Source organism: Fringilla coelebs (assembly GCF_963513975.1).
Source record: "Fringilla coelebs genome assembly, chromosome: 1".
Classification (NCBI taxonomy): domain Eukaryota; kingdom Metazoa; phylum Chordata; class Aves; order Passeriformes; family Fringillidae; genus Fringilla; species Fringilla coelebs.
In genome coordinates this window covers 498727-639249 of record NC_140028.1, presented here as the reverse complement: position 1 = coordinate 639249, position 140523 = coordinate 498727, and the positions used below count along the sequence as shown (strand labels likewise).

Below are 140523 nucleotides of genomic sequence, written 5' to 3'. Positions count from 1 at the left end.
CGTTCCAGGTGCGCTCGTGCCATGGTGTGAGCATTGGCTTTAACTCTGCCTTTTCTAAAACTGAGATGGTGCTGATCCCACCCTTTGAGACCTTTGAGGTCACCAAAGTCACCCAGGAAGGGGACAAGACACAGATCCATCTCCACTCCAATGGGACCTTCAGCAAATACAACTGCGAGTGGCTGCAAGGTAATGATACAGAGAACAGCCCGGGGGGATGGGGGACACCCACTGTGGCTATGAGTACACCCATGACAGGTAAGAAGGGACAATGATATTCCCTAAGGATGGTGCAGGGACACCACATGTGGGGGGGCGACCAAATCTGGGGACACCCATTGTGGGCATGGGGACAAGAATGACCATGACAGGGCACAGGGATGGGGACCCCCAGTTCTGGGAAGGAACATGGACAGGGACACTCTGGCCAGGGGGCAACAGGGACAGGGACTGGGAAAGAGATGGGGACCCCCTGGACCTACCCTGTCCACCTGACCAAAGGCCATGCTGTAGGGATGGGCCCTGTGTGCTGGATGTGTGTAAGTCAGGGACCCTCCCTGGCACTCCCAGAAACCCTGTCTCCTCCATGGCACCTCTGACTCCACCTGACCCCTGTCACTTCTAAGCCCACCAAGACCACCACCCTTAACCTCCCTGGCCTCTGTAACCCCCCATGCCCCCCTGACACCCTGTCACCTGTCACCTCATGTCCCCCATCTCTTCTGTCACCCCTAACCCCCCCTTATGGCCATCCCTGACCCCTTCACTCCCCTCATGGTCCCCCTTTGTCCATCTTTGTCCTTCAGGTGGGAGTGCCCCCAGTGCCCCTTTCCACGTTGGAGGACTCCTCCTGGCCACCACGGCCCTGGCAATGACCACTGGAATCCTCTGAGCCACAAGGCCACCAAGGTCACTGTGGTCACTGTGGCCACCACAATCACCAATACCACCAGGACCCGCAGAGAAACAAGACCACCAAGGCTACCAAGGCCACCACAGCCATTCCAGCCATCATGGTCACTATAACCACCAAGGCCACTGTGGCCACCTTGATCAGCAAGACTCCCTGAGCCACAAAGTTACGAAAGCCACTGTGACCGCTGAGACCACCAAGGCCATTTTGCAAAGCAATTCTATTAAATAATTCTATCAAAACAATTCCATTAAATAAATCTGACAAAGCCAGAAAAAAGTGACAATTCTTAAGCAGGGCTCTATGTCACTCCCCAGGAAAACACTAGTAGGAATGTCTCTTTCTCTCAACATTGAGGAGGATCCTTTGGGAATATCCCCATTCCAAGGGAGGAACCTCATGCACATTTCATTCCAAGCAGGAAAAGGAGAGAGGAATCTCTGTCTTACAGGGGGCTGCACATTCCCAGGGTCAGCTATGGATGGCCAGGCCCAGCTCTGGTGCTTCAGCCTCAGTTGTCAATTCGGGGTTGGTGATTTGGGCTGTTTTCAGCCCAATTCTGCACCCAAAATCAGCAAAAGACCCCTCTCAGTGCAGCCCCAATAGCCAAAATTGGGCATTGTCCCATGCCCACATTCCAGGCAGAGCATCCTGCCACATCCTGCACTTCAGGGGGACCTTAAAGGCTGGAAATTGGAAGGTTCAAAAGGGCAAGGGCAGGTCCTGTCCCTGGGGACAGACCGTCCCTAGTGCCAGTCCAGGCTGGGGTTGACCTGCTGGAGCAGCTGTGGAGAAAGGCCTGGGGGTGCTGGTTGGTGAGCAGTGGAGCTGGCTGTGTGTCCTAGGACCAGGAAGGATCCAGGGGCCATAAGGAGGGGTGGGGCCAGGAGGTCAGGGAGTGTTCGTGCCCCTCTGAACTGCCCAGGGAGGCACATCAGGAATGCCGTGTCCAACTGTGCCCACTGCAATGTACAACTTGGCCAGTGCCGTGTCCAGTTAGTGACTCCTCTTGAACCAATCCTGTGCTCAGGGATGATGCTGCCTGAGCTGGGAGGTTGGGTCAGGTACCCACTCTGGGTCCTTCCAGCCTGACCCATTCTGGGATTTGGGGATTCTGGCAGTTGTGCTTCAGGAATTGTCCACCGGAGGGCAGCAGAGAGAGCAGGAAATCAGCGGCACTGCGCATGTGCCACTCCCAGCTGCAGTTCCGGGTGCCAACAGCAGGTGGCAGCACGAGCTGCTGGCACTGCCGAGCTCCCACCCTGCCCCATCCCAGCCCCAGGTGCTCTGCAATGGTTTGGGATGGAGCAAACTTAAAACCTTTCTGGTGCCAGCCCTGCCATGGGCAGGGACATCTTCCAGTCTGGTCCAGGCCCTGCCTGACCTAGCCTTGGATCCTTCCAGGGACAGGGCAGTCACAGCTTCTCTGGGCAACCTGTGCCAGGGTATCACCACATTCACAGGGAAGGATTTTATAGGAAAGTAGGGTTGGGAAGAATGACTGAGTGGGTTGGGTTTTGAAAAAATGACTGAGCGGGTTGGGTCCTTTTTTGGGAGAAATGGTTGTCAATGTCGTCAAAATGGATCTTGATGGCTCTACAAACATTTGGTTATTTACAGAACCCTGGTGCTTTGACCTGAAAGTGAACTCTGGATCTTTTGGCTAATAAGAAAAATGGGTCCCCATAAAGTCTATTCCATACCACAGACAGCCTGAACATATGAAATTTGGGGGGAAATGACAGCACCAAGGGGGATGTGGGGTAGGTGGTTTGGGAATGCTGCACCTTCCTGATACCTCAGCCAATGGGGAAAGGGAGAGGGCAACTTGCAGTCGGGAGTTTGGGGTAAAAGAAGGCTGCACTCTCCGAATCTTCGAGAGAGAAATCCTATGGGGGAATGGCTGTGGAAACTCTCCCCCTTTATTTGAATCTATGGTCAAGACTACTTTGTGAACACCTGGCCTTTTCAGAGTGTGGCTTTTTCCCACATACTGAAGGTGCTGGATAGAACTTAAAGTCTGATTGGCAAAAATGATAAAAGGTTATAAAAGCATTTACACAGGGCAATAAAAGTGGCTGGAAGCAGTGGAGAAAGACATAAAAGGAATTCCAGTGTGGTTTTTGACAAATTCTGAATCACAGAAGGAGCGGCACCTGCCCAAAGTGAAAGTTTGAGGCAAGGTCATCTGAAATATTGCAGCAGTCTGGGAAAATGACCCCAAGACACCCCAGTTTTATGACCCTCCAGGACAATAAAAATTATTTCGTAAAAGAAGCAGAGTCATGCCAGTTATTTATGGGAAATGTGCTGGTTTTGTATTAGCTAAGAAGCCCATTTGGATGAATATGTATAATTAGGATGGATAGATTCTGTGTGGCAAAGTCCCCTCTATTGTGCAGGATCAGGAGAGATCTGCTGTGAGCCCAAGTTGATAAAGAATTCTGTCTTTCTGCTACGTCCAGTTCTGTCAGGGAGTTCACTCCGAACAATTTCGGTATTGGGGGCTTGGGGAACCCCTGGGAACACTTGTGGTGGGACAATCCAGATGCCATCATGGCATCGGGATTGCAGCCCTGGGAGGAATGGGGGGGGACTCTGGGGGAGAATGTGACATGGGATTGGCATCCTGGGGGAAGCTGGGGGATGCTGGGGGACATGGGACTGAGATTCACTGAGCTCTGTGGGGCAGCAGGGGGGAACTGGGAGTGTGACTGGGGCCATGGAAGAGCTGGGGAACAGTGCAGGGGGCAGGGGGGGATCCCTGCATTTGGGTTGGGGTCCTGGGGTGTATCATTTCCAACAGCTCCAAAGGGGACACCAGACTGGGATTGGGTTTGGGGTCTGTGGGTGAGCCAAGAGGGACAGTGGGGGGTCAGAGAGTGACCTCAGGATTGGATTGGTGTCCCGAGGGTGCAGAGGGGACCCCAGAGGAATGACACAAAACTGTGGGAGTGGGATATCAGTCCCCAGAGGGGCTGGAGGAAACCGAGGCATCCAGGAGTGACCCGTGGATTTGTGATCAGGATGTGTCCAGGGGTCTCCTGGCCAAGCCTTCTCCCCTTCCCAGGCTGAGCCCAATATCCTTCCCTAGCCCCTGATGGATGGTTCTTCTCTGTGTCCCATGGTGGCCCTCAGTGTCCCTCAGCATCCCCTCAGCATCCTCTCAGTGTCCCACCAGTGTTCTGCCCTGTTCCTCAGTGTTCCCCGTATCCCACAGTGTCCTCTCAGTTTCCCAGTGTTCCCCAGTGTCTCACACTGATCCCAGTGGCCTCTCCCCTCTCTGGATCCCCTGGTTTGGACCCTGGCATTGCTGGCAATGACTGTGGCCACCACAGCCATCACGGTGGTGCCCCTGGACATGGCCTGGGACTCCTTTGATGACCAGTACCCTGCCTGCCAACACACCGTGACCGAGTTGTTGCCTGCCCTCCACCAATTTGAGTTCAAGCAGAATTCTCTGTTTGCCCAGACCTGGGTGAAGGCTGCAGCTGAGTGGTGGAGGAGGGGGCCACGTGTGACCCTTCTGTCCCCAGCCCAGGCCATTGCCATCATGACCTACACAATGAAGGACGTGTACAAGCAGTTCAACTCCGCTGTGTGCGTGGCTGGGCGCTCCCGCCAGGACAACTTCTCCTTCAAAACACTGCATTTCTTCTCACTGCCCATGGCCCCCATCTCTCCTCACCCTGTGTTATGGCCCCCTCTGAAGTCCTGTCATCCCCCATGGCCCTCCTGTCATCCCTGATCCCCACCCCCATGGTATTACATCCTATCTGAACTCCCCTCACGGCCCCCCCTGTACCTCTGTAGACCCTGACCCTTCTCTGACCCTCCTCAACCCCCTCACCTCCATGGACCACTCATCCCCCTCTTTTTCCTCCCAGGTGGAAGCATCCCCAGGGCCCCCTCCCACCTCAGAGGGCTCCTCCTGGCCACTACAGCCCTGGCAGTGGCCACCAGGATTGTCTGAACACTGAGGCAACAAAGGTCACCGTGGTCTCCACAATCACCAAGGCCACCATGACCCCCAGAGAAAAGAGGCAACCAAGGCTACCAAGGCCACCACTGCCATTTTCCCTGGGTGGAAAAAAGGGACAAAAGAGGATGAGAAGTGAAGAGAAAAAGAAAATCCTACCTACTCCCCACTCCCTGACACTTAATTAACTGCCCTTAATTTCTTTAGAAATTTAGTTGTTTGCATTCTTGCCCAAATCCTCTGAATTCCCACATGTTCAGCACTCAAACCCAACCAAACTGTATTTCCGCACCCCAATTAATTCAACCTAGAAAAGAATAAGACAAATGTTTCTTTACAAACAGATTGTGTGACGCTGGTGGCAGATAAGGCCTAGGACTGGCAGAGAAGAAAGTTCCTCATTGACACAGACTGCTGCTCAGATAAGGTCCTGTGAAATTCCTGAATCTCGAGAGGAAGAACAAAGACTTAACAGACCTATGAATATTAATTTTCCCACCTAGGGTAAAGCTAAAGCTCATTTAATGGTCATGTGTCTGTGTTAGAGAGGGGTGGAGTGCATAGCCAGGGGGATGTTCAGTAGGTTGGTTGGGAAGTCTGCACCTTCCTAATACCTCCATCAATAGGGAAGGGGAGAGGGAGATAAGGCCAGAAAATTGGGATGAATAATAGGCTGTGTTGTCCAGCAATTTGAGAGATGTTGTGGGGAAATTCGCCATTAATTTACTTTTCTTCTCCCTTTTTTCATGACTAAAATTATAGGACTCTTCTGTCCCCTTGGTGCAAGTAAACCTCTGGTGAGGTGAATTTTTCTGCTCAAATGTTCAATAGCAATATTGTTCCACTTGAATGATTAGCTGCAGCCAGAGTCTCATCCACAAAACGGCGGCCCTGCCTTTTATAACCCTGGAGTTGCATCAGCCAAATATGTATCCATAAGTAGTCATACATATACAAAAATGTTCCTTCTATATCCCTGGCCCCTCCCAAAGTCTTCCAGCTGACTCTTCCTTGCTGTCCATTGGTGGAGACCTTCTTGCAGTCTGATTGGAGGTGAGGCGTTGTCACACCACACCTCCCCAGCAACAGGCTTTGCCCTTTCCCAACTGCCCCAAGCAAGGGGCACATGTACACAGCCACCCTCAACATGTCCCTGACAGCCCTGACAATCAGGGCCGTCTGGTGGCAACAATACAGTGTGGGAAAAGGAGACTCTGGGTTTCCTGGTTCAGGAAAATTTGGGAGAAAACATCCAAAAGGGGCCCCTGCAGAAATCAAACCTTCATGGCCCCTTCCCCCAGCCAGTTTGGGAAAGAATTTCCTTGCAGAGGAGTGGAAAGAACCTTTTATTTAACAGGCCAGGCACTCCCCAGCACACAAAATGAACAGTACCAGATGACAAAACTCATTCACGGCTCTGAAGAGATGATAAATCTGGAAACTCTCCAGTGGGTGTTCATTTTGTTACTAGTCCCTCCGGTGCTGGGAAAGGTTGCTGCCCAGAATAGGCCCCCGCAGGCTACAAAGTGTGAGCTCTCGATGTTTCCCCAGGTCCTAATCTGGAGCAGGCTTGAATGGTTCCAAGAAAATGGAAAGAAAAACAGTCCAGGGAAAACATGGACTGCCTCATCTAGCTAAACTAACTAACCAACCAAAAAAGGAAAAGGACCATAGTGTTCTGCCCCATCCATGCCCAGACATCAACAGTGTGCCAGCAGACTGTGGAGGAGTCCAGTCCCTGATAACAAAACTCTGTGCTTCTTCCTCTCCATACCTTCACTCCCAGCCAGTCTTGAGGGCACAGAATATAATATCGAGCATAAACAAAACACATGACAGGGGATACAAGCATCATAACATCACCCTAGGACAATGGGAAAACAGAGAGTGTCAGAAAACCAAACCACAACGACATAATCATACTCCAACAAAACTTCTCTTTCCATGCAAACAATATTCACACCTTAATTGTGAGAGCCAATCTTCATGTTACCCATCTATAAGAAAGCTGTGGCTGCCCTACTCCTGGAATGGTTCAAGGCCTGGTTGGGCAGGGCCTGGAGCAGCCTGACCCAGGGGAAGATGTCCCTGCCCATGGCAGGGCTGGCACCGGACGGGCTTTAAGGTCGCTCCATCTCAAACCATTACAGAGCCCCCGGGCCGGGATGGGGCAGGGCAGGTGCTTGTCAATGCCAGCAGCTCGTGCTGCCGCCTGCTGTTGGCACCCGGAACTGCAGCTGGGGGCGGTGCATGCGCAGTGCTGCTGATTTCCAGTGCTCGCTGCTGCCCTCCGGTGGACAATTCCTGAAGCACATCTGCCAGCATCCTCAAATCCCAGAATGGGTCAGGCTGGAAGGAGCCAGAGTGTGCACCTGGCCCAACCTCCCAGCTCAGGCAGCGTCATTGCTGAGCAAAGGACTGGGTCCAGAGCAGCCCATAACTGTACATGGCACTGAACAGAGCTGGACACAGCACTGCTGATGTGCCTCACTGGGCAGGGCAGCAAGACACGGTCATTCCCTGACTTCCTGGCCCTGCTCTTCCTGATGCCCCCTGGATCCCTTCTGGTTTCAGGCAACAGGGCCAGCTTCACGGTCACCCACCAGCACCCTCAGGTCCTTCTCCACAGCTGCTCCAGCAGGTCCCCCCAGTCAGGACTGGCGCTGGGGACTGTCCCTCCCCAGGGACAGAACTTGCCCTTGCCCTCTTGAACTTCCCAATTTCCAGAGTTTAAAGTCCCCCTGAAGTGCAGGATGTGGCAGGATGCTCTGCCTGGAATGTGGGTAAGGGACAATGCTCCATTTGTGGCCATCGGGGCTGCATTGAGAGGGGTCTTTTGTTGATTTTGATGCTGAATTGGGCTAAAACCAGCTCAAATCACCAACCCCAAACTGACAACTGGGGATGAAGTGTCAGAGCTGGGCCTGGCCTTCCATCAGCTATCCCTGGAATGTCCAGTCCCCTCTCAGACAGGCATTCCTCTCCCATGTTCCTGCTTGGAATGAAATGTGTGTCACGTTCCTCCCTCGGGAAGCGGGATGCTGCTCAAGCATCCTCCTTGAGGCTGAGAGAAAGAGACGTTCCCATGAGTGTTGGCATGGGGAGTGACATCAAGCCCTGCTTAAGAATTCTCACTTTTTGCTGGTTTTCTTTGATTTATTCAATAGAATTGTTTTGATAGAAATATCTTATAGAATTGCTTTGCACAAAGGCCTTGGTTGGCAGACACCGCACTGGCTGGGTGGCCTTGTATCTCAAGGAGTCTTTATGAATATGGTGGCCATGGTGGCCCTGGGGGTTATAGTGGCCATGGTGGCCAGAGTCCCAGGAGTGGCTACAGCAACCATGGTGACAGTGGTGGTAACAGTGGCCTCATGGTGGGCATAGTGAACATAATGACACAGGTGGCCTTGGTAGCCTTGGTGACCTCATTTCTCTGGGGGTCGTGGTCCTTGGTAATCGCAGAGACCATGGTGATCTTGGTGGCCTTGTGGCTCAGATGATCCTCGCGGCCACTCCCATGGCTGCAGTGGCCAGGAGAAGCCCTCTGAGGTGGGAAGGGGCCCAGGGGATGCTCCCACCGGGTTGAAAAAAGGGAGGTGAGCGGTCCACGGAGGTGAGGTGGTTATGGGCGATCAGAGTGGGGTCAGGGGTTACAGAGGGGCCATACAAATGTTTCAGGTGGGATTCAGGATGCCGGGGGTGGGGATCAGGGGGTCAGGATGGCCATGGGGAGTGTGAGGTTGAGGAGTGGCAGGACAGATGGGGACAATGGAGACAATGGGGACAATGGGGTAGAGTGAGTGGTGGCCAGGGTGCAGAAGGGAGATTAGTGGTAAGGGGGGCCATGGGGGCTTTAGGGATGATAGGGTATAAGGGGGGCAGTGGGGAAATGTGGGGAGCGAGTGTTTCAGAGAGGGCCATGGTAGGCTTTAGGGCTGACAGTGATCAGGGGTGTATAGGGGGTGCCATGAGGGGTGTCAGCGGGTTATGAGAGGTTCAGGAGGAGTCAGGCTGGTCCTGCCCCACCCGTGTCCAGCTCACAGGGTCAATCCCTAGAGAGCTGGTCTGAAGAGAGGAGGGAGAGAGTCAGTACAGGGTGGTCTCTGTCTTTGTCCCTTTCCTTGTTTTTATCTCTGTGCTCCCCTGGAAGGGGTGTCCCTCTCCCCTTCCAGATGTGGGGGTCACCATCCTTGCGCCCTGTCATGGATGTCCCTTTCCCTCATCACCTGTGGGTTTTATTGTCCCCTGTGCTTTGTCATGGGTGTCCCCATACCCACAGTGGATGTCCCTGTCCTCCAGGTTATCCCCATGATGTCACGTCGCAGCCACCCGCACAGCTGTATCTGCTGAAGGTCCCGCTGGAGTGGAGCTGGATCAATGCCCTGTCCCCTTCCTGGATGACACTGGTGACCTCAAAGGTCTCAAAGGGTGGGATCAGCACCTCCTCCTCACTAGGATTGGAGGAGAATTCTCGAATATCCATGCCGTAACACGTCTGCACCTGGAAAATTGTGTCTGTCCCAAATTGCTGAATGATCTGTTTATGCCGTGACGTTGACGTGAATCAACCGAACCAGACGGTGTCACCACGCCGTGCCTTGAACCGGACTCCACGCACCCCCCAGAACATGGTGACACCCCATGATGACATCTTGGTCCCCGAGTGTCCCTCAGTGTCACTGGGGCATGGATCAGCAGGAAATGCAGCGTTTTGAAGTAGAAGTTGTCCCAGTATTGCTGGCGAGAGCACCCGGCTGCTCACACGGCAGCATTGAACTCCTTGTACATGTCCTTCATTGTGTAGGTCATGAGGGCGATGGCCTGGGCTGGGGAAAGAGGGGGCACAGGGGGCCCCCTCCACCACCACCGGGCCACAGCCTTCACCCAGGTCTGGGCAAACAGAGGGTTCTGCTGGAACTCAAATTGGTTGAGGGCTGGCAACAACTCAGTCATGGCATGTCATGATGGGACACTGAGAGGATGCTGAGGGGACACTGAGGGCCACCATGGGACACAGAGAAGATCTATCCATCAAGGGCTGGCTAAGGAGAGTGGGCTCAGCCTAGGAAGGGGAGACGGCTTGGCCAGGAGACCCCTGGACACATCCTGGGAGTCTGATCCCAAATCCTGGGGTCACTCCTTGATGCCTTGGTGCAGTACCCCCAGGGACTGCAATCCCCTCCCACCATTTTGTGTCATTCCCCTGGGGTCCCCTCTGCACCCTCGGGACACCAATCCAATCCTGAGGTCACTCTCTGAACCTCCAGTGTCTCTCTTGGCTCACCCTCAGACCCCATTCCCACTCCCAGTCTGGTGTCCCTTTAGGGTTTTTGGAAATGATAAACCCCAGGACCCCAACCCAAATGCAGGGATCCTGCCATCTCTGCTGTTCCCCAGCTCTTCCATGGCCCCAGTCACACTCCCAGTTCCCCCCTGCTGCCACCCAGAACTCAGTGAACCCTACTCCCATGTCCCCCAGCTTCCCCCAGGACAACAATCCCACATCACATTCTCCTCCAGTGTCCCCCAGCCATTCCTCCCAGGGCTGCAATCCCAATGCCATGACGGCATCCGGATTGTCCCACCACAAGTGTTCCCAGTAGTTCCCCAAGCCTCCAATACTGAAATTGGTTGAAGTGAACTCCCTGACAGAACTGGGCGTTGTAGAAAGACGGAATTCTTTATCAGCTTGGACTCACAGCAGATCTCTCCTGGTCCTGCACCATAGAGGGGACTTTGCCACACAGAATCTATCCATCCTAATTATACATATTCATTCAAATGGACTTCTTAGCTAATACAAAACCAGCACATTTCCCGTAAATAACTGGCATGGCTCTGCCTCTTTTATGAATAATTTTTATTGTCCTGGAGGGTCGTAAAAATGGGGTTTCTGGGGGTCATTTTCACTGTGTTCTGCAATATCTCAGATGACCTTGCCTCAATCTTTCACTTTGGGCAGGTGCCACTCCTTCTGTGTTTCAGTATTTGTCAAAAACCCCACTGGAGGTCCCATTATCTCTTTCTGCACTGCTTCCATCTACTTTAATTGTCCTGTTAAATACTTTCACATCCTTTTATCATTTTTACCAGTCAGACTTTAAGCTCTACCCAGCACCTTCAGAATGGGGGAAAAGCCACACTCTGAAAAGGCCAGGTGTTCAGAAAGTAGTCTTGAAAATAGATTCAAATAAAGGAGAGAGCTTCCACAGCCATACCCCCATGGGGCTTCTCTCTCAAGGTTTTGGAGGCCACAACCTCCTTTTATCCCAAACTCCCGGCTGTACGTTGCCTTCTTTCTTTCCCCATTGGCTGAGGTACCGGGATGGTGCAGCATTCCCAAACCACCTACCCCACATACTCCTTGGAGCTGTCATTGTCTCCCAAAGCTCCGAAGTTCAGGCTGTCTGGGTTACAGAATAGACTTTGTGGGGAACAATTTCTCTCATTAGCTGCACGTTCAGGATATCAAACATTTGGTCAAACCACCAGGGTTCTGTGACAAACTTCATGCCTGTAGAGCCATCAAGACCCATTCTGAAGACACTGACAGACATGTCTCTGAAAAGAGAACCCAACCCACTCAGTAATTTTTCACAACCCACCATTCCTATAAAATCCTTCCCTGTGATGGTGGTGATGCCCTGGCAGAGATTCCCCAGAGAAGCTGTGGCTGCCCCATCCCTGGCTGTGTCCAAGGCCAGGTTGGGCGGTGCCTGGAGCTGCCTGGCTCAGGGGAAGATGTCCCTGCCCATGGCAGGGCTGGCACTGGGTGGGCTTTAAGGTCACTGCATCCCAAACCATTGCAGAGCCCCAGGGCTGGGATGGTGTCGCAACTCAGAAAATTCCCCTGGCTGACCTCGAGGGCTTGAGCCCTTGGCAGGGGGCTCAGAGACCTTGGCAGAGAGCCCAAGACCCCTGTGCCTATGATTTAGTCCTTGGAAAAAACAATTACCAACCTTTATATGAAGAATTACATGTCAAGAAAATTTAAGTAGAAAAATAGTTTGTCACTGGGTGAAAAATAGATTTTTGAAGTTTTTAGAATATGGGCTCATGGTCCCAAGATGGAGGAATCTGGGTGTGTCCAGTCTTTCTGTTTCTTCTTCTTGGCCTCCATCTTCTGCTGTGATTGTTGACATTTTTAGATGGATTTAGAGTAGAAACTCACTCTCTAGCATAGGTGATAGGTATTGGGAAGTTATTGTAAATAGTGTACATGTAATTTTTAGTATAAAAAGATAACACCGCCCCAAGGACGGGTGGTGTACCTCAACCTGACCTGCCAGACAGACCTCGGGGGGTCGGAGAAAGAATTTTGTACATAAAAAACAATAAACAACCTTGAGAACAAGAACAGAACCATTCTGACTCCTTCTTCAACAGCCGGGCTGGGAAAAGAGACTTTCTAACGCATCTCGGGGTCACTCTGACCAGCAGAGATTCTGAGAGGATGGGGCAGGTGCTCGGCAGCTCCAGCAGCTCGTGCTGCCGCCTGCTGTTGGCAGCTGGAACTGCAGCTGGGAGTGGCGCATTCTCAGTGCTGCTGATTTCCCACGCTCACTGCTGTGCTCCAGTGGACAATTCCTGAACTGCAACTGCCAGAATCGCCAAATCCCAGAATGGGTCAGACTGGAAGGACCCAGAGTGGGCACCTGACCCAACCTCTCAGCGCAGGCAGCGTCATCCCTGAGAACAGGACTGGACAGAACTGGATACAGCACTCCCTATGTGCCTCCCTGGGCAGGGTAGAGGGGCACAATCACTCAAAAACCTTCTGGCCCTGCTCCTCCTGATGTCACCCACCAGCACCCCCTGGTCCTTCTCCACAGCTGCTCCAGCAGGTCCACCGCAGCCTGGACTGGCACCAGGGACTGTCCCTGCCCAGGGGTAGGATCTGCCCGTGCTCTCTTGAACCTCCCAGTTTCCAGGCTTTAATATCCCCTGAACTGGAGGATCAGGCAGGATGCTCTGCCTGGCATGTGCCCAAGAGATAATGGGGGCCAGGGAGGTCAGGGGTTAATGGTGAGCTTAGGGTGACAGGAGTGAGGGGGAGCCATGAGGATTCCTGACCCACCCTCATCCAGCACACAGGGCCCATCCCCACAGCACTCCCCTTCTCGGGGAGGGACTGGGACAGAATGGGGATGTCCCTGTCCATGTCCCTGTGCCTGTTATCCCCTTGCAGGGGTGTTCCTGTCCGTGTTCCCTCCCAGAAGTACGGGCCCCCATTCCTGTGCCCTTTCATGGGCGTTCCTGTCCCCATGTCCACAAAGGGTGTCCCCAAACTTGCTGTCCCCTGCTGGGGTATCCTTGTCCCCCTACACACTGTGGGTGTTCCTGTCTCCCATCCCCAGTGTATGTCATTGTCCCCTGTGCCTTATCACAGGTGCCCCCAAGGCCACAGTGGCTGTCCCCATTCCCCCAGGCTGTCCCTTGTGCTCGCACCACACAGCACTCACAGTTGTATTTGCTGAAGGTCCCAGTGGGGAGGAGCTGGATCTGTGTCTTGTCTCCTTCCTGGGTGACTTGGGTGACATTGAAGGTCTCGAAGGGAGGGATCAGCACCCACTTCTCTTCCAGATGTTTGGTGAAAAACTGGATTTCCACGCCACGGCAGGTGTGCAGCTGGACCACCGTGTCATTGGAGCAGTCACCAGTTGGTTTGCTCAGGAATGCCGACATGAATTCACCGAACCAGACGGTGTCAACACGCTGTCCTTCAATCCAGACCCCACACACCAACTGGAACACGTCGAGGCACTGCCTTTTCAGAGTGTCCCTCACAGTGGCCAGGGCATTGGTCAGCAAGAAATGGAGCGTTTTGAAGTGGAAGTTGTCCCGGTATTCCTGGTGGGAACGCCCGATCACATGCACGGCATCATTGAACATGCTGGAAAGGCCATCCATTGTGAAGGCCATGATGGCTGTGGCCTGGTCTGGGGACAGAGGGGACTCAGGGGGGCCCCGATTCTGCCACTTGGCTGCAGCCTTTACCCAAACCTCAGCAAACTTCTTGTTCTGCTTGAACTCGGAGCCGTTGAGGGCCAGCAATGCCTCCTTCATGGCAGGGCCACAGACCCAGTACTGGTCATCAAATGAGTACTGGGCCATGTCCAGGGTCACCACCTCAAGGGCTGTGGTGGCCATGGCCATTGCCAGCAGTGCCAGGGTGCAAGCCAGGGGGCCATGGAGTAGAGAGGCCACAGGGACAAGTGCAGACACTTGGGGACACAGAGAGAACATGGAGGAGACAGAGGGAGGGTTCCTCAGTGAGGGACTGGGCAGGGGAGTGGGGTCAGCCCACGGGGAAGGGAGACACTCCTGACCAGCAAACCCCTGAACATGGCTGCGGTCCCTGATCCTGAATACTGGGTTATTTATATCTCCCCCAGTCCCCCAGGGACCCCAATACCTATTGCACAGTATGACGGCCCCCAGAAGACCAATCCTACTCCCATGAATTCAAGTTCCCCCAGGCCCCCCAGGACCCTGATCCAAATTCTGGGGTCACCCCCTGAGCCCCCCAGTATCCCCCTCAGCTGCTCCCCAGAACCCAATCCCACTCCCACTCACCAATTACTTTGGTATCACCCCAGGACATCAACCCAAATCCAGGCATCACCACCTGCCCAAAAAGTATCTGCTAGCGCTCCCATGACGCCAATCCTACTCTCACCATCCTGTGTCCCCCCTTCACTTATGCCCAGAGTACCCCAGGACCCCAATCCCACTCCTGGGACTCCCCCAGTATCCACCAAGCACCACAATCCCAATCCTTCAGTCTCATGTCCCCTGCTAAGTGTCCCCTTAGAGTCCCCCAGCCCTAGATACCAAAATCAGCTGGAGTGCACCCCCTGATGCAACTGGAGGTATCAGAGAGCCAGAATTCTTTCTCAGCTCAGACTCACAGTGGATCTCTCCTGGCCCTGCACATCAGGGGAGATTTTGCCATGGGGTATTTATTCACCATAATTTTAAACATTCATTAAAATGTGTCCCTTATTGAAGACAGAAACTGTGCTTTTCCAGTAAATAACTTGCATTGATCCATCTCCTCCTACAAGTCCTTTTATTATCCTGGAGAGTCATAAAAAGTGGGGCTTCTGGGGGTCATTTTCAGCAAATACTTTGATACCAAAGGAATTTTTCCTGGAATAATTTCTTTGCACAGGTGCTGTTGTTTCCTGTTACAGAACTTGCCAAAACCCCGCTGGAGCTCCCTCTTTCTGTTTCTCCATGGGTTCTAGCAGTGATTTTCATCCTTGTGTGCATACCTCTCCATCCTTTTATCATTTTTGCCAGTTTGTCTTCAGGCTCTATCCAGCACCCTCAGGGGAAGGGAAAATTTCCATGCTCTCTGTTATTTGTCGCTTTGTGACAGAAATGCTCCAGTCCTGTCATCATTCATGCTGCCATCCAGGATCTCCAGATCTTTCCTGTCCTGAGGAGCCAGGAACGGGAAGGAGCACTGGGCAGAGCTGGACACAGCACTGGGCAAAGCTGGACATGGCACTGGACTGAACTCGACATGGCACTGAGCTGAACTGGACAGGGCACTGGGCAGAGCTGCACATGGCACTGGGCAGAACTGGATATGGAATTGGGCAGAGGTGGACACAGCCCTGAGCAGACCTGGCAATGACACAGAACAGAGTTGCGCATAGCACTCCTGCTGTGCCTCACTGGGCAGGGAGAGGGGAACTAACAATCCCTGACTTTCTGGCCCCGCTCCTCTGAGTGCCCCCCAGATCCCTCCTGGCCCCAGGCCACACGGCCAGCTCCACTGGTCACCCAGCAGTACCCCCAGGTCATTCCCCAGAGCTGCTCCAGCAAGTCCCCACCAGCCAGGCAGGACACTTGTACTAAAACCAGCCCAAATCACCAACCCTGAATTGACAAATGGGGCACTCCAATGAAGTGTTTTGGCCAAGTCTGTAACACAGAAGGAGCAGTGCCTGCAAAAGTGAAAGTTTGAGGCAAGGTCATCTGAGATATTGGGCCACTTAGTAAAACCCACATCCTGACACCCCATTTTTATGACCCTCCAGGACACTAAAAATTATTTCCCAAAAGAGGCAGGGCCATGCCAATTATTTACGGGAAATGTTCTGGTTTTGTATCAAATAAGAAGTGCATTTTGATGAATATGTATAATTACGTGGATAGATTCTGTTGAGAAGGTCCCCCCTGAGCAGGACCAGGAGAGATCTGCTGTGAGTCTGAGCTGATAAAGAATTCCTGCATTCTGATACCTCCAGTTCCATCAGGGAGTTCACTCCAGCTGATTTTGGTATCAGTGGCTGGGGGGACTCCAGGGGACACTTGTGGACAGACATGGGACTGGGATTGTAGAGTGGGGGCATGGAGGGCTCCAGGCCAACATTGCAGGGTCAGGGGTTGGTCCCTGAATTTGGGTTGGGGTCCTGGGGTGACATGCAATGGGTAACAGGACTGAGAGCAGGACTGAGGTCTCGGAGAGGGCCAAGGCAGATGGGTAGGGGCAGATGACAGAGTGGCTTAAGGAATTTGGGTGAGGTTCCTAAGTGGCCTGGGGTCACAAGAGGGCTACAATGTCTGGGAGTAGAAATGAGATCTTGGGGAGCACCAGGGGGACATTGGAAAGGTAAACAGATGATTGGGATTGAGACTGGGTGGCTGGTGTGCAGGGATTGAGAGACATGGACTCTGCAATGCCAGCAAGGCAAAGCCATTTATTTCACCAGTTTACCAGGATATGGAGCTCACTATTTGTACAAAATTTTCTACTTGGACCCCTTTGCCCCACTCCCCTTAGAAACACAATCTTCTTGATTATCCTTCTTACACAAGTAATGTCCTTGTTATCTCTTTCACCTGCAATGTTCCTGTCATCTCTTCTCTGGTGAGAGCGGTCAGCGTGAAGGTCAGAGTGACCAGACAGGATGTCATCACTTCTGATCTTGCCTTGAGTTTTTCTCTCTCCTGGTCTTCACTGTACCAGGGCCCCAAGGTCTGCACAGCTCTCCAGTTCAGCTTCTGTAGTGATCTGGTCTTCTACATCTCCCTCTTGTTTGTTTTTTATGCAAAGCATAAATGTTAAAGCAGTTCCCACCTGTAAGGCTATTATCTTATTAAGACTATTTCTGGTTATCTGCTAAATACAGAAGAAAATAAATGGAGTACAGATCACAATCAATAAAAACTTTCCAAATGCAATCTGTCACTGACAAAGACACTCACTGCATAGGAGAACAAAAGAGTAATGTCCAAGGCCTCCTTGGAAGTGAGAATAAATGGCCAAATGGCCACTGTTCTAAAGTTCATATGGCTGGAGCTTGGGGGCCATGCTGAGTCCCTTGCAGAGGAGCCCTTCCCATGTACCCCCGTGAGTCCTCAGTGTCCCTTCAGTGTGTCCCACTTTGTCCCCCAGTGTCCCACACTGCTCCCAGCAGGCTCCCTGCCATGGCCCTCCTGGCTCACACCCTGGCACTGCTGGCAATGACCTTGGCCACCGTGGGCATCAGGGTGGTGCCCCTGGACATGGCCCAAGACTCCTTCGATGACCAGTACCGGGGCAGCAGCCCTGCCATGACCGTGGCATTGACACCCCTCAGCTACTTTGAGTTCCAAATTAATCCTCTCTTCATCCAGACTTGGGTGAAGGCCAAGGCTGAGTGGCACAAGCGGGGCTCTCCTGTGTCCCCTCTGGCATCCCCAGCCCCTTGGCCGTTGCTGTCGTGGCCTGCACAATGAAGGACATTTACAAGGACTTCAATGTGGCCATGTGCTTGGCCGGGCTCTCCCATCAGGAATACTGGAGCAACTTCCACCTAAAAATGCTGCATTTCCTGCTGACCCAGGCCCTGGTGACACTGAGGCACGCTCAGAACTGGCAGTGTCACCACATGTCCTGGGGAGTGACATCTGGTTCCAGGCACAGCATGGTCAGAAGGTCCATTTTGGTGAATTCACATTGATGTCGCTGACCAAAGAGATCACCCAGAAATTCAGGACAGACATGATATTCAAGTGCACACTTGCCATGGCATGAATATCCAGGCTTTTTCTTTCTATCATAGCAACCATGAGGTACAGTGGCCATTGTGGCCACTGTGGCCAACAAGGCCATTGGGCAAAGAAATTCTATTAATTATTCTGTAAAATAAAATCTATTAAATTATTCTATCAAGACAACTCCATTAAATAATTCTACTTAAGCAATTCCATTAAATAATTCTGACAGAGCCAGCCAAAAGTGACAATTCCTAAGCAGGGCTCAATTTCACTCCCCACACCAACACTTGTGGGAACGTCCCTTCCTCAACCTTGAGGAGGATCCTTGGGGAGCATCCCTTTCCCAAGGGAGGAACGTCACACACATTTCATCCCAAGTATGAATAGGGGAGAGGAACTTCTGTCTGAGAGGGGACTGGGCAATACCAGGGTCAGGTGATGGACAGCCAGGCCCAGCTCTGGTGCTTTGCCTGTATGTCTCAGTTCAGAGTTGGTGATTTGGGCTGGTTTTAGTACAAGTGTCCTGCCTGGCTGGCGGGGACTTGCTGGAGCAGCTCTGGGGAATGACCTGGGTGTGCTGCTGGGTGACCAGTGGAGCTGGCCGTGTGGCCTGGGGCCAGGAGGGATCTGGGGGGCACTCAGAGGAGCAGGGCCAGAAAGTCAGGGATTGTTAGTGCCCCTCTCCCCGCCCAGTGAGACACAGCAGGAGTGCTATGCGCAACTCTGTTCTGGGTCATTGCCAGGTCTGCTCGGGGCTGTGTCCACCTTTGCCTAGTTCCATGTCCAGTTCTGCCCAGTGCCATGTCCAGTTCTGCCCAGTTCCATGTCCAGCTCAGCCCAGTGCCATGTCCAGCTTTGCCCAGTGCTGTGTCCAGCTCTGCCCAGTTCCATGTCCAGCTCTACCCAGTGCTCTTTCCCATTCTGGGTTCCTCAGGACAGGAAAGACCTGGAGATCCTGGATGGTAGCATGAATGATGATGGGACTGGAGCATTTCTGTCACAAAGTGACAAATAACAGAGAGCATGGAAATTTTCCCTTCCCCTGAAGGTGCTGGATAAAGCCTGAAGACAAACTGGCAGAAATGATCAAAGGATGGAGAGGTCTCCACACATGATGTTAATCACGGCTAGAACCCATGGAGAAACAGAAAGAGGGATCTGCAGTGCGGTTTTGGCAAGTTCTGTAACAGCAAACAACAGCACCTGTGCAAAGAAATTGTTCCAGGAAAAATTCCTTTGGTATCAAAGTATTTGCTGAAAATGACCCCCAGAAGCCCCACTTTTATGACTCTCCAGGATAATAAAAGGACTGGTAGGAAGAGATGGATCAATATAAATTATTTACTGGAAAAGTACAGTTTCTGTATTAGATAAGGGACACATTTTAATGAATATTTATGATCATGGTGGATAAATACCCCATGGCAAAGTCTCCCCTGATGTGCAGGACCAGGGGAGATCCACTGCGAGTCTGACATGACAAAGATTCTTTCTGCTACCTCCAGTTCCATCAGGGAGCTCACTTCGGCTGATTTTGGTATTGTGTCTGGGGGCAACCCCTGGGGAGGGACACAGGATTGAGGGATTGGGATTGTGGACATGGGGGGATGCAGGGGGAGCCACAGATCTGGGATTGGAAACATGGGGGGCTTTGGGGGAAAACGAGGGGGGAGACAGGATGGTGGGAGTGAATTGGGGTCATGTTGGGGCTGGGAGGCACTGTGGGGGCAGGGGGGGGTGCCTGGATTTGGGTTGAGGTCCTGGGGTGACACCAAAGAAATTGGGGAAGTGGAGTGGGATTGGGGTCTGGAGACCGGCTGAGGGGGATACTGGGGGGCTGAGGGAGTGACCCCAGGATTTGGGTCGGGGTCCTGCCGGGGCTGAAGGGACTTGTAGTCATGGGAGTAGGATTGGGCTTCTGGGTGTCATGGTACCATGGGATTGGGGTCCCTGGGGCTGGGGGATGTTGGGGAGGCATAAGTAATCTCAGGATTTGGGATCAGGGACCTTGGACATGTCCAGGGGTCAGCTGGCCAGGAGTGCCTCCCTTCCCCCCAACACCACTCCTCTGCTGACCCCAATCCCCTCCCCAGTCCCTCACTGATAAACCCTCCCCGTGTCTCCCCCATGTTCCCTCTGTGTCCCCCAGTGTTCACGTTGGTCTCTGTGACCTCTCCCTGCCATGGCCCCCCTGGCGCAGACCCTGACACTTCTGGCAATGGCCATGGCCACCACAGCTGTTGATGTGATCCCCCTGGACATGGCGCAGTACTCCTTTGATGACCAGTACCGGGGCTGCGGCCCTGCCATGAAGGAGGCATTGCCGGCCCTCAACGGCTCCGAGTTCCAGCAGAACGAGAAGTTTGCTGAGGTTTGGGTAAAGGCTGCAGCCGAGTGGCAGAGTCGGGGCCCCCCTGAGTCCCCTCTGTCCCCAGACCAGGCCACTGCCATCATGGCCTTCACAATGGATGGCATGTCCAGCATGTTCAATGAGGCTGTGCTCACAGCCGGGCGCTACCGCGAGGAATACCTGGACAACTTCCACTTCAAAACACTGCACTTCCTGCTGACCGATGCCCTGGCGACGCTGCGGGACGCTCAGAAAGGGCAGTGTCGGGACGCATTCCTGAAGGTGTGTGACACCCGCTATGAGACACAGCGTGGTGACACCGTCCGGTTTGGTCAATTTATGCCGGTGTTCCCGAGCAAACCAATTGGCGAGTGCTCCGGTGACACAATGCTCGAGCTGCGCACCTGCTATGGTGTGGAAATCCAGTTTTTCACCGAACGTCCGGAAGAGAAGGTGGTGCTGATCCCTCCCTTCGAGACCTTCAATGTCACCCAATACACCCAGGAAGGGGATAAGACACAGATCCAGCTCCAGTCCACTGGGACCATCAGCGAATACAACTGCGAGTGGCTGCGAGGTAACACTACAGGTGACAGCCCAAGGGAATGGGGACAGCCATGCTAAGGCACAGGGGACAATGACACTCACTGGGGATGGAGGACAGGGACACCCAGAGTGTGTGGGGGGACAAGGTTACCCTGGGCTGGGGAGACCAAGTCTGGCGACACCCATTGTGGGCACAGGGACAGGAACACCCATGACAGGGAACAGGGATGGAGACCCCCACTTCTGGGAGGGAACAGGGACAGGAACAGCTGTGCCAGGGGACAAGGAACAGGGACAGAGACAGGGACTCCACAGGGTACCAACCCCGTCCCTCTCTGATAAAGGCAGTTCTTTGGGGATGGCCCCTGTGTATGGAAAACAGGTGGGCCAGGACTCCTCATGGCACTCCCTGAAACCCTGTAACTCCCTGTAACCCCACAAAGCAACCCCTGAATACCCCTGATCTCTGTCACCTCTAAGCCCACCCTGACTCCCCTGACCTCCCTGGCCTCTGTACCCCCCTGTGTCCCCCCTGACATCCTGTCACCTGTCACACTCATGCTCCCATCTCTCCTGTCTCCCTTAACCCCCCATTATGGCTGTCCCTGGTGCCCTTATTACCCCACATGGTCCCACTGATTCCCCTCTTCTTCCTCCAGGTTAGAGTGGCCCCTGGGCTCCTTTCCACCTTGGAGGACTCCTCCAGGCCAGAACAGCCTTGGCAGCGGCCACCAGGATCCTCTGAGCCACAAGGCCGTTAAGGTCACCAAGGTCACTGTGGTCACTGCGGCAGCTGTGGCCACCATGATCACCAAGACACCCTTAGCCACAAGGCTATCACAGCCACCCTGGCCAGTGTGGCCACCATGGCCTTTGTGCATAACAATTCTAATAAATATTTCTATCAAAACAATTCCATTAAATAATTCTGACAAAGCCAGTAAAAAACGACAATTCCTAAGCAGGGCTCGATGTCACTCCCCACGCAAACACTCATGGGAAAGTCTCTTTCTCTCAGCCTCGAGGAGGACCCTTGTGGAGCATCCCCTTGCCAAGGGAGGGTCCTCACACACATTTGATTCCAAGCAGGAATAGGGGAGAGGAATCTCTTTCTGGGAGGGGACTGGATGTTCCCAGGGTCACATGATGGATGGCCAGGCTGAGCTCTTGTCTTTTAGCCTCAGTTGTCAATTTGATGTAGGGGATTTGGGCTGGTTTTAGCCCAATTCTGCACCAAAATGAGCACAAAACCCCTCTCAGTGCAGGCCTGATAGCCACAAGTAGGGCATAGTCCCTAGGACACATTCCAGGCAGAGCATCCTGTCAGATCCTGCACTTCAGAGGGACATTAAAGACTGGAAACTGGGAGGTTCAAGAGACGAAGGGCAGGTCCTGTCCCTGGGGAGAGACAGTCCCCAGTCCCCAGTCCAGGCTGGGGTGGAACTGCTAGTACAGCTGTGGAGAAGGTGCTGGGTGCTGGTGGGTGACATGGGGAAGAGTAGGGCAAGGAGGTGCTTGAGTGATCGTGCCCCTCTGCCCTGCCCAGGGAGGCACATAGGGAGTTCTGCATCCAGCTCTCTCCAGTGCTGTGTCCAGTTATGGGCTGCTCTAGTTTCCAATCCCGGTCTGAGGGATGACTCTGCCTGAGCTGGGAGGTTAGACCAGGTGTCCACAGTAGGTCATTCCAGCTTGACCCATTCTGGGATTTGGGGATTCTGGGGAGAAATGGTTGTCAATGTCTTCAAAATGGGTAATGAAAGCTCTACAAACATTTGGTTATTTACACCCTGCTGTTTTGACGAGAAAGTGAACTCTGGAAATATAGGTCCCCATAAAGTCTATTCCATACCCCAGATAGCCTGAACTTCTGAACTTTGGGGGGAAATGACAGCTTCAAGGGGGATGTGGGGTAGGTGGTTTGGGAATGCTGCACCTTCCCGGTACCTCAGCCAATGGGGAAAGGGAGAGGGCAACTTGCAGCCGGGAGTTTGGGGTAAAAGAAGGCTGCACTCTCCGAATCTTCGAGAGAGAAATCCTATGGGGGAATGGCTGTGGAAACTCTCTCCCTTTATTTGAATCTATGTTCAAGACTACTTTGTGAACACCTGGTCTTTTCAGAGTGTGGCTTTTTCCCACATGCTGAAGGTGATGAATAGAACTTAAAGTTTGATTGGCAAAAATGATAAAAGGTTATAAAAGCATTTACACAGGGCAATAAAAGTGGCTGGAAGCAGTGGAGAAAGAGATAAAGGGAACTCCAGTGTGGTTTTTGACAAATTCTGAAACACAGAAGGAGCGGCACCTGCCCAAAGCGAAAGTTTGAGGCAAGGTCATCTGAGATATTGCAGCACTCTGTGAAAATGATCCCCAGACACCCAAGTTTTATGACCCTCCAGGACAATAAAAATTATTTAATAAAAGAGGCAGAGCCATGCCAGTTATTTCTGGGAAATGTGCTGGTTTTGTATTAGCTAAGAAGCCCATTTGAATGAATATGTATAATTAGGATGGATTGATTCTGTGTGGCAAAATCCCCTTTGTTGTACAAGACCAGGAGAGTTCTGCTGTGAGTCCAAGCTGATAAAGAATTCCATCATTCTGCTACGTCCAGTTCTGTCAGGGAGTTCACTCCAACCAATTTCGGTATTGGGGGCTTGGGGAATGCCTGGGAACACTTGTGGTGGGACAATCCAGATGCCATCATGGCATTGGGATTGAAGGTCTGGGAGGAATGGGGTGGGGGACCCTGGAGGAGAATGTGACGTGGGAGGGTTGTCCTGGGGGACACGGGGGGATGCTGGGGGACATAGGAGTAGGGTTCACTGCGTTCTGGGGGGCAGCAGAGGGGAACTGGGAATGTGACTGGGGCCATGGAAGAGCTGGGGAACAGTGCAGGGGGAAGGGGGTCATCCCTGCATTTGGGTTGGGGTCCTGGGGTGTATCATTTCCAACAGCTCCAGAGGGGACACCAGACTGGGAATGGGGTTGGGGTCTGAGGATGAGCCAAGAGGGATACATGGGAGGGCAGGGGGTTACCCCTGGATCGGATTGGGGTCTTGAGAGGGCAAAGGAGACTCAAAAGGAATGACAGAAAACTGTGGGAGTGGGATGTTGGTCCCAGGTTGTGCTTCAGGACACCGAGGTATCCAGGAGTGACCCCAGGATTAGGGATCAGGCTCCCAGGATGTGTGCAGGGGTCTCCTGGCCAAGCCTTCTCCCCTTCCCAGGCTAAGCCCACTCTCCTTCCCTAGCCCCTGATTGATGGATCTTCTCTGTGTCCCATGGTGGCCCTCAGTGTCCCTCAGTGTCCCCTCAGCATCCTCTCAGTGTCCCATCAGTGTTCTGCCCTCTTCCTCAGTGTTCCCCGTGTCCCACAGTGTCCTCTCAGTTTCCCAGTGTCATCCAGTGCCTCACGCTGGTCCCAGTGGCCTCTCTTCTTTCTGGATCCCCTGGTTTGGACCCTGGCACTGCTGGCAAGGACCATGGCCACCACAGCCATCACGGGGGTGCCCCTGGACATGGCCTGGGACTCCTTTGATGATCAGTACCCTGGCTGCCGACACACCGTGACCGAGTTGTTGCCTGCCCTCCACCAATTTGAGTTCAAGCAGAATTCTCTGTTTGCCCAGACCTGGGTGAAGGCTGCAGCTGAGTGGTGGAGGAGGGGGCCACGTGTGACCCTTCTGTCCCCAGCCCAGGCCATTGCCATCATGACCTACACAATGAAGGACGTGTACAAGCAGTTCAACTCCGCTGTGTGCGTGGCTGGGCGCTCCCGCCAGGACAACTTCTCCTTCAAAACACTGCATTTCTTCTCACTGCCCATGGCCCCCATCTCTCCTCACCCTGTGTTATGGCCCCCTCCGAAGTCCTGTCATCCCCCATGGCCCTCCTGTCATCCCTGATCCCCACCCCCATGGTATTACATCCTACCTGAACTCCCCTCATGGCCCCCCCATACCCTTGTAATCTCTGACCCCTCTCTGATCCTCCTCAACCCCCTCACCTCCATGGACCACTCATCCCCCTCTTTTTCCTCCCAGGTGGAAGCATCCCCAGGGCCCCCTCCCACCTCAGAGGGCTCCTCCTGGCCACTACAGCCCTGGCAGTGGCCACCAGGATTGTCTGAACACTGAGGCAACAAAGGTCACCGTGGTCTCCATAATCACCAAGGCCACCATGACCCCCAGAGAAAAGAGGCAACCAAGGCTACCAAGGCCACCACTGCCATTTTCCCTGGGTGGAAAAAAGGGGCAAAAGAGGATGAGAAGTGAAGAGAAAAAGAAAATCCTACCTACTCCCCACTCCCTGACACTTAATTAACTGCCCTTAATTTCTTTAGAAATTTAGTTGTTTGCATTCTTGCCCAAATCCTCTGAATTCCCACATGTTCAGCACTCAAACCCAACCAAACTGTATTTCCGCACCCCAATTAATTCAACCTAGAAAAGAATAAGACAAATGTTTCTTTACAAACAGATTGTGTGACGCTGGTGGCAGATAAGGCCTAGGACTGGCAGAGAAGAAAGTTCCTCATTGACACAGACTGCTGCTCAGATAAGGTCCTGTGAAATTCCTGAATCTCGAGAGGAAGAACAAAGACTTAACAGACCTATGAATATTAATTTTCCCACCTAGGGTAAAGCTAAAGCTCATTTAATGGTCATGTGTCTGTGTTAGAGAGGGGTGGAGTGCATAGCCAGGGGGATGTTCAGTAGGTTGGTTGGGAAGTCTGCACCTTCCTAATACCTCCATCAATAGGGAAGGGGAGAGGGAGATAAGGCCAGAAAATTGGGATGAAAAATAGGCTGTGTTGTCCAGCAATTTGAGAGATGTTGTGGGGAAATTCGTCATTAATTTACTTTTCTTCTCCCTTTTTTCATGACTAAAATTATAGGACTCTTCTGTCCCCTTGGTGCAAGTAAACCTCTGGTGAGGTGAATTTTTCTGCTCAAATGTTCAATAGCAATATTGTTCCACTTGAATGCTTAGCAACAGCCAGAGTCTCATCCACAAAATGGCGGCCCTGCCTTTTATAACCCTGGAGTTGCATCAGCCAAATATACATTCATAAATAGTCACACACATGCAAAAATTTTCCTTCTGTATCCCTGGCCCCTCCCAAAGTCTTCCAGCTGACTCTTCCATGCTGTCCATTGGTGGAGACGTTCTTGCAGTCTGATTGGAAGTGAGATCTTGCCATGCCATGACTCCCCAGCAACAGGCTTTGCCCTTTCCCAACTGCCCCAAGCAAGGGGCACAGGTACACAGCCACCCTCAACATGTCCCTGACAGCCCTGACAAGCAGGGCCATCTGGTGGCAACAATACAGAGGGGGAAAAAGGAGACTCTGGGTGTCCTGGTTCAGGAAAATTTGGGAGAAAACATCCAAAAGGGGCCCCTGCAAAAATCAAACCTTCATGGCCCCTTCCCCCAGCCTGTTTGGGAAAGAATTTCCTTGCAGAGGAGTAGAAAGAACCTTTTATTTAACAGGCCAGGCACTCCCCAGCACACAAAATGAACAGTACCAGATGACAAAACTCATTCACAGCTCTGAAGAGATGATAAATCTGGAAACTCTCCAGTGGGTGTTCATTTTGTTACTAGACCCTCCGGTGCTGGGAAAGGTTGCTACCCAGAATAGGCCCTGCAGGCTACAAAGTGTGAGCTCTCGATGTTCCCCAGGTCCCAGTCTGGAGCAGGCTTGAATGGTTCCAAGAAAATGGAAAGAAAAACAGTCCAGGGAAAACACGGACTGCCTCAGCTAGCTAAACTAACTAACCAACCAAAAAAAAAGCAAAAGGACCATGGTGTTCTGCCCCATCCATGCCCAGATATCAACAGTGTGCCAGCAGACTGTGGAGGAGTCCAGACCCTGATAACAAAACTCTGTGCTTCTTCCTCTCCCCACCTTCACTCCCAGCCAGTCTTGAGGGCGCAGATTATAATATTGAGCATAAAAACACCACCTTATTGGGGATACAAGCATCATAACATCACCCTAGGACAATGGGAAAACAGACAGTGTCAGAAAACAAACCACAACGACATAATCATCCTCCAACAAAACTTCTCTTTCCATGCAAACAATATTCATACCTTAATTGTGAGAGCAAATCTTCATGTTACCCATCTATACCAAAGCTGTGGCTGCCCTACTCCTGGAATGGTTCAAGGCCTGGTTGGGCAGGGCCTGGAGCAGCCTGGCCCAGGGGAAGATCTCCCTGCCCATGGCAGGGCTGGCAACGGACGGGCTTTAAGGTCGCTCCATCCCAAACCATTGCAGAGCCCCTGGGACAGGATGGGGCAGGGCAGGTGCTTGTCAGCGCCAGCAGCTCGTGCTGCCAACTGCTGTTGGCACCCGGAACTGCAGCTGGGGGCGGTGCATGCGCAGTGCTGCTGATTTCCCGTGCTCGCTGCTGCCCTCCGATGGACAATTCCTGAACCACAACAGCCAGAATCCCCAAATCCCAGAATGGGTCAGGCTGGAAGGAGCCAGAGTGGGCACCTGGCCCAACCTCCCGGCTCAGGCAGCGTCATTGCTGAGCAAAGGACTGGGTCCAGAACAGCCCATAACTGTACATGGCACTGAACAGAGCTGGACACAGCACTGCTGATGTGCCTCACTGGGCAGGGCAGCAAGACACGGTCATTCCCTGACTTCCTGGCCCTGCTCTTCCTGATGCCCCCTGGATCCCTTCTGGTTTCAGGCAACAGGGCCAGCTTCACGGTCACCCACCAGCACCCTCGGGTCCTTCTCCACATCTGCTCCAACTGGTCCCCCCAGTCAGGACTGGCGCTGGGGACTGTCCCTCCCCAGGGACAGAACTTTCCCTTACCCTCTTGAACTTCCCAATTTCCAGACTTTAAGGTCCCCCTGAAGTGCAGGATGTGGCAGGATGCTCTGCCTGGAATGTGGCTAAGGGACAATGCCCCATTTGTGGCCATCGGGGATGCATTGAGAGGGGTCTTTTGCTGATTTTGATGCTGAATTGGCCTAAAACCAGCTCAAATCACCAACCCCAAACTGACAACTGAGGATGAAGTGTCAGAGCTGGGCCTGGCCATCCATCAGCTATCCCTGGAATGTCCAGTCCCCTCTCAGACAGGCATTCCTCTCCCATGTTCCTGCTTGGAACGAAATGTGTGTCACATTCCTCCCTCGGGAAGCGGGACGCTGCTCAAGCATCCTCCTTGAGGCTGAGAGAAAGAGACGTTCTCATGAGTGTTGGCATGGGGAGTGACATCAAGCCCTGCTTAAGAATTCTCACTTTTTGCTGGTTTTCTTTGATTTATTCAATAGAATTGTTTTGATAGAAATATTTTATAGAATTGCTTTGCACAAATGCCTTGGATGGCAGACACCGCACTGGCTGGGTGGCCTTGTATCTCAAGGAGTCTTTATGAATATGGTGGCCATGGTGGCCCTGGGGGTTATAGTGGCCATGGTGGCCAGAGTCCCAGGAGTGGCTACAGCAACCATGGTGACAGTGGCGGTAACAGTGGCCTCATGGTGGGCATAGTGAACATAATGACACAGGTGGCCTTGGTAGCCTTGGTGACCTCATTTCTCTGGGGGTCATGGTCCTTGGTAATCGCAGAGACCATGGTGATCTTGGTGGCCTTGTGGCTCAGATGATCCTGGTGGACACTCCCGTGGCTGCAGTGGCCAGGAGAAGCCCTCTGAGGATGGGAGGGGGCCCTGGGGATGCTCCCACTGGGTTGAAAAAAGGGAGGTGAGGGGTCCACGGAGGTGAGGTGGTTATGGACGATCAGAGTGAGGTCAGAGGTTACAGAGGGGCCTTACAAATGTTTCAGGTGGGATTCAGGATGTTGGGCGTGGGGATCAGGGGGTCAGGATGGCCATTGGGAGTGTGAGGTTGAGGAGTGGCAGGACAGATGGGGACAATGGGGACAATGGGGACAATGGGGTGGGGTGACTGGTGGCCAGGGTGCAGGAGGGAGATTAGTGGTAAGGGGGGCCATGGGGGCTTTAAGGATGATAGGGTATAAGGGGGGCAGTGGGGAAATGTGGGGAGCGAGTGTTTCAGAGAGGGCCATGGTAGGCTTTAGGGCTGACAGTGATCAGGGGTGTATAGGGGGTGCCATGAGGGGTGTCAGAGGGGTTATGAGAGGTTCAGGAGGAGTCAGGCTGGTCCTGGCCCACCCACGTCCAGCCCACAGGGCCAATCCCTAGAGAGCTGGTCTGAAGAGAGGAGGGAGAGAGGCAGTACAGGGTGGTCTATGTCTTTGTGCCTTTCCTTGTTTTTGTCTCTGATCTCACCTGGAAGGGGTGTCCCTGTCCTCTCCCAGATGTGGGGGTACCCATTCTTGCGCCCTGTCACGGGTGTCCCTATCCCTCATCACCTGTGGGTGTTATTGTCCCCTGTGCCTTATCATGGGTGTCCCTGTCCTCCAGGCTATCCCCATGATGTCACATCGCAGCCACTCGCAGCTGTATCTGCTGAAGGTCCCACTGGAGTAGAGCTGGATCAATGCCCTGTCCCCTTCCTGGGTGACATTGGTGACTCTGAAGGTCTCACAGGGTGGGATCAGCACCTCCTGCTCTCTAGGATTGGAGGAGAATTCTCGGATATCCACGCCGTAACACGTCTGCATCTGGAAAATCGTGTCTGTCCCAAATTGCTGAGCGATCTGTTTATGCAGTGACGTTGATGTGAATCGACCAAACCGGACGGTGTCACCACGCTGTGCCTTGAACCGGACTCTGCGCACCCCACAGAACATGGTGACACTGTGGTCCTCGAGTGTCCCTCAGTGTCATTGGGGCATGGGTTAGCAGGAAATCCAGCGTTTTGAAGTGGAAATTGTCCCGTTATTCCTGGCGGGAGCACCCGGCTGCTCATACGGCAGCATTGAACTCCTTGTACATGTCCTTCATTGTGTAGGTCATGAGGGCGATGGCCTGGGCTGGGGACAGAGGGGTCACAGGGGTGCCCCCTCCTCCACCACTCGGCCACAGCCTTCACCCAGGTCTGGGCAAACAGAGGGTTCTGCTGGAACTCAAATTGGCTGAGACCTGGCAACAGCTCGGTCATGGCGTGTCGGCAGCCGGGGTACTGCTCATCAAAGGAGTCCCAGGCCATGTTCAGGGGCACCACCATGATGGCTGTGGTGGCCATGGTCATTGCCAGCAGTGCCAGGGTCCAAACCAGGGGATCCAGAGAGAGGAGAGGCCACTGGGACCAGCGTGAGGCACTGGATGACACTGGGAAACTGAGAGGACACTGTGGGACACAGGGAACACTGAGGAACGCTGATGGGACACTGAGAGGATGCTGAGGGGACACTGAGGAGACAAGGGGGGGCACCATGGGACACAGAGAAGATCTATCCATCAAGGGCTGGGTAGCGAGAGTGGGCTGAGCCTGGGAAGGGGAGAAGTCTTGGCCAGGAGACCCCTGGACACATCCTGGGAGCCTGATCCCAAATCCTGGGGTCACTCCTTGATGCCTTGGTGTTCTCTAGTCCCCCCAGGGAACGCAATCCCACTCCCACCATTTTCTGTCATTTCCCTGGAGTCCCCTCTGCCCCCTCAGGACACCAATCCAATCCTGAGGTCACTCTCTGAACCTCCAGTGTCCCTCTTGGCTCAACCTCAGACCCCATTCCCACTCCAAGTCTGGTGTCCCCTTTGGGGTTTTTGGAAATGATACACCCCAGGACCCCAACTCAAATGCAGGGATCACCCCCTGCCCCCTGCAGTGTTCCCCAGCCCTCCCATGGCCCCAGTCACACTCCCATTTCCCCCCTGCTGCCCCACAGAGCTCAGTGAACCCTACTCCTATGTCCCCCAGCATCCCCCAGCTTCCCCCAGGACAACAATCCCATGTCACATTCTCCTCCAGGGTCCCCCAGCCTGTTCCTCCCAGGGCTGCAATCCCGATGCCATGACGGCATCCGGATTGTCCCACCACAACTGTTTCCTGGAGTTTCTCAAGCCCCCAATACCGAAATTGCTTGGAGTGAACTCCCTGACAGAACTGGGCATTGCAGAAAGACGGAATTCTTTATCAGCTTGGACTCACAGCAGATCTCTCCTGGTCCTGCACAAAAGAGGGGACTTTGCCACACAGAATCTATCCATCCTAATTATACATATTCATCCAAATGGGTTTCTTAGCTAATACAAAACCAGCACATTTCCCGTAAATAACTGGCATGGCTCTGCCTCTTTTAGGAAATAATTTTTATTGTCCTGGAGGGTCATTAAAATGGGGTTTCTGGGAGTCATTTTCACAGAGTGCTGCAATATCTCAGATGACCTTGCCTCAAGCTTTTGCTTTGGGCAGGTGCCACTCCTTCTGTGTTTCAGTATTTGTCAAAAACCACACTGGAGTTCCCTTTATCTCTTTCTGCACTGCTTCCAGCTACTTTAATTGTCCTGTTAAATACTTTCACATCCTTTTATCATTTTTACCAGTCAGACTTTAAGCTCTACACAGCACCTTCAGAATGGGGGAAAAGCCACACTCTGAAAAGGCCAGGTGTTCACAAAGTAGTCTTGAAAATAGATTCAAATAAAGGAGAGAGCTTCCACAGCCATCCCACCGTGGGGTTTCTCTCTCGAGGTTTTGGAGGCCACAACCTCCTTTTATCCCAAACTCACAGCTGCACGTTGCCTTCTTCCTTTCCCATTGGCTGAGGTACCGGGAAGGTGCAGCATTCCCAAACCACCTACCCCACATCCCCCTTGCAGCTGTCATTGTCTCCCAAAGTTCTGAAGTTCAGGCTATCTGGGTTATAGAATAGACTGTGTGGGGACAATTTCTCTCATTAGCTGCACATTCAGCATATCAAACATTTGGTCAAACCCACAGGGTTCTGTGACAAACTTCATGCCTGTAGAGCCATCAAGACCCATTCTGAAGACACTGACAGACATGTGTCTGAAAAGAGAACCCAACCCACTCAGTAATTTTTCACAACCCACCATTCCTATAAAATCTTTCCCTGTGTCGATGATGATGTCCTGGCAGAGGTTCCCCAGAGAAGCTGTGGCTGCCCCATCCCTGGCTGTGTCCAAGGCCAGGTTGGGCGGTGCCTGCAGCAGCCTGGCTTTGGGGAAGATGTCCCTGCCCATGACAGAGACAGCACCGGGTGGGCTTTAAGGTCACTGCATCCCAAACCACTGCAGAGCCCCCAGGGCTGGGATGGTGTTGCCACTCAGAAAATTCCCCTGGCTGACCTCGAGGGCTTGAGCCCTTGGCAGGGGGCTCAGAGACCTTGGCTCAGAGACCCCAAGACCCCTGTGCCTATCATTTAGTCCTTGGAAAAAACAATTACCAACCTTTATATGAATAATTACATGTCAAGAAAATTTAAGTAGAAAAATAGTTAGTTTGTCACTGGGTGAAAAATAGATTTTTGAGGTTTTTAGAATAGGGGCTCGTGGTCCCAAGATGGAGGAATCTGGGTGTGTCCAGTCTGTCTGTTTCTTCTTCTTGGCCTCCATCTTCTGCTGTGATGTTGACATTTTTAGATGGATTTAGAGTAGAAACTCACTGTCTAACATAGGTGATAGGTATTGGGAAGTTATTGTAAATAGTGTACACATAATTTTTAGTATAAAAAGATAACACCGCCCCAAGGACGGGTGGTGTACCTCAACCTGACCTGCCAGACAGACCACGGGAGTTCGGAGAAAGAATTTTGTAGATAAGAAACAATAAACAACCTTTAGAACAAGAACAGAACAGTTCTGACTCCTTCTTCAACAGCCGGGCTGGGAAAAAAGACTTTCTAACGCATCTCGTGGTCACTCTGACCAGCAGAGATTCTGAGAAGATGGGGCAGGTGCTCGGCAGCTCCAGCAGCTCGTGCTGCCGCCTGCTGTTGGCAGCTGGAACTGCAGCTGGGAGTGCTGCTGATTTCCCTGCGCTCACTGCTGTGCTCCAGTGGACAATTCCTGAACTGCAACTGCCAGAATTGCCAAATCCCAGAATGGGTCAGACTGGAAGGACCCAGAGTAGGCACCTGACCCAACCTCTCAGCGCAGGCAGCATCATCCCTGAGCACAGGACTGGACAGAACTGGATACAGCACTCCCTATGTGCCTCCCTGGGCAGGGTAGAGGGGCACAGTCACTCAAAAACCTTCTGGCCCTGTTCCTCCTGATGTCACCCACCAGCACCCCCTGCTCCTTCTCCACAGCTGCTCCAGCAGGTCCACCGCAGCCTGGACTGGCACCAGGGACTGTCCCTGCCCAGGGGTAGGATCTGCCCTTGCTCTCTTGAACCTCCCAGTTTCCAGGCTTTAATGTCCCCTGAACTGGAGGATCAGGCAGGATGCTCTGCCTGGCATGTGCCCAAGAGACAATGGGGGCCAGGGAGGTCAGGGGTTAATGGTGGGCTTAGGGGTGACAGGAGTGAGGGGGAGCCATGAGGATTCCTGACCCACTCTCATCCAGCACACAGGGCCCATCCCCACAGCACTCCCCTTGACGGGCAGGGACTGGGACAGAATGGGGATGTCCCTGTCCATGTCCCTGTGCCTGTTATCCCCTGGCAGGGGTGTTCCTGTCCGTGTTCCCTCCCAGAAGTGCGGGCCCCCATTCCTGTGCCCTTTCATTGGCGTTCCTGTCCCCATGTCCACAACAGGTGTCCCCAAACTTGCTGTCCCCAGCATAGGGTATCCTTGTTCCCCCACACACTGTGGGTGTTCCTGTCTCCCATCCCCAGTGAATGTCATTGCCCCCGTGCCTTATCATGGGTGTCTCCAAGGCCACAGTGGCTGTCCCCATTCCCCCAGGCTGTCCCTTGTGCTCTCACCATACACCACTCAGAGTTGTATTTGCTGAAGGTCCCAGTGGAGAGGAGCTGGATCTGTGTCTTGTCTCCTTCCTGGGTGACTTGGGTGACATTGAAGGACACGAAGGGTGGGATCAGCACCACCTTCTCTTCTGGATGTTCACTGAAAAACTGGATTTCCACGCCATGGCACGCGTGCAGCTGGCCCACCATGTCATTGGAGCAGTCACCAGTTGGTTTGCTCAGGAATGCTGGCATGAATTCACTGAACCAGACGGTGTCACCATGCTGTGCCTTGATCCAGACCCCACACACCAACTGGAACACGTCGAGACACTGCCCTTTCAGAGTGTCCCTCAGAGTGGCCAGGACATCGGTCAGCAAGAAATGGAGCATTTTGAAGTGGAAGTTGTCCTGGTATTCCTGGTGGGAATACCTGGCCATGCACACGGCATCATTGAACATGCTGGACATGCCATCCATTGTGTAGGCCATGATGGCTGTGGCCTGGTCTGGGGACAGAGGGGACTCAGGGGACCCCTGACTCTGCCACTTGGCTGCAGCTTTTACCCAAACCTCAGCAAACTTCTCATTCTGCTCGAACTCGGAGCCGTTGAGGGCCAGCAATGCCTCCTTCATGGCAGGGCCACAGCCCCGGTACTGGTCATTGAATGAGTTCAGGGCCATGTCCAGGGTCACCACCTCAAGGGCTGTGGTGGCCATGGCCATTGCCAGCAGTGGCCTGGTGCAAGCCAGGGGGCCATGGAGTGGAGAGGCCACAGGGACCAACGTGGACACTGGGGGACACAGAGGGGACATGGGGGAGACACGGGGAGGGTTCCTCAGTGAGGGACTGGGCAAGGGAGTGGGGTCAGCCCACGGGGAAGGGAGATACTCCTGACCAGAAAACCCCTGAACATGGCTGGGGTCCCTGATCCTGAATACTGGGTTATTTATATCTCCCCCAGCCCCCCAGGGACTCCAATACCTATTGCACAGTACGACACCCCCCCAGAAGACCAATCCTACTCCCATGAATTCAAGTTCCCCCAGGCCCCCCAGGACCCTGAACCAAATTCTGGGGTCACCCCCTGAGCCCCCCAGTATCCCCCTCAGCTGCTCCCCAGAACCCAATCCCACTCCCATTCACCAATTACTTTGGTGTCACCCCAGGACATCAACCCAAATCCAGGCATCACCCCCTGCCCAAAAAGTATCTGCTAGCGCTCCCGTGACGCCAATCCTACTCTCACCATCCTGTGTCCCCCTTCACTTATGCCCAGAGTACCCCAGGACCCCAATCCCAGTCCTGTGGCTCCCCCAGTATCCACCAAGCACCACAATCCCAATCCCTTGCTCTCATGTCCCCTGCTAAGTGTCCTCCTGGAGTCCCCCAGCCCTGGATACCAAAATCAGATGGAGTGCACCCCCTGATGCAACTGGAGGTATCAGAGAGCCAGAATTCTTTCTCAGCTCAGACTCACAGTGGATCTCTCCTGGTCCTGCACATCGGGGGGACTTAGCCATGGGGTATTTATTTACCATAATTTTAAATATTCATTAAAATGTGTCCCTTATTGGAGACAGAAACCGTGCTTTTCCAGTAAATAATTTGCATTGATCCATCTCCTCCTACAAGTCATTTTATTATCCTGGAGAGTCGTAAAAATGGGGCTTCTGGGGGTAATTTTCAGCAAATACTTTGATACCAAAGGAATTTTTCCTGGAACAATTTCTTTGCATAGGTGCTGTTGTTTGCTGTTATAGAACTTGCCAAAATCCCACTGGAGATCCCTCTTTCTTTCTGTTTTTCCATGGGTTCTAGCCGTGATTAACATCATGTGTGGAGACCTCTCCATCCTTTGATCATTTCTGCCAGTTTGTCTTCAGGCTTTATCCAGCACCCTCAGGGGAAAGGAAAATTTCCATGCTCTCTGTTATTTGTCGCTTTGTGACAGAAATGCTCCAGTCCTGTCATCCTTCATGCTGCCATCCAGGATCTCCAGGTCTTTCCTGTCCTGAGGAGCCAGGAATGGGAAAGAGCACAGAGCAGACCTGGACATGGCACTGGGCAGAACTGGACATGGCACTGGGCAAAGCTGGACATGGCACTGGGCAGAACTGGACATGGAACTAGGCAGAGATGGACATGGCACTGGGCAGAGCTGGACATGGCACTGGGCAAAGCTGGACATGTCACTGGGCAGAACTGGACATGGCACTGGGCAAAGCTGGACATGGCACTGGGCAGAGCTGCACATGGAACTGGGCAGAACTCAACATGGCACTGGGCAGAACTGGACATGGCACTGGGCAGAGGTGGACACAGCCCCGAGCAGACCTGGAAATGACGCAGAACAGAGTTGCACATAGCACTCCTGATGTGCCTCACTGGGCAGGGAGAGGGGCACTAACAATCCCTGACTTTCTAGCCCCGGTCCTCTGAGTGCCCCCAGATCCCTCCTGGCCCCAGGCCACACGGCCAGCTCCACTGGTCACCCAGCAGTACCCCCAGGTCATTCCCCAGAGCTGCTCCAGCAAGTCCCCACCAGCCAGGCAGGACACTTGTACTAAAACCAGCCCAAATCACCAACCCTGAATTGACAAATGGGGCACTCCAATGAAGGGTTTTTGGCCAAGTCTGTAACACAGAAGGAGCAGTGCCTGCAAAAGTGAAAGTTTGAGGCAAGGTCATCTGAGCTATTGGGGCACTTAGTGAAACCCACATCCTGACACCCCATTTTTATGACCCTCCAGCACAATAAAAACTATTTCTCAAAAGAGGCAGAGCCATGCCAATTATTTACAGGAAATGTTCTGGTTTTGTATCAACTAAGAAGTGCATTTTGATGAATATGTATAATTAGGATGGATAGATTCTGTTGAGAAGGTCCCCCCTGATGTGCAGGACCAGGAGAGATCGTCTGTGAGTCCAAGCTGATAAAGAATTCCGGATTTCTGCTACCTCCAGTTCCATCAGGGAGTTCACTCCAGCTGATTTTGGTATCAGTGGCTGGGGGGACTCCAGGGGACACCTGTGGACAGACATGGGACTGGGATTGTAGAGTTGGGGCATGGAGGGCTCCAGGCCAACATTGCAGGGTCAGGGGCTGGTCCCTGAATTAGGGTTGGGGTCCTAGGGTGACATGAAATGTGTAACAGGACTGAGAGCAGGACTGGGGTCTGGGAGAGGGCCAAGGCAGATGGGTAGGGGCAGATGAGGGAGTGGCTTAAGGAATTTGGGTGAGGTTCCTGAGTGGCCTGGGGTCACAAGAGGGCTACAAATGTCTGGGAGTAGAAATGAGATCCTGGGGAGCACCAGGGGGACATTGGAAAGGTAAACAGATGATTGGGATTGGGACTGGGCGGCTGGTGTGTGGGGATTCAGAGACATGGACTCTGCAATGCCAGCAAGGCAAAGCCATTTATTTCACCAGTTTACCAGGATATGGAGCTCACAATGTTTGTACAAAATTTTCTACTTGGACCCCTTTGCCCCAGTCCCCTTAGAAACACAATCTTCTTGATTATCCTTCTTACACAAGTAATGTCCTTGCTATCTCTTTCACCTGCAATGTCCCTGTCATCTCTTCTCTGGTCAGAGCGGTCAGCGTGAAGGTCAGAGTGACCAGACATGATGTCATCACTTCTGTTCTTTATTGAGTTTTCTCTCTCATGGTCTTCACTGTACCAGGGCCCCAAGGTCTGCACAGCTCTCCAGTTCAGCTACTGTAGTGATCTGGTCTTCCACATCTCCCTCTCATTTGTTTTGTATGCAAAGCATAAATGTTAAAGCAGTTCCCACCTGTAAGGCTATTATCTTATTAAGACTATTAATGGTTATCTGCTAAATACAGGATAAAATAAATGGAGTACAGATCACAATCAATAAAAACTTTCCAAATGCAGTCATGTCCCTGACAAAGACACTCACTGCATAGGAGAACAAAAGAGTAATGTCCAAGGCCTCCTTGGAAGTGAGAATAAATGGCTAAATGGCCACTGTTCTAAAGTTCATATGGTTGGAGCTTGGGGGCCATGCTGAGTCCCTTGAAGAGGAACTCTTCCCATGTACCCCCGTGTGTCCTCAGTGTCCCTTCAGTGTGTCCCACTTTGTCCCCCAGTGTCCCACACTGCTCCCAGCAGGCTCCCTGCCATGGCCCTCCTGGCTCACACCCTGGCACTGCTGGCAATGACCGTGGCCACCGTGGCCATCAGGGTGGTGCCCCTGGACATGGCCCAAGACTCTTTCTATGACCAGTACCAGGGCTGCAGCCCTGCCATGACCGTGGCATTGACACCCCTCAGCTACTTTGAGTTCCAAATTAATCCTCTCTTCACCCAGACTTGGGTGAAGGCCGAGGCTGAGTGGCACAAGCGGGGCTCCCCTGTGTCCCCTCTGGCATCCCCAGCTCAGGCCATTACTGTCATGGCTTGCACAATGAAGGAAATTTACAAGGACTTCAATGCGGCCATGTGCTTGGCCGGGCTCTCCCCCCAGGAATGCCGGAACAACTTCCATCTAAAAATGCTGCATTTCCACCTGACCCAGCCCCTGGTGACACTGAGGCACACTCAGAACTGGCAGTGTCACCACATGTCGTGGGGAGTGTCATCTGGTTCCAGGCACAGCATGGTCAGAAGGTCCATTTTGGTCAATTAGCATGGATGTTGCTGACCAAAGAGATCACCCAGAAATTCAGGACAGACATGATATTCAAGTGCACACCTGCCATGGCGTGAATATCCAGGTTTTTCTTTCTATCATAGCAACCATGAGGTACAGTGGCCACTGTGGCCACTGTGGCCAACAAGGCCATTGTGAGAAGAAATTCCATTAATTATTCTTTCAAATGAAATCTTTTAAATTATTCTATCAAAACAACTCCATTAAATAATTCTACTTAAGCAATTCCACTAAATAAGTCTGACAGAGCCAGCCAAAAGTGACAATTCCTAAGCAGGGCTCAATGTCACTCCCCACACCAACACTTGTGGGAACGTCCCTTCCTCTCAACCTCCTTGGGGAGCATCCCCTTCCCAAGGGAGGAACCTCACACACATTTCATGCCAAGTATGAATAGGGGAGAGGAATTTCTTTCTGAGAGGGGACTGGGCATTGCCAGGGTCAGGCGATGGACAGCCAGGCCCAGCTCTGGTACTTTGCCTGTATTTGTCAATTCAGGGTTGGTGATTTGGGCTGGTTTTACTTCAAGTGTCCTGCCTGGCTGGCAGGGACTTGCTGGAGCAGCTCTGGGGAATGACCTGGGGGTGCTGCTGGGTGACCAGTGGAGCTGGCCATGTGGCCTGAGGCCAGGAGGGATCTGAGGGGCACTCAGAGGAGCAGGGCCAGAAAGCCAGGGATTGTTAGTGCCCCTCTCCCTGCCCAGTGAGGCACATCAGGAGTGCTATGTGCAACTCTGTTATGTGTCATTGCCAGGTCTGCTCGGGCTGTGTCCACCTTTGCCTAGTTCCATGTCCAGTTCTGCCCAGTGCCATGTCCAGTTCAGCCCAGTTCCATGTCCAGTTCTGCCCAGTGCCATGTCCAGCTTTGCCCAGTGCTGTGTCCATCTCTGCCCAGTTCCATGTCCAGTTCAGCTCTGTGCCATGTGCAGTTCTGCTCAGTGCCATGTGCAGTTCTGCCCAGTGCTATGTCCAGCTCTGCCCAGTGCTCTTTCCCGTTCCTGGCTCCTTGGGACAGGAATGACCTGGAGATCCTGGATGGCAGCATGAATGATGGTGGGGCTGGAGCATTTCTGTCACAAAGCGACAAATAACAGAGAGCATGGAAATTTTCCCTTCCCCTGAAGGTGCTGGACGGAGCCTGAAGACAAACTGGCAAAAATGATAAAAGGATGGAGAGGTCTCCACACATGGTGTAAATCACGGCTAGAACCCATGGAGAAACAGAAAGAGGGATCTCCAGTGGGGTTTTGGCAAGTTCTGTAACAGGAAACAACAGCACCTGTGCAAAGAAATTGTTCCAGGAAAAATTCCTTTGGTATCAAATTATTTGCTGAAAATGACCCCCAGAAGCCCCACTTTTTATGACTCTCCAGGATAATCAAAGGACTTGTAGGAGGAGATGGATCAAATAAAACTGTACTTTTCCAGTAAATTATTTACTGGAAAAGTACAGTTTCTGTATTAGATAAGGGACACATTTTAATGAATATTTATAATCATGGTGAATAAATACCCCATGGCAAAATCTCCCCCGATGTGCAGGACCAGGGGAGATCCACTGTGATTCTGACGTGACAAAGATTCTTTCTGCAACCTCCAGTTCCATCAGGGAGCTCACTCCGGCTGATTTTGGTATTGTGGCTGGGGGCAACCCCTGGGGGGGGACACAGAATTGGGGGATTGGGATTGTGGACATGGGGGGACGTAGGGGGAGCCACCAATCTGGGATTGGGAACATGGGGGGCTTTGGGGGAAAACGAGGGGGGAGAAAGGATGGTGGAAGTGGATTGGGGTCATGTTTGGGCTGGGAGGCACTGTGGGGGCAGGGGGTGGTGCCTGGATTTGGGCTGAGATCCTGGGGTGACACCAAAGAAATTGGGGAAGTGGAGTGGGATCGGGGTCTGGAGACTGGCTGAGGGGGATACTGGGGGGCTGAGGGAGTGACCCCAGGATTTGGGTTAGGGTCCTGCCAGGGCTGAGGGGACTTGTAGTCATGGGAGTAGGATTGGGCTTCTGGGTGTCATGGTACCATGGGATTGGGGTCCCTGGGGCTGGGGGATGTTGGGGAGGCATAAGTAATCCCAGGATTTGGGATCAGGGACCTTGGACATGTCCAGGGGTCAGCTGGCCAGGAGTGCCTCCCTTCCCCCCAACACCACTCCTCTGCTGACCCCAATCCCCTCCCCAGTCCCTCACTGATAAACCCTCCCCGTGTCTCCCCCATGTTCCCTCTGTGTCCCCCAGTGTTCACGTTGGTCCCTGTGGCCTCTCCCTGCCATGGCCCCCCTGGCTCAGACCCTGGCACTGCTGGCAATGGCTGTGGCCACCACAGCTGTCAATGTGATCCCCCTGGACATGGCCCAGTACTCCTTTGATGACCAGTACCGGGGCTGCGGCCCTGCCATGATGGAGGCATTGCCGGCCCTCAACGCCTCCGAGTTCCAGCAGAACGAGAAGTTTGCTGAGGTTTGGGTAAAGGCTGCAGCCGAGTGGCAGAGTCGTGGCCCCCCTGAGTCCCATCTGTCCCCAGACCAGGCCACAGCCATCATGGCCTTCACAATGGATGGCATGTCCAGCATGTTCAATGAGGCCGTGCGCACAGCCGGGCGCTACCGCGAGGAATACCTGGACAACTTCCACTTTAAAACACTGCACTTCCTGCTGACCGATGCCCTGGCGACGCTGCGGGACGCTCAGAAAGGGCAGTGTCGGGACGCATTCCTGAAGGTGTGTGACACCCGCTATGAGACACAGCGTGGTGACACCGTCCGGTTTGGTCAATTTATGCCGGTGTTCCCGAGCAAACCAATTGGCGAGTGCTCCGGTGACACAATGCTCGAGCTGCGCACGTGCTATGGTGTGGAAATCCAGCTTTTCACCGAACGTCCGGAAGAGAAGGTGGTGCTGATCCCTCCCTTCGAGACCTTCAATGTCACCCAATACACCCAGGAAGGGGATAAGACACAGATCCAGCTCCAGTCCATTGGGACCATCAGCGAATACAACTGCGAGTGGCTGCGAGGTAACACTACAGGTGACAGCCCAAGGGAATGGGGACAGCCATGCTAAGGCACAGGGGACAATGATACTCACTGGGGATGGAGGACAGGGACACCCAGAGTGTGTGGGGGGACAAGGTTACCCTGGGCTGGGGAGACCAAGTCTGGGGACACTCATTGTGGGCACAGGGACAGGAACATCCATGACAGGGAACAGGGATGGAGACCCCCGCTTCTGGGAGGGAACAGGGACAGGAACATCTGTGCCAGGGGACAAGGGACAGGGACAGAGACAGGGACTCCACAGGGTACCAACCTCGTCCCTCTCTGATAAAGGCAGTTCTTTGGGGATGGGCCCTGTGTATGGAAAACAGGTGGGCCAGGACTCCTCATGGCACTCCCTGAAACCCTGTAACTCCCTGTAACCCCACAAAGCAACCCCTGAATACCCCTGATCTCTGTCACCTCTAAGCCCACCCTGACTCCCCTGACCTCCCTGGCCTCTGTACCCCCCTGTGTCCCCCCTGACATCCTGTCACCTGTCATACTCATGCTCCCATCTCTCCTGTCACCCTTAACCCCCCATTATAGCTGTCCCTGGTGCCCTTATTACCCCACATGGTCCCACTGATTCCCCTCTTTTTCCTCCAGGTTAGAGTGTCCCCTGGGCTCCTTTCCACCTCGGAGGACTCTTCCAGGCCAGCACAGCCTTGGCAGCGGCCACCAGGATCCTCTGAACCACAAGGCCGTTAAGGTCACCAAGGTCACTGTGGTCACTGCGGCAGCTGTGGCCACCATGATCACCAAGACACCCTCAGCCATAAGGCTATCACAGCCACCCTGGCCAGTGTGGCCACCATGGCCTTTGTGCAAAGCAATTCTAATAAATATTTCTATCAAAACAATTCCATTAAATAATTCTGACAAAGCCAGTAAAAAATGACAATTCCTAAGGAGGGCTCGATGTCACTCCCCACGCAAATACTCATGGGAATGTCTCTTTCTCTCAGCCTCGAGGAGGACCCTTGTGGAGCATCCCCTTGCCAAGGGAGGATCCTCACACACATTTGATTCCAAGCAGGAATAGGGGAGAGGAATCTCTTTCTGAGAGGGGACTGGATGTTCCCAGGGTCACATGATAGATGGCCAGGCACAGCTCTTGTCTTTTAGCCTCAGTTGTCAATTGGAAGTAGGGGATTTGGGCTGGATTTAGGCCCCTCTCAGTGCAGCCCTGATGGCCACAAATGGGGCATAGTCCCTAGGACACATTCCAGGCAGAGCATCCTGTCAGATCCTGCACTTCAGGGGGACATTAAAGACTGGAAACTGGGAGGTTCAAGAGAGGTAGGGCAGGTCCTGTCCCTGGGGAGAGACAGTCCCCAGTCCCCAGTCCAGGCTGGGGTGGAACTGCTAGTACAGCTGTGGAGAAGGTGCTGGGTGCTGGTGGGTGACATGGGGAAGAGTAGGGCAAGGAGGTGCTTGAGTGATCGTGCCCCTCTGCCCTGCCCAGGGAGGCACATAGGGAGTTCTGCATCCAGCTCTCTCCAGTGCTGTGTCCAGTCATGGGCTGCTCTAGTTTCCAATCCCGGTCTGAGGGATGACTCTGCCTGAGCTGGGAGGTTAGACCAGGTGTCCACTGTGGGTCCTTCCAGCTTGACCCATTCTGGGATTTGGGGATTCTGGGGAGAAATGGTTGTCAATGTCTTCAAAATGGGTCTTGAAGGTTCTACAAACATTTGGTTATTTATAGAACCCTGCTGTTTTGACCAGAAAGTGAACTCTGGATCTTTCGGCTAATAAGAAAAATGGGTCCCCATAAAGTCTATTCCATACCCCAGATAGCCTGAACTTCTGAACTTTGGGGGGAAATGATAGCTTCAAGGGGGATGTGGGGTAGGTGGTTTGGGAATGCTGCACCTTCCCGGTACCTCAGCCAATGGGGAAAGGGAGAGGGCAACTTGCAGCCGGGAGTTTGGGGTAAAAGAAGGCTGCACTCTCCGAATCTTCGAGAGAGAAATCCTATGGGGGTATAGCTGTGGAAACTCTCTCCCTTCATTTGAATCTATGTTCAAGACTACTTTGTGAACACCTGGCCTTTTCAGAGTGTGGCTTTTTCCCACATACTGAAGGTGCTGGATAGAGCTTAAAGTCTGATTGGTAAAAATGATAAAAGGTTATAAAAGCATTTACACAGGGCAATAAAAGTGGCTGGAAGCAGTGGAGAAAGACATAAAAGGAATTCCAGTGTGGTTTTTGACAAATTCTGAAACACAGAAGGAGCGGCACCTGCCCAAAGTGAAAGTTTGAGGCAAGGTCATCTGAGATATTGCAGCACTCTGTGAAAATGACTCCCAGACACCCCATTTTAATGACCCTCTAGGACAATAAAAATTATTTCATAAAAGAGGCAGAGTCATGCCAATTGTTTACGGGAAATGTGCTGGTTTTGTATTAGCTAAGAAGCCCATTTGGATGAATATGTATAATTAGGATGGATAGATTCTGTGTGGCAAAATCCTCTCTATTGTGCAGGACCAGGAGAGATCTGCTGTGAGCCCAAGTTGATAAAGAATTCCATCTTTCTGCTACGTCCAGTTCTGTCAGAGAGCTCACTCCGACCAATTTTGGTATTGAGGGCTTGGGGAACCCTTGGAAACACTTGTGGTGGGACAATCCGGATGCGGTCATGGCATCGGGATTGCAGCCCTGGGAGGAATGGGGTGGGGGACCCTGGAGGAGAATGTGATGTGGGATTGTTGTCCTGGGGGAAGCTGGGGGATGCTGGGGGACATAGGAGTAGGGTTCACTGAGTTCTGGGTGGCAGCAGGGGGGAACTGGGAGTGTGACTGGGACCATGGGAGGGCTGGGGAACAGTACAGAGAGCAGGGGGTGATCCCTGCATTTGGGTTGGGGTCCTGGGGTGTATCATTTCCAACAGCTCCAAAGGGGACACCAGACTGGGAGTGGGGTTGGGGTCTGAGGGTGAGCCAAGAGGGATACATGGGAGGGCAGGGGGTTACCCCAGGATTGCACTGGGGTCTTGAGAGGACAGAGGAGACTCAAAAGGAATGACACAAAACTGTGGGAGTGGGATGTCGGACCCAGGTTGTGCTTCAGAACACTGAGGCATCAAGGAGTGACCCCAGGATTAGGGATCAGGCTCCCAGGATGTGTCCAGGGGTCTCCTGGCCAAGCCTTCTCCCCTTCCCAGGCTGAGCCCACTCTCCTTACCCAGCCCTTGATGGATAGATCTTCTCTGTGTCCCATGGTGGCCGTCAGTGTCCCTCAGTGTCCCATCAGTGTGCTGCCATGTTCCTCAGTGTTCCCCGTGTCCCACAGTGTCCTCTCAGTTTCCCAGTGTCATCCAGTGTCTCACACTGGTCCCAGTGGCCTTTCCTCTCTCTGGATCCCCTGGTTTGGACCCTGGCACTGCTGGCAATGACCGTGGCCACCACGGCCATCACGGTGGTGTCCCTGGACATGGCCTGGGATTCCTTTGATGACCAGTACCCCAGCTGCCGACACACCGTGATTGAGTTGTTGCCATTCCTCAGCCAATTTGAGTTCCAGCAGAACCCTCTGTTTGCCCAGACCTGGGTGAAGGCTGCGGCTGAGTGGTGGAGGAGGGGGCCACGTGTGACCCCTCTGTCCCCAGCCCAGGCCATTGCCCTCATGACCTACACAATGGAGGACATGTACGAGGAGTTCAACACCACCGTGCGTGTGGCTGGGCACTCCCGCCAGGAATATCGGGACAACTTCCACTTCAAAATGCTGCATTTCCTGCTGACCAACACCCTTGCAACACTGAGGCACATTCAGAAACCATGATGTCACCATGTGTTCTGGGGGGTGCGTTGGGTCCGGTTTGAGGTGCAGTGGGGTGACACCATCTGGTTTGGTCAATTCACATCAACATCACTGCATAAACAGATTGCTCAGCAATTTGGGACAGACATGATTTTCCAGATGCAGACATGTTCCGGCTTGAATATCCAAGAATTCTCCTTCAGTCCTACTTAGGAGGAGGTGCTGAACCCACCTTTTGAGACCTTTGAAGTCACCAATCTCACCCAGGAAGGGGACAGGGCATTGATTCAGCACGGCTCCAGTGAGACCTTCAGCAGATACAACTGCCAGTGGCTGCGATGTGACATCATGGGGATGGCCTGGAGGACAGGGACACCCACTGTGGGTATGGGGACACCCATGATTAGGTAGAGGGGATAATGACACCCACAGGTGATTGATGACAGGGACACCCATGACATGGCCCAGGGGTGGGGACCCCCACATCAGGGAGGGGACAGAGACACACCTTCCAGGGGAGGTCAAGGACAAGGATGGGGAAAGGGACAGAGACAGGAACCCTCCTGTGCTGCCTCTGTCCTCTCTCTCTTCAGACCAGCCCTGTGGGGACCAGCCCTGTGTGCTCAATGCAGATGGGCCGGGACCATCCTGACCCCCCCTGAACCTCTCCCAGCCCCATGACACTTCTCATGGCACCCCCTATCTTCCCCTGACCACTCATCTCTAAAGCCCACCAGGACCCCCCTGAAAACCCTTGCTTCATGTATTTCTCCACTGCCCACCTGACACCCCATTATCCCTAAAGCCCCCTTGGCTCCCTGACCACCAATTTGCCTCCTGCAAACTGCCCATCGGTCACCCCCAACTCTCTCACTGCCCATGGCCCCCATCTCTCCTCACCCTGTGTTATGGCCCCCTCTGAAGTCCTGTCATCCCCCATGGCCCTCCTGTCACCCCTGATCCCCACCCCCAAGGTATTACATCCTACCTGAACTCCCCTCATGGCCCCCCCCTGTACCCCTGTAATCACTGACCCTTCTCTGACCCTCCTCAACCCCCTCACCTCCATGGACCACTCATCCCCCTCTTTTTCCTCCCAGGATGGAGCATCCCCAGGGCCCCCTCCCACCTCAGAGGGTTCCTCCTGGCCACTACAGCCCTGGCAGTGGCCACCAGGATTGTCTGAACACCGAGGCAACAAAGGTCACCGTGGTCTCCACAATCACCAAGGCCACCATGACCTCCAGAGAAAAGAGGCAACCAAGGCTACCAAGGCCACCACTGCCATTTTCCCTGGGTGGAAAAAAGGGACAAAATAGGAAGAGAAGAGAAAAAGAAAATCTTACCTACTCCCCACTCCCCAACATTTCATTAACTGCCCTTAATTTCATTGGAGATTCATTTATTTGCATTCTTGCCCAAATCCTCTGAATTCCCACATATTCAGCACTCAAACCCAAACAAACTGTATTTCCACACCCCAATTAATTCAACCTAGAAAAGAATAAGACAAATGTTTCTTTACAAACAGATTGTGTGACTCTGGTGGCAGATAAGGCCTAGGACTTGCAGGGAAGGAAGTGACTGGAGAAACTCAGTTTCAGAAAAATGTTCCTCTTTGACAGGGACTGCTGCTCAGACAAGGTCTTGTGAAATTTCTGAATCTCGAGAGGAAGAACAAAGACTTAACAGGCCTATGAATAGTAATTTTCCCACCTAGGGTGAAGCTAAAGCTCATTTAATGGTCATGTGTCTGTGTTTGAGTGGGGTGGAGTGTGTAGCAAGGGGCATGTTCAGTAGGTGGGTTGGGGAGTCTACACCTTCTAAATACCTCCGCCAGTGGGGAAGGGGATAGGGAGATATGGCCAGTGTCCCGGTTTAGGGCAAATTTGGGAGAGAATCCCCAAAGAGGGGCCCCTCCAGGAAGTAAACCCACACGGCCCCTCCCCCCAACCGTTTCGGGAAGAATTCCTCGGAGAGAAGTGGAAAGAACCTGTTTATTTAACAGGCACAGCACCCCCCAGCACACAAAATGAACAATACCGGATGACACCACTGTTTCACCACTCTGAAAAAGATGACAAATTCAGAAAGTCTCTCTCTTGGGGGGTGGTCACTCTGGTATCAGTCCCTCTGGCGCTGGGGCAGCTGCTGCAGCCACAGGGTGCAAACTCTTGGTGTTCCCAGGTCCCAGTCCAGAGCAGGTTCGAGTAGATCCAAAAGAGGAAAGGAGCAACAGTCCAGGACGAAATTTGGACTGTTTAGCTCAACTAATTAAAGAGAAAAAGGAAGAAGCGAGAGCAAGCAGAAGCAAGAGCAAGCAGAAGCAAGAGCAAGCAGAAGCAAGAGCAAAAGCCAAAAGCCCAGCAAAAAAGCAGAAACAGCACTATGTACTGCCCCGTCTGTATGTCCTGCCAGCCATGGGGGAGCAGTTGATAAGGAGCCAAAACAAAACATTCCCTCTTCAGAGCCAGTCTTGAAGGCACAGAACAGAACATCCAGCATAAACAGCACACACGAATGGGGATACAAGCATCCTAACGTCAGCCTAGGACAGCCAGGAAATCGGGATGAAAAGGAGGCTGTGTTGTCCAGCAATTTGACAGGTGTTGTGGGGAAATTCCCCATGAATTTTATTTTCTTCTTCCTTTTTCATGAATAAAATTACAGGACTCTTCTGTCTCCTTGGTGCAAGTAAACCTCTTGCAAGGTAAATTTTTCTGCTCAAATGTTCAATAGCAAAAATGTTCCACTTGAATCCTAAGCAGATGCCATTTGAATGCTTAGCTGCAGCCAGAGTCTCATCCACAAAATGGCGTCTCTGCCTTTTATCCCCCTGGAATTGCATCAGCCAAATGCATATCCATAAGCAGTCATACATATACAAACACTTTCCTTCTATATCCCTGGCCCCTCCCAAAGTCTGCCAGCTGACTCTTCCTTGCTGTCCATTGGTGGACACATTCCTTGAGTCTGATTGGAGGTGAGATGTTGCCATGCTGCGCCTCCCCAGCCGGGCCCCACCTTTCCCAACTGCCCCATGCAAGGGGCTCAGGTACACGCCCTACCTCCACATGACCTTGACAGCCCTGATAACCAGGGCCGTCTGGTGGCAACAATACAGAAGGGGGGAGAAGAGACTATGGGAAAACAGGATGGGTCAGAAAAACAAACCCCAGGATCACAACCATAAACCAACAAAATTTCTCTTAACATATACACAATATTCATCCCTTAATTGTGAGAGCCAATCATCATGTTACCCATCTGCACCAAAGCTCTGATGGCCCCATCCCTGGAGGGGTTCAACGCCAGGCTGTGCAGGTTGTGGAGCAGCCTGGCCCAGGGGAAGATGTCCTGGGCGGGCTTTAAGGTCGCTCCATCCCAAAGCATTGCAAAGCCCTCGGGGTTGGGATGGGGAGGGGCGGGCTCTTGGCAGCACCGGTGGCTTGTGCTGCCGCCTGCTGTTGGCACCCAGAACTGCAGCTGGGAGCGGCGCATGTGCAGTGCTGCTGATTTCCCATGCTCGCTGCTGCCCTCCGGTGGACATTTTGCAAACCACAACTGCCAGAATCCCCAAATCCCAGAATGGGTAAGCCTGGCCCAACTTTACAGCTCAGGCAGCATCATCCTTCAGACCAGGATTGGGTCCAGAGCAGCCCTTAAATGGACAGGGCACTTGGCAGAGCTGAACACAGCACTTCTGATGTGCCTCCCTGGGCAGGGAATAGGGGCATGATCACCCCCTGACCTCCTGGCCCTGTTCTTCCCAATGTCCCCTGGATCCCTCCTGGCCCTTAGCCACACAGCCAGCCCCACTGGTCCTCCACCAGCACCCCCAGGTCCCTCTCCACAGCTGCTCCAGCAAGTCCCACCCAGTCTGGACTGGGGACTGGGGACTGTCCCTCCCCAGGGACAGGACCTGCCCTTGCACTCTTGAACCTCCCAATTTCCAGCCTTTGAGGTCTCCCTGAAGTGCAGGATCTGACAGGATGCTCTGTCTGGAAAGTGTCCAAGGGACAATGCCCCATTTGTGGCCATCGGGGCTGCATTGAGAGAGGCCTTTCTGATTTTGGTGCTGAATTGGGTGAAAACCAGCCCAAATCACCAACCCCAAATTGACAACTGGGGGTGAAGCACCAGAGCTGGGCCTGGCAGTCCATCACCTGACCTTGGGAACGTCCAGTCCCCTCTCTGACAGAGATTCCTCTCCCTTATTGCTGCTTGGAATGAAATGCGTGTGAGGTTTGTGCCCCTGGATGGGGATGCTCCCCAAGAGGGGAGGTTGCGACAAAGAGACATTCCCCTGACTGTTCTTGTGGGGAGTGACCTTGAGCCCTGCTTAAGAATTGTGACATTTTGTTGGATGTGACAGATTTAACATTTATTTTTTAAAGAATTATTTCATGAAATAGCTTTGCACAATGGCCTTGATGGGCACACTGGCCAGGGTGCCTGTGGCAGTCTTGTGGCTGAGGTATCTTGGTGTTCATGGTGGCCATGCTTGACACAGTGACCACAGTGCTCTTGGTGACCTTAGTGGCCTCGTAGCTCTGAGGATCCTGGTGGCCACTGCCAGGACCATGGTGGTCTGGAGGCATTCTCTTTGGTGGAAAGGTTCCATGGGGATGCTGCCCCTTGGGGGAAAAAGAGGGATGACAGGGGGACCATGTGGGGGTTAGGAGAGGGGGTGTCATAACCCAGGAAATTCCTCTGGCTGCCCTGGAGAGCTTGAGCCTCTGCCTGGGGGGGGGAATCAGAGACCTTGGCACAGAGCCCAAGACCCCTGTGCCTTCAATCTTGACCCATGGAAATACAATTACCAACCTTTGTATGATGGATTACAAGTCAAAAGCGTTTAAGTAGAATAATAGTTTGTAAGAGGGTGAAAAATCGTTTTTTGAGGTTTTTAGAATGGGGGCTCAGGGTCCCAAAATGGAGGAATTTGGGCGTGCCCTATCCTTCTTCTTTCTAGCCTCCATCTTCTGAGTGATGTTGGCACTTTTAGATTGGTTTAGTGTAGAAGCTCGCTGTCTAACATAGGTGATAGGTATATGGAAGTTATTGTAAATAATGTACACGTAGTTTTTATTATAAAAAGATAACACTGCCCTGGTGGAGGGCAGGGTTGACAGGGGGTGACAGGGGTTCAGAGAGGGAATACCATGAAGGGTCCCAGCCCACCTGCATTCAGCAACAGGGCCCGTCCCAACAGCACTGCCTTTGGTGTGGAGGGACAGGATCAGCACAAGGGGTTTGCTGTCTCTGTCCCTGTCCCTGTCCGCCCTTGGCAGTGGTGTCCCTGTCCCTGTCTCCTCCCAAATTTGGGGGTTTCCATTCCTGTGCCCTGTCATGGGCCTTCCTATCCACATGCCCACAATCAGTGTCGCCAGATTTGGTGTCCCCAGCGTGGGGTGTTCCTGTCCCCAGACTCTCAGTGAGTGTCCCCACTCCCTGTGCCCAGTCATGGGTGTCCCCTGTCCACAGGTGGCGTTCCCAGCACTGGGTGTTGCTGTCATCCCAACTATAGTGAGTGTTCCCAGCAATGGATATCCTTGTCCTTGTCCCAGCCATGGGCGTCCTTGTGCTCCCACCCACAGTGAATGCCCATGTCCCCCATCCCCAGTGAATGTCATTGTCCCCTGTGCCTTATTATGGGTGTCCCCACCACCCCAAGCTGTCCCCTCCCCACAGCCATGTGCAGCTGTGTTTGCTGAAGGTCCCAGTGGAGCGGAGGCTGATCCACATCCCCTTCCTGTTCTGAATGACTTTGGTGACCCTGAAGGTCTCAAAGGGAGGGATCAGCACCTCACGGTTGCCAGGATCGTAGGAAAAAGCCTGGATGTCCACACCGTGGCACGTGTAAACCTCAAACATCGTGTCTCTTCCATATTTCTGGGCAATCTCTTTGCTCAGTGATGTCGATGTGAATTGCCCAAACCGGACGCTCTGGCCACGCTGCGTCTTGAAATGAACATCACGCACACCCCGGAACACATTGTGACACTGCCCGTTCTGAGCATGCCTCAGCATCACCACTGCATCAGTCAGCAGGAAATGCAGCGTTTTGAAGTGGAAGTTGTTCTGGTATTCCTCACGGGAACGGCCAGCCACACGCACGGCCGCGTTGAACTCCTTGTACAGGTACTTCATTGTGTAGGCCATGACAGCGACGGCCTGCCATGGAGACATCAGAGGGAACACAGGAGAGCCCCGCTTGCGCCACTCAGCATCAGCGTGATACCAGCCCCAGGCAAAGTGGGGATTCGTCTGGTACTCAAAGTTGTAGAGGGCTGGCAAGGCCATAACCATGGCAGGGGCACAGCCCCGGTACTGGTCATCGAAGGAGTCCTGGGCCATGTCCAGGGGCACCACCTGGATAGCCACGGTGGCCACGGTCATTGCCAGCAGGGCCAGGGTGTGAGCCAGAAGGGTCATGGCGGCGAGGGGCCACCACGAACACTGTGGGACACTGGGGGACAAAGAGGGGCACACTAAGGGGACAATTAAGGCGCAAAGCGACACATGGAAAGGGTTCCTCTGTGAGGAGCTGAAGAGGGGAACTGGGTTCAGCCGTGAGGCGGAGGGGGATCTCCGGCTAGAAGATCCCCTGGACACATCCTAGGATGCTGATCCCAAATCCTGGGATCATTCCTGATCTACCCTCAGACCCCCAGGACAACAATTCCACTCCCATAGTCCAATATCCTCAATCCTTAGTGCCCTCCAAGAACACCAGGAGCATATTTCAAATTCTGGGGTCACTCCCTGTCCCCGCAGCAGCGCCCCTCAGAACCCCAATCCCATTTCAACAATGCCCCCCTGGACCCCACTTCTGTGTCCCCCCAATGTCATCCCCATGCCAAGCAGCCCCACAACCCTACTCCCAGTCCCATATCAGTTCCCCCTCTAGTGTCACCCAGCCTGAACCCTGGGAACAATCCCTGACATCCCCAGTGTCCCCTCAGTGCTCCACCAGCCCCCCATCCCAAACCCAGTCTTCGGTTTACCCTTCCATTGTCTCCCCCAGTACTCCCCTGGACCTCAGTCCTGTTCCCATATCTCTTTAGACCTCTTATGAACCAGGGCCCTACTGGGAGTTTGCCCAAATTCCTAAAGCCACTCACTCACACTCCACCCGACCCCCGCCCCCCCCCCGCCCCAGTGTCCCCTAGGTTCCTCTCCCAGACCCAAGTCCCACTCCAAGTCCTGTTACCCATTTCATGTCACCACAGTCATTTCTGGACTCCCCTTAGACCGCCAGGACAACAATCCCACTCCCATAGCGCAATGTCCTCAACCCTTAGTGTCCTCCTAAAACCCCAGGAAATCATATCAAATTCTGGGGTAACTACCTGTCCCCCCAGCAGTTTGACACAGAACCCCAATCCCACTCCAACAATAGCCCCCCAGGACCCCTCTGCTGTGTCCCCCTGCAGTGTTGTCCCTGTGCCCACCAGCCCCACAACCTTACTCGTCCTGTCTTTACTCTTCCATTGCCCCCCCAGTGCTCCACAGGAACTCAAGCCTGCTCTCCATCCTCTGCTACCTTTTTATCACCCCAGGCCCCTCTGGGAATTCATCCAGATTCTTAAAGCCACTCCCTCACCAGCGCCAATGACCCCCAAGTCCCTATCCCAGACCCAAAACCTGCTCCCAGTCCCATTACCCATTTCATGTCACTCCAGGATTCCAACCCAAATCCAGAGGTCACTACCTGCCCCCACAGCATCCCCCTGGAGTCCCCCATGGCCCCACCCCCCATCCCAATCCCAGGTCCCCCCCTCAAATGACCCCAGTGTCCCCCCAGCCCCTGATACCGAAATTGGCGGGAGTGAACTCCCTGATGGAACTGGAGCTATCAGAAAACCGGAATTCCTTATCAGCTTGGACCCACAGCAGATCTCTACTGGTCCTGCAGCTCAGGGGACACTCTGCCATGGGGTATTTATTGACCACATTTATAAATATTCATTAGAAGGGGTTTCTTAACTAATGCAGATACATCACTTTCTCTGGAAATCATTTGCATGATTCTGCCTCTTTCTGGAAGTCCTTTTTTGGTAATGGAGGGTCACCCAAAGGGGTTTCTGGGTGTGGTTTTCACTGATTGCCCCAATATGCCAGATGACCTTTCCTGCAACTTCTGCTTTTTGCAGGCGCTGCTCCTTCTGTGCTCCAGAATTTGCAAAAGATCTTCACTGGAGTTTCTTTATCTGTTTCTCCATGGATTCCATCTATGTTTGTCCTGGGTATCCATGCTTCTGCCTCCTTTCCTTGCTTTTGCCTGTACATCTTTAAGCTCTATCCAGCACCATTAAGGGATCTGAAACTTTCTATACTCTCTCTTATTGCTCACCCCCCACAACCCCAATCCCATGGTCCCATGTCCCCCCAGTTTCCCCCAGTCCCATTCCCCACTTCTCACTGAGTTGCTGCCACACCTCAGATACCAGTTGGGGTCCCCTATCAGATGACATCCCTGTAGGCACCTTTAGCCTGGGGATGATCTTGTTGGTGTGGCAGGAGAAGTTCTGGACCCTAAAAAAAGGGATCCACCAACACCAGGAGATACCTGAGCCCATGTTGGCATAATAGCTCAGAAAAGCCACAGCCAGTAATCCCTGGGAGTGTTTCCTCTTTCAGAGAAGGCGGAGGTGATGGTTTTGAATTCAAAGGGTTCTTTTGAAAACAGGCATTGCTCTGTAACAGACCTGACAATTTTGTCCTACAGACACTGAGGAACTGAGGCCACAGACAAGTCTGTCCCCATCTCATGAATTCCCCAGAACTTTGCTGGTGCTTTTCTCCTTTCCAAACTGCAGCACCAGTTGGGAAGGGCCTGACCTGGTTATTGCGAGTTACCTCTCACCCACCCGCCCACCCTCCTTGTTTATTGAGGACTTTTAGATAAGCAGCCAATTTTCAATCTGCCCAACTCTATCCAGGCCTCACCTCTGGCGGTGAAATTCCTGTCTCAGGAATTAGCACCAGGATGCTTTGTTGCGGAACCTCATGTGCAGCTTTATTGCGAATATATTTCCCACATGGATTTGTCAATCCCCAAGCTGGTGTGCCCTGCACTGTAGTACAGCCACTTCATTGGGCAGCTGGGTGGTATCAAGGAGGGACAATATTTGTTGTTTATATTTAATTAGAGATCCCTTTGCTGTTAATTGAATTCTACGTCTCCATAGGGCTCCATGGACATGATCAAAGCTCAAAGTAGATGGTAAGTGAGTTTCTACGTTTGCATGGGACTGTGGGATTGGGGATTGGGGATGTGGGCTGTGAGCAATTAGAGAGAGAACTAAAACTTAAATCCCTTAGTATTTCTGGATAGAGCTTAAAGATGAATGGGCAAAAGCAAGAAAAGGAGGTAGATGCCCAGGATGAACATGGATGGAATCCATGGGGGAACAGATAAACGGGATTCCAGTGAAGGTCTCTTTTGCAAATTCTGGAGCACAGAAGGAGCAGCGTCTGCAAAAAGCAGAAGTTGCAGGAAAGGTCATCTGGCATATTGGGGCAATCAGTGAAAACCACACCCAGAAACCCCTTTGGATGACCCTCCAGTACCATAAAAGGACTTCAAGAAAGAGGCAGGAGCATGCAAATGATTTCCAGAGAAAGTGATGTATCTGTACTAGCTAAGAAGCCTCTTCTAATAATTTTTTTTATTTTTTATGGTGGATAAATACCCTGTGGCAAATTCCCCACCTGAGCTGCAGGACCAGTAGAGATCTGCTGTGAGTCTGAGCTGATAAAGAATTCCTGGAGGCTTTCTGATACCTGCAGTTCCATCAGGAACTTCACTCTGGCTGATTTCGATATCAGGGGCTGGTGGACACCGGGGACACCATTGGGACAGACATGGGACTGGGACTGTGGGCTGGGGCCATGGGGGACCCCAGGGGGACATTGTGGGACCAGGGAGTGACCTCTGGATTGGGGTTCGAATCCTGGAGTGACCTGAAATGGGTAATGGGACTGGGGCAGGGCTTGGGTCAGGGAGGGGGACTTGGGAGGCACTGGAGCCAGTGAGGGAGTGACTTTAGGAATTTGGGTGAATTCCCAGCGAGGCCTAGGGTCATAAAAAGGTAGCAGAGGATGGAGAGCCGGCTTGAGTTTCTGTGGAGTCCTAGGGGGACAATGGAAGAGTAAATACAGGACAGGGCGGCTGGTGGGGCACTGAGGGGACAATGGGAAGATCAGGGATTGTTCCCAGGGTTTGGGCTCGAGCTGAAACTACTGGGGGAAGGGACAAGGGACTGGGAGTAGGGTTGTGGGGCTGGTGGGCACTGGGATGACACTGGGAGAGTAAAGCAGTTGGCTCCCAGGAGGGCATTTTTGGAGTGGGATTGGGGTCCTGGGGGGCACTGCTGGGAGGACAGGGTGTGACATCAGAATTTGAAATAAGTTCCTGGGGTTCTAGGGGGACACTAAGGGTTAAGGAAGGGGGTGCCCCTGGACATGGCCTGGGACACCTTCGATGACCAGTACAAGGGCTGTGGCCATGCCATGAATGCAATGTTGCCGGACTTCTACAGCATTGAGCACCAGAGGAATTATCTCTTTGCCTGGGGCTGGTATTATGCTGATGCTGAGTGGTGCAAGGGGCTCTCATGTGTCCCCTCTGGCATCCCATTGGCAGGCTGTGGCTCTCATGACCTACACATCGCAGCATGTGTACAAGGAGTTCAACGCAGCTCTGCACATGGCTGGGCGCTCCCACCAGGAATACCGGAACAACTTCCACTTCAAAACGCTGCATTTCCTGCTGACCCAGGCCCTGGTGACACTGAGGCAGGCTCAGTATGGGCAGTGTCACCGCTTGTTCTGGGGCGTGCATGATGTTCATTTCCAGGCATGGCAAGGCCAGAGGGTCAGATTTGGTCAATTCATATTGACATCGCTGCATAAAGAGATTGCTCTGGAATTTGGGGCAGACACAATTTTTGAGGTGCACACATGCCATGGCGTGGACATCTGTCAGTTCTCCATGTTTCCAAGGGAGGAGGAGGTGCTGATTCCACCCTTTGAGACTTTCATGGTCACCAAAGTCACCCGGAATGGGCAGAAGGCATGGATTAGTCTTCGCTCTGCCGGGACCTTCAGCAAATACGACTGTGCATGGCTGTGAGGTGACAGCACAGGGGACAGCCTGGGTTAATGGGGACACACACTGTGGCCATGGGGGACACCATGATAAGGCACAGGGAACAATGACACTCACTGGGCAGGGGGGACAGGGACACATATTGGGTTTATGGGGAGAAGGACACCCAGGGCTGGTGACATCGAATATGGGGGCACCCATTGTGGGCATGAGGGCAAGAACATCCATGAAAGGGTGCAGGGATGGGGATTCCCACTTCTGGGATGGGACAGGGACAGGAACACCCTGGCCAGGGGAGGGCAGAGTTTGGGCCCCCCTGTACTGGACCTGTTCTGCCCCTCCAAAACAGTGCAGTTTGGATGGCCCCGTGCGCGGGACAATGGGTGGATCATGACCCCCCATGGCACTCCTTGAACCCCTGCAACCTCCTGTCACCTCCCATGGCACTCCCTGACTTCCTGACCCTTGTCATCCATAAGCCCACGATGACCCTGTTGACCTAACTAGCCCCTCTACCCCCCATACCCCCCACCCACAACATCCTGTCACCGGTCACCTCATGGCCCCCATCTCTCCTGTAATGCCTAACCCCCCCATTATGGCCATTCCCGACCCCTTCACTCCCCACATGGTTTCCCATTATACCACTCTTTGTCCCCCAGGTGGAAGCATCCCCAGGGCACCTTGTCACCTCCGAGGATTCCTCCTGGCCATCAGACAACTGGCTTGGGCCACCAGGGTCCTGTGAGCTCTAGGCCATCAAGGTTACTGTAGTCACTGTGGTCTATGTTGCAACCAGGGCAGCTACGATCACCGCTACACAAGCCACAAGGCTACCACAGCCACTGTGACCGCTGTGCACACCAAGGCCATTGTGAAAAGCAATTCTATTAAATGATTCTATCATAACAATTCCAATAAATAATTCTGACAAAGCCAGCAAAAAGTGACAATTCCTAAGCAGGGCTCGATGTCACTCCCCACTCCAACACTTATGGGTACATCTCTTTCTCTTAACGTCGAGGAGGATCCTTGGAGAGAATCCCTTCCCAAGGGAGGAACCAGATGCTCATTTTGTTTCCAGCAGGAAGAGGGGAGAGGAATCTCTGTCTGAGAGGGGACTGGACATTTCCAGGGTCAGTTGAGGGATGGCCAGGCACAGCTCTGGTGGTTTACCCTCAGTTGTCAATTTGAGGTTGGTGTTTTGAGCTGGTTTTAGCCCAATTCAGCACGAAAATGAGCACAAGGGCCCTCTCAGTGCAGCCCTGATGGCCACAAATGCGGCATTGTCTCTTGAGTACATTCCAGAAAAAGCATGCTACCACATCCTGCACTTCAGGGGGACCTTAAAGGCTGGAAATTGGGAGGTTCAAGAGGTCAAGGGCAGGTCCTGCCCCTGGGGAGGCACAGTCCCCAGTGTCATTCCTGACTGGCGGGGACCTGCTGGGGCATCTCTGGAGAAGGACCTTGATGTGCAGGTGACCAGTAGAAGTGTCTGAGTGTGCTGGGGCCAGGAGAGATCCAGGGGGTGTTGGAAAGAGTGGGGCTCTTCCCAGCCCAGGGATGCACATCAGGACTGCCCTGTCCACCACTGCCCAGTGCTGTGTCCAGCTCTGCCCAGTGCTGTTTCCTCTTCTGGGCTGCTCTGGACACGATCCTGGTCTCAGGGATGACACTGCCTGAGCTGGGAGGTTGGGCAAGGTGCCCACTCTGGGTCCTTCCAGCCTGACCCATTCTGGGATTTGGGCATTCTGGCAGTTGTGGTTCAGGAATTTTCCACCAGAGGGCAGCAGCGAGTGCGGGGGGAAATCAGTGGCACTACACATGCTCTGCCCCCAGCTGCAGTTCTGGGTGTCAACAGCAGGTGGCAGCACGAGCTGCTGGTGCTGCTGAGTGCCTGCCCAGCCCCATCCTGGTCCCGGAAGCTCTGCAATGGTTTGGGATGGAGCTACCTTAAAGCCCGTCCGGTGCCAGCCCTGCCATGGGCAGGGACATCTTCCCCTGGGCCAGGCTGCTCCAGGGCCCACCCAACCTGGCCTTGAACCCTTCCAGGAGTGGGGCAGCCACAACTTTGTTGTAGATGGGTAACATGAAGATTGGCTCTCACAATTAAGGGATTAATATATTTTGCATAAAAAGAGAAGTTTTGTTGGAGTATGATTATTTTGTGGTTTCGTTTTCGGACACTGTTTTCCCATTGTCCTAGGGTGATATTATGATGCTTGTATCCCCAATCATGTGTTTTGTTTATGCTTGATATTATATTCCGTGCACTCAACACTGGCTGGGAGTGAAGGTATGGAGAGGAAGAAGCACAGAGTTTTGTTATCAGGGACTGGACTCCGCCTCCACAGTCTGCTGGCACACTGTTGATGTGTGGGCATGGATGGGGCAGAACACTATGCTCCTTTTGCTGTTTTGGTTGGTTAGTTAGTTTAGCTAGCTGAGGCAGTCCGTGTTTTCTCTGGACTGTTTTTCTTTCCGTTTTCTTGGAACCTGCTTGAAGCCTGCTCCAGACTGGGACCTGGGGAAACATTGAGAGCTCACACTCTGTAGCCTGCGGGGGCCTATTCTGGGCAGCAAGCTTTCCCAGCACGGGAGGGACTGGTAAAAGAGTGACCACCCCCCGGAGAGACTTTCCGGATTTATCGTCTCTTCAGAGCAGCGAATGAATTTTGTCATCTGGTGTTGTTAATTTTGTGTGCTGGGGAGTGCTTGGCCTCTTAAATAAACAGTTTCTTTCCACTTCTCTACAAGGAAATTCCTTCCCAAACTGTCTTTTGGGTTGGGGGGGGTGGGGGGAAGGCATGAATGTTTGATTTCTGGAGGAGCCTCTTTTTGAGGTTTTCTCCCAAATGTTCCTGAAACTAGGACACTCATAATCTCCTTTTCCCCCTCTCTGTATTGTTGCCACCAGAAGGCCCTGGTTGTCAGGGCTGTCAGGGTCATCTGGAGGGAGGGCTGTGTACCTGTGCCCCTTGCTTGGGGCAGTTGGGAAAGGGCCCAGTCTGTTGCTGGGGAGCTGTGGTGTGACAACACCTCACCTGCAATCAGACTGCAAGAAGGTCTCCACCAATGGACAGCAAGGAAGAGTCAGCTGGAAGACTTTGGGAGGGGCCAGGGATATAGAAGGAAAATTTTTGTGTGTGTATGACTATTTATGGATATGTATTTGGCTGATGCAATTCCAGGGTTATAAAAGGCAGAGCCGCCATTTTGTGGATGAGACTCTGGCTGCAGCTAAGCACACCATTTAGGATTCAGGTGGAAGATTTTTGCAATTTACCCTTTGAGCAGAAAAATTCACCTTGCCAGAGGTTTCCTTGCACAAAGGAGACAGAAGAGCCCTGTAATTTAATTCATGAACAAAGGAAGACGCCATTTCCCTATGGGGTATCTCAACTCGCTGGATGACACAGCCTCTTTTTTTATCCCAATTTCCCAGCCATATCTTCCTCTCCCTTTCCCCATTGGCTGAGGTCCTTGGAAGGTGCAGACTTCCTAATCCAGCCACTGCATGACCCCCTTGCTATGCACCCCACAGTTGTCTAACACAGACACATGACCATTAAAATGAGCTTTAATCCCACCCTCTGTGGGGAAATTAATATTCATAAGCCTGTTAAGTCTTCTTCTTCTCATAGTTCAGGAATTTTGCAGGATCTTGGCTGAGCAGCAGTCTGTGTCAATGAGGAACATTATCTGAAACTGATCGTTTATCTGGTAACTTCCTTATCTACAAGTCCCTGGTCCTATCTACCACCAGATTTGCACAATCTGTTTTTGAAGAAACATTAGTCTTATTCCTTTCAGGATTGGATTTATTTGGGAGCGGAAATAGAATTTGTTTGTGTTTAAACCCTGAATATGTGGGAAAGCCCAGAATTTGGGCAAGAATGCAAATGAATGAATTTCTCATGAAGTAAAGGGCAGTCAGGGAGATGTTGGGGGAGAGAGGGGGTGGGGAAGAGTTTTGGTTTTCCTCTTCTCTTCCTCTACTCTTCCTTCGTTCTTCCCTTTTCCTCCAGGGAAAATGGCAGTGGTAGCCTTGGTGACCAAATTTTTCAGGGGGTCATGGCGGCCATGGTGATCATGGAGACCATGGTGACTGTGAGAAACAACTGCTCACTTTAAAATTTTTAAACGTTTATTAGACCTCAACAAACACAACAAAAGGGCCGAATAAGGAAAATAGGCAGCACTGGCTGACTTCCAGAGGCTCATCCACAAAAAGCGGCTTTGCCTTTTATGCCCCCAGAGTGGCATCAGGCAACCCTGGCTCTCCCAAAATCTGCCATTGAACCCTTCGTCACCGTCCATGGGTGAAGACCTTCTTGCAACTCGACTGGAGGTGAGGCAAGGCATGTCACGCCTCCCCAGCAACAGGCTTTCCCTATTCCAAACTGCCCAATGCAAGGGGCAGAGGTACATACCCAACCTCCACATGTCCCTGGCAACCTTGAAACCAGGACCACTTGGTGCCAACAATAGAGAGGGGGGAAAGGGAGGCTATGGAGAGAACAGAGGGTGTCCAAAATGGAAACCACAATAACATAATCATACATCAACAAAACTTCTTTTAACATGTAAATGCAATATTCGTCCCTTAATTGTGACATCCAATCATCACATTACCCATCTATAGCAAAGATGTGCCTGCCCCAGTCCTGGAAGGGCTCAAGCTGCTCCACCTGGGCCAGCTGCTTTCCCTGGGCCAGGCTGCTCCACAACCTGCCAGGCTGGGCAGGTCCTTGAGCAGCCTGGCTCAGGGGAAGATGTTCCTGCCCATGGCAGGGCTGGCGCCAGAAAGGCTTTAAGGTAGCTCCATTCCAAACCATTGCAGAGCTCCTGGAGCTGGGATGGGGCTTGGTGGGCACTCAGTAGTGCCAGCAGGTGGTGCTGTAGTCTGCTATTGGCACCCGGAACTGCAGCTGGGAGCGGTGCATGTGCAGTGCCACTGCTTTCCCACACTCACTGCTTCCTTCCTGTGGACAATTCCCGAACTGCAAATCCCAGAATAGGTCAGGCTGGAAGGATCCAGAGTGGGCACCTGGCCCAACCTCCCTGCTCAAGCAGTGTCATCCCTGAGACCAGGATTGGGTCCAGAGCAGCCCTTCAATGGTTGTGGCACTGGCCAGAGCTGGATTCAGCACTGGACAGAGTTGGACAGGGCAGTCCTGATGTACCTCCCTGGGATGGGCAGAGGGGCACAAGCACTCACTGACCACCTGGTACCACCCCTCCTGATACCCCCTGATCCCTCCTGGTCCCAGGAAACTCAGCCAGTTCCACTGGTCACCACCTGTTGCAGTGTGTTGCAATTTCCTGTTTTAGACTTCCCAGTCCTTTCCCAGGTAACAATACCTTCTCCTTTCCCCACCCCTTGCCTCTTCCTAAGTGATGTCCATATAGTTTAACATTCCAGCAAGGGCGTCGTGTGATTGGCAGAAGTTCAAAAGATGCTTCTCAGCCCTGGGGTCATTGGCCTGTCTAAGTGTGATTGTCCCCTGAGACACACCCTCTCCTACCTGGTTGGTGGCCTACATATCCTCTCCCTTCCCCCTCCCCCTGGGCTTAAAAGGACCTGGAGACCATGTGGCAGAGATTCTCCTGTAGCTGTACCAAGATTCAGAGATCTGTGACCCTGGAATAAAGCTCTGGATTAAAACTCTACGGTAGAATCCATCTCCTTTTCTCTTCACCTAGCCTAAGGATTTTCACCAGAGGTAAACCTGAGTTCCCACTAGCCTGGACTTGTTCCCAGTGCCTAGCTGCAACATCCAGCCAGCCGGAGGTATCTCTGTGGTGAAATACCAGAGCTGTTGCCGCTGGTCAAGCAGCAAGGGCCAGATGTGCTCAGGCACGTTCCATCCAGTAATATTGGGATATTATTCCAATAAACACCAGCACCCCCAAGTCTTTCTCCAGAGCTGCTTCAGCTGCTCCACCCCAGCTGGGACTGGCACTGGGGACTGTCCCTCCCAGGGACAAGACCTGCCCTTGCACTCTTGATCATCCCAATTTCCAGCCTTTAAGGTCCCCCTCAACTGAAGGATGTGGTAGGATGCTCTTCCTGGAATGTGGCCAAGAGACAATGCCCCATTTGTGGCCATCAGGGCTGAACTGAGATCGGCCTTGTGGTGATATTGATGCTGAATTGGGCAAAAATCAACCCCAATACCCAACCCTGAACTGACAGCTGAGGCTGAAGCACCAGAGCTGTGCCTGGCCATCCATCAACTGACCCTGAGCATGTCCATTCTCCTCTCAGACAGAGATACCTTTCCCATATTCCTGCATGGAATGGAATGTGTGTGAGGTTCCTGTCTCGGGAAGGGATTCTCCCCAAGGATCCTCCTCGACATTAAAAGAAAGAGATGTGCCCATAATTGTTGGTGTGGGGAGTGACATTGAGCCCTGCTTAAGAATTGTCACTTTTGGCAGGCTTTGTCTGATTTATTTAATGGAATTGTTATGATAGAATCATTTAATAGAATTGCTTTGCACAATGGCCTTGGTGGCCACAGTGGACACAGGGGCTGCGGTATCCTGGTGACTCAGGGAGTCTTGGTGATCAAGGTGGTCACAGTGGCCTTGGTGGTTACAGGGACCATGGTGGCCAGAGTGGCTGTGGTGGCTCTGGGAGCTTTGGAGGTCTTATTTCCATGGGGGTCTTGGTGATCTTGCTGATTGTGGAGGCCGCAGTGATGACAGGTACCTTGGCATCCATGATGGCCATGGTTGTCACAGTCACCACAGTGACCACAGTGACCTCGGTGGCCTTGGCGGCCTTGTGGATCAGAGGATCCTCGTGGCCACTTGCAGGGATGTGGGACAAGGAGGAGTTCTCTGAGGTGGAAGGGGGCCCTAGGGATGCTCCTACCTGGGAAAGAAAGAGGGGCATCAGGGGGACCATGGAAGGAGTAAAGAGGTGAGGGACAGCCCTAATTATGGTTCAGGGGTTACAAGATAGATGGGGCCATGAGGTGACAGGTGACAAGGTGTCACCTTGTCACCTCATGCGTGTGGTGGGATATGGGGCCTGGGGTATAAGAGGTGTCACAGTGGGTTTAGTGGTTACAGGGGTTAGGAGGAGTCAGGGAGTGCCATGGGGATGGCAGGGGGTGGCAGGGGGTGACAGGCATTCAGGGATTGCTCTGGGGGTCCCAGCCCATCCACGTCCAGCACAGAGGGCCTGTCCCCAAAGCACTGGTGAGGAGAGACAGGGTCAGTACGGGGACGTCCCAGTCCCAGTCCCTGTCCCAGTCCCTGTCCCTGTCCCTGGCCATTCCTGTCAGGGTGTCCCTGTCCCTTGCCTGCCAAGCAGCTCCCCATCCCCGTGCCCTGTCATGCATGTTCCTGTCCCTATGGCCACAATGGGTCTCTCCAGACTTGGTGTCCCCAGCACAGCATGTCCTTGGCCCCAAACCCTCAGTGAGTGTCCCCACAGGTGGCAGGGAGTGTCCCCAAACTCCCTGTGTCCTGTCATGTGTGTCCTCAGCCAACAGTGGCCGTCGCCAGTTCTGGGTGTCCCTGGGTGTCCCCAGATCTGGGTATCCCTGTCTTTGTCTACAGCTGTGGGTGTCCTTGTCCACGCACGCAATGTGGGTGCCCCTGTCACTGTCCCCCATCCCCCATCCCCAGTGAGTATCATTTTCCTCTGACCCTTATCATGGCTGTCCCCATGCCCACAGTGAGTTTCTGCATCCTCCCAGGCTGTCCCCTGCAGTCACCTCAATGCCACTCGCAGTTGTATTTGCTGAAGGTCCCAGCGGAGCGGAGCCAGATCCATGCCCTCTTCCCATCCCAGATGACTTTGGTGACTTCAAAGGTTTCATATGGTGGGATCAGCACCTCTCGGTTGTTAGGATCATAGGAAAAAGCCTGGATTTCCACACCATGGCATGTGTGAAGCTGGAGAATTGTGTCTGTCCCGTAATGCTGGGCAACTTCTTTGCTCAGTGACGTCGATGTGAATTGACCAAACCGGATCCTCTGGCCTTGTCGTGCCTGGAAACGAATGTCACGCACGCCCCGGAACACATGGTGACACTGCCCATTCTGAGCCTGCCTCAGTGTCACCAGGGCCTGGGTCAGCAGGAAATGCAGCATTTTGAAGTGGAAGTTGTTCCGGTATTCCTGGGGAGAGCGCCCGGCCACGTGCACAGCTGCGTTGAATTGCTTATATAGGTACTTCATTGTGTAGGCCATGACAGCGACGGCGTGGGCTGGAGATGCCAGAGGGGACACATGGGAGCCCCGCTTGCGCCACTCAGCCTCGGCCGTCGCCCAGGTCTTGGCAAAGAGAGGATTCTTCTGCAACTCAAATTTGTAAAGGGATGGCAGTGCCTTGGTCATGGCAGGGCCGCAGCCCCGGTACTGGTCATCGAAGGAGTCCTGGGCCATGTCCAGAGGCACCACCTTGACGGCTGCGGTGGCCACGGTGATTGCCAGCAGTGCCAGGGTGTGAGCCAGGAGGGCCATGGTAGTGAATAGCCACCGAGAGCAGTGTGGGACACTGGGGGACAAAGAGGGACACACTGAGGGAAACCTGAGGTGGCACTGGGATGCATGGCAAGAGTTCCTCTATGAGGGACTGTGGAGGGGAACTGAGGTGAGCCTGGAGCAGGGCTGAGGGGCAGCTTGGGCCAGAAGACCTGTGGACACATCCTGGGATACTGATCCCAAATCCTGAGTTTATTCCTGGAATCCCCAGGGTCCCTCAGAACCCCAGGGCAACAATCCCACTCCCAAGGTCCTATGTACTCTACAACTGGTATCCCCCTAGTGACCCGCCAGAAACTTGATCCAAAATCTGGGGTAACTCCCTGTACCCCAAGCAGTGTCCTCCATGACCCCAATCCCACTCCAACAATGCCCACCCTGCACCCCACTGCTGTGTGCACCCCAGTGTTGTCCCTGTGCCCACAAGCCCCAAAACCCCACTTCCAGCCCTATGTCCCTTCCCCCCTTTTGTCACCCCAGACCCTCTGCAGTTCCCCAGCCCAAACCCTGGGAACAATCCCTGACTCCTCACTTTCCCCTCAGTGCCCCATCAGCCCCCAGTCCCAACCCCAATCCAGTGTTTACCCTTCAGATGTCCCCACAGTGCTCCCCAGGAACTCATTCCTGTTCCCACACCTCTTCAGACCCCTTATGACCCCAGGCTCATCAGGAATATCACCCAAATTCCTAAAGCCACTCCCCCCCACCCCACTGTGTCCTTCAGCCCTCTCCCACACGCCAGTCAAATTCCCAGTCCCATGAGCCTTTTGGGGTCACCCTGGGACCACAACCCAAATCTGGGTATCACCCCTCTTTCCAAAGCATCCCGCTGGAGCCCCCCATTGTTTTGCTCTGCAACCCCAGTACCATGTCCCTCCCTCAAGTTTCCCAGTGTCCCCCAGCCCCTGATACCGAAATCAGCCGGAGTGAACTCCTTGATGGAACTGGAGGTATCAGAAAGCCGGAATTCTTTATCAGCTCGGAGTCACAGCAGGTCTCTCCTGGTCCTGCAGCTCATGGGGGACTTTGCCATGGGGTATTTATCCACCACAATTATAAATATTCATTACCATGAGCTTCTTATCTCATACAGAAACAGCACTTTCTCAAGAAATAATTTGCATAGCTCCACCTTTCTCTGGAACTTCTTTCATGGTCCTGGACAGTCATAAAAATGGGGTCTCTGGAGGCCCTTTTCACTGAGTGTCCCAATATCCCAGATGACCTCACCTGGAACGTTTGCTTTGGGCAGGCACTGCTCCTCTTCTTTTACAAAAAACCCTCACTGGAGTTCCCTTTACCTCTTTCTCCACAGGCTTCAGCCATGTTCAACCTGAATATCCACACTTTTACATCCTTTTCATGCTTTTGCTAGTCAGTCTTTAAGATCTATCAAACGCCGTCAGGGAAAATGAATCTTTCTAATTTTTTTTCTCAATTGACATATCAGAGGACATGTGGCATTCTTTTCAAAACAACTCAATCAGCCAGCATTGGACCAGATGAATGAGGGCTGTAGCAGCAACTGTTCTCGTAATCCAAGTGGCCAGGAAATCCAATTTGGGACAAAAGTTTATGGCATATACTCTGCTCACTGTAACTATAAGAAGATGTGGAACCAAGGGCAGAGCTCGCAGTGTAACAAAGAGATCTGGAATTGGCAGTGAGAAAGAGAGCAAACATAGGAACTCACTTGCCATCTGCTTTGAGCACTGCTCAAGCCCATGGAGCCATATGGAAACAAAGAAGTCAATTAACAGCACAGGGATCGTAAATTAAATCAAAAGAACAAATATTGTTCCTTCTTGGTTCCACCCACCTGCCCAAAGAAGTGGCCGTGCTACAATCCAGGGCACACCAGCTTGGGGACTGCCAAATCCGTGTGGGAAATTGATTTGCAGTAAAGCTGCATGAGAGGTTCCGCAACAAAGCATCCTGGTGTTAATTCCTGAGAAAGGAAGTTCACCGCCAGAGGTAAGGCCTGGATAGAGTTGGGCAGATTGAAAATTGGCTGCTTATCTAAAAGTCCAAAATAAACAGGGACGGTGGGCGGGTGGGTGAGAGGTAACTCGCAAGAACCAGGTCAGGCCCTCCCCAACTGATGCTGCAATTTGGAAAGAAGAAAAGCACCAGCAAAGCTCTGGGGAATTGATGAGATGGGGAACAGGTCTGTGGCCTTGGATCCTCCATGTCCATAGAACAAAATTGTCAGGTCTGTTACAGAGCAATGCCTGATGTGTTTTCAGAAGAATCCTTTGAATTCAAAACCATCACCTCCAGGCATCACTGGAAGAGGAAACTCTCCCAAGGTTTACTGGCTGTGGCAAATGGAAAGACAGAAACTTCCACACATTCAGGAGGGTTTGATCTGCAGCCTTGAAAGGAGCTTGAATTGATGTAAGAATAAAGTACACAGACATTAGGTAGAAAAATCCTAAACTTATGTTTCTCAAGTTGTGAGTAAGAGCATGCCTTAAGTAAGTAAGAAAGTTTATTGGGTAAGATGGTGAAGGGTCTATAGCTCAGTAATGTGATTACATAGAATAAGTGAAGAGTTTAAGGGTTATGATAGAAGTAAAGGTGTGCATGAGAGTTAGAGGCACATTGGGTAAAAACCTCTGCAGTGCCATAGAAGTGAGTAAAGGTGATAGGTTAGAAAAGCAAAATAGCAGTCCATTGGATTAGAATGTTATATAGTGTCTTGCAACCAAGAACTTGGGACTACTTTGTGCTCTGGCTGACTGCCTGCTCCTTTAAAATCTCATGACCTCTGAGACTGATGTTTATCTGAGCAATAAATCCTTCTTAGTCCAACAGTAGACCCATCTCTTCATTAAAAGCAGCGACAATGATAAATGTCAAATGGATTTTCTGAGTTACCACGCAAACATGGGCTCAGGTATCTCCGGGTGTTGGTGGACACTGTCTTACGGGGTCCAGAACTTCTCCCATCACACCAGCAAGGCCGGGGAAGATGCTGAGATGACTTCCCGCCCACTCATCCAAGAGATCACCTCCAGGCTCTAGGTGCCTACATGGATATCATCTGATAGGGAACCCCAACTGGTATCTGAGGTGGGACAGCAACGCAGTGAGGAGCTAGGAGAGGGACAGGGGGTAACTTGGGGCATGTGGGACAATGGGAACAGGATTGGGGTGTTGAGGGGGTGCGAAAAAGGAGAAAGAAAAGAAAATTTCAGTTCTCTTAAGGGGCTGGCGAGAGTTTAAAGACTGACTGACAAAAGCAAGAAAAGGATGTAAAAGTGTGGATATGCAGGATGAACGTGGAGGAGACTGGGTGCAACCAGCCTCTTTATTGTAGGCATTTAGATAAGCAGACAATTTTCAATCTGCCCAACTCTGTCCAGGCCTTACCTCTGGTGGTGAACTTCCTTTCTCAGGAATTAACACCAGGATGATTTGTTGCGGAACCTCTCATGCAGCTTTATTGCGAATCAATTTCCCACACAGATTTTTCAGTCCCCAAGCTGGTGTGCCCTGGATTGTAGCATGGCCACTTCTTTGCGCAGCTGGGTGGAATCAAGGAGGGACAATGTTTGTTCTTTTGATTTAATCAGAGATGCCTGTGCTGTTATTTGACTTCTTTCTTCCCATATGACTCCATGGGCATGAGCAATGCTCAAAGCAGATGGCAAGTGAGTTCCTATGTTTGCTCTCTTTCTCACTGCCAATTCCAGAGCTCTTTGTAACACATCAAGCTCCTCCCCTTATTCCACATCTTGTTGGAGTTACGGCGTGCAGAGTATATACCATAAACTATTGTCCCAAATTTTATTTCCTGGCCTCTTGGATGAGGTGAACAGTCTCTGCTACAGCTCACATTCATCTCGATCAATCCGGGCTGGCTGAGTTGTTTGGAAAAGCACCTTACAGGTCCTCTGAAGTGTCAGTTGATAGAAATAAATGAGAAAGTTTCATTTCCCCTGAAGGCGCTTGATAGATCTTAAAGACTGACTAGCAAAAGCATGAAAAGGATGTAAAAGTGTGGATATGCAGGTTGAATATGGCTGGAGCCCATGGAGAAACAGATAAAGGAACTCCAGGGAGGTTTTTATTGGCAAATTCTGAAACACAAAATGAGCAGCACCTGCCCAGAGCAAAAATTCCAGGTGAAGTCATCTGGCATATTGGGGCACTCAGTGAAAATGGCCCCCAGAGACCCCATTGTTGTGGCCCTCCAGGACCATAAAAGAACTTGCAGAGAGAGCTGCAGCCATGCAAATTATTTCTTGAAAAAGTGCTGTTTCTTCATGAGATAAGAAGCTAATTGTAATGAATATTTGTAATTGTGGTGGATAAATACCCCATGGGAAAGTCCCCCCTGAGCTGCAGGACCAGGAGAGACCTGCTGTGATTTCAAGCTGATAAAGAATTCCAGATTTCTGCTGCCTACAGTTCCATCAGGGAGTTCACTCTGGCTGAATTTGCTATCAGGGGCTGGGGGGACTCCAGCAGAACTTTGTTGGGGGACACGGTACTGGGGTTGCAGAGTGGGGCAATGGGGAGCCCCAGGGTTTTGCAGAGCCCAAACCTCTGCAATGGTTTGGGCTGGAGCGACCTTAGGGCCCATCTGGTGCCATCACTGCCATGGGCAGGAACATCTTTCCCTTGTCCAGGCTGCTCCAAAACATTCCCAGCCTGGCCTTGAACACTTCCAGGGATGGGGCAGCCACAGCTTTGTTATAGATAGGTAATGTGATGATTGGATCTCACAATTAAGGGATGAATATTGCGTTTGTATGTTAAGAGAAATTTTGTTGATGTATAATTGTGTTATTGTGGTTTCTGTTTTGGACACCCTCTGTTCTCTCCCTTTCCCTCCTCTCTATTGTTGGTGCCAAATGGCCCTAGTTGTTGGAGTTGTCAGGGACATGTGGAGGTTGGGTATGTACCTCTGCCCCTTGCATTGGGCAGTTTGGAATAGGGAAAGCCTGTTGCTGGGGAGGCGTGGCATGCCCACCTCACCTCCAGTCGAGTTGCAAGAAGGTCTTCACCCATGGATGGCAATGAAGGGTTCAATGGCAGATTTTGGGAGAGCCAGGGTTGGCTGATGCAACACTGGGGGCATAAAAGGCAAAGATGCTTTATGTGGATGAGCCTTTGGAAGTCAGCCACGCTGTCAGTGCTGCCTATTTTCCTTATTTGGCCCTTTTGTTGTGTTTGTTGAGGTCTAATAAATGTTTAAAAATTTTAAAGTGAGCAGTTGTTTCTCACAGTCACCATGGTCTCCACGATCACCATGGGCACCATGACCCCCTGAAAAATTTGGTCACCAAGTCCACCACTATCATTTTCCCTGGAGGAAAAGGGAAGAAAGGGAGAAGAGTAGAGGAAAAGAAGAAGAAAACCAAAACTCTTCCCCACCCCCTCTCTCCCCCAACATCTCCCTGACTGCCCTTTACTTCATGAGAAATTCATTCATTTGCATTCTTCCCCAAATTCTGTGCTTTCCCACATATTCAGGGTTTAAACCCAAACAAATTCTATTTCCGCTCCCAAATAAATCCAATCCTGAAAGGAATAAGACTAATGTTTCTTCAAAAACAGATTGTGGAAATCTGGTGGTAGATAGGACCAGGGACTTGTAGATAAGGAAGTTACCAGATAAACGATCAGTTTCAGATAATATTCCTCATTGACACAGACTGCTGCTCAGCCAAGATCCTGCAAAATTCCTGAACTATGAGAAGAAGAAGAAGGACTTAACAGGCTTATGAATATTGATTTTCCCACGGAGGGTGGAGTGAAAGCTCATTTTAATGGTCATGTGTCTGTGTTACACAACTGTGGGGTGCATAGCAAGGGGGTCGTGCAGTGGCTGGATTAGTAAGTTTGCACCTTCCAAGTACCTCCACCAATGGGGAAAGGGAGTGGGAGATATGGCTGGGAAATTGGGATAAAAAGGAGGCGGAATTGTCCAGCGACTTGAGACACCCCATAGGGAAATTGTCCATGGCGTCTTCCTTTGTTCATGAATTAAATTACAGGGCTCTTCTGTCTCCTTTGTGCAAGGAAACCTCTTGCACGGTGAATTTTTCTGCTCAAAAGGTAAATTGCACAAATGTTCCACCTGAATCCTAAATGGTGCACTTAGCTGCAGCCAGAGTCTCATCCACAAAATGGCGGCCCTGCCTTTTATAACCCTGGAATTGCATCAGCCAAATACATATCCATAAGTAGTCATACACATACAAAAATTTTCCTTCTATATCCCTGGCCCCTCCCAAAGCCTGCCAGCTGACTCTTCCTTGCTGTCCATTGGTGGAGACCTTCTTGCAGTCTGATTGGAGGTGAGGCATTGTCACATCACAGCTCCCCAGCAACAGGCTGGGCCCTTTCCCAACTGCCCCAAGCAAGGGGCACAGGTACACAGCCACCCTCAACATGTCCCTGACAGCCCTGACAAGCAGGGCCATCTGGTGGCAACAATACGGAGGGGGAAAAAGGAGACTCTGGGTGTCCTGGTTCAGGAAAATTTTGGAGAAAATGTCCAAAAGGGGCCCCTGCAGAAATCAAACCTTCATGGCCCCTCCCCCAGCCAGTTTGGGAAAGAATTTCCTTGCAGAAGAGTGGAAAGAACCTTTTATTTAACAGGCCAGGCACTCCCCAGCACACTAAATGAACAGTACCAGATGACAAAACTCATTCACCGCTCTGAGAAGATGACAAATCCGGAAAGTCTCTCCAGTGGGTGGTCACTCTTTTACCAGTCCTTCTGGTGCTGGGAAAGCTTGCTGCCCAGAATAGGCCCTGCAGGCTACAGAGTGTGAGCTCTCAATGTTTCCCCAGGTCCCAGTCTGGAGCAGGCTTGAATGGTTCCAAGAAAATGGAAAGAAAAACAGTCCAGGGAAAACACGGACTGCCTCAGCTAGCTAAACTAACTAATCAAGCAAAAAAGGAAAAGGAGCATAGTGTTCTGCCCCATCCATGCCCAGACATCAACAGTGTGCCAGCAGACTGTGGAGGAGTCCAGTACCTGATAACAAAACTCTGTGCTTTTTCCTCTCCCCACCCTCGCTCTCAGCCGGTCTTGAGGGCACAGAATGTAATATCCTGCATAAACAGAACATACAATTCGTGATACAAGCATCATAACATCACCCTAAGACAATAGGAAAAAAGAGTGTCAGAAAACCAAACCACAAAAACATCATCATCCTCCAAGAAAACTTCTCATTACATGCAAACAATATTCATCCCTTCATTGTGAGAGCCAATCTTCATGTTACCCATCTACAACAAAGCTGTGGCTGCCCCACTCCTCGAATGGTTCAAGGCCAGGTTGGGTGGGCCCTGGAGCAGCCTGGCCCAGGGGAAGATGTCCCTGCCCGTGGCAGGGCTGGCACCGGACGGGCTTTAAGGTCGCTCCATCCCAAACCATTGCAGAGCATCTGGGGCTGGGATGGGGTGGGGCGGGCGCTCGGCAGCACCAGCAGCTCGTGCTGCCGCCTGCTGTTGGCACCCGGAACTGCAGCTGGGGGCGGTGCATGCACAGTGCTGTGTATTTTCCGCACTCGCTGCTGCCCTCCAGTGGACAATTCCCAAACCGCAACTTCCAGAATCCCCAAATCCAGAATGGGACAGGCTGGAAGGACCCAGAGTGGGCACCTGGCCCAACATCCCAGCTCAGGCAACATCATCTCTGAGCACAGGACTGGGTCCAGAGCAGCCAAGAACTGTACATGGTACTGAACAGAGCTGGACATGGCACTGCTGGTGTTCCTCACTGGGCATGGCAGTGAGGCACAGTCACTCCCTGACTTTGTGGCCCTGCTCTTCCTGCTTCCCCCATGATCCCTCCTGATTCCCAGGCCACACAGCTGGCTTCACTGATCACCCGCCATCACCCCAAGGTCCTTCTCCAGAGATGCCCCAGCAGGTCCCCTCCAGCAGGACTGACACTGGGAAGTGTGCCTCCCTAGGGGCAGGACATGCCCTTGCCCTCTTGAACCTCCCAATTGCCAGCCTTTAAGGCCCACCTGAACTGAAGGATGTGGTAGAATGCTTTGTCTGGAATGAGGCCAAGGGACAATGCCCCATTTTTGGCCATTTGGGCTCCATTGGGAGGGGTCTGGTGCTGATTTTGGTGCTGACTTGGGCAAATATCAGCCCAAATCAACAACCTCGAATTGACAACTGAGGGTGAAGCACCAGAGCTGGGCCTGGCCACCCATCATGTGACCCTGGGAATCTCCAGTCTCCTCTCAGACAGAGATTCCTCTCCGCTGTCCCTGCTGGAAATTAAATGTGCATCTGGTTCCTCCCTCGGGAAGGGGGAAGGGGGTGCTCCCCAAATGTCCTACTTGAAGCTGAGAGAAAGGGACTTTCCTACTAGTGTTGGTGTGGTGAGTGACATCGAGCCCAACTTAAGAATTGTCAATTTTTGCTGGCTTTGTCAGAATTATTTAATGGAATTGTTATGATTGAATTATTTAATAGAATTGCTTTGCACAATGGCCTTGATGTGCACAGCAGTCACAGTGGCTGTGGTAGCCTTGTGGCTAATGGTGTGTTGGTGATCGTGGTGGCCGTGGTCAGCACAGTGACCACAGTGACCTCAGTGACCTTAGTGGCCTAGAGTTCAGAGGATCCCAGTGGCCCATGCCAGGTATGTGGTGGCCAGGAGGAATCCTCGGAGGTGGCAAGGTGCCCTGGGGACACGCCAACCTGGGGGAAAAAGAGGGGTATAATGGGAGACCATAATGGGAGTGAAGAGGTCGGGAATGGCCAAAATGGGGGGTTAGGGGTGGCAGGAGAGATAGGGGCCATGAGGTGACCGGTGACAGGATGTCATGGGTGGGGGGGGTATGGGGGGTAGAGGGGCTAGTTAGATCAGCAGGGTCATGGTGGGCTTATGGATGACAGGGGTCAGGGATAGTCAGGGGCTGCAATGGGGGCTGCCAGGGGATGCCAGGGCTTCAGGGAGTGCCTTTTGGGTTCGTGGGCCACCCACGTCCATCACACGGGGCCCATCCCTGCTGCACTGTGTTGGTGGGGTGTGACAGGTTCGACACGGGTGCGGCCCAGTCTCTGTCCTCCTCTGGCTGGTGTCTCCCTGTCCCTCTCCCCTCCCAGAAGTGGGAATCCCCATCCCTCTGCCCTGTCATGGATTTCTTACCCTTATGCCCACAATGGGTGCCCCCATATTCGACACCAGCCCTGGGTGTCCTTCTCACCATAAACACAATGTGTGTCCCTGTCCCCCATGCCCAGTGAGTGTCATTGTCCCCTGTGCCTTATCATGGGTGTCCCCATGACCACAGTGTGTGTCCCCATTAACCCAGGCTGTCCCCTCTGCTGTCACCTCACAGCCATGCACAGTTGTATTTGCTGAAGGTCCCGGCAGAGCGAAGTCTAATCCATGCCGTCTGCCCATTCTGGGTGACTTTGGTGACCTTGAAGGTCTCAAAGGGTGGAATCAGCACCTCCTCCTCCCCTGGAAACATGGAGAACTGACGGATGTCCACACCATGGCATGTGTGCACCTCGAAAATCGTGTCTGTCCCAAAGTGCATAGCAATCTCTTTACGTGGCGATGTCGATGTGAATTGACCAAATCGGACCCTCTGGCCCCGCCGTGCCTGGAAACGAACATCACGCACACCCCGGAACACGCGGTGACACCGCCTGTTCTGAGCATGCCTCAGTGTCACCAGGGCCTGGGTCAGCAGGAAATGCAGCGTTTTGAAGTGGAAGTTGTTCCGGTATTCCTGGTGGGAGCGCCCAGCCGTGCGCACGGCTGCGTTGAACTGCTTGTACACGTGCTGTGAAGTGTAGGTCATGAGAGCCACAGCCTGCCAACGGGATGCCAGAGGGGATACAGGAGAGCCCCGCTTACGCCACTCAGCATCAGCATAATACCAGCCCCAGGCAAACTGAGGATTCTTCTGGTACTCAGAGTTGTAGAGGGATTGCAGCTTTGTGTTCATGGCAGCACCACAGCCCTTGTACTGGTCATCAAAAGAGTCCCGAGCCATGCCCAGTGGCACCACCTTGAGGGCCACCGTGGCCGCAGTTATTGCCAACAGTGCCAGAGTGCGAGCCAGGAGGGCCATGGTGGGGAGGGGCCACCACAATCAGTATGGCACGCTAGGGGACAAAGAGGGGCACGCTTAGGGGACAATTCGGGCACATGGGGGTACATGGGAAGTGTTCCTCTATGAGGGGCTAAAGAGGGGTGCTGGGGGCAGTCCTGAGGCAGAGGGGCAGTTTTGGCTTGAAGCCCCCTGGACACATCCTGGCATGCTGATTCCAAATCCTGAGGTCATCCCTGGATTCCCCTCAGACCCCCCAGTTAAACAATCCCACTCCCCTGGGTCCCATGTCCTGAACCCTTAGTGTCCTCCTGGAACCCCAGGAAATTATATCAAATTCTGGGGTCACTCTCTGCACCCCCAGCAGTGCCCCACTGGACACCACTTCTGTGTGGCCCCCAGTGTCATTCTGTGCCCACCAGCCCCACAACCCTACTCCCAATCCCGTCTCAGTTTCCCCAGTATTGTGACCCCAGCCCAAACCCTGAGAACAATCCCTGACATCCCCAGTGTCCCCTCAGTGCCCCACCAGCCCCTCATCCCAAACCCAGTATTCTGTTTACCGTTCCATTTTTCCCCCAGGACTCCCCAGGACCTCAGTCCTGTTCCCACATCTCTTTAGACCTCTTGTTAACCAGGGTCCTTCTGGGACTTCACCGAAATTCTAAAACCCATGCCCTCACCCCCACCCCCCCACATAGTGTCCCCCAAGTCCCTTTTCCAGACCCAAAACCTGCTCCCAGTCCTGTTACCCATTTCATGTCAATCCAGGACTCCAACCCAAATCCAGGGTTCATTCCCCTGCCCCCCACAACATCCCCCTGGAGCCCCCCATGGCCCCGAGCCACAATCCCAATCCCATGTCCCCCCACAAGGTTCCCCAGTGTCCCCCAGCCCCTGATACCGAGATCAGCTGGAGTGAACTCCCTGATGGAGCTGGAGGCAGCAGAAATACGGAATTCTTGATCAGCTCGGAATCACAGCAGATCTCTCCTGGTACTGCATGTCGTGGGGGATTTTGCTATTGCTTATTTATCCACCACAATTATGAATATTCATTAAAAGGGACTTCTTAACTAATGCAGATACATCACTTTCTCTGGAAATCATTTGCATGATTCTGCCTCTTTCTGGAAGTCCTTTTATGGTAATGGAGGGTCATCCAAAGGGGTTTCTGGGTGTGGTTTTCACTGATTGCCCCAATATGCTAGATGACCTTTCCTGCAACTTCTGCTTTTTGCAGGCGCTGCTCCTTCTGTGCTCCAGAACTTGCAAAAGACTCTCACTGGAATTTCTTTATCTGTTTCCCCATGGTTTCCATCCACGTTAATCCTGGATATCTACACTTCTACCTCCTTTCCTTGCTTTTGCGCATTCATCTTTAAGCTCTATCCAGAACTACTAAGGGATTTAAGTTTTCGTTCTTTCATTACTCACCCCCCAGATCCCCAATCACACTCACACTGTCCCATGCAAACATAGGAACTCACTTGACATCTACTTTGAGCATTGCTCATGCCCATGGAGTCATATGGAGAGATAGAAGTTGATTAACAGCACAGGGATCTCTGATTAAATATAAACAAGAATGATTGTCCCTCCTTGATTCCTCCCAGCTGCCCAAAGAAGTGGTTGTACTACAGTCCAGGGCACACCAGCTTGGGGATTGCCAAAATCCAGGTGGGAAATAGACTTGCAATGAAGCTGCATGAGAGGTTCCGCAACAAAGCATCCTGGTGTTAATTCCTGAGACAGGAATTTCACCACCAGAGGTGAGGCCTGGATAGAGTTGGGCAGATTGAAAATTGGCTGCTTATCTAAAAGCCCATAATAAAGAGGGTGGTTGGGTGGGTAGGTGGGTGAGAGATAACTCGCAAGAACCAGGTCAGGCCCTCCCCAGCTGATGCTGCAATTTGTAAAGGATAAAAGCACCAGCAAGGCTCTGGGGAATCAGTGCATTAGGGATTTGCCTGTGGCCTCAGAACCACCATGCCCATATGACAAAATTGTCAGGTCTGTTGCAGACCAATGACCACTATATATTTTCAAGAGAACCCTTTGAATTCAAAACCATCACCTCCAGGCATCACTGAGAGAGGAAACACTCCTGGGGATTACTGGAAAATGGATTTTCTGAGCTATTACGCCAACAAAGGCTCAGGTATCTCCTGTGTTGGTGGATCCCTTTTTTGGGGTCCAGATCTTCTCCTGCCACAGCAGCAATGCCAGGGAAGTCACCCAGGCTATCCCCCAGGAGATCATCCCCAGGCGCAAGGCACCTACAGCGATGTCATCTGATAGGGGACCCCAAGTGGTGTCTGAGTTGTGGCAGCAACTCAGCGGGAAGTGGGGAGGGGGACTCCAGGAAACTGGGGGAACGTGGGACCATGGTATTGGGGTCATGGGGAGAGAGCAATAATAGAAAGTTTCATATCCCTTAATGGTGCTGGATAGAGCTTAAAGATGAAAGGGCAAAAGCAAGGAAAGGAGGATGAATGTGGATGGAGTCCTTGGAGAAACAGATAAAGGAATTCCAGTGGGGATCTTTTGAAAATTCTGGACCACAGAAGGAGCAGTGCTTGCAAAAAGCAGAAGTTGCAGGAAAGGTCATCTGATATATTGGGGCAATCAATGAAAACCACACCCAGAAACCCCTTTGGATGACCCTCCATTACCATAAAAGGACTTCCAGAAAGAGGCAGAATCATGCAAATGATTTCCAGAGAAAGTGATGTATCTGTATTAGCTAAGAAGCCCCTTCTAATGAATATTTATAAATGTGGTGGATAAATACCCCATGGCAAAATTCCCCCTGAGCTGCAGGACCAGGACAGATCTGCTGATAAAGAATTCCGTATTTCTGCTGCCTCCAGTTTCATCAGGGATTTCACTCCAACTGATTCTGGTATCAGGGGCTGGGGGGACAATTGGATCATTTGAGGTGGGGACCTGGGACTGGTGTTGCGGGTTGAGGCCATTGGGGCTCCAGGGGATGTTGTGGGGGCAGGGAGTGACCCCCAGATTTGGTTTGGAGTCCTCAAGGGACACCAAAAGAGTCACGGGACTGGGAGTGGAACTGGGGTCAGGGATAGGACTGAGGAGGACAGTGAGGGGTGAGGGAGTGGCTTTAGGGATTTAGTTGGGGTTTGTAATCAGCCCGGGGTTACAAGATGGTTGCAGAGGATTGGGAGTAGGATTCAATTCCTGGGGAGCACTGGGGGGACATTGGAAGGGTAAACACAAGACTGGGATTGAGGCATAGGCTGTTGGGGCACTAAGGGATCACTGGGAAGTCGGATTGTTCCCAGGGTGTGGGTTTGGCAGTGTCAGAGGGGCTGGGTTGACACTAAGGGGGAAGAGACATGGGACTGGGATTGGGGTTGTGGGACTTGTGGGCACAGAAATTACACTGTGAGGCTCACAGCAGTGGGGTCCAGGGGGGGCTTTGTGGGAGGGGGGTCCTGAGATGCACTGCTGGTGGGAGTGGAAGTGACCTCAGAATTTGAATCATGGTCCTGGGGGACTGGGAGGCTGCTAATGGTTGAGGATATGAGTCCACAGGAGTTCGATTGTAGTCCTGGGGGTCTGAGGGAGCCTGGGGAGTCCTGGAATGACCCCAGGGTTCAGATCACCATTCCAGGATGTTTCCAAGGGTCTTCTAACCAGAGCTACCCCCCTTCCCCTGGGCTGACACCCCCCAACCCCATCCCACCTCAGCCCCTCACGGAGGGACCCTTACTACATATCCTTGGGTGCCCCAATTATCCCTTAATTGTGTCCCCTTTTGTTCCCCAGTGTCCCACACCGGTCCCGTGGCTTCTCCCCGTCATGGCCCTCCAGGCTCGCAGCCTGGCACTGCTGGCAATGACCATGGCAACCGCCATTGCCATCAAGGTGGTGCCCCTGGACATGGCCAGGGACTCCTTCGATGACCAGTACCGGGGCTGCAGCCCTGCCATGAACGCAGCTCTGCCCTCCATCTACGCTATCGAATACCAGAGGAATTCGAATTTTGCCTGGGGTTGGGTGAAGGCTGAGGCTGAATGGCGCAAGCGGGGCTCCCATGTGTCCCCTTTGGCGTCCCCAGCCCAGGCCGTTGCTGTCATGGCCTACACAATGAAGTACCTGTACAAGGACTTCAATGCAGCCGTGCGCACGGCCGGGCACTCCCACCAGGAATACCAGCACAACTTCCACTTTAAAATGTTGCATTTCCTGCTGACCCAGGCCCTGGTGAGGCTGAGGCACGCTCAGAATGGGCAGTGTCGCCACGTGTTCCGGGGTGTGCGTGACATTCATTTCAAGACACGGCGTGGCCAGAGGGTCCGGTTTGGTCAATTCACATCGACGTCACCGAGCAAAGAGGTTGCCCAGAAATATGGAACAGACACAATATTTGAGGTTCACACGTGCCACGGTGTAGACATCCAGGCTTTTTCCTACGATCCTGGCAACCGTGAAGTGCTGATCCCTCCCTTTGAGACCTTCAAGGTCACCAAAGTCACCCAGAATGGGCAGAAGACAAGGATCAGCCTCCGCTCCACTGGGACCTTCAGCAAATACAACTGCGCATTGCTGTGAGGTGACAGCACAGGGGACAGCCTGGGGTGAATGGGATACACACTGTGGTCATGGGGACACCCATGATATGGCACAGGGGACAATGACACTCACTTGGCATGGGAGACAGGGACTCCCACTGAGTGTGTGGGGAGAAGGACACCCAGGGCTGGTGATGTCAAATCTGGGGGCACCCTTTGTGGGCATGAGGGCAAGAATATTCATGACAGGGCACAGGAATGGGGATTCCCATTTGTGGGAGGGGACAGGAACAAGAATACCCCGGCCAGGGGAGAGCAGAGACTGGACCCTACCTGTACCGAACCTGTCCTGCCCCTCCAAAACAGTGCTGTTTGGATTGCCCTGTGTGCTGGACGTGGGTGGGCAATGACTTCCCCCCCCCCCCCCCCCGGCACTCCTTGAACCCAAAAGGCACCCCCTGGCACCCGCTGGAACCCCTGACTATCCCTCACCCCTGTCATCCATAAGCCCACCATGACCCTGCTGACTTCCCTAGCCCCTTGACCCCACATACCCTGCCACACATGACACCTCACCTGTCACCTCATGACCCCCATCTCTCCTGCCCCCCTAACCCCCCATTATGGCCATTTAAAACCCCTTCACTCCCCTCATGGTCTCCCATTATACCCCTCTTTTTCCCCCAGGTGGGAGCGTCCCCAGGGCACCTTGTGACCTCCGAGGATTCCTCCTGGCCACCACAGACCTGGCATGGCCCACTGCGATCCTCTGAACTCTGGGCCACCAAGGTCACTGAGGTCACTATGGTCACTGTGCCGACCACAGCCACCACGATCACCAAGACAACCTCAGCCACAAGGCTACCACAGCCACTGTGACCGCTGTGCCCACCAAGGCCACCAAGGACATTGTGCAAAGCAATTCCATTAAATGATTCAATCAAAACAATTCCATTAAATAAATCTGACAAAGTCAGCAAAAAGTGACAATTCCTAAGCTGGGCTCAATGTCTCTCCCCGCAGAAACACTCATGGGCACATCTCTTTCTCTCAACATTGAGGATCCTTGTGGAGTGTCCCCTTCCTGAGGGAGCAACCTCATGGCATTTCATTTCCCGCAGGAACAGGGGAGAGGAATCTTTGTCTGAGAGGAGACGAGACATTCCCAGGGTCACGTGATGGATGGCCAGGCCCAGCTCTGGTGCTTCAGCCGCAGTTGTCAGTTCAGCGTTAGGGATTTGGGCTAGTTTTTGCCCAATTCAGCACCAAAATCAGCACCTGACCCCTCTCAATGCAGCCCCAATGACAACAAAAGGGGCATTGACCCTTGGGCACATACTAGGCAGAGCATCCTGCCACATCCTTCAGTTCAGGGGGACCTTAAAGGCTGGAAACTGGGAAGCTCAAGAGGGCAAGGGCAGGTTCCCTCCCCTGGGGAGGGACAGTCCTCAGTCCCCAGTCCTGACTGGGTGGGACCTACTGGAGCAGCTGTGGAGAAGGACCTGGGGGTGCTGGTGGGTGACCAGTGGAGCCACCTGTGTGGCCTGGGACCGGGATAGATGCAAAGGACATTGGGAAGAGTGGGGCCGGGAAGTGAGGGAGTGACAGTCCCCTTCTGCCCTGCCCAGAGAGGCAAATGAGGAGTGCTGTGTCCAGTTCGGCACAGTGCCATGTCCAGCTCTGCCCAGCGCCGTGACCATTTAAGGGTTGCTCTGGATTCAGTCCTGTCCTCAGGGATGATGCTGCCTGAGATGGGAGGTTTGGCCAGCTGCCCACTCTGGCTCGTTCCAGCCTGACCCATTCTGGGATTTAGGGATTCTGGCAGTTGTGGTTTGGAAATTGTCCACCGGAGGGCAGCAGAGAGTGCAGGAAGTCAGCAGCACTGCGCATGCGCTGCTCCCAGCTGCAGTTCCAGGTGCCAACAGCAGGCGGCAGCATGAGCTGCTGGAGCTGCTGAGCACCTGCCCCGCCTCATCCCAGCCCCTGGGGCTCTGCAATGGTTTGGGCTGGAGCGACCTTAAAGCCCGTCCGGTGCCAGCTCTGCCATGGGCAGGGACATCTTCCCCTGGGCCAGGCTGCTCCAGGGCCCACCCAACCTGGCCTTGAACCGTTCCAGGAGTGGGGCAGCCACAGCTTTGTTATAGATGGGTAATGTGATAATTGATTTTCACAATTAAAGGGTGAGTATTGTGTGTATGTTAAGAGATATTTTGTTGATTTACAGTTATGTGACTGTAGTTTGGTTTGTGGACACCCTTCGCTCTCCCCACTTTCCCCTTTGTCCCCTCTGTATTGTTCCCACTGGACAGCCCTGGTTGTCAGGGTTGTTAGGGACATGTGGAGGTTGGGCATGTGTACCTCTGCCCCTGGCATTGGGCAGTTTGGAATAGGGAAAGCCTGTTGCTGGGGAGGTGTGGCATGAAAACACCTCACCTCAGGTTGAGTTGCAAGAAGGTCTCCACCAATGGATGGAAAAAAAGGGTTGAATGGCAGACTTTGGGAGAGCCAGGTTTGGCTGAATCAACACTGGGGGCATAAAAGGTGAAGCTGCCATTTTGTTGACAAGCCTCTGGAAGTTTGCCATGGTGCCAGTGCTGCCTATTTTCCTTATTCAGTCCCTTTCTTGTGTTTGTTGAGGTCTAATAAATCTTTAAAATTTTAAAGTGAACAGTTGTTTCTCACAGTCACCATGGTCTCCACGATCACCACGGCCACCATGACCCCCAGAAAAATGGGGTCATCAAGGCCACCACTGTCATTTTCCCTGGAGGAAAAAAAGGGAAACAAAAGAGAGAAGAGTACAGGAAGAAAGAAAAAACCCAAAATTCATCCCTACCCCCGCTCTCCTCCTGTGGCTGTGGCTGTCCCACTCCTGGAACAGTTCAAGGCTGGGCTGGGCAGAATGTGGAGCAGCCTGGCCCAGGGGAAGATGTCCCTGCCCATGGTAGGGCTGGCACCAGACAGGCTTTAAGGTCGCTTCATCCCAAACCATTGCAGAGCCCCGAGGGCCAGGATGGGGCGGGGCGGGCGCTCAGCAGTGCCAGCAGCTCGTGCTGCCGCCTGCTGTTGGCACCCAGAACTGCAGTTGTGTGTGGCACATGTGCAGTGCTACTGACTTCCTGCTCTCTGTGCTGCCCTCCAGTGGACAATTCCCAAACCACAACTTCCAGAATCCCTGGATCCCAGAACAGGTCAGGCTCGATAGAGCCAGAGTGGGCACCTGGCCCAACCTCCCAGCTCAGGCAGCATCATCCCTGAGACCAAGACTGGGTCCAGAGCAGGCCAGAAGATTAAACAGCACTGGACAGAGCTGGATACAGCACTCCTGATGTGCCTCCCTGGGAAGGGCAGTGGGGCACGATCGCTCCCTTACCTTCTTTCCTCACTCTTTCCAACACCCCCTGGATGGCTCCTTGCCCCAGCAGACTCAGCCAGTTCCCACCTGTATGGTCAAGGCCCTCCTTCAGATATGCCTCAGCAGGTCCACCCAGTCTGAACTGGGAACGGGTGACTGTCCCTCCCCAGGGAGAGGACCTGCCCTTGCTCTTTGGAACTCCCCAATTTCCAGCCTTTAAGGTCCCCCTGAAGTGCAGGATGTGGCAGGATGCTCTGCCTGGAATGTGCCCAATGGACAATGCCCCATTTGTGGCCATCAAGGCTGCATTGAGAGGGGTCTTGTGCTGATTTTGGTGCTGAATTGGGCTAATACCAGCCCAAATCCCTAACACTGAACTGACAATTGCGGCTGAAGCACCAAAGCTGGGACTGGCAGTCCATCGCCTGACCTTGGGAATGGGAATGTCCAATCCCCTCTCTGACAGGGATTCCTCTCCCATATTCCTCCTTGGAATGAAATGCGTGTGAGGTTCGTGCCCCTGGATGGAGACACTCCCCAGGAGAGGAGGTTGTGAGAAAGAAATGTTCCCACAAGTGCTATTGTGGTGTGTGACCTTGAGCCCTGCTTAAGAATTTTTGTGATGTTCAGTTGGCAGTGACAGATTTATTTAATAGAATTCTTTTGATAGAATTATTTCATAAAATGGCTTTGCACAATGGCCTTGGTGGGCAGTCTCGTGGCTGAGGGAGTCTTGATGATCATGGTGGCCATGTTTGTCACAGTTACCACAGTGGTCTTGGTGACCTTGGTGGCATTGTGGCTCAGATGATCCTCAGGTGGCCACTGCCAGGACCACGGTGGCCTGGAGGCGTTCTCTGAACTGGAAAGTTTCCATGGGGACGCTGCCTCCTGGAGGACAAAGAGAGATGCCAGGGGAATCATGTGGGGAGGGAAGGGTGCAGGGACAGCCATAATGGGGCTTTAGGGGTGACAGGTGATATGGGGTTTGTGGGGTGACAGATGACAGGATGTCAGGGAGGTAATGGGGGGGTTAGGGGCCAGGGATGTGCAGGGATCACGGAGGGCTTAGGGGTGACAGGGGTCAGGGTTGCCATGGGGTTGACAGGGGGTGAAAGGGGTTCAGGGAGGGAGTACCAGGGAGGGTCCCAGCCCACCTGCATTCAGCACACAGGGCCCGTCCCAACACTGTCTTTGCAGTGGAGGGACAGGATCAGTACAAGGGATTTGCTGTCTCTGTCCCTGTCCCTGTCCACCTCTAGCAGTGGTGTCCCTGTCCCTGTCTTCTCCCAGATGTGGGCATCTCCATTCCTATGCCCTGTCATGGGCCTTCCTATCCACATGCCTGTAATCAGTGTCAGCAGATTCGGTTTCCCCAGCATGGGATGTTCCTGTCCCAAAAATTTCAGTGAGTGTCCTCACTCCCTGTGCTCTGTCATGGGTGTCCCCTGTCCACAGGTGGAGTCCCCACCACTGGGTGTTACTGTCCCCCCACCTACAGTGAGTGTCCCCAACACTGGGTGTCCCTGCCCTTGCCACCAGCCGTGGGTGTCCTTACCCCCCCATCCCCAGTGAATGCCCCTGTCCCTCATCCCCACTGAATGCCATTTTCCCCTGTGCCTTATTATGGGTGTCCCCATTTCCCCAGGCTGTCCCCTGTGCTGTCACCTCACAGCAATGCGCAGTTGTATTTGCTTAAGGTCCCGGTGGAGCGGAGACTGATCCATGCCTTCTTCCCATTCTGGGTGACTTTGGTGACCTCAAAGGTTTCATATGGTGGGATCAGCACTTCTTTGTTGCTCAGATAGAAAGAAAAAGCCTGGATGTCCACACCGTGGCACGTCTGAACCTCAAAAATGGTGTCTGTTCCATATTTCTGGGCAACCTCTTTGCTCAGCGAAGTCGATGTGAATTGGCCGAATCGGACCTTCTGACCTTGCCGTGCCTGGAAGCGAACATCATGCACACCCCGGAACACGTGGCGACACTGCCCATTCTGAGCCTGCCTCAGTTTCATCAGGGCCTGGGTCAGCAGGAAATGCAGCGTTTTGAAGTGGAAGTTGTTCCGGTATTCCTGGTGGGACCGTCCAGCCACACGCACGGCTGCGTTGAAGTCCTTGTAGATGTCCTTTGTGGAGTAGGCCATGACAGCGACAGCGTGGGCTGGGGATGCCAGAGGGGACACATGGGAGCCCCGCTTGCGCCACTCAGCCTCGGCCTTCGCCCAGGTCTTGGCAAAGAGTGGATTCTTCTGCAACTCAAATTTGTAAAGGGATGGCAACGCCTTGGTCATGGCAGGGCCACAGCCCCGGTACTGGTCATCGAAGGAGTCCTGGGCCATGTCCAGAGGCACCACTTTGATGGCTGCGGTGGCCACGGTGATTGCCAGCAGTGCCAGGGTGTGAGCCAGGAGGGCCATGGTGGGGAGAGGACACCAGGAGTTGGGTGGGACACTGGGGGACAAAGAGGGACATACTGAGGGGACAATTAGAGCACACGGGTGTTACATGGGAAGGTTTCCTCTATGAGGGGACTGTGGAGGAGAACTGAGGTCAGCCTGGAGCAGGGCTGAGGGGCAGCTCGGACCACGAGACCTGTGAAAACATTCTGGAATGCTGATCCCAAATCCTGGGGTCATTCCAGAACTCCACGGTGTCCCTCAGATCCCCAAGAAAACAATCCCACTCCCAAGGGCCCATGTCCCCAACCACTGGTTTTCCCCTAATGACCCCCAGGAACATGAACCAAATTCTGGGGTAACTCCCTCTCCCCCCCAGCAGTTACCTCCTGAATCCCATCTCTGTGCCCCTTCCAGTGTTGTCCCTGTGCCGACTAGCCCCACAAACCCACGCCCAGTATCATGTCCCTTCCCCACTAGTGTCACCCCAGCCCCAATGCAGTTCCCCAGCCTAAACCCTGGGGAAAACCCCTGACCTTCCCAGTGTCCCCTCAGTGTTCCACCAGCCCCCAGTCCCAACCCCAGTCCTGTGTTTACTCTTCAAATGTCCGCCCAGTGCTCCCCAGGAACTCATTCCTGCTCCCACACCTCTTTACACCACTTGTGACTCCAGGGCCCTCAGGAACCTCACCAAAATTCCTAAAGCCACTCCCTCACCCACCCCCGTGTGCCCCTCAGCCCTCTCCCACACCCCAGTCATGCTCCCAGTCCCATGATTCTTTTGGTGTCACCCTGGGAACCCAACCCAAACCTGGGCATCACCCCTCTTTCCAATGCATCCCGTTGGAGCCCTCATGGTCCCACTCTGCAACCCCAGTACCATGTCCCACCCTCAAGTTTCCCATTGTCCCCCAGCCCCTGATACCGAAATCAGCCGGAGTGAACTCCCTGATGGAACTGGAGGTATCAGAAAGCCGGAATTCTTTATCAGCTCAGAGTCACAGCAGGTCTCTCCTGGTCCTGCAGCTCAGGGGGGACTTTGCCATGGGGTATTTATCCACCACAATTATAAATATTCATTACCATGAGCTTCCTATCTCATACAGAAACAGCACTTTCTCAAGAAATAATTTGCATAGCTCCACCTTTCTCTGGAACTTCTTTTATGGTCCTAAAAGAGAGTCATAAAAATGGGGTCTCTGGGGGCCCTTTTCATTGAGTGTCCCAATATCCCAGATGACCTCACCTGGAATGTTTGCTTTGGGCAGGTGCGGCTCATTTTGTGTTACAGAACTTGCCAAAAAACCCTCACTGGAGTTCCCTTTACCTCTTTCTCCATGGGCTACAGCCATGTTCATCCCGCGTATCCACATTCTTACATCCTTTTCATGCTTTTACTTGTCAGTCTTTAAGCTCTATCCAGCACCTTCAGGGGAACTGAAACTTTCTCGTTTATTTCTATCAACTGACACTTCAGAGGACATGTGGCATTCTTTTCCAAACTACTCAACCAGCCAGGATTGGCACAGATGAATGTGGGCTGTAGCAGTGGCTGTTCTCCTAATCCAAGTGGCCAGGAAATCCAATTTGGGACAAAAGTTTATGGTATATACTCTGGTCACTGTAACTACAAGAAGATGTGGAACAAGGGGCAGAGCTTGCAGTGTTTCAAAGAGCTCTGGAATTGGCAGTGAGAAAGAAAGCAAACATAGGAACTCACATGCCATCTGCTTTGAGCATTGCTCATGCCCATGGAGCCATATGGGAAGAAAGAATTCAAATAAGAGCATAGGGATCTCCAATTAAATATAAACACAAATATTGTCCCGCCTTGATTCCTCCCAGCTGCCCAATGAAGTGGCCATGCTACAATCCAGGGCAGACCAGCTTGGGGACTGCCAAATCTGTGTGGGAAATAGATTCGCAATAAAGCTGCATGAGAGGTTCCGCAACAAAGCATCCTGGTGTTAATTCCCGAGAAAGGAAGTTCACCGCCACAGGTGAGGCCTGGATAGAGTTGGGCAGATGGAAAATTGGCTGCTTATCTAAAAGCCCACAATAAAGAGGGTGGTTGGGTGGGTAGGTGGGTGAGAGATAACACCCAATAACCAGATCAGGCCCTCCCCCACTGATGCTGCAATTTGGAAAGAAGAAAAGCACCAGCAAAGCTCTGGGGAATTGATGAGATGGGGAACAGGTCTGTGGCCTTGGATCCTCCATGTCCATAGAACAAAATTGTCAGGTCTGTTACAGAGCAATGCCTGATGTGTTTTCAGAAGAATCCTTTGAATTCAAAACCATCACCTCCAGGCATCACTGGAAGAGGAAACTCTCCCAGGGTTTACTGGCTGTGGCAAATGGAAAGACAGAAACTTCCACACATTCAGGAGGGTTTGATCTGAAGCCTTGAAAGGAGCTTGAATTGATGTAAGAATAAAGTACACAGACATTAAGTAGAAAAATCTTAAACTTATGTTTCTCAAGTTGTGAGTAAGAACATGCCTTAAGTAAGTAAGAAACTTTATTGGGTAAGATGGTGAAGAGTCTATAGTACAGTAATGTGATTGCATAGAGTAAGTGAAGAGTTTAAGGGTTATGATAGAAGCAAAGGTGTGCATGAGAGTTAGAGGCCCATTGGGAAAAAACCTCTGCAGTGCCGTAGAGGTGAGTAAAGGGGATAGGTTAGAAAAGAAAAATAACATTCTATTGGATTAGAATGTTATATAGTGTCTTGCAACCAAGAACTTGGGACCACTTTGTGCTCTGGGTGACTGCCTGCTCCTTTAAAATCTCATGGCCTCTGAGACTGATGTTTATCTGAGCAATAAATCCTTCTTAGTCCAACAGTAGACCCATCTCTTCATTAAAAGCAGCGACAATGATAAATGTCAAATTGATTTTCTGAGCTACCATGACAACATGGGTTCAGGTATCTCCTGGTGTTGGTGGACACTGTCTTGGGGGGTCTGAAGTTTTTGTCACACCAGCAAGGCCGATGAACACCCAGGTGTTCCCTCAAGATATCACCTCCAGGCTCAAGGTTCCTACATGGATGTTATCTGATAGGGGACCCCAACTGGTATCTGAGGTGTGACAGCAACTCATTGAACAGCTGGGAGAGGGACAGGGGGTAACTTGGGGCATGTGGGACATTGAGAGAAGGATTGGGGTGTTGAGATGAGAAAGATTGGGGTGCGAAAGATGAGAAAGAAATGAAAGTTTCAGTTCCCATGAAGGCTTTGGGTAGAGCTTAAAGACTGACTGTCAAAAGCAAGAAAAGGATGTAAAAGTGTGGATATGCAGGATGAACTTGGAGGAGACTGGGAGTAACTACCTTCTTTATTGTTGGCTTTTAGATAAGCAGCCAATCTTCTATCTGCCCAACACTCACCTCTGGTGGTGAACTTCCTTTCTCAGGAATTAACACCAGGATGCTTTGTTGCGGAACCTCTCATGCAGCTTTATTCCGAATCGATTTCCCACACAGATTTGGCAGTCCCCAAGCTGGTGTGCACTGGATTGTAGTATGGTCACTTGTTTGGGCTGGTCGGTGGAATCAAGGAAGGACAATATTTGTTGTTTGTATTTAATTGGAGATCCCCGTGCTTTTATTTGAATTCTTTCTTCCCATATGACTCCATGGGCATGAGCAATGCTCAAAGCAGATGGCATGTGAGTTCCTATGTTTGCTTTCTTTCTCACTGCCAATTCCAGAGCTCTTTGAAACACTGCAAGCTCTGCCCCTTGTTTCACATCTTCTTGCAATTATGGTGAGCAGAGTATATACTATAAACTTTTGTCCCAAATTGGATTTCCTGGCCACTTGGATTAGGAGAACAGTCACTGCTACAGCCCACATTCATCTGTGCCAATCCTGGCTGGTTGAGTAGTTTGGAAAAGCACCTTACATGTTGTCTGAAGTGTCAGTTGATAGAAATAAATGAGAAAGTTTCAGTTCCCCTGAAGATGCTGGATAGAGCTTAAAGACTGACAAGTAAAAGCATGAAAAGGATGTAAGAATGTGGATACGCGGGATGAACATGGCTGTAGCCCATGGAGAAAGAGGTAAAGGGAACTCCAGTGAGGGTTTTTTGGCAAGTTCTGTAACACAAAATGAGCCGCACCTGCCCAAAGCAAACATTCCAGGTGAGGTCATCTGGGATATTGGGACACTCAATGAAAAGGGCCCCCAGAGACCCCATTTTTATGACTCTCTTTTGGGACCATAAAAGAAGTTCTAGAGAAAGGTGGAGCTATGCAAATTATTTCTTGAGAAAGTGCTGTTTCTGTATGAGATAAGAAGCTCATGGTAATGAATATTTATAATTGTGGTGGATAAATACCCCATGGCAAAGTCCCCCCTAAGCTTCAGGACCAGGAGAGACCTGCTGTGACTCCGAGCTGATAAAGAATTCCGGCTTTCTGATACCTCCAGTTCCATCAGGGAGTTCACTCCGGCTGATTTTGGTATCAGGGGCTGGGGGACAATGGGAAACTTGAGGGAGGGATGCGGGACTGGGGTTGCAGAGTGGGACCTTGGGGCGCTCCAGCGGGATGCTTTGGAAAGAGGGGTGATGCCCAGGTTTGGGTTGGGTTCCCAGGGTGACACCAAAAGAATCATGGGACTGGGAGCATGACTGGGGTGTGGGAGAGGGCTGAGGGGCACACTGGTGTGGGTGAGGGAGTGGCTTTAGGAATTTGGGTGAGGTTCCTGAGGGCCCTTGGGTCACAAGTGGTCTAAAGAGGTGTGGGAGCAGGAATGAGTTCCTGGGGAGCACTGGGCGGACATTTGAAGAGTAAACACAGGACTGGGGTTGGGACTGGGGGCTGGTGGAACACTGAGGGGGCACTGGGAAGGTCAGGGGTTTTCCCCAGGGTTTAGGCTGGGGAACTGCAGTGGGGTTGGGGTGGCATTAGAGGGGAAGTTATATGGGGCTGAGAGTGGGGTTGTGGGGATAGAGTGCACAGGGACAACACTGGGGGAGGACACAAAAGTCGGGTCCAGTGGTAGCATTATCAGAGTGGGATTGGGGTCATGGAGGACACTGCTTGGGGGAGAGGGAGTTACCCCAGATTTTGGATCAACTTCCTGGGGGTCATTAGGGGGACAGTTGTCAGAGACATGGGATCTTGGGAGTGGGATTCTTGTCCTGGGGGTCTGAGGGACACTGGGAATTCCAGGAATAGCATCAGGATTTGGGATCCACATCCCAGGATGTGTTCATCAGTTTTCTGACCGAAGCAGCTCCTCAGCCCTGCTCCAGGCTGACCTCAGTTCTCTTCCACAGTCCCTCATAGAGGAAACCTTCCCATGCATCCCAGTGCCACCTCAGTTTCCCCTCATTGTGTCTGTCTTTGTCCCCCAGTGTCCCACGCTGCTCTCGGTGGCCATTCACTGCCATGGCCCTCCTGGCTCACACCCTGGCACTGCTGGCAATCACCGTGGCCACCGCAGCCGTCAAGGTGGTGCCTCTGGACATGGCCCAGGACTCCTTTGATGACCAGTACCGGGGCTGTGGCCCTGCCATGACCAAGGCACTGCCATCCCTTTACAAATTTGAGTTGCAGAAGAATCCACTCTTTGCCAAGACCTGGGCGAAGGCCGAGGCTGAGTGGCGCAAGCGGGGCTCCCATGTGTCCCCTCTGGCGTCCCCAGCCCACGCCGTCGCTGTCATGGCGTACACAATGAAGTACCTGTACAAGGACTTCAACGCAGCTGTGCACGTGGCTGGACGGTCCCCCCAGGAATACCGGAACAACTTCCACTTCAAAACGCTGCATTTCCTGCTGACCCAGGCCCTGGTGACACTGAGGCAGGCTCAGAATGGGCAGTGTCACCACGTGTTCCGGGGCGTGCGTGACATTCGTTTCCAGGCACGACAAGGCCAGAGGGTCCGGTTTGGTCAATTCACATCGACTTCGCCACGTAAAGAGGTTGCTCTCCACTTTGGGACAGACACGATATTCCAAGTACAGACATGCCATGGTGTGGACATCCGGCAGTTCTCCATGTATCCAACAGAGGAAGAGGTGCTGATCCCGCCATTCGAGACCTTTCAGGTCACCCAAGTCGTCTGGGATGGGAAGAGGACATGGATCAGTCTCCGCTCTGCTGGGACCTTCAGCAAATTCAACTGCGAGTGGCACTGAGGTGACCACAGGGGACAATATAGGGGGATGCAGACACCCACTGTGGGCATGGAGACACCCATGATAAGGCTCAGAGGACAATGACACTCACTGTGGATGGGGGACAGAGTTAGGGGCACCCACAGTGTGTGCGTGGACAAGGACACCCACAGCTGGGGACAAAGACAGGGATGCCCTATGCTGGGTACACCCACTGACAGTGTGGGGACCGGGACACCCAGCATTGGGGACAGCCACTGTTGGCTGTGGACACACATGAATGGACACAGGGGGTTTGTGTCACTCCCTGCCACCTGTGGGGATACTCACTAAGAGTTTGGGGTCAGGGACATGCTGTGCTGGGGATACCAAGTGTGGAGAGACCCATTGTGGCCATGGGGACCAGAACGCCCATGACAGGGCACTGGGATGGGGACCCCCTCAGCTGGGAGGGGACAGGGAGGAGGACACACCTGCCAAGAAAGGCCAGGGACAGGGACATGGACTGGGACAGAGAGAGAGAGAGAGACAGAGACAGAGACGTCACCATACAGACCCTGTCCCTCCTCACCAATGGCAGTGCTTTGGGGACAGGCCCTGTGGGCTGTACGTGGGTGGGCCGAGACCCCCATCTAATTCTCGGAACCCCTGTCACCCCCTGCCACCCCACATGGCACTCCCTCACTCCCCCATGCTAAGCCCACCATGACACCTCTTACTCCTGTTCCCCATATCTCGCCCCCCCCCCCAACACCTTGTCACCTGTCCCCTCATGGCCCTCATCTATCTAGTCACCCCTAATCCACCATTATGGCTGTCTTTGACCTCCTCACTCTTTCCATCATCCCCCTGACCCCCCTCTTTCTTCCCCAGGAGCATCCTCAGGGCCCACTTCCGCCTCAGAGAACTCCTCCTTGCCCTACGTCCCTGGAAGTGGCCACCAGGATCATGTGAGCCACAAGGCCACGAAGGGCACAGGCTCACTATGGTCACTGTGGTGACTGTGGCAACCATGGCCGCCATGGATGCCAAGGTGACTGTCATCACTGTGGCCTCCACAATCAGCAAGACCAAGAACATCTCCATGGAAATAAGATCTCCAAAGCTACCAAGGCCACCACAGCTACTCTGGCCACCATGATCGCTATAACCACCAGGGCCACTGTGACCACCATGATCACCAAGACTCCCTGAGCCACAAAGGTACCACAGCCACTGTGACCACTGTGCTCACCAAGGCCATTGTGCAAAGTAATCCTATTAAATAATTCTATCATAACAATTCCATTAAATAAATCTTACAAAGCCAGCCAAAAGTGAAAATTCTAAAGCAAGGCTCAATGTCACTACCGAGAACAACACTCCTGGTAACGTCTCTTTCTCTCAGCCTCGAGGAGGATCCTTGGGAGCATGACCTTTCCAAGGGAGGAATCTCACAGACATTTCATTCCAATCAGGAATAGGGGAGAGGGATCTCTGTCTCACAGGGGACTGGACGTTACCAGGGTCAGGTGATGGATAGCCAGGCCCAGCTCTGGTGCTTCACCCTCAGAGTTTGATTCGGCACTGGGGATTCGGGCTGGTTTTAGCCCAGTTCAGCACCAAAATCAGTACAAGATCCCTCTCAGTGCAGCCCTGATGGCCACAAATGGGACATTGTCCATTGGGCACATTCCGGGCAAAACATCCTGCCTTATCCTGCACTTCAGGGGGGACCTTAAAGGCTGGAAGTTGAGAGGTTCAAGGGGGCAACAGCAAGTCCTGTCCTTGAGGAGGGAGATGCCCAGTGCCAGTCCCAGATGGGGAGAACCTCCTGGAGCAGTTCTGAAGAAAAACCTGGGTGTGCTGGTGGGTGACCAGTGGAACTGGCTGAGTGTCCTGGGACCAGGAGGGACCCACAGGGCATCAGGAGGGGTCTGGCCAGGAGGTCAGGGAGTGTTTGTGCCCCTCTGTCATGCCCAGGGAGGCATATCAGGAGTGCCGTGTCCAGGGCCATGTCCAGCTCTGCCAAGTGTCGTGTCCAGTTCTGGGCTGCTCTGGACTCAATCCTGTGGACAGGGATGACAGTGTCTGAGCTGGGAGTTTGGGCCAGGTGCCCACTCTGGGTCCTACCATTCTGGATTTGGGTATTCTGGCAGTTGTGGTTTGAGAATTGTCCACTGGAGGGCAGCAGTGAGTGCAGGAAGTCAGCAGCACTGCACATGCACCCCTCCCAGCTGCAGTTCCGGGTACCAACAGCAGGTGGCAGCATGAGCAGCTGGCGCTGCTGAGCACCTGCCTCACCCCATCCCAGCCGCAGGGGCTCTGCAATGGTTTGGGATGGAGCGACCTGAAAGCCCATTTGGTGCCAGCCCTGCCATGGGTAGGGACATCTTCCCCTGGGCCAGGCTTCTCCAGGACCTGCCCAGCCCAGCCTTGAACCCTTCCAGGCCTGAGGCAGCCACAGCTTTGGTATAGATGGGTAATGCTATGATTGGCTCTCACAATTAAGGGATTAATATTTTGTGTACGTTAAGAGAAATTTTGTTGATTTATGGGTATGTTATGGTGGTTTGTTTTTCAGACACCCTCTGTTCTCCCCATAGTCTCCTTTCCCCACTCTGTGTTGTTGCCACCAGACGATCCTGGTTTTTCAGGTTGTCAGGGTCATGTGGCAGGAAGGGGTGTCCCTGTGTCCTTTGCATGGGGCAGTTGGGAATGGCCAAAGCTGTTGCTGGGGAGGCGTGGCATGGCAACACCTCACCTCCAATCAGACTGCGGGACGGTCTCCACTAATGGAGAGCTAGGAAGAGTCAACTGGCAGACTTTGGGAGGAGCAAGGGATTTATAAAGAAAAGTTTTGAATATGTATGACTGCTGATGAATATGTATTTGGCTGATGCAACACCAGGGGTATAAAAGGCAGAGCTGCCATTTTGTATACTCTGGCTTACAGTTGGCCAGACTCCCAGTGTTGTCCCTTTTTCCTTATTGAGTCCTGTTGTTGTGTTTGTTTTGGTTTAATAAATCTTTACATTTTAAAGTGAGCGGTCTTTTCTCATTGGTTTCTTTCCCTTTGTTCCTTTTTGCTTATAATTTTTTTCCCATAAGTTGCTAGAAAACACTAATGCCTGGGTACTTAAGAAAAACAAAAGAAGTAGCCAAGCTCAGGGGAGGAGGGCATCTGGTTGTACTTATCTTATCTGGGAATTTCTCTCTGAGGGGCAGAGATACCACGAGAATTGGGCAGGTGAATGATGTGGCTGGGGCAGCTGCTAGCTCTCCGTTTTTCTCTCTCTCTCAACTTTATAGAAGGACAGTTGGAGCTGCTGCATGGGGAAGGGAATTCACTGCTGCCGCTGGGACCCAGCCCAGAGCTGCTTCTTCTGCCATGGGGGGAGCCTCTGCTTTTGAAATGTGAAAAACATGTTCACTCTCCTGTGAAATTTTAAGAAGTTTAATAAAGGTCAATGGGAGACAAGGACAGTAAAGCAAAGATTGGGCTGGGTGCATCTTGGCACTCAGCCAAGAGCGCACCATTATCTTCAGGGAAACCCCTTAAATACATTTTCCATTACATCAGCCTGTTGCATGTTCCTAGACCGTTATGCATATCCATATTTTTCTATAAATTAGTTTCCATATTCCAGGAACTATTTTACATGGCCCCTCCTTGGGGCCCCACCTTTTTAGAGCATGTGTGTTTCTTGGCTGTGGTTTTGGCTTCTTCTCTTTATCACTTCTGGTTTGGGCCTTGGTCCATAATTTCTTCAGACAGCAGATGCTGATAGTAGGCATATCAACAGTAGGGTCCTCATGACATGTACACTGGATGTTATCCTGACCAAACAGACCATCCACTTGTAACTATATAAGCTACCATTACTGGCATGTCTAAGTTTTTCTTAATAGCAGAAATAAAAGCAAAGTTATTTTAACATGATGCATATAGCATTCACTTTAATATTCGCAAAAAGCCAAAGGATTTGATTTGTCTTCCATTCCCTGATCCCTTTTTTTGTTTTTTCCTCCAGGGAAAATGGCAGGGGTTGGCATGGCACCATGGTCACTTCATTTTTCTGGGGGTCATGGCGGCCTTGATGATAATGGAGACCATAGTGACTGTGAGAAATGACTGCTCACTATAAATTTTTAAACTTTTATTAAAGCTCAACAACACAACAAAGGGACTGAATAAGGAAAAAGGGACAGCGCTGGGAGTGTGGCCAACTGCCACAAAGTGGCAGCTCTGCCTTTTATACCCCTGGAGTTGCATCAGCCAAATACATATTCCTAAGGAGTAACGCATATTCAAACATTTTCCTTCTAAATCCCTGGCCCCTCCCAAAGTCTATCAGCTGATTCTTCCTTGCTGTCCATTGGTGGAGACCTTCCTGCAGTCTGATTGGAGGTGAGGTGTTGTCCCACCACGCCTCCCCAGCAACAGCTTTGGCCCTTCCCAACTGCCCCATACAAGGGGCACAGGTACACGCCCAGCCTCCACACATCCCTGACACCCTGACAAGCAGGGCCGTCCAGTCGGAACAATAAATAGGGGGAGGGAAGGAGACTGTGGGGAGAACAGAGGTTGTCCAAAAAAACAAACCCCAAGAACATAACCGTAAATCAACGAAACTTCTCTTAACATACACACAATACTCATCCCTTAATTGTGAAAGCCAATCATACCATTACCCATCTATACCAAAGCTGTGGCTGCCTCAGGCCTGGAAGGGTTCCAGGCCAGTTTGGGTGGGTCCTAGAGCAGCCTGGCCCAGGGGAAGATGTCCCTGCCCATGGCAGGGCTGGCACTGGATGAGCTTTAAGGTCGCTCCATCCCAAACCATTGCAGAGCTCCCAGGGCTGGGATGGGGCAGGGTGGGCGCTTGGCAGTGCCAGCTGCTCATGCTGCTGCCTGCTGTTGGCACCTGGAACTGCAGCTGGGGGCGGTGCATGTGCAGTGCTGCTGATTTCCTGCACTCACTGCTGCCCTCCGGTGGCCAATTCTCAAACCACAACTGCCAGAATGCCCAAATCCCAGAATGGTTCAGGCTGGAAGGAGCCAGAGTGGACCTGGCCCAACCGCCCAGTGCAGGCACTGTCATCCCTGAGCACAGGATTGAGTCCAGAGCAGCCCAGAACTGGACACGACACTTGGCAGAGCTGGACACGGCCTTGGACAAAGTTGGACATGGCACTCCTGATATGCCCTCTGGGCATGACAGAGGGGCACAAACACTCCCTGACCTCCTGGCCAGACCCCTCCTGATGCCCTGTGGGTCCCTCCTGGTCCCAGGACACTCAGCCAGTTCCACTGGTCACCCACCAGCAGGCCCAGGTTTTTCTTCAGAACTGCTCCAGGAGGTTCTCCCCATCTGGGACTGGCTGTCTCCCCAGGGACAGGACTTGCTGTTGCCCCCTTGAACCTCTCAACTTCCAGCCTTTAAGGTCCCCCTGAAGTGCAGGATGTGGCAGGATGCTCTGCCTGGAATGTGCCCAATGGACAATGTCCCATTTGTGGCCATAGGGGCTGCACTGAGAGTGATCTTGTACTGATTTTGGTGCTGAACTGGGCTAAAACCAGCCCAAATCCCCAATCCCGAATCAAACTCTGAGGGTGAAGCACCAGAGCTGGGCCTGGGTATCCATCACCTGACCCTGGGAACATCCATTCCCCTCTGAGACAGAGATCCCTCTCCCCTATTCCTGATTGGAATGAAATTTGTGTGTGAGGTTCCTCCCTCAGGGAGGGGATGCCCTCTAAGGATCTTCCTTGAGAAAGAGATGTTCCCACAAGTGTTCTTGGGAGTGACATTGAGCCCTGCTTAAAAATTTTCACTTTTGTCTGAGTGTGACAGATTTATGTAATGGAATTGTTTTGATCAAAATATTTAATGAAATTGTTTTGATAGAATTTTTTAATAGGATTGCTTTGCAAAATGGCCTTGGTGGCCACAGTGTTCACAGTGCCTGTGGTAGCCTTGTGGATCAGGGAGTCTTGTTGATCATGGTGGCCATGGTGGCCACAGTGACCGCAATGACCATGGTGTCCTTGGTGGCCTTGTGGCTCAGAGAATTCTGGTGTCCACTGCCAGGGTTGTGGTGGCCAGGAGGAGTCCTCCAAGTTGGAAGGAAGTCCTGGGGATGCTCCTACCTAGGAGGACAAAGAGAGGCATCAGGGGGACCGTGGGGGTAGTGAGAGGATTTTGGATAGCCATAATGGACAGTTAGGGGTGACAGGAGAGATGGGGGCCATGAAGTGACAGGGTGTCGATAGGGGAAGAGGAGGGTACAGCGATCAGAGATCTGAGGGAGTCAAGGTGTGCATAGAGGTTACAGGGGGGGAGTCAGGGGGTGCCATGAGGGTGACAGGGCATGACAGGGGTTCAGGGAGTGCCATGGGGGGTCCTGGTGCACAATGGGTGTCCCCTGACCTGGTCTTCCCAGCCCTGGGTGTCTCTGTCTCCACACTCTCAGTGAGTGTCCCCACAGCTGGTAGTGAGTGTCCTCGCCTGCTGTGCCCTGACACGTGTGTCCCCTCTCCCCATATTGGGTGTCCCCAGCCGTGACTGTCTCTGACTTGACCCTAGCTGTTGGTGTCCTTGTCCTGCACACATACAGTGGTTACCTTTGTCCCTGTCCCCATGAACCTCCATGCCATATCATGTCTGTGCCCAAGGCCACAGTGGGTCTCCCCATCCCCCAGACCGTTCCCTCTGCTGTCACCTCATAACCATGCGCAGTTGTGTTTGCTGAAGGTCCCGGTGGAGCGGAGACTGATCCATGCCTTCTTCCCATTCTGGGTGACCCTGGTAACCTTGAAGGTTTCGTATGGCGGGATCAGCACTTCTTTGTTGCTCAGATAGAAGGAAAAAGCCTGGATGTCCACACCGTGGCACGTGTGAACCTCGAATATGGTGTCTGTTCCATATTTCTGGGCAACCTCTTTGCTCAGCGACGTCGAAGTGAATTGACCGAACCGGACCCTCTGACCACGCTGTGCCTGGAAGCGGACATCATGCACACCCCGGTACACGTGGTGACACTTCGCTTTCTGAGCGTGCCTCAGCGTCACCAGGGCCTTGGTCAGCAGGAAATGCAGCGTTTTGAAGTGGAAGTTGTTCCGGTATTCCTGGCGGGAGTGCCCAGCCGCACGCACGGCCGCGTTGAAGTCCTTGTAAATGTCCTTTGTTGTGTAGGCCATGAGAGCAACAGCCTGGGCTGGGGACGCCAGAGGGGACACATGGGAGCCCCGCTTGTGCCACTCAGCCTCAGCCTTCATCCATGTGTTGGCGAAGAGTGGATTTACCAGGAACTCAAAGTTGTGGAGGGCCGGCAACGCTGCTGTCATGGCAGTGCCACAGCCCCGGTACTGGTCATCGAAGGAGTCCCGGGCCATGTCCAGGGGCACCACCTTGATTGCAATGGCAGTTGCCATGGTCATTGCCAGCAGTGCCAGGGTATGAGCCAGGAGGGCCATGGTGGGAAGAAACCTCCAGGAGAAGCCAAGGGACTGGTCTGAGACACTGGGAGACAAAAGGGGACACACTGAAGGGACAGTTAGGGCACAAAGGGGTACATAGGAAGGCTCCCCTCTGTGAGGGGCTGAGGTAGGGGAGGGGTCAGCCTGCGGGAGGGGGGGCAGCTCTGGTTAGAAGACCCCTGGACACATCTTGGAATGGTGATTGGAAAACCTGGGATCATTCCAGGACTCCCCAGGGTCCCTCAGACCCCCCAGGACAACAATCCCTCTCCCATGGTCTCATATCCTCAACTATTAGCAGCCTCTCAGCCCCCAGGATTATGATTCAAATTGTGGGGTCACTCCCTGCCCCCCCAGCATTGCTCCCCAGGACCCCAGTCCCACTTTCCACAAAGCCCCCCTGGACCCAACTGCTGTGTCCTCCCCAGTGTAATTCCTGTGCCCACAAGCCCCACAACCCCAATCCCAGCCCCGTGACCCTTCCCACTTAGTGTCACCCCAGCCCCTCTGCTGTTCCCCAGCCCAAATCCTGGGGACAATCCCTGACCTCCCCAGTGTCCCCTCGGTGCCCCACCAGTCTCCATTCCCAATCCCAGTTCTGTGTTTACCCTTCCACTGTCCCCCCCACCACTTCCCTGGTCCTCAATCCTACTCCAAGTCCTCTGAAACCATCTTGTAGAGCCGGGCTGATTACAAACCCAACTACAGCCCTAAAGCCACTCTCTCACCCCCCACTGTCCTCCTCAGCCCTCTCCCAAACCCCAGTTCCACTCCCAGTCCCTTGACCCTTTTGGTGTCACCCCAGTACTGCAATGCAAATCTGGGGGTCAGTCCCTGCCCCACAACATCCTCCAGAGCCCCCCATGGCCCCAGCCCACAATCCCAGTCCTGTGTCCCCCCCTCAAATGACCCCATTGTCCCCCCCAGCCCCTGATACCAAAATCGGCCGGAGTGAACTCCCAGATGGAGCTGGAGGCAGCAGAAATCCGGAATTCTTTCTCAACTTGAACCCACAGCAGATCTCTCCTGGTCATGCACATCAAGGGGGATTTTGCCATAGGGTATTTATCCATCATAATTATAAATATTCATTAGAAGGGATTTCTTAATTTGTGCAGATACATCACTTTCGCTGGAAATAATTTGCATGATTCTGCCTCTTTCTGGAAGTCCTTTTATGGTACTGGATGGTCACTCAAAGGGGTTTCTGGGTGTGGTTTTCACTGATTGCCCCAATATCTCAGATGACCTTGCCTGCAACTTCTGCTTTTTGCAAGCACTGCTCCTTCTGTGGTCCAGAACTTGCGAAAGACCTTCACTGGAGTTCCTTTATCTGTTTCTCCAGGAATTCCATCCACGTTCATCCTGGGTATCTACACTTCTATCCCCTTTCTTTGCTTTTGCCTGTTCATCTTTAAGCTCAATCCAGCACCATTAAGGGATCTGAAACTTTCTATTCTCTCTCTTATTTCTCACTCCCCATGATCCCACTCCCATGTTCCCCCAGTTTCCCCCAGTCCCCCTCCCCACTGCTCACTGAGTTGCTGCCACACCTCAGATACCAGTTGGTGTCCCCTCTCAGATGTGATCCCTGTAGGCACCTTGAGCCTGGGGATGATCTCCTGGGGGAGTGCCTGGGTGACTTCCCTGGCATTGGTGTGGCAGGAGAAGTTCTGGGGCCCCAAAAAAAGGATCCACGAACACCAGGAGATACCTGAGCACATGTTGGTGTGGTAGCTCAGAAAAGCCAATCGCCAGTAATCCCTGGGAGTGTTTCCTCTCCCGGTGATGCCTGGAGGTGATGGTTTTGAATTTAAAGGGTTCTTTTGAAAACACATCAGGCATTGCTCTGGAACAGACCTGACATTTTCATACTACAGACACTGAGGATCTGAGGCTGCAGACCTGTCCCCATCTCATCAATTCCCCAGAGCTTTGCTGGTACTTTTCTCCTTTCCAAATTGCAGCATCAGCTGAGGACGGCCTGACCTGGTTATTGCGAGTTATCTCTCACCCACCCTCTTTATTTTGGGCTTTTAGATAAGCAGCCAATTTTCAATCTGCCCAACTCTATCCAGGCCTCACCTCTGGTGGTGAACTTCCTGTCTCAGGAATTAGCACCAGGACGCTTTGTTGCAGAACTTGTCATGCAGCTTCATTGTGAATCTATTTCCCACAGGGATTTGTTAATCCCAAACCTGGTGTGCCCTGGACTGTAGCACGGCCACTTCTTTGGGCAGCTGTGTGGAATCAAGGAGGGAAAATATTTGTTCTTTATATTTAACTGGTATTCCCTGTGCTGTCAATTGACTTTTTTCCTTGCCTAGGTCTCCATGGGCATGAGTAATGCTCAAAGTAGATGTCAAGTGAGTTTCTACATTTACATGGGACTGTAGGAGTGGGATTGGGGATCTGGGCTGTGAGCAATAAGAGAGAGAACAAAAACTTAAATCCCTTAGTAGTTCTGGATAGAGCTTCAAGATGAATGGGAAAAGCAAGGAAAGGGGATAGAAGTGTAGATACCCAGGATGAACGTGGATGGAAACCATGGAGGAACAGATAAACGGGATTCCAGTGAAGGTCTTTGTTTGCAAATTCTGGACCACAGAAGGAGCAGCACCTGCCAAATGCAGAAGTTGCAGGAAAGGTCATCTGAGATATTGGGGCAATCAGTGAAAACCACACCCAGAAACCCCTTTGAGTGACCATCTACTACCATAAAAGGACTTCCAGAAAGAGGCAGAACCATGCAAATGATTTCCAGAGAAAGTGATGTATCTGCATAAGTTAAGAAGCCCCTTCTAATGAATATTTATAATTATGGTGGATAAATACCCTATGGCAAAGTCCCCCTTGATGTGCAGGACCAGGAGAGATCTGCTGTGAGTCTGAGCTGATCAAGAATTCCGGATTTCTGCTGCCTCCAGCTCCATCTGGGAGTTCACTCCAGCTGATTTTGGTATCAGGGGCTGGGGGGCACAGGAGACACCTATGGGAGGGACGTAGGACTGGGATTGTGGCTTGGGGCCATGGGGGGTCCAGGAGGATGTTGTGGGGGACAGGGAATGACCCCCAGATTTGGGCTGGAGTCCTGGATTGGCATGAAATGGGTAACGGGACTGGGAGCGGGTTTTGGGTCTGGAAAAGGGACTTGAGGAATACCGGGGGGGGGCAAGGGCGTGGCTTTTGGAATTTGGTTTAAGTCCCAGGAGGGCCCTGGTTCACAAGAGGTCTAAAGAGATGTGACAACAGGACTGAGGTCCTGGGGAGCACTGGAGGGAAAAATGGAAGGGTAAACAGAATACTGGGTTTGGGATGAGGGGCTGGTGGGGCACTGAGGGGACACTGGGGATGTCAGGGATTGTTCTCAGGGTTTGGGCTGGGGTCACACTACTGGGGAAACTGAGACAGGATTGGGAGTAGGGTTGTGGGGCTGGTGGGCACAGAATGACACTGGGGGCCACACAGAAGTGGTGTCCAGTGGGGCACTGCTGGGGATGCAGAGAGTGACCCCAGAATTTGATATCATTTCCTGGGGTTCCAGGAGGACACTAAGGGTTCAGGACATGGGACCAGGGCAGTGGGATTGTTTAACTGGGGGGTTTGAGGGAATCCAGGAATGACCTCAGGATTTGAAATCAGCATGCCAGGATGTGTCCAGGGGGCTTCAAGCCGAAACTGCCCCTCTGCCTCAGGACTGCCCCCAGCACCCCTCTTTAGCCCCTCATAGAGGAACACTTCCCATGTACCCCCATGTGCCCGAATTGTCCCCTAAGCGTGCCCCTCTTTGTCCCCTAGCGTGCCATACTGATTGTGGTGGCCCCTCCCCACCATGGCCCTCCTGGCTCGCACTCTGGCACTGTTGGCAATAACTGCGGCCACGGTGGCCCTCAAGGTGATGCCGCTGGACATGGCCTGGGACTCCTTTGATGACCAGTACCGGGGCTGTGGCCATACCATGAACACAAAGCTGCCGGACCTCTACAACTCTGAGTACCAGAAGAATCCTCAGTTTGCCTGGGGCTGGTATTATGCTGATGCTGAGTGGCGCAAGCGGGGCTCTCCTGTATCCCCTCTGGCATCCCGTTGGGAGGCTGTGGCTCTCATGACCTACACTTCACAGCACGTGTACAAGCAGTTCAATGCAGCCGTGCGCACAGCCGGGCGCTCCCACCAGGAATACCGGAACAACTTCCACTTCAAAATGCTGCATTTCCTGCTGACCCAGGCCCTGGTGACACTGAGGCATGCTCAGTATGGGCAGTGCCACCGCGTGTTCCGGGGTGTGCGTGACATTCATTTCCAGGCACAGCAAGGCCAGAGGGTCCGATTTGGTCAATTTGCATCGTCGTCGCTGCGTAAAGAAATTGCTATGCACTTTGGGACAGACACGATTTTTGAGGTGCAGACATGCCATGGTGTGGACATCCAGCAGTTCTCCACGTATCCAGGGGAGGAGGAGGTGCTGATCCCGCCTTTTGAGACCTTTGAAGTCACCAAAGTCGTCTGGGATGGGAGGACGTCATGGATCTGGCTCCGCTCCACCGGGACCTTCAGCAAATACAACTGCGCGTGGCTGTGAGGTGACAGCAGAGGGGACAGCCTGGGTTAATGGGGACACACACTGTGGCCCTGGGGACACCCATGATATGGCACAGGGCACAATGACACTCACTGGGCATGGGGGACAGGGACGCTCACTGTGTTTGTAGGGAGAAGAACACCCAGGGCTGGTGACGTAAAAAGTGGGGCACCCATTGTGGGCATGAGGGCAAGAACATCCATGACAGGGAACAGGGATGGGGATTCCCACTTCTGGGAGGGGACAGGGACAGGAATACCCCTGTGAGGGAGAACAGAGACTGGACCCCGCCCATATCAACCCTGTCCATTTCCACCAGTGCTGTTGGGCTGGGCCGCGTGTGCTGGACGTGGGTGGGCCACGACTCCCCCACATCCTTTCCTGAACCACTGTCACACCCTGTCACTCCCCATGGCACCCCCTGACTAACCCTTGCCCCTGTCATCCCTAAGCCAACCATGACCCTGCTGACCTACCTATCCCCTCTACCCCCAAACACCCCCACACACGACCTCCTTTAACTTTTCACCTCACTGCCCCCATCTCTCCTGCCACCCCTAACCCCCCATTATGGCCATTCCCGACCCCCTCACTCCCATCATGGTTTCCTATTATACCCCTCTTTGTCCCCCAGGTGGGAGCGTCCCCAGGACACCTTGCCACCTCCTGGGATTCCTCCTGGCAACCACAGCCCTGGCAGGGGCCATCAGGATCCTCTGAACTCTAGGCCACTAAGGTCACTGAGGTCACTGTGGTCACTGTGCCGACCACGGCCACGACGATCACCAAGACTCCCTGAATCACAACGCTACCACAGCCACTGTGACCGCTGTGGCCACCAAGACCATTGTGCAAAGCAATTATAATAAATAATTCTATCATAACAATTCCATTAAAAAAATCTGACAAAGCCAGCCAAAAGTGACAATTCTTAAGCAGGAATGTCAATCCCAAAAACAACACTCGTGGGAACATCTTCTCTCAGCCTGGATGATGATCCATGTGGAGCATCCCCTTCCTAAGGGAGGAGCCTCACAGACATTTCATTCTAAGCAGGAAAAGGGGAGAGGAATCTCTGTCTGAGAGGGGATTGGACGTTCCCAGGGTCAGATGATGAATGGCCAGGCCCAGCTCTGGTGCTTTAGCCTCAGTTGTCAATCCAGGGCTGGTGATTTGAGCTGCTTTTAGCCCAATTCAGCACCAAAATCAGCACCCGACCCCTCACAAATGGGCCATTGTTCCTTAGGCGCATTCCAGGCAGAGCATCCTGCCTCATCCTGAAGTTCAGGGGGACCTTAAAGGCTGGAACTTGGGAGGTTCAAGAGGGCAAGGACATGTCCTGTTCCTGGGGAGAGATAGTCCACAGTGTCAGTCCCAGATGGGGGGGACCTGCTGGAGCAGCTGTGGAGAAGGACCTGGGGGTGCTGGTGGGTGACCAGTGGAGCAAGCCAGGTGTCCTGGAACCAGGAGAGATCCACAGGGGGCATCAGGAGGGGCAGGTCCAGGAGGTGGGGCAGTGTTTTTGCCCCTCTGCCCTGCCCAGTGAGGCACATCAGGAGTGTTGTGTCCAACTCTATCCAGTGCCATGTCCAACTCTGTGCAGTGCCGTGTCTAGTTTTGGGCTGCTCTGGATCCAATCCTGTGCACAGTGATGATGCTGTTTGAGATGGGAGGTAGGGCCAGTGCCCACTCTGGGTCCTTCTAGCCTGAACCATTCCAGGATTTGGGCATTCTGGCAGTTGTGGTTCAGGAACTATCCACTGGAGGGCAGCAGCTAGTGCAGGAATTCAGCGGCACTGTGCATGCGCTGCCCTGAGCTGCAGTTCCGGGTGCCAACAGCAGGCGGCAGCACGAGCTGCTGGCGCTGCTGAGTGCCCGCCCCACCCCATCCCAGCCCTGGGAGCTCTGCAATGGTTTGGGATGGAGCGACCTTAAAGCCCGTCCAGTGCCAGCCCTGCCATGGGCAGGGACATCTTCCCTTGGGCCTGGCTGCTCCAGGCCTTACCCAACCTGGCCTTGGACATGGGCAGGGATGAGGCAGCCACAGCTTCTCTGGGGATCTTATGCCATGGCATCACAGGGAACAATTTTGTAGGAAAGATGGGTGGTGACGTCTTTGAAAAATGACTCAGAGGGTTGAGGGTCTTTAGGAAAAATTGGTGTCAGTGTATTCAAAATGGTTCTTGACATCTCTGCATGAGAAGACATGAAGTTTGTCACAGGACTCTGGTGGTTTGACCAGAAAGTTTGAAGTCCTGAACATTCAGGTAATAAGAAAAAAGGGTCCCCACATGTCATCATCTTATTGCAAAAGTTCCCATACCATCTTGGTGATTTCTCATAGGCAGCTCCTTACAGCACAGACTCCTCCTTCTTCACAGCACAGTCAACAAACCCCAGCTCTCTCTTCACCCAGCTAAACCATTCTTTTACAGCACTCATCCTTATTACACACCTGTGGCCTGTTAAAGGCAGGTCTATTCCTAATCTTTGATAATTAGTGCAGCTGCAACTCCTCAGGGGTGAGATTACCTTCCACACTATCTTTATTTTCTCACATTCTATCCCTCCACACCTACACAGTCTATTCCATAACCCAGACAGCCAGAATTTCTGAACTTTGGGGGGAAAATGACTGTTTCAAGGGGAATGTGGGGTAGGTTGTTTGGGAAGGCCGCAACTTCGCGGTGACTCAGCCACTGGGGAAAGGGAGAAGGCTACTTGCGGACAGGAGTTTGGGATAAAAGGAGGCTGCGCTCTCTGAAACCTGGAGAGAGAAACCCCATGGGGGGATGGCTGTGGAAACTCTGTCCCTTTATTGGAATCAGGGTTCAGGACCTCTTTGTGAACACTTGGCTTTTTCATAGTGTGGCTTTTCCTCACATGCTGAAGATGCAGGATAGAGCTTAAATTTTGACAGGAAAAAATGATAAAAGGATGTGAAAGTATTTACACAGGATAATAAATGTGGCTCAAAGGAGTAGAGAAAGAGACAAAGGGAACTCCAGTGGGGTTTTTGACAAGTTCTGTGACACAGAAGGAACAGCGCCTAGCAAAAGTGAAAGTTTGAGGTGAGGTCATGTGGGGTATTTGGGCACTCATTGAAATGGCTTCCTGATTACTGTTCAGGAATTCTCCAGGACAATAAGAGGATTTCCAGAGAGAGGCAGAGCCATGCAAATTATTTCTTGAGAAAGTGCTCTTTCTGTATAAGATAGGAAACTCATTTTAATGAATATTTGTAATTTTGCTGGATAAATTCCGTGCAGCAAAGTCCCGTCTTACCGGCAGGACGAGGAGAGACCTGCTGTGAGTCTGAGCTGATAAAGAATTCCAGCTTTCTGATACCTCCAGTTCCATCAGGGAGTTTACTCTGACCAATTTCAGTATTGGGGGCTGGTGGACACGGGGGAAACTTTGCAGAGGTGGCAGTGGTAGGGGAAGAAAGGGGACCATGATATCAGGATTGGGGTCCTGGGAGGAGCAGGGAGGGGAACCTGGAGGAGAATGTAACAGGGGGTTGGACTCCTGGGGGAGGCTGAGGGACACTGGGGGACAGGGGACTGGGGTTCACTGAGCTGTGGGGGACAGCAGAGGGGAACTGGGAGTGCGACTGGGGCCATGGGAGAGCTGGGGGACACTGCAGGGGGCAGGGGGTGATCCCTGCATTTGGGTTGCGGTCCTGGGGTGAATAATTTCCAACAACTCCAAAGAGGACAACAGACTGGGAGTGGGGTTGGAGTCAGGGGCAAGAATGACACTGGGAGGGTCAGGGAGTGGCCCTAGGATTGGATTGGGTCCTGAGGGGGCTGAGGGGACCCCAGGGGAATGACACAAAAATGTGGGAGAGGGATTGCAGTCCCTGGGGAGACTGGAGGACACCAGTGCATCCAGGAGCGATCCCAGGATGTGTACAGGGCTCTCCCGGAAAAGCCTACCCCCATCCCAAAGTTCCCCCCACTCTCTCACTCTAGCCCCTCACCAAGAAAACCTCCCCATATCCCCCCATGTCCTGCAGTGTCCCCTGTGTCCCATCTGTGTCCCCTGGTGCCCATCAGTGTCTCCTCAGCATCCACTGGTGTTTCCCAGTGTCCTCCCTGCATCACACAGTCTGTCCTCTGTGTCCCCTCTGTCCCACAGTGTCCCACACTGGCCACTGTGGACTCTCTTCTCCATGGCCCCCTTGGCTCACACCCTGGCACTGCTGGCAATAACCGTGGCCTCTGCGGCCATCAAGGTGGTGCCCCTGGACATGGCCCAGAACTCCTTTGATGACCAGTACCTCAACTGTGGCCCTGCCATGACTGAGGCCTTGCCGGCCCTCAACAGCTCCGAGTTCCAGGAGAACAAGGAGTTTTCCCAGGCCTGGGTGAAGGCCACGGCCGAGTGGCAGAAGCGGGGCTCCTTTTCATCCCCTCTGTCCCCAGCCCAGGCCATCGCCCTCATGGCCTACACGATGCCGGACGTGCACAAGCAGCTCAACGCGGCCGTGCGCGAGGCTGGACGCTCCCGCCAGGAATACCGGGACAACTTCCACTTCAAAACGCTGCATTTCCTGCTGACCCAGGCCCTCCAGAAGCTGAGACGCCCTAATGAGTGTCCAGATGTGTTCCGTGGGGTGAGGACGGTCCAGTTCAATGTGACAGCTGGCGATAAAATCCGCTTTGGTCAATTTACTTTGTCGTCGCTGGACAAAACAGTGGCCCAGGGTTATGGGAACGTCACAATGTTTGAGGTGCACACGTGCCGCGGAGCAGACGTCCAGAAATTCTCCTTCAATCAAAGCGAGAAGGAGGTGTTGATCCCACCCTTTGAGACCTTTGAGGTCACCAAAGTCACCAGGGAAGGGAAGAAGGCACAGATTGAGCTTTGCTCCACTGGGAACTCCAGCAACTACAACTGCGAGTGGCTGCAAGGTGACATCATGGGAACAACCTGGGGTGATGGGGACACTCAGTGAGGGTTGGGGACTAGGACACACGGTGCTGGTGACACCCATGGCCCAGAGAGGGGACAGACACACACCCAATTTGGGCAGGAGGCAGGACACCTAGAACTGGGGACAAGGTGAGGGACAGCATTGCTTGGGCACAGGGGATGGGGACACCCAGTGCCAAGTGGGTGGGACGTGGACATCCAGTGTTGGGGACACCCACGGGGTGGGGAGGACAAGACCAGCCATGGTTGGGCACAGGGGAAAGGGACCTCATAATGGCCCCCTCTGACAACCCACACCTTCAGGCCCTCTCCCCACCTCTGTCCCTCCCCCCAATGGCCCTCCTGATGCCCCCCTGACCTTCTCACCCCATGATTCCCCTGCCCCCCTTCTTTGTCCCCACAGGTGGGAGCGTTCCCAGGAACCACCCCGACCTTGAGGGGCTTCTCCTGGCTACTGTGACCATGGCAGTGGCCATTGGAACCCTCTATGCCACAGGGCCACCAAGGTCACTGTGGTCTTGGAAGCCACTGTGGAAGGCCACAAGGATGAAGGCCACCAGGAACCCCAGAGAAATGGACCCACCAAGGCTACCAAGGACATCATAGCCACTATGGTGACTTTGTCCACTGTGCCCACTGTGCCCATTATTGCCACTATGGCCACTGTGGCCACTTTGATCTCTATGACCACTCTGGCCACTCTGGGCATTGGAACCACCATGGTCAGCATGGCCATTGTGCCCACAGTGACCCATGATGTCACCATGCCCTCTGTACCTACCGTGGTCACCGTAACTACTGAAGCCACCATGGCCACCGTGGTTACCATGGTGACCAACTAGGTCACTGTAACTAAGCATCTGTCTTGGAAAAGGCCCTCCTAGAGCTGCCCAGCGAGGGAGCAATGCCAGGGCAGCAGGACCAGTGCAAGGTGGACTGGAGAAGCCAGGACAGTGCAGGACAGCACAGACAGCAGAGATTGGGCAGTGCCTGGGGCCACTTGGGCACTTCCCAATAGAGGGGTTTGGGAGTGGCAATGTCACGGCCACCTGCTAACACTCCTTGGCTGCCTTGCCTTATGTAGCAATAAATTGTCGCTTGCTCACCTGCCATATAAAACGTAACAAAAATTGATCCTTGCTTGCCTGGTGTATCAAATGTTAATCAAAATTTGCTCCTGGCTCACCTACAGTATCCACTACAGCTCCTTTAACGCCTCTCCTGCAGTTCACCTCATTTTCTAAAATAAAGCAGTTCCTGGAGTTTTTGTTAGAGGCAACTCAAACCTCTATTTTTAATATTTTATCTTAAAAGAGGTGCTGGAGGAATGTTCCTCCATTTTTCCTCATTCACTGCACACATTCTGAAAGGACCCGGAGGGGCTGGAGCATGTCTAGGGAAGGGATGGATGGGTGGAAGGGTCTGGAGCTGGTGGGGGATGCTCAGTGCAATTTAAAAAAGATGAACAATCAGTTTTGGGCCAGTTCAAAAGTTCCTGATTTGAGGCTTTTTGATTTGCCTTATTTGAGGCAATGCAACCAAAGAAGCATTGGGGGAAAAAAATAAAAACAAACAGAAAGAGAAAGGATGAAAAATAAAATGGAGAAAAGGGGACAGAGGCAGCACCAACCATTTATTGATGAAAACCCCTGATGTCTCGCTCAGGAAACTCTTCTTTCTTTCAAATCAGGGATTTTCCCTCTTTACCCACTCATGTCCTGGAGTTGTGGTTCGGAAATTGGCCACCGGAGGGCAGCAGCGAGCGTGGGAAATCAGCAGCACTGCACATGGACCGCCCCCAGCTGCAGTTCCTGGTGCCAATAGCAGGCGGCAGCACGAGCTGCTGGCGCTGCTGAGAGCCCACACCGTCCCATCCCAACCCCAGGGGCTCTGCAATGGTTTGGGATGGAGAGACCCTGATCTCTTGGTCCTACTATTTCCAATGTCCCCTGGATCTCTCATGGCCCCAGGCCACACAGCCAGCTCCACTGGTCACCCACCAGCACCCCCAGGTCCTTCTCCACAGCTGCTCCAGCAGGTCAGCCATAGCCAGGACTGGGTACTGGGGACTGTCCCTCTACAGGGACAGGATCTGCTCTTGCCCTCTTTCCAGCCTTTAAGGTCTCCCTGAGTTGCAGGATATGGCAGGATGCTTTGTGTGGAATGTGGTCAAAGTACAATGTCCTATTTTTGGCCATCAGGGCTGCACTGAGACGGGTCTAGTGCTGATTTTTGGTGCTGAATTGCGCTAAAACCAGCCCAAATCACCAACCCCAAATAGACAACTAAGGGTGAAGTATCAGAGCTGAGCCTGGCTGTCCATCATCTGACCCTGGGAATGTCCAGACCATTCTCAGGCAGTGATTCCTCTCCCCTATTCCTGCTTAGAATGAAATGTGTATGAGGTTCCTCCTTTAGGAAGAGGATGCTCTCCAGGGTTCCTCCTTGAGGCTGAGAGAAAGAGATGTGCCCATGAGTGTTGGTGTGGGGAGTGACATCGAACCCTGCTTAGGAGCTGTCACTTTTTGCTGGCTTTGTCAGAAGTTTTTAATAGAATTGTTTTGATTTAACTTTTTAATACAATGGCTTTGCAAAATGGTATTGGTAGCCATGGTGGCTGTGGTTGCCTTGTGGCTGAAGGATTCTTGGTGATCATGGTGGCCAGAGTGGCTGTAGTGGCCTTGGTAGCCTTGGTGCCTCATTTCTCTGGTGGTCATGGTGGTATTGGTGATTGGGGAGGCCACAGTGATGACAGTGACCTTGGTGCCATGGTGGCCATGGTTGCCACACTGACCACAGTTACCCTGGAAACCATGGTGGTCTCTCTGCTCAGAGGATCCCAGTGGCCACTGCCAGGGCAGTGGTGGCCAGGAGGAGTCCTCCGAGTTGGAAGGGAGCCCTGGGGACACTCCCACCTGGGGGACAAAGAGAGGGACATCAGGAGGATCATGTGGGGAGTGAGGGAGTCAGGGAAGGTCATAATGGGGGGTTAGGGGTGACAGGAGAGATGGGGCCATGAGGTGACAGGTGACAAGGTGTTGGGGAGGGCATGGGGGGGTACAGGGGCCAGGGAGGCCAGGGGTGTCATGGTGGGCTTAGGGGTGACAGGGGTCAGGGGGAGTCAGGGGGTGACATGGAGCATGTCAGGGCGTGACAGGGGTTCAGGGAGGGAGTACAAGGGAGGGTCCTGGCCCACCCACGCCCAGCACACAGGGCCCATCCCCAAAGCACTGCCTTTGGTGGGGAGGGACGGGGCTGGTACAGAGAGTCCCCATCTCTGTCCCTGTCCCTGTTGTCCCCTCACAGGGTGTCCCTGACCCTGTCCCCTCCCAGATGTGGGGATCCCCATCCCTGCGCCCTGTCATGGGTGTTCCTGTCCCCATGCCAACAGTGGGTGTTCCCAGACTTGGTGTCCCCAGCATGGGGTGTCCCTGTCCCCAAATTCTCAGTGAGTGTCCCCACACACTGTGGCCTGTCATGGGTGTCCCCTGTCTATACTGGGTGTCCCCAGCACTGGGTGTTGCTGTCCCCCCACCCCCAGTGAGTGTCATTGTCCCCTGTGCCTTATCATGGTGTTCCCATGGCCACAGTGGGTGTCCCCAGTGCTTGATTTCTCACCACATCCAGTGAGTGTCCCCAGCATTGTGTTTCCCTGTTCTTGTCCCCAGCAGTCCGTGTCCTTGTCCCCACACGCAGAGTGGGTGACTGTTGGGAAGGATGAAATATTGACAAGAAAGTCTCACAAATATGTATGCTTAGCAGCAAGGTTTTAACTGTAGAGTCTGAAGAAAAAATAAAGATGGAAGCAAGTTTTGATAGAGAAGAAAAGAATTGCTGAGTCAGCCTTACTGGATAACTAAGAAGGCAAAGGATATGTTAGTTAGAAGGGGATTTTTATGACTTAGAGCAAAGGAAAAACCCACCCCAAACTAGAAGATGTTTTTACCAAACAGAAAAATAGCACAAGCTAGCAAGCCTGCTGATGTTGCAAGTAGAAAAAAGGTCTCAGAATTTTCCACTGCAAGAAAACTGAAAAACATCTTTTAGCTTAAACTGTAATGTACTAACTTTTAGTGATTGGAGAATAGTGACATGAATATGGTAATTATAGCAGTTATGATAGGTTATAGATATTAGTCAAGGGATAGATTGGTTCTACTGTATTAAGATGCTCAGCAAAGAAAATGCATTGTATATAATGCATTGTAGCCAAAACCAAAGGGTCTCCAGGCCTGCCTGCAGCTGGAGCTGACAGCTGTAGGTACAGACTCGGTCAGCCATGACCCTGGCCTGCTGTAACATTGTGGATGGAATAAACTGCATTTTGAAGAGCTGCCTGAAGTCCCACATCCCTCATCTCGACTCTTAAAGGTGCCCATGTCCCTGCCCCATACCCAGTGAGTTTCATTGTCCCTGTGCCTTATCATGGGTGCCCCCATGGCCACAGTGGGTGTCCCCATTGCCCCAGGCTGTCACCTGTGGTGTCACCTTTCAGCCACTCGCAGTTGTATTTGCTGAAGGTCCCGTTGGAGCGGAGCAGGATCCGTGCACTGTCCCCTTTCTGGCTGACTTTGATGACCTTGAATGTCTCAAAGGGTGGGATCAGCACCTCCTTCTCGCCAGGATAGTAGGAGAATTCCCGGATTTCCACGCCGTGGCACGTGTGCACCTGGAACACCGTGTCTATCCCAAAGCCCTTGGCAGTTGTTTCACTCTGTGATGCTGACGTGAATTGACCGAACCGGACGATGTCACCCTGCTTTGCCTTGAACCTGACCTCGTCCACCCCCCGGTACACGTTGTGACACTGCAGTCCCTGAGTGTCCCTCAGTGTCACCAGGGCCTGGGTCAGCAGGAAATGCAGCGTTTTGAAGTGGAAGTTGTCCCGGTATTCCTGGGGGGAGCGCCCGGCTGTGCGCACAGCCTCATTGAACTCCTCGTACAGGCACTTCATGTTCAGGCACTTCTCGTACAGGCCATCCATCGTGTAGGCCATGAGGGCGATGGCCTGGTCTGGGGACAGAGGGGATGAATAGGAGCTCCCCTTCTGCCACTCAGCTCTGGCCTTAGGCCAGGCCTGGGCAAAGAGAGGGTTGTGCTGGAAATCTGAGCGGTTGAGGGCTGGCACTTTCGAGATCATGTCAGCGCCACAGCCCCGGTACTGGTCATCAAAGGAGTCCTGGGCCATGTCCAGTGGCACCACCTTGACGGCTACAGTTGCCACGGCCATTGCCAGCAGTGCCAGGGTGCGAGCCAGGAGGGCCATGGAAGGGAGACACCACCAAGACCAGTGTGGACAGTGGAGGACACAGAGGGTACACAGAGGAGACGATGGAGAACACTGTGGGGACACCAAGGTGACATGGGGAGGGTTCCTCAGTGAGAGACTAGGGAGGGGATTGGGGTCAGCCCAGGGGGAAGGGAGACACTCCTGGCCAGGAGACCCCTGGGCATGTCTGGAATCCCTGATCCTGAATCCTGGGATTACTTATGCCTCCCCTGTGGATGCAATAGTTTTGTCAGAGAGTGAAACAGACAGCTTTCTCAGGCATCCTCCTGGAGAAAGCTGTGAGAATGCCCAGAGAAGGACTTAAAACAATTCTTATCTCAGTCTGGGCACCTGGTATTTGTGAATATGTGGAATGTTGTACATGATGCTTATAGAAAGATATTCTACCAGAAGGTGTTGTTCCTTATTAACCAATAGTGTGAGAAGTGTTGTCAAGAATCAATCAGGCTCTGGGTGAATGATCCTGCTTATAAATATGTGAAGTTTCTAATAAAGCTTGCTTTTATCCCTCTGAGAATTGGAGTACAATGTCACTTGTCGTCAGTCATACCTAACTCAATATTGACAGTTCCCAATGTCCCCCTACCCCAGGGACCCCAATCCCAATCCCCATCCCACAGTATCATGGCACCTCCAGAAGCCCAATCCTACTTCCATGATTATAATTCCCCCAAGCCCCCCAGGACCCTGACCCAAATCCTGGGGTCACTCCCTGAGCCCTCCAGTGTCCCCCTCAGCCCATCCCCAGACCCCAATACCACTTTCATTCCCCAATTTCTTCTGTGTCACTCCAGGACCTCAACCCAAATCCAGGCATCACCCCCTGCCCCCACAGTGTCTGCCAGCACCCCCATGACCCCAGACCCATCCCCACCGTGCTTTTTCCCCCTCACTTTACCCCAGAACACCCCATGACCCCAGTCCCAGACCTGTGACTCCCCAGTGTCCCCCCAGCACCGCAATCCCAATCCCACAGTCCTGTGTCCCACCCCAAGTATCCCCAGTGTCCCCCAGCCCTGATACCAAAATTGGCCGGAGTGAACTCCCTGATGGAAGTGGAGGTAGCAGAAATCCGGAATTCTTTATCAGCCTGGACTCACAGCAGATCTCTCCTGGTCCTGCAGCTCAGGGGGAACTTTGCCATGGAGTATTTATCCATCATAATTATACATATTCATGAAAATTTTCCTCTTAACTAGCACAGAAACTTCACTTTTCCTAGAAAAAATTTGCATGGCTCAGCCTCCTCCTGGAAGTCCTATTATTGTCCTGGAGAGTCCTAAAAATAGGGGGTCTCGGTGTGCTTTTCACTGAGTGCCCCAATATGCCACATGACCTCACCTTGAACTTTCACTTTCGGCAGGCACTGCTCCTACTGTGTTACAGAACTTGCCAAAAACCCCTCACTGGAGTGCCCTTTATCTCTTTCTCCACAGGTTCTAGCCGCCTTTGCCCTGCTGTGTACACACTTTTGCATCCTTTTATTGTTTTTTCCCTTTCATCTTTAAGCTCAATCCAGCCTTTAAGGGATCTGAAACTTTCTATTTTCTCTCTTATTGCTCACCCTCCAGGACCCCAACCTACCTTCCCATGTTCCCCCAGTTCTTCCCAGTCCCACTCCCCAGTGCTCACTGAGCTGCTGCCACACCTCAGATACCAATTGGGGTCCCCTATCAGATGACATCCCTGCAGGCACCTTGAGCCCGGGGATGATCTCCTGGGGGTGGGCCTGGGGGATTTTCCTGGCCTTGCTGGTGTAGCAGGAGAAGTTCTGGACCCCCAAGAAGGAATCCACCAGCATCAGGAAATACCTGAGCCTATGTTGGCGTGGTAGCTCAGAAAAGCCATTTGCCAGTAATCCCCAGGAGTGTTTACTCTGTCAGTGATGGTTTTAAATTCAAGGGGGTCTTTTAAAACCTATCAGGCATTGCTCAATAACAGAGCTGACATTTTTGTCTACAGACACTGAGTGTGAAAAACACGTTCACTCTCCTGTGAAAATTTAAAAAGTTTAATAAAGGACAATAGGAGACAAAGACAGTAAAGCAAAGATTATGGCCAGGTGTGTCCTGGCACTCAGCCAAGAGCACACCTCCACCTTCAGGCATACCTCTTTAAATACCTTTTCTATTACATCAGGCTGTTGCATATTCATAGACCCTTATGCATAGTAAACTTTTTCCACAAACTAGTTTACATGTTCTAGGAACTGTTTAGCATGGCTCCTCCTTGTGTCCGCCTTTTTAGATCATGCTGATTCCTTGGTTGTGGTTTTAGTCCTTTTTTATCACCTCCAGGTTTTGGGCACAGGTACACACCCAACCCTCCACATGTCCCTGACAAGTCGAACAAACAGGATTGCCAGATAGCAAAGACACAGAGGGAGAAAAAGGAGATTATAGGGAAAAGAGAGGGAGTCCAAAACCAATAGCAAAATAACAACGTTATACATCAAAAGAAATTAAAATCTCAACAAAACTTCCCTTCACACACAAACACAACATTTATCTCTTAATTGTGAGAGCCAATCATCATTCTACCTATCTATAACACCCACCAGCACCCCCTGGTCCTTCTCCAGAGCTGCTCCAGCAGGTCCACCCCAGCCTAGACTGGCACTGGGGACTGTCCCTCCACAGGGACAGGACCTGCCCTTCCCCTCTTGAACTTCCCAATTTCCAGCCTTTGAGGTCTCCCTGAGTTGAAGGATGTGGCAGGATGCTCTGCCTGGAATGTGCCGAAGGGACACTGCCCCATTTGTGTCCCTTGGGGCCACATTGAGAGGGGTCTGCTGCTGATTTGGGTTCTGAATTGGACTAAAACCAACCCAAATCACCAGCCCCAAATTGACAATGGAAGGTGAGGCATCAGACCTGGGCCTGGCCGTTCATCACCACACCTTGGGAATGTCCAGTCCCCTCTCAGACAGAGATTCCTCTCCCCTCTTCCTGCTGGAAATGAAATGCGTGTGAGGTTCCCCTTTCAGAAAGGGGATGCTCCCCAAGGATCCTCCTCAAGGTTGTGAGAAAGAGACGTTCCCACGAGTGTTGGTGTGGGGAGTGACATCGAGCCCTGCTTAGGAATTGACACTTTTTGCTGTTTTTGTCCGATTTATTTAATTAAATTGTTTTGATAGAATCATTCAATAAGATTGCTTTGCACAATGATCTTGGTGGGCACATTGGTCACAGTGTGTCTGTGGTAGCCTTGTGACTCAGGGAGTATTGGTGATGATGGTGGCCATGCTTGCCACAGTGACCACAGTGACCTCGGTGGCTTTGGTGGCATCATGGCTCAGAGGATCCTGGTAGCCTATGCCAGGGCTGTGGTGGCCAGGAGGAGTCTTCCTATTTGGAAGGGGGCCCTGGGGATGCTCCTGCCTCGGGGCATAGAATGGCATCAGGGGGACCATGGGAGAAGTGAGGCGGTTGGAGATGGACATAAAAGGGGGTTAGGGGTGACAGGAGAGATGGTGGCCATGAGATCACGGGGTGTCGGGGGGCATGAAGGGGGATAGGGGGCCAGAGAGGCCAGAGGGGTCATGGCGGACCTACAGGTGACAAGGGTGAGGGGTAGTCAGGGGGTGCCATGGGGGGTGACAAGAGGTGACAGGGGTTCAGGGACTGCCATGGGGGGTCCTGGTGTACCCACATCCAACACACAGGGCCCATCCTCGCAGCACTGCATTTGATGGGGAGGGATAGGGTTGGTGCAGGGTCCAGTCTCTGTCCTCCCCTGGCAGGGTTGTTCCTATCCCTGTCTCCTCCCAGATGTGGGGCTCCCCCTTCCCTGTCAGCTGTCATGGACGTTCTTGCCCCCGTGGCCACAATGGGTGTCCCCAGACCTTGTCTTCCCAGCCCTGGGTGTCTCTGATACCACACTCCTGGTGAGTATCCCCACAGCTGGCAGTGAATGTCCTCACCCCCTGTCCCCTGTCATGTCTGTCGCCTGTCCCCATATTCGGTGACCCCAGCTGTGGGTGTCTCTGTCCTCCCTCGCTCTGGGTGTCCTTGTTGCGCCCACACACACAGTGGTTGTCGCTGTCTCTGCCCCCATGCCCCCGCGTGACATATCAGGAGTGTCTCAAGGGCCACAGTGGGTGTCCCAGACTGTCCCCCCTGTGCTGTCACCTCACTGCTACTCGCAGTTGTATTTGCTGAAGGTCCCAGCAGAGCGGAGACTGATCCATGTCCTCCTCCCATTCTGGGTGACTTTGGTGACCTCAAAGATCTCGAATGGTGGGATCAGCACCTCCTTCTCCCCTGGATACATGGAAAACTGCTGGATGTCCACGCCATGGCACGTGTGCACTTCGAAAATTGTGTCTGTCCCAAAGCGCATAGCAACTTCTTTGCTCAGCGACGACGATGCGAATTGACCAAACCGGACGCTCTGGCCACGCTGTGCCTTGAAACGAATGCCACGCACGCCCCGGAACACGTGGTGACACTGCTCATTCCGAACACGCTTCAGTGTCACCAGGGCATCAGTCAGTAGGAAATGCAGCGTTTTGAAGTGGAAGTTTTTCCGGTATTCCTGGCGGGAGCGCCCAGCCGTGTGCACGGCTGCGTTGAACTCCTTGTACACATGCTGTGAGGTGTAGGTCATGAGAGCCACGGCCTGCCAGTGGGATGTCAGAGGGGACACATGAGAGCCCCGCTTGCGCCACTCAGCATCAGCATAATACCAGCCCCAGGCAAACTGAAGATTCTTCTGGTACTCAAAGTTGTAGAGGTCCGGCAACTTTGCACGCCTGGAAGGCCTACAGCCCTCATACCGGTCATCAAAGGAGTCCCAGGCCATGTCCAGGGGCACCACCTTGAGGGCCACGGTGGCCACAGCCATTGCCAGCAGTGCCAGGGTGCGAGCCAGGAGGGCCATGGTGGGGAGGGGCCACCACGATCAGTATGGGACACTGGGGGACAAAAAAGGGAACACTTAGGGGACAAACAGGTCACACAGGGGTATGTGGGAAGGATTCATCTGTGAGGGGCTGAGGAGGGGAACTGGGGTCAGCCATGGGGTGGGGGAGCAGCTCAGGCTAGCAGACCCCTGGAAACATCCTGGGATGCTGAGCCCAAACCCTGGGGTCATTCCTGAACTCCCCTCTGAACCCTACTCTCCCTCCCATGGTCCAAATGCCCTCAACCCTTAGTGTCCTCCAAGAACCCCAGAAACTTAATTCAAATTCTGGGGTAACTCCCTGTCCCCCCAGCAGTGCCCCCCATGATCCCAATCTCCCTCTGACATTCCCCCCCTGGACCTCACTGCTTTGTCCCTCCATTGTCATCCCTGTGCCCACCAGCCCCACAACCCGACTCCCAGTCCCTTGTCCCTTCCCCCGCCATTATCACCCAGCTCAAATGTTGGGAACAATCCCTGACCTCCCCAGTGTCCCCTCAGTGCCTTACCAGCCCCCCTGTCCTAATCCAAGTCCTGTGATTGCCCTTCCATTGTCCCCCAGTGCTTCCCAGGAACTCAAGGCTGCTCCCAATCCTCTGCAACCCTCTTGTGACCCAGGCCCCTCTGGGACTTCACCCAGATTCCTAAAGCCACTCCCTCAATGGCCCCAGCGTCCCCCAGGTCCATCTCACCAACGCAAGTCCCGGCCCCAGTCCCATTACCCATTTCATGTCACCCCAGGACCCCAACCCAAATTCGGAGGCCGCTCCCTGCCCACAGAAATTCCCCCTGGAGTCTCCCATGGCCCCACTCCACAATCCCAGTCCCATGTCCCTCCCACAAGTGTCCCCAGTGTCCCCCCAGCCCCTGATACCGAAATCGGCCGGAGTGATCTCCCTGATGGAACTGGAGCTATCAGAAATCCAGAATTCTTTCTCAGCTCGGACGCACAGCAGATCTCTCCTGGTCATGCAGCTCAGGGGGAGAATCTGCCATGGGATATTTATCCACCACAATTATAAATATTCATTAGAAGGGGCTTCTTAGCTAATGCAGATACATCACTTTCTCTGGAAATAATTTACATGATTCTGCCCCTTTCTGGAAGTCCTTTTATGGTACTGGATGGTCGCCCAAAGGGGTTTCTGGGTGTGGTTTTCACTGAGTGCCCCAATATGCCAGATGACCATTCCTGCAACTTCTGCTTTTTGCAGGCACTGCTCCTTCTGTGGTCCAGTACTTGTAAAGGACCCTCACTGGAGTTCCCTTATCTGTTTCTCCATGAATTCTATCCATGTTCATCCCAGGTACCCACACTTCTACATCCTTTTCATGTTTTTGCACGTTCATCGTTAAGCTCTATCTAGAACTATTAAAGGATCTGAAACTTTCTATTCTATCTCTTATTTCTCATCTCCCAGATCCCCAGTCCCACTCCCACAGTCCCATGCAAACATGGGAACTCACATGCCATCTGCTTTGAGCATTGCTCATGCCCTTGAAGCCATATGGGAAGAAAGAAGTCAATTAACAGCACAGGGATCTCCAATTAAATATAAACAACAGATATTGTCCCTCCTTGATTCCACCCAGCTGCCCAATGAAGTGGCCATACTGCAGTTGAGGGCACACCAGCTTGGGGACTGATAAATCTGTGTGGGAAATAGATTCGCAATAAAGCTGCACGAAAGGATCCGCAACAAAGCATCCTGGTGCTAATTCTTGAGACAGGAATTTCACCACCAGAGGTGAGGCCTGAATAGAGTTGGTCAGATTGAAAATTGGCTGCTTATCTAAAAGCCCACAATAAAGAGAGGGGGTAGGTGGGTGAGAGGTAACTCCCAATAACCAGGTCAGGCCCACCCCAGCTGATGCTGCAATTTGTAAAGGAGAAAAGCACCAGCAAAGCTCTGGGGAATTGATGAGATGGGGACAGGTCTGCAGGACAAAACTGTCAGGTCTGTTACAGAGCAATGCCTGATATGTTTTTAAAAGAATTCTTTGAATTCAAAACCATCACCTCCAGGCATCACTGAAAGAGGAAATACTCCCAGGAATCACTGCAAATGGATTTTCTGAGCTACCACACCAGCATGGGCTCAGGTATCTCCTGGTGTTGGTGGATCCCTTTTTTGGGGTCCAGAACTTCTCCTGCCACACCAGCAAGGCCAGGGAAGTCACCCAGGCACTCCCCCAGGAGATCATCCCCAGGCTCAAGGTTCCTGTAGGGATGTTATCTGATAGGGGACCCCAACTGGCATCTGAGGTGTGGCAGCAACTCAGTGAGCAGTGGGGAGTGGGACTGGGGGAAACTGGGGCAACATGGGACTGTGGGAGTGGGGTCATGGGGGTGAGAAATAAGAGAGAGAATAGAAAGTTTCAGATCCTTTAATAGTTCTAGATAGAGCTTATTGATGAATGGGCAAAAGCAAGAAAAGGAATGAGAATTGTGGAAACCCAGGATGATTGTGGCTGGAATTCCTGGAGAAACAGATAAGGGAACTCCAGGAAAGGTCTTTCGCAAGTTCTGGACCACAGAAGGAGCAGTGCCTGCAAAAAGCAGAAGTTGCAGGAAAGGTCATCTGGCATATTGGGGCACTCAGTGAAAACTACACCCAGAAACCCCTTTGGATGACCCTCCAGTACCATAAAAGGACTTCCAGAAAGAGACAGAAGCATGCAAATTATTTCCAGCGAAAGTGAAGTATCTGCATTAGCTAAGAAGCCCCTTCTAATGAATATTTATAATTGTGGTGGGTAAATATCCCATGGCAGATTCTCCCCTGAGCTGCAGGACCAGGAGAGATCTGCTGTGCGTCCGAGCTGAGAAAGAATTCCGGATTTCTGATAGCTCCAGTTCCATCAGGGAGATCACTCTGGCCAATTTCGGTATCAGGGGCTGGGGGGACTCCAGGGGACACTTGTGAGAGGGGGAGAGGGGACCTTGACATCGGGACTGGGGCCCTGGGGGATACTGGGGGGACCCTCAGGGTTAATGTGACGTGGGTTTGGAGTTCTGTTGGAAGCTGGGGGACACTGGGGGACATGGGACTGGGGTTCACAGGTCTCTGGGGGGGCAGCAGCGGGGAGCTGTGAGTGTGACTGGGCCCATGGGAGGGCTGGAGGCCACTGCAGGGGGCAGGGGTTGATCCCTGCATTTGGGTTGGGGTCCTGGGGTGTATCATTTCCAACAACCCCAAAACGGACACCAGACTGGCAGTGGGGTTGGGATCCGGGGATGGGGCAAGAGCAATAGTGGAGGGGGTCATGTAGTGCCCCCAGGAACGGATTGGGTCCTGAGAGGACAGAGGGGATCCCAGCAGAGCGACACAAAACTGTGGGAGTGGGTTTTCAAATGTTTATTAGAAATTTGATCCTTGCTTGCCTGGTGTATCAGAAGCTTACCAAAATCTGCTGCTGGTTCACCTGATGTATCGACTGCAGCTCCTTTAATTCCTCTCCTGCAGGGCACCTCATTTCCTAAAATAAAGCAGTTGCTGGAGTTTTTCTTGGAGGAAACTTAAAGCTTTATTTTTCAAACCTTGATCTTAAAAGAGGTGCTGGAGAAATGTTCCTCCCTTTTTCCTCGTTCACTGCAGACCCTCAGAAAGGATCTGGAGAGGCTAGAGCATGTCTAGGGAAGGGATGGAGCTGGGGAAGGGTCTGGAGCACCAGGAAGGGCTGAGGAAGCTGGCAGAGACTGCTCAGTGCAATTTTAAAAGGATGAACAATCAGTTTGGGGCCAGTTAAAAAGTTCCTGATTTGAGGCAATGCTGCAGTAGAAGCACTGGGCAGAAAAGAAGAAAAAGAGAATGACAAAAGATGAAAAATAAAGTAGAGACATGGGGACGGAGGCAGCACTACCCATTTATTAATGAAAAACCATAATGTTTCACTCAGGAAACTCTTTTTATCTTTCAAATCAGGAATTTTCCCTCTTTACCTGCTCATCTTCTGGAGTTGTGGTTTGGGAATTGTCCACCGGAGGGCAGCAGTGAGCGTGGGAAATCAGCGGCACTGCACATGCACCGCCCCCAGCTGCAGTTCCGGATCCCAACAGCAGGAGGCAGCACGAGCTGCTGGCACTGCAGAGCCCCCACCCCAGCCCCGGGGGCTCTGCAATGGTTTGGGCTGGAGAGACCCTGTCGTCTTGGCCCCACTCTTTCCAACACCCCCTGGGTCCTCCTGGCCCCAGGCCACACGGCCAGCTCCACTGGTCATCCACCACCACCCCCAGGTCCTTCTTCACAGCAGTCTAGCTGGCCAAACTCAGCCGGGACTGCCCCTGGAAACTGTCCCTCCCTAGGGACAGGACCTGCCCTTCCCCTCTCGAACCTCCCAATTTCCAGCCTTTAAGGTCCCCGTGAAGTGCAGGATATGGCAGGATGCTCTGCCTGTAATGTTCCCAAGGGTCAATGCCCACTTTGTAGCTATCGGGGCTGCATTGAGAGGGGTCTTGGGCTAATTTTGGTGCTGAATTGGGCTAAAACCAGTCCAAATCCCCAACCCTGAATTGACAACTGAAGCTGAAGCACCAGAGCTGGGCATGGCCATCCATCATGTGACCCTGGGAACATCTAGTCCCCTCTCAGACAGGGATTCCTCTCCCCTGTTCCTGCTTGGAATGAAATGTGTGTGAGGTTCCTCCCTTGGGAAGGGGATGCTCTCCAAGAATGCTCCTCGAGGTTGATAGAAAGAGACATTCCCATGAGTGTTTGTGAGGGGAATAACATCGAACCCTGCTTAGGAATGGTCATTATTTCCTGGCTTTGTCAGATTCATTTAATGGAATTATTTTGATAGAATAGTTTCATAGAATTGCTTTGCAAAATGGTATTGGTATCCATGGTGGCTGTGGTAGCACTGTGGCTGAGGGATTCTAAGTGATCATGGTGGCTACAGTAGTCTTGGTAGTGATTGTTATCATAATGGCCAGGGTGGCTGTGGTGGCCACAGCGCCACAGTGACAGTGGTGGCCACAGTGACCTCATGGTGGCAATAGCTGCCAAAGTGGCCATAGTGGCAATGGTGGACTTGGTAGCCTTGTTTCTCTAGTGGTCATGGTGGTATTGGTGATCGTGGTGGCCACAGTGATGACAGTGTCCTTGGTGCCATGGTGACCATGGTTGCCACACGGACCACAGTGACCTCAGAGTCCATGGTGGTTTCTCTGCTCAGAGGATCCCGGTGGCCACTGCCAGGGCTGTGGTGGCCAGGAGGAGTCCTCGGAGGTGAAGGGAGCCCTGGGACCCTGCCACCTGGGGGACAAAGAGAGGGACATCAGGGGATCAAAGGGGGAGTGAGGGGGTGGGGTAGGACCATAATGGGGTGATAGGGGTGACAGGAGAGATGGGGGCCATGAGGTGACCAGTGACAGGATGTTGGGGGTCACGAGGGGCTACAGGCACCAGGGAGGTCAGAGGGGGCATGGTGGTCTTAGGGGTGACAGGGATCAGGGGGAGTCATGGTGGGTGCCATGGGGGTGCCATGGTGGTGCTATGGCGGTGACAGGGGTTCAGGAAGTGCCATGGGGATCCTGGCCCACCCACATCCAGAGCTCAGGGCCCATCCCCACAGCACTGCCTTTGGTGGGGAGGGACAGGATCAGAATGGAGACATCCCTGTCTCTGTCCCTGTCCCTGTGGTCCCCTGACTGGGGTGTCCCTGTCCCCTCCCACATGTGGGGATCCCCATCCCTGTGCCCGTCATGGGCATTCTTGTCACTGTGCCCACAATGGGTGTCCCCAGATTTGGTGTTCCCAGCATGCCGTGTCCCTTTCCCCAAACTCTCAGTGAGTATCCCCACTCCCTCTACCCTGTCATGGGTGTCCCCTGTCCACTGTTGGTCTCCCCAGCACTGGGTGTCACTGACCCCCCAGCCTCAGGGAGTCTCCCCAGCACAGGGTATCCCTGTCCTTGTTCCCAGCCGTGGGTGCTCCTATCCCCACAAACACAGTGGGGGCCTCTGTCCCTGTCCCCCATGCCCAGTGAGTGTCATTGTCCCTGCACCTTCTTATGGGCCTCAGTGGGTGTCCCCATCGCCCCAGGCTGTCCCCTGTGGTGTCACCTTGCAGCCACTCGCAGCTGTAGTTGCTGAAGGTCCCGGTGGAGTGGAGCTGATTCCTCCCCCTGTCTCCTTCCTGGCTGATTTTGATGACCTCGAAGGTCTCAAAGGATGAGATCAGCACCTCCTTCTCGTCTGGGTAGATAGAAAATTCCTGGATTCTCATGCACATGTGCACTTGGAACACTGTGTCTATCCCAAAGCCCTCAGCAGTTTTTCCACTCTGTGACACTGACATGAATTGACCAAACCGGACGATGTCACCCTGCTCTGCCTTGAACCTGACATCGTGCACCCCCCAATACACGTTGTGACACTGGAGTCCCTGAATGTCCCTCAGTGTCACCAGGGCCTGGGTCAGCAGGAAATGCAGCGTTTTGAAGTGGAAGGTGTCCTGGTATTCCTGGCTGGGGCACTCGGCCACGAACACTGCTGGATTGAACTCTCTGTACACGACATCCATCGTGTAGGCCATGAGGGCGATGGCGTGGGCTGGGGATGACAGAGGGGACACAGGGGACCCCCGACTCTGCCACTCGGCTGAGGCCTCAGGCCAGGCCTGGGCAAAGAGAGGGTTCTGCTAAAACCTGGAGCAGTTAAGGGTCAGCAACTCCATGGTCATGTTAGTACCGCAGCCCCGGTACTGGTCATCAAAGGAGTCCTGGGCCATGCCCAGGGGCACCACCTTGATGGCTGCAGTGGCCACGGCCATTGCCAGCAGTGCCAGGGTCTGTGCCAGAAGGGCCATGGAGGGGAGAGGGTGGGACAAACAGGAACCAGTGTGGACACTGGGGGACACAAAGGAGACACAGAGGAGACACGGGGAGGATTCCTCAGTGAGAGACTGGGGAGGGATGTGGCAGTAACACAGGGGGAAGGGAGACGCTCCTGGCCAGCAGACCCCTGGGCATGTCTGGGGTTCCTGATCCCAAATTCTGGGGTTACTTATGCCTCCCCAATGTTCCCCAGCCCAAGGAACCCCAATCTCAACCCCACCATGTCCTCCTGGCTCCCCAGAAGCCCAGTCCTACTCCCATGACTACAGGTCCCCTCATCGCTAGAAGAATCCCTGACCCAAATCCTGGGGTCACTCCCTCAGCCCCCAGGGTCCCCCTCAGCCAGTCCCCAGACCCCAATCCCCTCCCATTCCCCAATTTCTTGGGTGTCACCTGAGGAACTCAACTCAAATCCAGGCATCACCCCCTGCCCCCACAGTGTCTCCCAGCCCTACCATGACCCCAGTCCCACTCCCACCATCCCATGTTCCCCCACATTTTCCACCAGAGCCTGCCATTACTCCAATCCCAGACCTGTGACACCTCCAGTGTGCCCCCACATCTGCACAATCCCAATCCCTCAGTCCCGTATCCCCTCCCAAGAGTCCCCAGGGTTCCCCCCAGCCCCGATACCAAAATAAGCCAGAGTGAACTCCCAGGTGGAACTGGAGATAGCAGAAAGATGGAATTCTTTATCACCTCAGACTCACAGTGGATGTCTCCTGGTCCTGCACATCAGAGGGGACCTTGCCAACAGAATCAATCCATCCTAATTATACATATTCATCAAAATACACTTAGCAAATACAAAACCAGCAATTTTCTAGTAAATAATCGGCATGGCTCTACCTCTTTTAGGAAATAATTTTTATTGTCCTGGAGAGTAATAAAAATGGGGTTTCTGGGGGTCATTTTCATTAAGTGTTCCAATATCTCAGATGACCTTGTCTCAAACTTTCACTTTGTGCAATGAAAATGCCCCTCCTGTGTATACAGAACTTGCCAAAAACCCCTCACCAGAGTTCCCTTTATCTCTTTCTCCACAGGTTCCAGACACCTTTGCTCTTCTGTGTGCACACTTTTACATCCTTTTATTATTTTGTACTAGTTCTTCTTTAAGGCCTATCCAGCACCTTAAGGAGAACTCAAAGATTCTATTCTCTCTTTAATTTCTCACCCTCCAGGATGCCAATCCCACCGTCCCATGTTCCCCCAGTTCCCCCCAGTCCCACTCCCCACTGCTCACTGAGTTGCTGCCACACTTCAGATACCAACTGGGGTCCCCTATCAGATGACATCCCTACAGGAACATTGAGCCTGGGGATGATCTCCTGGGGTAGAGCCTGGGTGACTTCCCTGGCCTTGCTGGTGTGGCAGGAGAAGATCTGGACTCCCAAAAAGGGATCCACCAACACCAGGAGATACCTGAGCCCATATTGGTGTGCTAGCTCAGAAAATCCATATGCTGGTGATGCCCAGGAGTGTTTCCTCTCTCAGTGATGCCTGGAGGTGATGGTTTTGAATTTAAAGAATTCTTTTGAAAACATATCAGGCATTGCTCTGTAACAGACCTGACAATTTTATCCTACAGACACTGAGGATCTGAGGCCACAGACCTGTCCCCATCTCATCAATTCCCCAGAGCTTTGCTGGTGCTTTTCTCCTTTGCAAATTGCAGCACCAGTTGGGGAGGGCCTGACCTGGTTATTGGGAGTTACCTCTCACCCACCCACCCCCCCTCTTTATTGTGGGCTTTTAGATAAGCAGCCAATTTTCAATCTGCCCAACTCTATCCAGGCCTCACCTCTGGTGGTGAACTTCCTTTCTCAGGAATTAGCACCAGGATGCTTTGTTGCAGAACCTCTCATGCAGCTTCATTGCAAGTCTATTTCCCACAGGGATTTGTCACTCCCCAAGCTGGTGTGCCCTGGATTGTAGTACAACCACTTCTTTGGGCAGCTGGGAGGAATCAAGGAGGGACAATAATTCTTGTTTATATTTAATTGTTATTCCCTGTGCTGTTAATTGACTTCTTTCTTTGCATATGCCTCCATAGGCATGAGCAATGCTCAAAGCAGATGGCAAGTGAGTTCCTATGTTTGCTCTTTTTCTCACTGCCAATTCCAGATCTCTTTGTAACATTGCGAGCTCCTCCCTTCGTTCCACATCCCTCTGAGTCTATGGGGACCAGAGTATATACCACAAACTTTTGTCCCAAATTGGATTTCCTGGCCTCTTGAATGAGGAGAACAGTCTCTGAGGAGTGGGACTGGGGTCCTGGGAGATGGGAAATAAGACAGAAAATAGAAAGGTGCTCCACTGAAAGTGCTGGATAGAGCCTAAAGATGAACGGGTAAAAAACAATAAAAGGATGTAAATGTGTGTACACAGCCTGGCAAATGTTGCTGGAACCTGTGTAAAAAGAGCTAAAGGAAACTCCAGTGAGGGGGTTTTGTCAAGCTCTGTATACACAGAAGGAGCAGCGCCTGCCAAAAGCGAGTGTTTGAGGCAAGATCATCTGGGATATTGGGGCAGTCAGTGAAAACCACACCCTGGAACCCCATTTTTATCACTCTTCAGCAGAATAGAAATTGTTTCCTAAAAGAGGCAGAGCCATGCAAATTATTTACGGGAAAACTGCTGGTTTCTGTATTCGATAAGGGACACATTTTCATGAATATTTATAATTATGACGCATAAATACCCCATGGCAAAGTCCCTCCTGACCTGCAGGACCAGGAGAGATCCTCTGAGTCTGAGCTGAGAAAGAATTCCATCTTTCTGATACCTCCAGTTCCATCAGGGTGTTCACTCCGGCCAATTTCGGTACCAGGGACTGTGGGATTGGGGTCTGGGGGGGCACTGGGGGTGTCACGGTACAAGGACTGGGGTCCTGGGGTGGTCCAGGGGCAGCGATGGGGGACACAGGACCATGGGAGTGGCAGTGGGGTACTGGGGGACACTTGGGGGGCACATGGGGTCACCAGGGTGATCATGGCAGTGGGATTGGGGTATGGGATGGGGACAAGGGGGACACTGGGGGAAGGCAGGCCTTGGGTCAGGGTCCTGGGGGACATGGTGTCACTGGGAGGGGTACAAGGGACTGGGAGAGGGATTGGGGTAACAGAGGCACTGGAAAACACTGGGAGGGGGGGACACAGAACTATGGGAGTGGGATTGAGAGTCTGGAGAACATTGGGGCACCCAGGAGTAACCCCAGGATTTGGCATCAGGTTCCAGGACGTGTCCAGGGGTCTCCTGGCCAGGGCTGGCCCCCTCCCCCAGCTGATCCCACTGTCACTCCCCAGCCCCTCCCCAAGGAAGACTCCCCACATCCTGCCATGTCCTTTAGAGTGCCCTCAGCATCCCATTAGTGTTCCCTCAGCATCCCCTGGTGTCCCACAGTGTCTTTCCTGTGTCACACAGTCTGTCCTCTGTGTCCCCTCTGTGTCCCCCAGTGTCCCACACTGGTCCCTGTGGACTCTCTTCTCCATGGCCCCCTTGGCTCAGACCCTGGCACTGCTGGCAATGGCCATGGCCACTGCGGCCATCACGGAGCTGTCCCTGGACATGGCCCAGAACTCCTTTGATGACCAGTACCTCAACTGTGGCCCCGCCATGACCGCAGCATTGCCAGCCCTCAAGGGTTCTGACTTCCAGAAGAACCCTCTTTTTGCCCAGGCCTGGGAGGAGGCCACGGCCGAGTGGCAGAATCGAAGCTCCTATTCATCCCCTCTGACCAAAGACGAGGCCATCGCCCTCATGGTCTACACGATGAAGGCCGTGTATAGCGACTTCAATAAAGCCGTGCGCACAGCTGGACGTTCCTGCCAGGAATACCGGTACAACTTCCACTTCAAATCGCTGCATCTCCTGCTGACCCAGGCCCTCCAGAAGCTGAGATGCCCTAATAAGTGTCTGGAGGTGTCCCGGGGGGTGAAGGATGTCCGGTTCATTGCAAAGCCTGGCGATAAAGTCCGTCTCAATCAATTCGCTTCGTCGTCGCTGGACAAAACGGTGTCCCAGGATTATGGGACAGACACAATGTTCAAGGTGCACACGTGCCACGGTGTGGACATCCAGTACTTCTCCTTCAGTCAAAGCGAGAGGGAGGTGCTGATCCCACCCTTCGAGACCTTTGTGGTTACTGATGTCAACACAGAAGGAAGCACGATGAACATTGAGCTTCACTCCACTGGGAACTCCAGCAACTACAACTGCGAGTGGCTGCGAGGTGACATCATGGGAACAACCTGGGGTGATGGGGACACTCAGTGAGGGTTGGGGACAAGGACACACATGGTATGGGGACACCCATGGCCCAGAGGGGACAGGGACACCCACTGTGGCTGGGAGGCAGGACACCCAGAGCTGGGGACAAGGACAGGGACAGCATTGCTTGGACACAGGGGATGGGGACACCCAGTGCCAATTGATTGGGACAGGGACATCCAGTGCTGGGCACACCCACAGGGGTGAGGAGGACAAGGCCACCCATGGTTGGGCACAGGGGAAAGGGACCTCATTATGGCCCCCTCTGACATTCAACACCCTCAGGACCCCCCCATTACCCCTGTCCCTACCCTCATGGCCCTCCTGACCCCTTCACCTCATGTTCCCCCTGACACCCCTTTCTTGGTCCCCACAGGTGGGAGCCTCCCCAGACACTCCCCCCACCTTGGGGGGCTTCTCCTGGCTACTGTGGTCATGGCAGTGGCCATTGGAACCCTCTAAGCCACGAGGCCACCAAGGTCACTCTGGTCTTGGAGGCCACTGTCGAAGGCTACCAGGATGAAGGCCACCAGGACCCCCAGAGAAATGAGGCCACCAAGGCTACCGAGGACATCATAGCCACTATGGTCACCTTGTCCACTGTGACCACTGTGCCCGTTATTGCCACTACGGCCACTGAGGCCACTTTGATCTCTATGACCACTCTGGCCACTCTGGGCATTGGAACCACCATGGTCAGCATGGCCATTGTGCTCACAGTGACCCATGATGTCACCGTGCCCACTGTCGCTGCCGTGGTCACCGTAACTACTGAGGCCACCATGGCCACCGTGGTTACCAAGGTGACCAAGGTCACCATGGTCACCACAGCCACTGTGGTCACCATGGTCACTGTAACAAGGTGTCCATCCTGGAAAAGCCCCTCTGAGAGCTGCCCAGTGAGGGAGCCATGCCAGGGCAGCAGGACCAGCACGAGGTGGGCTGGAGCAGCCAGGAGGGCCCAGGACAGCACGGACAGCAGAGATTGGGCAGCGCCTGGGGCCACTTGGCACTTCCCAATAGAGGGGTTTGGGAGTGGCAATGTCACAGTCACCTGCTAACTCTCCTTGGCTGTCTCACCTGATGTAGCAATAAATTTCCCCTTGCTTACCTGCCATATAAGAAATGTATCAAAAACTTGAAAACTTGATCCTTGCTTGCCTGGCGCATCAAATGTTTATGAGAAATTTGATCCTTGCTTGCATGGTGTATCAGAAGTTTACCAAAATTTGCTCCGGCCATCGGATGTATCCACTACAGCTCTTTTAACATGTTTCCTGCAGGGCACCTCATTTCCTAAAATAAAGCAGTTCCTGGAGTTTTTGTTAGAGGCAACTCAAAGCTTTATTTTTCAAAGCTTAATCTTCAAAGAGGTGCTGGAGAAATGTTCCTCTCATTTTCCCCGTTCACTGCAGCTGCTCAGAAAGGATCTGGAGGGGCTGGAGTGTGTCCAGGGAAGGGATGGAGCGCCAGGAAGGGCTGAGGGAGCTGGCAGGGGCTGTTCAGTGCAATTAAAAAGGACGCATAATCAGTTCAGAGGCTGTTCCAAAGTTCCTGATCTGAGGTAACAATTCAGAAGAAGCATTGGGAGGAATAAAAGAAAAGCAAACAGATGAAGAAGGGTGAAAAATAAAATTGAGAGATTGGGATTGGGGCTGCACCACCCATTTATTCATGAAAAAACCCCTGATGTGTCGCTCAGGAAACTTTTTTCTTTCAAATCAGGGATTTTCCCTCTTTACCCGCTCATCTCCTGGAGTTGTGGTTTGGGAATTGTCCACCAGAGGGCAGCAGCGAGCGAGGTAATTCAGCGGCACTGCGCATGCACTGCCCCCAGCTGCAATTCCGGGTGCCAACAGCAGGCGGCAGCACGAGCTGCTGGCGCTGCTGAGCGCGCGCCCCGCCCCATCCCAGCCCTGGGGGCTCTGCAATGGTTTGGGATGCAGCAACCTTAAAGCCCGTCCGGTGCCAGCCCTGCCATGGGCAGGGACATCTTCCCCTGGGCCAGGCTGCTCCAGGCCCTGCCCAACCTGGCCTTGGACACCGCCATGGATGGGGGAGCCACAGCTTCTCTGGGCAACCTGTGCCAAGGCATCACCACTGTTACAGGGAAGAATTCCTTCCCAATATCCCATCTGATTCTGTCCTGTGGCACTGGAGAGCCTTTCTCCCTTGCCCTGTCCCTCCATGCCCTTGTCCAAAGTCTGTTCCCAGCTCTCCTGGAGCTCCTTTAGCCAGTGAAAGGGGCTTTGGTGTTTTCATGGATCCTTCTCCAGGCTGAAGACCCCCAGCTGTTGCCACAGCAGAAGGGCTTCACCCCTCGAAGCATCTCTGTGGCCTCCTCTGGACTCGCTTCAGCAGCTCCACATCTCCTCTGTGTTGTGGCCCAGAGCTGGCAGAGTGATCCGAGTGGGAATGTCTCATGGTGGGAAGGGCTCAGTGCCTGCCCCGCTCCCACCCCAGAACCAACACCACACACAGAGCACCCGAAGGGCTCCCGTGGCTCCGGACTTGGCCTCTGGCAGCGTCACTGGCCCAGCAGCTGCTCCTGTCTCTGGCTGCACCCCCAGTGCCTCCCCTGACACTGCAGGCACGGGGCCAGCCAGGGCAGGAGGCATCCTTGGGGCCAGTAGGACAGAGGGCCAGCCAGGGCAGCACCAGGGCTGTGCGACATGGGGACAGCCAGGGCAGCCCCGGGGCTGTGGGACACGGGAACAGCCAGGGCAGCCCCAGGGCTGTGGGACACGGAGACAGCCAGGGCAGCCCCAAGGACAGCCAAGACATGGGGACAGCCGGGACAGCCGCAGGGCTGTGGGACATGGGGACAGCCAGGGCAGCCCCAGGGCTGTGGGACACGGGGACAGCTAGGGCAGCCCCAGGGCTGTGAGACGCGGGGACAGCCAGGGCAGCCCCAGGGCTGTGGGACACGGGGACAGCCAGGGCAGCCCGGGGCTGTGGGATAAGGCGACAGCCGGGACAGCCCCAGGGCTGCGGGACAAGGGGACAGGCATGGCAGGAGGCAGTCCCAGGGCTATGGGACACGGGGACAGCTGGAACAGCCCCAGGGCTGTGAGACGCGGGGACAGCCAGGGCAGCCCCAGGGCTGTGGGATAAGGGGACAGCCAGGGCAGCCCCAGGGCTGTGGGACACGGGGACAGCCAGGGCAGCCCCAGGGCTGTGGGACAAGGGGACAGGCAGGGCAGCCCCAAGGACAGCTAGGACACGGGGACAGCTAGGGCAGCCCCGGGGCTGTGGGACACGGGACAGTCAGGAGAGCCCCGGGGCTGTGGGACATGGGGACAGCCGGGACAGCCCCAGGGCTGCGGGACATTGGGACAGGCAGAGCAGGAGGCAGTCCCAGGGCTGTGGGACACAGGGACAGCTGGAACAGCCCCAGGGCTGTGGGACACGGGGACAGCCAGGGCAGCCCGGGGCTGTGGGACACGGGGACAGCCAGGGCAGCCCCAAGGACATCCAGGACACGGGGACAGCCGGGACAGCCGCAGGGCTCTGGGACACGGGGAAAGCCAGGGCAGGAGGCAGCCCCAGGGCTGTTGGACATGGGGACAGCCAGGGCAGGAGGCAGCCGCAGGGCTGTGGGAAATGGGGACATGGGGACAGCCCTGAGCACAGCGGGACACGGGGACAGCCAGGGCAGCCCCAGGGCTGTGGGACACCAGGCCAGCCAGGGCAGCCCCGGGGCTGTGGGACACGGGGACAGCCGGGACAGCCTCAGGGCTGTGGGACACGGGGACAGCCAGGGCAGCCCCAGGGGCTGTGAGACACGGGGACAGCCAGGGCAGCCCCAGGGCTGTGGGACACGGGGACAGCCAGGGCAGCCCCAGGGCTGTGGGACAAGGGGACAGGCAGGGCAGCCCCAGGGGCTGTGAGACACGGGGACAGCCAGGGCAGCCCAGGGGCTGTGGGACACGGGGACAGCCAGGGCAGCCCCAGGGCTGTGGGACAAGGGGACAGGCAGGGCAGGAGGCAGTCCCAGGGCTGTGGGACACGGGAACAGCCAGGGCAGCCCGGGGCTGTGGGACACGGGGACAGCCAGGGCAGCCCCGGGGCTGTGAGACATGGGGACAGCCAGGACAGCCCCAAGCACAGCGGGACACGGGGACAGCCAGGGCAGCCCCGGGACTGTGGGACACAGGGCCAGCCAGGGCAGGAGGCAGCCCCAGGGTTGTGGGACACGGGGACATGGGGACAGCCAGGGTAGCCCCAGGGACAGCAGGACACGGGGATAGCCAGGGCAGCCTCGGGGCCAGTGGGATACAGGGCCAGCCAGGGCAAGAGGCAGCCCCGGGGCTGTGGGACACGGGGACAGCCCCGGGGATCCTGCGTGTGACACTCACATGGCCTCAGGGGTGGGACAGGGACATCAGCAACACGACAGGTGCTGGGGAGGGATTTACAGAAATAAACAAACCGCAGGGTGGAATCCGGAGGGCAGGAGAGAGGAGAAGCTGCCAGGGCAGCTCTGCTCAGTCAGGGGCGGCCCGGAGCCAGCAAATCAGCCAGCCCATGTTCTGGAAATCAGGGACAGGGCACAGAGAGGGAGCTGGGGAGCTCTGGGAGAGGAAAGGCTTGAGCTGGATGTCCAGGAACAGAGCAGTGGGATGTGGAACCCCGGGAACACACTGGTGGGAGATGGAGCGGGGGTGCTGCACTCCCCCACTGCTCTGTGTGCTCAGAAATGCCATCAGACCCCAACAAGCAGCACCTGTGCCAAGCTCCTCCCGAGCTTATCAGGAGCACAGTCTGCTCCCAGAAATTCCTGCTGGATGGATAACAAGCTCCTCCTTTAACAAACGGCCTTGGGAGCTCATTTTTTCTTGCCTGAAGAACAACTCAAGCGAAACATTTTCACTGTGGAATTTCCAGAGAGAGCTCCTGGCCCGAATTGCATCCGGGATGGAAAACGACCATGGCCAAAGTCCACCCTCTCTCCTGTGACCTGCAAACGCTTCCTGGGAGCCTTGGAGCTCTCCTGCCTCTGGTCTGTGCCCGGCATTTCCTGGGAGGGGGCCCCACCTTGGCTGTGCTCGGAGCCTGGGCTGCTCCCCTGGCCCTCGGGGCTCAGCCCTCAGCACTGCAGAGGAGCAGAGGCACCGACCCTTCCTCCAGCCCTTCCCAGAGCCCTTCCCCGGGCCCCCGGGGCATTCCTCACAGGTGTAACCCTGTCCCTGCACCTGTGCATCCTCCGTGCCCTCCTGTGCACGCAGCACCTGCCCCTGCCTGCTGCCAGCTCCTCAGCTCCCTGTTTGGGGTGTGACTTCTGGGACATTCCCCCAGGGATCCTTCACCCTTTAGATCAGGGCTGAGTCAGGCTGGGGTGATTTCAGCTTTAGATTGACCAGTATTAGATTTTTGTCTCTGTGTACTTTAACCACTGAGTGAGCTTTGCCCGCAAACCTTGTGCTTTTGCTTTTATTTCAAACTTCCTTTTGCTGGTGCCACCTTAAAACCCTTAAAAGCTGCTCTTAAAACTCTCAAACAGGAGAGGCCGGGGAGCAGCAGAGGAAGAGCTGGGAATGTTTCCCGAGGGAGAATGTGCAGACAGAAATATTGGCCAGGGCTGGAGCTGCCAAGGAGCGTGTCAGGAGCTGCCAGGATGGAGTGGGCATCAAGGAATCAGGGAATGGTTGGGTTGGATGGAAAAGCCTCTGAGCCAAGCGAGCCCAGCATTGCTCATGGCACTGCCCAGACCATGTCCCCAAGTGCCACGTACACACATCTGTTAAATCCCCCAGGGATGGGGACTCCAGCCCTGCCTGGGGCAGCTGTGCCAGGGCTGCACAGCCCCTTCCAGGTAGGAATGTTCCCAATATCCACCATAAACCTCCCCTAAACCTCAGGAAACAGGACCCAGCCTCACCTGGCTGCCTCCTCTGGTCCTGCTGGGGTCCCCCCTGAGCCTTCTTGTCCCCAGGCTGTCCTCAGCCCTGGTGCCACCTGACCCCAGCTGGAATGTGGTGGGGACAGCAGGACATCCTGGGATGGAGCCAGAGCCATGGGAGATGAACAAGACAATTTATTAACAGCAGGACCAGGATGGGGCCTCGGCCACGCGGGGAGGGCAGGGGGGTCTGGGGGTGCCACAGGCAGGGCTGTGGCAGGGGGTGGGGACAGGCAGGTGGCAATGGGCAGGGCTGGTGGCTTGGGGGGGGCGGTCTGAAGTGTCTCCACATGAGGACAGTGGCTCAGAGCAGGAGGGTCTGAGGGTGCCACAGGCTCAGGGGGTCTGGGGACAGACAGGGACAGTGGCTCGAGGGGTTCTGGTGGTACACTCACGTGGGAACGGTGCCTCGGGGATGTCTGGAGGTGCCATGGGACTGTGGCTCGGGGGCCTGGGGTGGGGACAGGCAGGGACAGTGGCTTGGGGGGTCTGCAGTGCTGCTGGCACTGCCCCTGCCTGTGCAGCCGGAGTGGTGACAGGGGTGACAGGGAGGGGACAGGACAGGACAGAGGGAGTTCCAAAGTGCTTCCAGTCCGCGTTCAACGCAAGGGGGTGGGGTGGGGGAGGAAAATCGTATTCACAGCGGGGAGGAGCAGGGGGCCGGGGGGGCCGTGCCAGCCCCGCACCAGCGAGCCCCCGCGGGGCAGGAACCGCCGGGGAACGCGATGAGAACGGCAACAAAACCGGCTACGGGGAGGGGATCCCGACCGGGGCGGGGCCGCGGGGAGCGGCGGGGCTGGGCGGGGCGGGGGCTACTCCTTGGCCCTGCCGATGATGGCGAGGATGTAGAGGAAGATGTTGATGATGTCGGTGTAGAGGTTGAGCGCGGCGAAGATGTACTCCTCGGGGCTCAGCGCCAGCTGCTTGTTCCCCAGGATCAGCTGCGTGTCCACCGCCAGGAACTGCGGGATGGGGCAGAGTCAGGGGCGGGAGGAACCAGCAGATACCATAAATCCCCCAATCCCAAACGACCCCAAGCACACCCTGCATGTCCACTACCAGGAACTGCGGGATGGGGCAGTGTCAGGGGCGGGAGGAACCAGCAGGTCCCATAAATCCCCCAATCCCAAACCATCTGGGAGCCCCAAGCACACTCTGCATGTCCACAGCCAGGAACTGCGGGATGGGGCAGTGTCAGGGGCAGGAGGAACCAGCAGATACCATAAATCCCCCAATCCCAAACCATCTGGGAGCCCCAAGCACACCCTGTATGTCCACTGCCAGGAACTGCAGGATGGGGCAGTGTCAGGGGCAGGAGGAACCAGTGGGTCCCATAAATCCCCCAATCCCAAACCATCTGGGAGCCCCAAGCACACCCTGCATGTCCACCTCCAGGAACTGCATGATGGAGCAGTGTGGGGGGCAGGAGGAACCACCAGGTCCCATAAATCCCCTCCACCCCAAACCAGCTGGGAACCCCAAGCACATCCTGCATGTCCATTGCCAGGAACTGTAGGACAGGGCAGTGTGGGGGGCAGGAGGAACCAGCAGGTCCCATAAATCCCCTCCACCCCAAACCAGCCAAGCACACCCTGCACCCTCCACCCTGTATGTCCACCACTAGGAACTGCGGGATGGGGCAGTGTCAGGGGCAGGAGGAACCAGCAGGTCCCATAAATCCCCCAATCCCAAACCAGCCAGGCACCCCAAGCACACCCTGCATGTCCACTACGAGGAACTGCATGATGGAGCAGTGTGGGGGGCAGGAGGAACCAGCGGGTCCCATAAATCCCCTCCACCCCAAACCAGCCAGACACCCCACGCCCACCCTGCGTCCCCCCCCGAGCCAGAGCACCCAGGGGTGCTGGTGGCACTGCCTCCCTCAGCAGCTGGGGGTCCCGGCCCCCCGACTCACGCAGGTGAAGAGCAGGGCCCCCAGCGAGGCGTAGACGATGTCCACGATGCGGTTCCGGATGAAGATGCAGAGGATGGAGAAGAGGATGAGCACGACGAGGCAGATGATGAGAACGCCCCGGCACGAGGTGAAGTCGTACTTGGTCTGTGGGGAGGGGGATTGGGGGGGATCAGAGCCCGGTGTGGAGCCCCCAGAGCCAGGAGGGAGCTCAGAGGGAGGGGTCACCACCCCGCTCAGAAGCCCACAGACCCAGCAGGGAGCTGTGGGCGGGCCGTACACCCCATCTGGAGTCTAAAGGCCCATGAGAGGAGATCCCACAGCCTCCCAGGAGCCCAGCAGGGAGACACTGGGGTGTCGTACCCCCAGTTTTGGAGCCCCCCAGCCAGGAGCAGGGGCAGCCCGGGCACTGACCTGCAGGGAGAAGATGACGACGGTGAAGCAGACGACGACAGTGATGCCGACAGCCATGATGACAGCCTCGGTATCATAGAAGCTGGCGATCATCCCCACCATGTAGGACAGGCTGACAGTCAGGATGGACTGGCAAGGCAAGGTGGGAACCCATCAGGCCTGTCTGCCCAGCCTGGCACCCCCAAACACGGCATGTGCACCATGGCTCAGCATCCTCCAACCTGCTGTGTGCCCCTGCCTCAGCACCCCCAAACTCACCCCACTGTGGCACCCCCAAACCTTCTATGGACCCCCAACCCAGCACCCTTAAACCCTCTGTGTGCTCCTAGCTCAGTGCCCCCAAACCTGCCCCCTGTTACCCCCCCCCAGCAGCACCCCAAATCTGCCCTCTCAACCTAGTACCTCCAAACCTTCTGTGTGCTCCCTGACACAGCACCCCCAAAGCCATCCCAACTGCCCCCCAGCACCCTTAAACCCTCTGTGTGCTCCTAGCTCAGTGCCCCCAAACCTGCCCCCTGTCACCCCCCCCAGCTCCAAACTTGCCCCAAAACCTCCATGGAGCAGCACCCCAAATCTGGCCCCTTAGCCTGGCACCTCCAAACATGCTGTGTGCTCCCTGGTTCTGCACCCTCAAACCCACCCCACCATGGCACCCCTAAACCTTCCATGGACCCCAAGCCCAGCACCCTTAAGCCATCTGTGTGCTCCCTGGCTCTGCACCCCCAAACCCACCCCACCAAGTGCCCCCACCGTGGCACTCCCAAACCTTTCATGTGCCCCCAACACAGCCCAGGACCCTTAAACCCTCTGGCTCAGCACACCCAAACCCACCCCCATGTGCCCCCATCCCAGCACCCTTAAACCCTCTGCGTGCCCCTGGCTCTGCACCCTCAAACCTGCCCTGTCACCCCACCCAGCTCAGCACCTCCAAACCCACCCCCAAACCTCTCACATGCTTCTAGCCCAAAACCCTTAAACCCTCTGTGTGCTTCTAGATCAGCAGCCCCAAACCCACCCCACTGTGGCACCCCCAAACCTTCCTTAGTCCTTCAACCCAGCACCCTTAAACCCTCTGTGTGCCCCTGGCTCAACATCCCCAAACCTGCCCTGTCACCCCACCCAGCTCAGAACCTCCAAACCCACCTCCAAACCTCCCACATGCCCCTAGCCCAAAACCCTTAAACTCTCTGTATGCTCCTAGATCAGCACCCCCAGACCCACCCCACTGTGGCACCCCCAAACCTTCCTTAGTCCCTCAACCCAGCACCCTTAAACCCTCTGTGTGCCCCTGGCTCAGCACTCCCAAACCCACCCCACTGTGGCACCCCCAAACCTTCCATGTGCCCCAGCCCAGCACCCTTAAACCATCTGTGTGCTCCTAGATCAGCACCCCCAGACCCAACCCACTGTGGCACCCCCAAACCTTCCATGCACCCCCAGCCCAGCACCCTTAAACCCTCTGTGTGCTCCCTAGCTCTGCACCCCCAAACCTCCCACATGCCCCCAGCCCAGCACCCTTAACCCTCTGTGTGCTCCTAGATCAGCACCCCCAAACCTTGCATGGGCCCCCAGCCCAGCACCCTTAAACCTCTGTGTGCCCCTGGCTCGACATCCCCAGACCTGCCCTGTCACCCCACCCAGCTGAGCACCTCCAAACCCACCCCACTGTGGCACCCCCAAACCTTCCACGTGCCCCCAACCCAGCACCCTTAACCCCCGCCATGCCGTGCCCCTGGCCCAGGATGCCCCAACTCCCCCCAGCCCAGCCAGCCGTGCCCCCAGCCCACCAGGGACACGAGGTTCCAGGGGTGCTTGCGGCGGAAGTCGCCGCAGCAGCTGAGGACGATGAGGGAGATGAAGAACACGGCGTAGGACACATAGTACGTCCACACGTTGCGCTGCACGAAGCCCCGCACGCCTTTGACGAAGGTGAAGACGGTCACGAAGGCGAAGGTGACGGTCAGCTGCAGCGTGAGCACCAGGAACACCTGGGGAGGGGGAGGAGGGTCACAGGGAGCCCCCCAAGGCCCCGTGCCCCGCCCCGAGCCCCCCGTGTCCCACCTTGCGGATGAAGGCCTGCCGGATGCTCTTGTCGTCCCAGTGCGCCGACGGGAAGTCCTGGTTGTCATAGTAGGAGGGGGGCCCGTCCTCGTGGTAGGTGCTGTGCAGGGGGGCTGTGGGGAGGGGGCAAACCGCTTGGGAGGGGTCCCAGGAGCCATAAGGAATGCCCCACAAAGCCATGTGGCACAGCTGGCACAGCTCTGGGTGGTGTCCCCTCCCTCCCAGGGTCACAGTCAGTGCAATCCCCAATGGGCATGGTCCTCCAGGAGCTGGGGGTCAGCAGCCAGGAGCCACGGGGAGTGGTGCTCCGTGTCCCCCAAAGCCATGTGGCACAGCTGGCACAGCTCTGGGCGGTGTCCCCTCCCTCCCAGGGTCACAGTCAGCACCATCCCCGGTGGGCACGGTCCCCGAGGACATGTGGGATAGCAGCCAGGAGCCACGGGGAGTGGTGCTCTGTGTCCCCCAAAGCCAGGTGTCACAGCTGGCAGGCTCAGGGCAGTGTCCCCTCCCTCCAGGGTGACAGCCAGCACCATCCCCGATGGGCATGGTCCCCCAGGATCTGTGGATCAGGAGCCAGGAGCCACGGGGAGTGGTGCTCCATGTCCCCCAAAGCCATGTGGCACAGCTGGCACAGCTCTGGGTGGTGTCCCCTCCCTCCCAGGGTCACAGTCAGCACCATCCCCGGTGGGCACGGTCCCCCAAGACATGTGGGATAACAGCCAGGAGCCATGGGGAGTGGAGCTCCGTGTCCCCCAAAGCCAGGTGTCACAGCTGGCACAGTTCTGGGCAGTGTC

The 140523-nt window shown here is 53.5% G+C and overlaps 13 protein-coding genes and 1 pseudogene across 14 annotated transcripts in view; 6 read left to right on the top strand and 8 right to left on the bottom strand.

Annotated features, from left to right (window-relative positions):
• Positions 1 to 20073: 20073 nt before the first annotated feature.
• LOC311159005 (erythroblast NAD(P)(+)--arginine ADP-ribosyltransferase-like) lies at positions 20074 to 21451 on the top strand (the record flags this gene model as incomplete). Its single annotated transcript, XM_084214840.1, has 2 exons — positions 20074 to 20818; positions 21447 to 21451. The coding sequence occupies 2 exons, from the start codon at positions 20074 to 20076 to the stop codon at positions 21449 to 21451; spliced, it is 750 nt and encodes a 249-aa protein (XP_084070966.1).
• Positions 21452 to 33141: 11690 nt separating this feature from the next.
• Positions 33142 to 34280, bottom strand: LOC311158722 (erythroblast NAD(P)(+)--arginine ADP-ribosyltransferase-like; the record flags this gene model as incomplete). Its single annotated transcript, XM_084214298.1, has 2 exons — positions 33142 to 33159; positions 33579 to 34280. The coding sequence occupies 2 exons, from the start codon at positions 34278 to 34280 to the stop codon at positions 33142 to 33144; spliced, it is 720 nt and encodes a 239-aa protein (XP_084070424.1).
• Positions 34281 to 40520: 6240 nt separating this feature from the next.
• LOC311158825 (NAD(P)(+)--arginine ADP-ribosyltransferase 2-like) lies at positions 40521 to 79312 on the top strand (the record flags this gene model as incomplete). Its single annotated transcript, XM_084214471.1, has 2 exons — positions 40521 to 40715; positions 78758 to 79312. 2 exons carry the CDS (start codon positions 40521 to 40523, stop codon positions 79310 to 79312), a joined length of 750 nt encoding a protein of 249 aa, XP_084070597.1.
• LOC311158360 (erythroblast NAD(P)(+)--arginine ADP-ribosyltransferase-like) lies at positions 46204 to 51490 on the bottom strand (the record flags this gene model as incomplete). The annotated part of the gene is made up of 3 exons (XM_084213724.1): positions 46204 to 46345; positions 48121 to 48192; positions 50721 to 51490. 3 exons carry the CDS (start codon positions 51488 to 51490, stop codon positions 46204 to 46206), a joined length of 984 nt encoding a protein of 327 aa, XP_084069850.1.
• Positions 62773 to 64655, bottom strand: LOC311151856 (erythroblast NAD(P)(+)--arginine ADP-ribosyltransferase-like; annotated as a pseudogene). The gene is made up of 2 exons: positions 63860 to 64655; positions 62773 to 63054 (listed from the first exon to the last, which is right to left on the bottom strand). The product of its transcript is annotated as an erythroblast NAD(P)(+)--arginine ADP-ribosyltransferase-like (transcript).
• Positions 74003 to 85046, bottom strand: LOC311158826 (NAD(P)(+)--arginine ADP-ribosyltransferase 2-like; the record flags this gene model as incomplete). The annotated part of the gene is made up of 2 exons (XM_084214472.1): positions 74003 to 74278; positions 84573 to 85046. 2 exons carry the CDS (start codon positions 85044 to 85046, stop codon positions 74003 to 74005), a joined length of 750 nt encoding a protein of 249 aa, XP_084070598.1.
• Positions 85047 to 89371: 4325 nt separating this feature from the next.
• LOC311158712 (NAD(P)(+)--arginine ADP-ribosyltransferase 2-like) lies at positions 89372 to 91175 on the top strand (the record flags this gene model as incomplete). Its single annotated transcript, XM_084214287.1, has 2 exons — positions 89372 to 89415; positions 90392 to 91175. 2 exons carry the CDS (start codon positions 89372 to 89374, stop codon positions 91173 to 91175), a joined length of 828 nt encoding a protein of 275 aa, XP_084070413.1.
• A 6685-nt stretch (positions 91176 to 97860) lies between these two features.
• Positions 97861 to 98613, bottom strand: LOC311161490 (NAD(P)(+)--arginine ADP-ribosyltransferase 2-like; the record flags this gene model as incomplete). Its single annotated transcript, XM_084219103.1, has 1 exon — positions 97861 to 98613. The coding sequence occupies one exon, from the start codon at positions 98611 to 98613 to the stop codon at positions 97861 to 97863; it is 753 nt and encodes a 250-aa protein (XP_084075229.1).
• A 2841-nt stretch (positions 98614 to 101454) lies between these two features.
• LOC311158704 (NAD(P)(+)--arginine ADP-ribosyltransferase 2-like) lies at positions 101455 to 108742 on the top strand (the record flags this gene model as incomplete). The annotated part of the gene is made up of 3 exons (XM_084214276.1): positions 101455 to 101498; positions 107339 to 108114; positions 108540 to 108742. 3 exons carry the CDS (start codon positions 101455 to 101457, stop codon positions 108740 to 108742), a joined length of 1023 nt encoding a protein of 340 aa, XP_084070402.1.
• Positions 102449 to 103198, top strand: LOC311161499 (NAD(P)(+)--arginine ADP-ribosyltransferase 2-like; the record flags this gene model as incomplete). The annotated part of the gene is made up of 1 exon (XM_084219116.1): positions 102449 to 103198. The coding sequence occupies one exon, from the start codon at positions 102449 to 102451 to the stop codon at positions 103196 to 103198; it is 750 nt and encodes a 249-aa protein (XP_084075242.1).
• A 2223-nt stretch (positions 108743 to 110965) lies between the features above and the next one.
• On the bottom strand, positions 110966 to 113402 carry LOC311158693 (erythroblast NAD(P)(+)--arginine ADP-ribosyltransferase-like; the record flags this gene model as incomplete). The annotated part of the gene is made up of 3 exons (XM_084214264.1): positions 110966 to 111051; positions 111333 to 111370; positions 112600 to 113402. The coding sequence occupies 3 exons, from the start codon at positions 113400 to 113402 to the stop codon at positions 110966 to 110968; spliced, it is 927 nt and encodes a 308-aa protein (XP_084070390.1).
• A 4161-nt stretch (positions 113403 to 117563) lies between these two features.
• LOC311161509 (erythroblast NAD(P)(+)--arginine ADP-ribosyltransferase-like) lies at positions 117564 to 118307 on the bottom strand (the record flags this gene model as incomplete). The annotated part of the gene is made up of 1 exon (XM_084219126.1): positions 117564 to 118307. One exon carries the CDS (start codon positions 118305 to 118307, stop codon positions 117564 to 117566), a length of 744 nt encoding a protein of 247 aa, XP_084075252.1.
• Positions 118308 to 121096: 2789 nt separating this feature from the next.
• LOC311154532 (NAD(P)(+)--arginine ADP-ribosyltransferase 2-like) lies at positions 121097 to 129902 on the top strand (the record flags this gene model as incomplete). Its single annotated transcript, XM_084207121.1, has 3 exons — positions 121097 to 121140; positions 128627 to 129402; positions 129817 to 129902. The coding sequence occupies 3 exons, from the start codon at positions 121097 to 121099 to the stop codon at positions 129900 to 129902; spliced, it is 906 nt and encodes a 301-aa protein (XP_084063247.1).
• Positions 129903 to 135455: 5553 nt separating this feature from the next.
• GRINA (glutamate ionotropic receptor NMDA type subunit associated protein 1) overlaps positions 135456 to 140523 on the bottom strand; it is an 8256-nt gene continuing 3188 nt past the window's right edge. The window contains exons 3-7 of the mRNA XM_084226644.1: positions 139730 to 139842; positions 139456 to 139656; positions 137669 to 137797; positions 137258 to 137401; positions 135456 to 136304 (exon numbers count right to left, since the gene is read on the bottom strand). Of these exons, the coding sequence (XP_084082770.1) occupies positions 136155 to 136304; positions 137258 to 137401; positions 137669 to 137797; positions 139456 to 139656; positions 139730 to 139842 (737 nt within the window). The 3' untranslated portion in view covers positions 135456 to 136154. The remainder of the gene's footprint in view (positions 136305 to 137257; positions 137402 to 137668; positions 137798 to 139455; positions 139657 to 139729; positions 139843 to 140523) is intronic.